At 40.5% G+C, this 118,608-nt stretch overlaps 4 protein-coding genes across 4 annotated transcripts; 2 read left to right on the plus strand and 2 right to left on the minus strand.

Moving 5' to 3' along the window:
- Positions 1–1,923: 1,923 nt before the first annotated feature.
- Positions 1,924–36,140, minus strand: LOC306752260 (F-BAR and double SH3 domains protein 2-like; the record flags this gene model as incomplete). The annotated part of the gene is made up of 20 exons (XM_079236011.1): positions 1,924–2,007; positions 3,239–3,303; positions 3,390–3,600; positions 4,810–5,036; positions 5,228–5,411; positions 5,594–5,677; positions 5,822–5,956; positions 6,045–6,197; positions 6,892–6,990; positions 8,958–9,074; positions 16,374–16,469; positions 18,312–18,434; positions 18,525–18,653; positions 18,736–18,790; positions 21,013–21,146; positions 21,478–21,622; positions 22,717–22,793; positions 30,253–30,298; positions 33,161–33,258; positions 36,120–36,140. The coding sequence occupies 20 exons, from the start codon at positions 36,138–36,140 to the stop codon at positions 1,924–1,926; spliced, it is 2,283 nt and encodes a 760-aa protein (XP_079092137.1).
- A 2,057-nt stretch (positions 36,141–38,197) lies between these two features.
- On the plus strand, positions 38,198–53,786 carry foxred1 (FAD-dependent oxidoreductase domain containing 1; the record flags this gene model as incomplete). Its single annotated transcript, XM_079237788.1, has 11 exons — positions 38,198–38,342; positions 38,773–38,993; positions 39,475–39,585; positions 40,410–40,528; positions 40,619–40,713; positions 41,761–41,862; positions 43,505–43,581; positions 45,597–45,757; positions 48,330–48,459; positions 48,540–48,644; positions 52,467–53,786. 11 exons carry the CDS (start codon positions 38,198–38,200, stop codon positions 52,719–52,721), a joined length of 1,521 nt encoding a protein of 506 aa, XP_079093914.1. The 3' UTR covers positions 52,722–53,786.
- Positions 53,787–57,383: 3,597 nt separating this feature from the next.
- Positions 57,384–58,535, plus strand: kcnj1b (potassium inwardly rectifying channel subfamily J member 1b; the record flags this gene model as incomplete). The annotated part of the gene is made up of 1 exon (XM_079237789.1): positions 57,384–58,535. The coding sequence occupies one exon, from the start codon at positions 57,384–57,386 to the stop codon at positions 58,533–58,535; it is 1,152 nt and encodes a 383-aa protein (XP_079093915.1).
- Positions 58,536–74,003: 15,468 nt separating this feature from the next.
- vps37d (VPS37D subunit of ESCRT-I) lies at positions 74,004–108,079 on the minus strand (the record flags this gene model as incomplete). The annotated part of the gene is made up of 4 exons (XM_079214466.1): positions 74,004–74,537; positions 79,009–79,091; positions 101,352–101,523; positions 107,957–108,079. The coding sequence occupies 4 exons, from the start codon at positions 108,077–108,079 to the stop codon at positions 74,004–74,006; spliced, it is 912 nt and encodes a 303-aa protein (XP_079070592.1).
- Positions 108,080–118,608: the final 10,529 nt, after the last annotated feature.

The following is a 118,608-nucleotide window of genomic DNA, read 5'->3' on the forward strand; positions in this document are numbered from 1 at the left end:
ATTTGACAGCTAGCAGCTCAGGATGTTTTCCTCCTTAAAAATAAAGGCATGTTTAAACTGCACATTACCTCAGTGTAAACTGTCACCAACTGCAAACTTCTCAACAAACCACCAGCAACCGTTACTGGTTTGTATGGAAACCCATTTCCACCAGTAAACGAAAAAATGAAGGAGGAAAACTCAAAAAGATCCTTTGACTCTGTCGGCATAACTTCCTCTTTGCATCTCGAAATAATGATTTATTATTGGAAACTTCTGTATTTTGAGAAAGTATCTCTTTTTTTCCCCTTTACTCGTTTTGATAAAACTCAATATTTTGATAAAGTTTCTAATTTCTTTGATATTCTGGGTAACTAAGTCATTATTTTGAAAAGTTATTTTTAAAAGTCTCAATGTCTAGAAGAAGTTTTTCATTGTTTTGATAAAGTTTCTTATTTTGACAGTTTCTCATTTTGAGATACAGAGTCATTATTTCAACAAAGTTTTTCATTATTTCGACAAAGTCTCAATATTTTAAAAAAGTTTCTAATTTTAATGACTTATATGATCTTTTATTGTTTGACAATCACCTTAGCAGAAATGGGCTTCCATCGTATAACATTAGTGTCATAATAACATTTCTAGATCATTATTTCACAACACGATAAAAAAGAAAAGAAAAGCTAAACGATGTACTTACGCACTAAGTTTCTCCCTTTTAGGATTTTCTGAACATTCGGTGCAAAGAAAACTAACAATAAGAAACACGGGTTTATAACGGAATCAATAAAAAGATAAAAGGATTCATTACTTTGATCAGAACTTTTCTAGGAGATTCTCCCTACCGACATAACAATCATTCAACTAAAATTGCCACTTTTCCCTTGTTTGTGTAACCGTGAACGGTTTCCGTGTGTTCGAGGAGAGGACCAGCCTCGTCCCTGCTCGCGTGTTTTTCATTTATTTATTTTACTTTTTGATCGGGCGGGTGGAGACAACCGGACGACAAAGTTTTAAGCCATTGCATAGAAAAAATCCAATCGTGAAAACTCTCAAGAGCTCGTGGAACCAGAGAGGAAGACAGGAAGTGACGCGACGGGGCGATACGGTTTAAATCCTTGTTATTGATCCATTAATGGTGACGCTTGAAGCTGCATTCACAGAAGATGTTTTCCTATAATCGCGACTTTGCATCTCGTTATTACGAGGTATTGATCGCCGCATCCGATCAATGAGCCGGTCGATTTAGTTAGACGCTTTTAGAAACTACTCGTAATTCCTATTCTCATAGAGGGATTGAGGAGAAGATTGATATTGTGTGTGTTTACATTAAATATGAAGCTTCAACCAGTTAGCTTAGCACAAAAAATGGAAACGGGGGGGAAACAGCTAGCCTCTTTTCAAAAAAAGGTATAAATATCTGCAGTGATGATTTTTTTCTGTTAATACCGTCAGAACCGGCGCCATTTCACCACTTTCTCAAGTTTTTCTAACTCTCCTTTCGCTGAGACTGATGTGAACACGTTTTACTGTATATATTTAGGCCTCCGACACACGATCATCGCATTATCGGCCAGTTATCACTATATCGGTTACTTTGAGCAAAGAAACAGGATTTGAACACCGATAGCAGGACTGATATCTGACAGCAGGTCAGTCAATATATCTGTCATCAATATATTTGTATTTGTTTGTGTAAAGATGATTCACGTCCGTGTAGAAGAGGTGGACGGTATGGAGTGGAGTTAAGAGAAAGGCACGATATTCCTCCACAGCACACTGACCCTCACAAGGTGTTGAGAGCTAACGGGCCTCCAGGCCATCTTCATGGGGGGGGGGGGGCTGAGTCTGCTCGGGTTTCCTTTGGGAGAGAAGTTCAGAGGCCACAGAGCCGTGAAGTCCAGGCCGGTTTGAACAGAGCCGCAGCCGCTCGCGTGACCGGCGTCACACCAGCGTGATCTCCACCTCCTCCCTCCGCTTCACCTGCCCACGAGGATGCTGCTTGGGAGGTGGAGGAGCAGCGCGGACCTGGAGACATCCATCAATCAATGGCTCCGTTACCAACACAGCTAATTATTAGCAGTATGCTATATATGGTATTATCAGTATTTTACTTGAGTGTGTATTTAGGTTTATGTGTCATTATTATGTTCGTAAATAAACTTTACAAAAAATTAATGTCTGAAAATTATTTGTAAAATATGTGAGAAAATGCTTGAAAAATATGCAAAGCATACAGAAGGTAAATCAAGCATGTTTCATTGCTTTTTAATGATATAAAACAAGTTTTGTGCTTATTTGTTGTGAATGAAGCAGCAGAAAAGCACCGTGGCGCCAGTTCAAAGCCACAAAGAGTAGAATATCACTTCATAATGAGCTCATACAATAACATAAAATCACTAAATCGATAATAAAAACACCAAAATGCAGCCACAACTACTTTTAAAAATCACTATTAAAGGAAATTGAACACATCTTTGATGGCTCTAGCTTCTCTAATGTGACATTTAGCAGCTTCTCTCTGGCCCAATCTCCACCCTAAACCCTCAAACCCTGAACCCTCAGGGACTTACTGACGTCAGCTGCTAAGTGGTTGAGTGTGAGAGGCTGTGAGGGCTTGAAATGGTGTAAATAGGAACGGGACAGCACTTTGCTCACGTGTCTTTGTGTCACGTGTCTACATAAAAGAAAGTGTACAATTGTGTATTTATTTTATACTTTTCATTCACTGATTTGAAAGTCTTCCTCACAAGATGAAAAGTCATTTTAAATAATCTATTTACTTGTTTTGTCAAAACGAAATGTTTGATGAATGTAAATATATATAAATAATCTGCTTGCATTCCTCTGATTTCATGTGTTTTTATGTTCCATCTTTAATCCATAATGTTGTAGTGTAAAGGTATTTTATCGGGCTAAACGCCTATGTGCCTCTTTGTTTACTTTTTTATTTATTTTTACGTCTCCATTCTTCCATTGGGAACTGCGTGTTTAACGTCACATTGCTATGAACTGTGGGTAATTCCCTTCGGCAAAGTCGGCCACTAATGCTGACTTACGGAAAGGGTTCATAAAGGGGTCAAAATGTCTGCCAGAGAGCCCTCAAGCACTCTATGATTTGATAATGGGACAGTCCTAAACCCTCAAGGACTTCACGGGAGCGCGCCTTAAAGTCCGTGAGTGCTTAAGGGTGGAGATTGGGATTGGACCCATATTTTACATGATCGTAAACTTTAAGGGTTGTTGTGCGTTCACTCACCGGTCGAATGGTGCTGGAGCTGCTCTCTGGGTATTTGGGGGGTTGAGGGGAGCCTTGGACTGGACCTGCAGACGATAGGCGACATTACACATCACGACCACGCAGACGTCAAACTCTTTGCTTTAACCGCAGACTAACCAGGAGCTCTTACTCTGAAAGGGGCTTTTGTGCGGCGCCGGTGCCGGCCTGTGATGTCCGTTGTGATAGGAGGGCGGCCGGCCAGTGGGAGACGCCGTGGGGCTGCAGGGGCTGGACAGAGGAGAGGATACGGTGGGCGTCTGCAAGGGGCTGCTGTGGAGCGAACCCGGGTGGAAAGGACTGCGAGGGGATCGGTCGCACTGAGCCAGAGGGGACGGGGACGCCTGAACACAGCGAGGGTGAAGTTACAGAGGATCTATTTATACAGACGATTCTCTGAGTATTTGTCAAATTTCTGAAGGCTTTGTTTTGCATGCACTGATTATTTATGACATGTTGTGCTTTTTTACTTTAACAAGTTACAGGCTAGTGGAAAAACATTTATTTCACTACTTTCTGATTACAAAATAGCCTACAGATACTTCAAGTAGCTTATAATGACGCCATGAGAATACTACTAACAGACCGAGATGGTGTAGTGCCAGGTGAAATGTTTGTGGCTGCAGGAGTTTCCAAACTGTTTTAAGAAATCTTATGTATACATTTATCTGTTGAGTTAATGACTCTGAAAATAAGATCATCTTGGTTTTATCAAACATAAAGTATAGTATTACACGCTACCAGTCGCATCTGTGGAGACATTGGTACAGCTGTCTATTTATGAAGCATCGATAAGTCTATGTATTTTAATTGTGCTTTTGTATGTATTTTATTCTATTTAATGTCTTTTGTATTATCTGGACCTTGAGTCTGTAATACAAGTTTGATTGATTGATTGATTGTCTGTCGATTTATTCTCAATTCACAGAAAGTTACCATTAGATAATGCCTCACTTTCATATTTAAACATACCATTTCAGAAAACTCGTAATACAATAAATCCTCCTCTTAATGTCAGTGATGAAATGGTTAGGTTTCATGGTGATATCTATGAGTTAATGTTTTGACCCTATTCACCTGTAGAGTCTTCACAATGTGTGTAATGTAAACACACACGGACGTTCTCAGACTCTGATCCAGAAATCTCCACTTCAGCAGCTCTTACATCCACCAAACTTTACTCTTTCATTCCTACATATATTCTGAGGGTTTATGCAAAGGGGTTTGTTCACATGCCATTCAGAACCTAAGTTATACAACATTTTATTACTAAAGACACAGAGACACTTTCTTTTGTGAGTGATTCAAAGATATATCCAAAGATAATTTTTAGTCCTTTAATTAAACTTTTAGAAATATTTGTAGGAGAAATTCAGAGATGCTGGATAATAAATACAAGCCAAATATTTTTAAACTGTTCTCCAACAAACCAGAACAAACCCGTAGAGGAAGCATTTAAAATGTATCTGACGCACATTACTCACTGATTACCGTCTTTCCCCCCCGCGTATAACCGTCATATTCCTCGACACCTTTTCTCCGCATCAACGTACCTGTGAACATCCATCTCTTTGTCCGTCTCCGTTCTCGCTGTTTGCGCCGGCGAGATCCTCCACCAGGACGGCGGGGAAAACGCCGACGAGGCCGTTAAACTCTCCCTCCCAGAAACCGTCGTCCTCGTGGGTCTCCCTGCTCAGGATGCGGATGATGGCCCCTTCTGGAAACGACAGCTCGTCCTCCGTTTGTCCCGCGTAGTCGTACAGGGCCTTCGCGAATGACACTGAAACAAAGAAGGATAGGTTATTTTTTTATATATATATATATATAAAATAATAAATATTAAAAAAATATATGTATAAATTAATAAATAGAATTTAAAAAAATATATATATAAATTAATAAATAAAATAATAAAAAATATAGATAGAGTAGATCTCTGCAAGCGCGTTTTTAAGCGGAGGCATCCCTCACCACTGGAGTCTCCATTGACGGAGCCAGTTGGTAGTTCGGTTTCCGGTTCGGTGGAGTTGCTGGAGGAATGGGATCGGGCGTCCAGCGCGGCCAGAGCCTGCAGCATACTGAGCAGGCTGTTGGAGGAAGGAAGCTGCAGATATTTCTCCGGGACGTAGCCGACCTGCCCGCCGCGGTTTCTGGCCTGGAAACGCAGAAAATATAAACTCAGCATTTACATCAAGAAGTTCCTGGTAGTTTGAGTCCCAGTTCTACTTTTAAAAAATTAACTAAATAGTCGTAGTCTCTTGGGGTGGGGAAAGTTCCTGCACTCAAACAAAGAGGCTCAAAAAACCTAAATGATAAATGACAGTGAACGTAGACTACCTTGACCCAGTCCTCCATGTCTCCATCGTCAATAACCTCTAAGATCTCCTGCTCCTCGATGGTCAGCTCATCCGGCTGAGACGCCTGGAAAACACGGAACCGGATCAGAACGTCGGCCATCAACGGCTCGGTGCTTATTGAAAATCACATCAGCGACCGAATTTACAGACGTTATTTACAACGGCAGCTCCACTGGAGGCCGAAGGCGTTTTGTATTCCGTTGTATACCTTGTATGAGTAAAGTACTTTGCAGGTGAGGGGGTAGTTCTTCAGAGTACTTGAGGGGCTGGAGCTGCTGTCGTCCAACACTTCCCCACTGTCCTCCATCTCCTCCTCGTCCTCTCGCTCCAAATCTGCCGTCCCCTGCAGAAATATGACCGCCGTTGTACTCATTTCTTTATTTAAAACATATATACACACACAACGTTAAAGTCACGTTTACGGGTCTTACAGAGAGCGAAGGATCATGGGTATTGAGGTTGTTCCAGCGTTCGTTCTCCAGCTCCTCCATCACCTGGTTCATCGCGCTCTTCAGCCACGTTTCAACCGCAATGCCCGCCTCCCTCAGCAGGTCCAGACGGGCCTCTGCTTTCACTTTGACCGTCTGCAGCAGTCAGAAAAAGGAACGCACACAAAAACACACAAAAAGGTTAAATGTCAATGTTAGCGTCACGTTGAGCCTTGTAGCGTTGACACTTGTTAAGTTACGGCCGTTGTTCGGACACGTAAAAGAGTTTTAAATTCACCAGAGAGGTTTTTTAATGACACATTTTGTAACACACACTTTATTTCAGGCATCTTAACCAAAAACCCATTCAACATACCCACTGACTGAAAAGGCCGACTCATTTCCAGGTTTTAGGTTCTGCAGCGCTCTTTACTGGCATTCTATATTCAAGCTTTATTCAGAGATCGCAGGTCAGACAACTGAACTGTGATCTATTTGGACTTTTTATTTTTTTCTTGTCTGACTCGATGCACTCTGGTCTCAGCTGCGACTGCTACTTCTAATTACACACTGCGCATTAGGGCTTCAACTCACGACTCATCACCGACTAATCTCACAATCATTTTCTCGATTAATCGAGAGAACATGAACAAAATTTGCACATCCCAATTTTCATCATCACTGTAACCAGCAGGGGGCGCACTGGGGCAACTTTAAGCGACAGGACACTAATCACACACACACACACACACACACACACACACACACACACACACACACACACACACACACACACACACACACACACACACACACACACACACACACACACACACACACACACACACACCTCTGCCCTCCGAAGACTCTGCCTGGCCACCTCCATCTTGGTCTCCAGCTCACAGTTGTTCTGCTCTGATGACTCCTGCGTCCCATATCCCTCCAGAGCCTAAAAACAACAAATATATAACAATAAGATCATCAATTGATTGAATTTGATCACGCTTCAGTGTAACGCGAGTGATACATTTTCTGTTTCATCGAAACAGTTTACGGCTGGTTGGATATCGCTAGACTTTCACAATAAAACCAGTGAAAGGGTTAAAGGTCATGAAGATGACGAGTTCTTATCTCTGCGTCGTATTGCTTCATCACATAGTGGATGATTGGATGATTTCATGATCTCCAGGTTTACTATTATCAAACTGAGCTACATTGTTGCTTTTGGGTAAAGGCCAGTTTTCAGTTTAGAAGAAAAATACGTTTTTTGGTCGTTAACATAATTTTGACCAGGAGATGGACCAGGAGATGCTAAAAGTTCATTCGCCACAACATATTAGCATGCAGCTAAATAACTGCCTCCATGGCAGCACTATGTATGTATGTATGGTATATTTGATAGGGACAGATACAATAAATACACAAAGACAAACTGAAATAGCAGCTACCCGATGTTGTTATCAGTGTTTACAGCTGATGCTAGTTTGCAGGGAGGTGAAACGGTGACACAAGATACAGAGATACAATTAAAGCTCATGTTGAAAACATGACATTTAAATACTAGACGTGAGGACAGGTGTGTTGCTGAATTTACCAGGAGGTTCTATTAAAATGAATTTCCAGTCGTCAGAGATGCAAAGATGATTTTGCATGATGGAACCGTACAACAACACTTTCTGGTGGATCTGCTGCAGCTTTGTAATCGTGTGATATGTTTGCAGATAGTCTATTTAAACACTTTACATAAAGGGAAGTAAATACAGTTTTGCAAAACTTCAAATCTTGTTTTTACAATGCAAATGCATTGTATTCTTAAAGTAAAAACAAGATTTACATCGACCAAAGTCTCCAAATTAAAAGCAGCTGTTATGTATGCTTGTGTAATTGCACAACTATGAATTCAGATCGTTGCCTCAGAAACTCTTCCTTGCTGCTGATGTTTTGTGGCGTTTTAGATTGTCTTATCTGTGAAACTTTCCTTTGGAAAATTAAAGGTTGATTAAAGGTTTAAAGCCCAATATAATTTATTGCAACACAATACAACGCATTATTCTTTCCTCCATCTCAGTTATCTTCCCGGTGTGTTGTTTTGGCCGGCGCACAAGAAAACAATGACAGAATATTATGACTTGTTAAATAATTAATTAAACTGATTTATGGCTGACAAACGTCCTTGTAGACTCAAAACAGAAAACTTTGTGTTCTTTACTGCTTTGTAAGAGAAAGCTGCAGGAATGAGTCCTGAAACCTGGAAATTATTTTTGTTGCACTTCCGGTTCCTTAGTCTCTAAGTCAATGTTTTTTTTACTGGGTTTTTGGTTGGATGCCTGAAATAAGGTGTGTTTAACACAAGCTGGAGAGCTTTTAATGTTTTGTTCTATGATATAAAATACATCAAAAAATACCCCTCTGGTGAATTTAGAAGCTTTTTAAGTGTGTTAAAAAAAGAACGGCCACAAACAAGAAGCTAATATAACATAAACTCTTGTTTGTTTTAGAGCTTATTTTCCACAATATTATCCAAAATCCAATTAAATCCCATCACTACTCCATAACCTGACAGATCTATAATATATTTATGGGAAACTCCATCACATTTTGCACAAAAACATTCAAAAAACTTCATACATTTTGCTTATACTACTCATACTGTTATTTTTTTATTTATCAGTTAGTTATACCAGCACGTTGCACTTTTGCTTCTTTTTTTTTGCACTGCTGGTCAGATGCTAAAACTGCATTTTGTTGCCCGAGTACTTGTACTCTGTGAAATGACAATAAAGTTGAATCTGAATATTATCTAAAGTATTCTGCAGACAATCCTGCATCAGATATGTCTGCAGAATCTGTCTGAAGTCTCTAACATCAACGTCTCTCTCGTCATTCGGTGGTTTTTCTTTGCGGCACAATTCTCACCCGCTGCGTGTGGATGACGCTCTTGTATTCTCGGGCCACGCGACTAGCCCACTTCCTCGCCTCTTTGTCCAGACTGTGCTCCTCCGACGTTCCGCTCTCCTTCTGCAGCTGCATCACCTACAAACACAGAGAAAAACAACGACATTTAACCAGGACATCAGAGCTACTGGACAGGATTTATGAAGGCTGATGCTGAAATAAATCACTCCTGAACAACCCTAGAGTGGAATTGAACTGGTCTCGCTTCGTAATTTGGAGACACTAATACTGGTCAGAAAAATGATCTAGATGGATTTATTAGACTTCCACATTTCCGCACGGTTACAGTGTCTTTGACTGAAATCCACCGTTGTAAGGGTTACTTATGAAGGTTTTAGTGAAACGTTATAATCGCTTAGTTATTTTAAGGAGTTTAATCCTGCAAGGTAATTTTTTTTCATTCCAGCAGCATGTATGTTGTCTCTATTGTCTTGAAGTTTCTGTTGTCCTTTTTATATATATCTTGTTTATTGTATATAATATGTATATATGTACAATGAGAGCTACGTGAAACCAGAGTCAAATTCCATGTATGCGTAGACACACATGGCCAATAAAGCTGATTCCGATTTATAGATACAAGTAAAGCAATATTAAATATAAGAAAATGCACAATATAGACCAAATAAATAGAATAATAAAAAAACAAACAGTGCAAAGATCTAACTAAACAAATAAACAGTGTAACGTGTTATAGTTATGTGATTGATGCAAATAAAAAAATAAAAAAGCACTTCAGGAACATTCTACTGTTTTTGTTTCTTCAGGATTTTCTTTTCTTCATTTCTTTGTGAATCTCTGCATTGCGTAATAACGATACTTTTTCTTTGAATCTTTGACTGTCCGTATGTTGTCTCACATATTCTTGCTATAAAAGGCTAAAATAGATATAATATAATGCACTACTCTGACTACTGTTGTCTTTTTGTCCCTGTTGTCTTTAATGTCTTTTTTATATTTATCTTGTTTATTCTATATTGTGTATGTACATAAGTACGAAGAGCGAGTCAAATTCCATGTATGTGTAAACACACATGACCAATGAAGCAGATTCTGATATAGATAGTATTGTAGTTTTTCAGTGAAAATGGCAACAAAAAAAAAGCAAAGTAGGTTTGGATTGCAACAAGTTCTTGACCGTGTTATAACGTGTTATAACATACAGTCGTAGAGCGACAACCAATATATTTATATCGGAACATCACTTTGGTGGATAAGAAATCACCTGCCGTTACGTCAAATAAAGCCTAACTTTTAGCGTGCTGGGTGTTCAGAAAAAGGCTTTTAAGTCAGAGTCAGAACTCAGACACCTTGCTGACTCAGTAGCCTTGGAACATGGAGCATTTTAAACGGCCGCTCCACCCTACGGCCATAAAAAAAAAAAAAAGGGGATTTCGAAAAGAGAGGTGGTTTGTCCAAATAATACATTTCCTGGAAATTACGTCACATAGAAGTACAAATAATTCCTTGTAAAATTAATGTTTCCAAAATAAAAACTTTGCTCAAAAGTAATGACCCACCAGAACACCTCTAAGAGGACCTTGTGGTTTCACAAAATGCCAGAAACACCAGTGTAAGTTATGATCACACCTTTTTGTTGCGTCAAGGTGGCAACTTCCTCTTTACAAATTATACAGACCTTTTTCAGCACACAGGAGTGGAGCTGGAATACAGCTTTTACCACTGCAGGCTGCATTTAGGTTGTACAGAAACATTCATCTGACCATCTACTCTCTCTTCTGACCACCAGGGGGCGGCGACTCTGGTTGTATAGAAGTATATGCTTCATATCCTAAACCTGCATTCTCTCTCCTGACCACCAGGGGACACTCCTCAGGTTGTATAGAAGCATATATAAATGACTCTACTTCTCTCTTGATTTATTCCCTCAGTAAACATTGTAAACATGAGTTTATGGCTCAATCTCTAGTTTCAAATCTTATTGATTACAGCATGATGTTCATTGAGTAAATTATGGTCATTTAGTGTCAAACAGACCATAAAGCAGGGGATGCTTTAGGGGCGGGGCTACAAGGTGATTGACAGGTCGTTTGATTCTAAAAATGTCTCATTCAGCGTTCGGTTGCACTTGGCTCCGCCCTTTCGCGACACTTCTGGTTGCAAAAAGAAGAAGAGATGTGGCTAAAGAGATAAACAACTGTATTTGGTCAGACAAAATGTGTTTATATTTTATTTATGCAGGGGGGACATGATGATTGCCTGACTAAAGATGTATTGATTGTTTTTCAATCCCCAAAAAACAAAAAAGTTAAGCATATTTTTAAGATTATCGGGATAAATATTGTGAATCGCAATTATTTTGGCCAGGATAACCCTGACATGAAAGTTTCATATCGTCCCTTGCCGAGTGCAGATATTAATTACAATCTAGCAATCAATTCCACTTTATTTGTGTAGCACAGAAAATTATATTTTGTATAATAATAATAGTATAACAATTTACAGCAATTTAACTGCAACTTAAAAGACAAAACTATTTAAAATGTTTTAATAAAATAGAAGTAAAAGCTATAATAACAGTAGTCGTAGTAAAACAGTGTGAAATAAAAACTATATTTGATTATTAGTTTATGTGGAAAAAGCGATTTAATTTTACGATTTTACTTTTTTATCCTTTAACCATAGAACACTAACGCCGGGTGATTTTCACTTGTTTCGATTGTGGTTATGTTATTTGCATTGTGTTGCTTTTGTCTGAGTTGCATGAGTCATGATGCTCAGACGTTATTGAAGGTAGGCGTGTCTTATTGAGGGTAGGCGTGTCTTGTTGAAGCTGGGCGTGTCTCTGCGCCAATCCCTGTTTTTTTCAACAGGCACGTGTCGGGTGATTTTCACCCGAAGCTCCATAGGGGAAAATAAAAGAAGAGTACTTCAACTTGCCTTGTATTGTTGTATTTTAATATATTTTGATGAGAAGTATATTTTATTAGGTACATTATATCGGGTGAAATATACCCGACAATGGTGATAATGTGACTATTTTTAACGTTAGTGTTCCAAGGTTAAAAAGACTGAAACGAATCCCTAAAATGTGAGTTAGGAGGTTTTCCGCATGACAACGGCAGTGTGTGCAGGGGAAAGGCCTGGGCGGGGAGGACCAGCGCACTCCGATGAGGCCCACTCACAATGCCTCCTTTTCACAGATGGGCTGTTCACAGGGCCCTGCCCACCTCCTGCCCCTCCCTCCCAGTTCAGCTCTATTCCTTACCGGATCCCTCTGTCTGATGCAAGTGGTTTGGGAGGGAGGTGGAGGAAGGGGAGGCTCTCCCTCCACCACTAATGTTTTCTTTAGGAACAGGCTGCTGCTTGTTTGACTTCCAACGAAAACAACGCCAGTATTTGCAGTTTGAACAAATTGTCCAGTGTTGACCAGCGGAGCGGAGGCCGAGAGCGACGGCGGGCACCTCGGAAAGACGCGTGCAACGCGGACCGCGATGCGAAAACACCTACACGCGATGCGAAACACCTCTGGCACGTTTTTTTGCACACCAAGGTCGTGTTAAGAGTGTGACACTGAAAGGCTTTTTTGGACATTTATGCAGATGTTTAATGTTTCATATAGGGCAAGAAAAAATGCTTTAAATTACCAGTACGGGTGGAAAACTGAGACTTGGTGAACAAGTGTGCAAAGCTGTAATTAAGAGCAGACTGCAGCACGACTCAAGCGGGGTTTCACGTTGTGGGATACAACACTTTTATAGCCCCACGTGTCGGGGGCAACACAGCTGGGAGATCAGATTTTGATAAGATCACAGCAGGAGATTCAGGCAGAAAACAGCACAAACCAGTGCAGAACCAATGGGGCTGATGGAAAATCCTGAAATACAATCCGAGGGAATCCAGTTGAAAGCTATAGATCCATGAAGTTGATGCCGAAACACTCAACAGCTGTTCACGGTATTAAAAAACCCACAAGGAAGGATTTTACAACTCTGGACAGTTATGTAGAAAAAGTAGAAATAATGACCTTGTTAATGTGCAACTGCGTGTGTTGCAGCACTTTGTGCGTTTCCTTCCTGCAGCTATCTTTGTTGAGCTCATGTTGCTCTGCACGCGGCTCCACTGTATCGTTGTCCGGCCATAATTTAATACGACTGTAATAAAAGCCAGAGCGACACGAGCAAATACTGAACGTGTGCAACTGGTCAAAGTTCATGTCCTGACGTGCACGAGTCCGTTGGTTAGATTCCTGTGCCGCTGCTTGTTAAAGCGTCTCCATCTTTACATTGTTGTGAGTACGACAGCTCAGGTCAAATTAAAGGTCGAGGGTTATCCGTTGGGCATGTTCATCTATTTTTGCCAATTCTAAACACAAGAGTAGATATTAAATTATGAATAACTTCCCACACGATATCAGTTTCTTTATAATCTGGGTGCCTCGAGCTAAATCATCAGGATGCTAACATCTACACAGCGATGATACTAACGTTCTGATGTTTAGCAGGTATAATGTTTACCATGGTCACGATATTAGTGAAGTGTGTAAACATGCTAACGTTTACTAATTGTATTAAAACACAAAAGTACAGTTGAGGCTGATGGTAACGTCTTTAGTCTATGACAATAAAACCTGCAAAACTAAAGTATTAAATGATGGTTGATGGCACTGGATGAGAAGTCAGAGGATCACCAACATCATAAGAATTTAGGAACATGAATGCCTGAACCAAATATGTGGCAATCGAAATCAATAGACGTTGAGATATTTCACTCAAAACCAGTTTAGGCCTCTGCTGGCCGAAACAGAATCACAAGCTATTTTATAATTCAAATTTTTTATAATATTTTTAAATTTTTATAATTAAAAGTTATAGCTATTTTATAATTGAATAGTTTTTCACAAATACACTACATGTATTATACTTATTTTTCCCTATTAGCTTATTTTCTCATGTCTTCCTCTGTTGGTCAGCTTCCAGCCTGCAGTGTGACGCAGCCGCTGGTTAAAGATCTAGTTAAGACCGCTCATCCAATCACATTTCACCTCCGTTTCCATATGGAATCGAGAGCGGGTTACACTATATGGCGAGGCCTACTAGCATTAGGATCAGCTTTATTGGACGTGTGTTTCGCCACAGCGGCAGTAGGTGGCGGTAATGAGCCTTTTGTTGGATGCAAGCCGCCTTAAAACCAAAAAAGAAGAAGAAAAAGCTAGGGCTAGAACTCAGGTTGAAGCCGGAGAAAAGGATTTGCTGGTGGGGATTTATTCAGTGGCAGGCCGTGGATTTTCTACCTGCGCATTCAGTGGATCGGCTGTTTAACAGCTGGGCGCGGATCGATTTCTACTGGCGGAATGAGTCTTATTTATTAATTATTTACGTCAGTTTTTTTATTTATTCTGATTGGGATGTACCCCCATTTTTTGTCCACAGGGAAAGTCTGCAGAAAGTTCTTCTTCTTCAAGTTTAAATGGGGGATCGCAACCAACTTGACTAGGTGCATACCGCCACCTACTGTACTGGAGTGTGTAGATTCAGGGGGGTGCTGCTACTGCTGCTGCTCTTTGACTCTGTGAGGAATCACAAGTACAGAACCCTCCTAGCTGGCCGTCACCATGTAGTTTAACTGACCTTTTCTACCATAGAGAGAAACAGAGGTGAAATCTGATAGGATGAGAACTCTGCTTAACCAGCTGCGAATCCGCCCGCGTGCAGCCAGAGGCTGAGGAACAGACAAGACAGGAGCTTGTGCAATAAGAAAATAAGCTGATAGGGAAAAATAATACATGTAGATATAACTTTTAATTATAAAAAAAACGCGCCCAGCTATTAAACAGCTGATCACTGAAGGAATGCGCAGGTAGAAAATCCACGACCCACCACTGCTCAAAACCACAAAAGTCAGGTGACGACCAGAGTCGGCAGGGTTCATCCCCAGGGGACGATGAATATTTGGATCAAAATGTGCCGATCCACCCGGTTAGATGTGGAGTATTTCACTGGGTAACGTAACAACTTTGCTGGTGTCACGTAAGGAAAAAAATCAGGTGATCACCAAAGTCAGTACAACATGTTCGACGTTAACATTCTGTGGCAATCCATTTGATAATTCAACAAATGTTCTTTGACTTCTCTATTAATTCCTATTTTCTTCTCCTAAAATTACTTTCAACCAAACAATTTTAAAGGAAAATCACATCACCTGGCCTGCTCATGACTTACAGAAAAACAAGCATAGACAGTAAATAAAAACATTAAACTGACAAGTTTAATGTTTCTCCTTTTCTTGCAGGGTTCATACACATTTTTTACCAATGGATTGCCATGACTTTTCCATGACTTTAAACCACATTTCCATGACCAAACATTTTGGGAAATCTCGGTGTAAACATGAAAAAGTGAGAAAATGTAATATTTAAACTAACAATGAGAATTCCAAAGCATACAGTATATCTTAAATGACACAAATGAATGAGGGACAATCGTTTGATTAAAAGAACAAACATGTATATAAATACCTGTATATGCCTGCTTATATTTTGAGCGTCTTTCTTTTAAAAGCATATTCATTATTTTAAACTCGGCGTAAATGAATGACATGAACATATGAATATAACACATTTCCATGCCTTTTCCAAAAATTTGGGGAATTTATTTTTTTCAAAAACTTTTCCAAGCCAGGAAATAACCATTTTAAAATTCCATGACTTTTCCAAGTTTTCCATGACCGTACGAACCCTGTCTTTACTTTTTAAACAAACCGTAACGACGGCAGCAGCGTTTTCAAACGTCTCCTTTTAATTTTTTTAACCAACAAAAGTTATGCGTTCTGAAGCGAAAACGTAGTAGTGGATGAAGCCTCAGAGGTTTAGTGGTCGTATCCATTTATTTAAATCGCAGGCTGCCATCTGTTCCCCACATCATTGTTTACAAGCTATTTTTAGCAACCCAAGAGCCGAACTCTCAAGATTTATTGAGTGTTAGCTAACGACTGCGGCCGGCGTCTAACCTGTACGAGGGTTTCAGAGAAACGAAGGTTCTGAAACGGCATTTGTTTGTTGACCCACATTTGGTTTTGACATTTTGGTGCATTTGTGCAGCCAGAAGTTTTATCTCAGGCATGTTAACAGTGTGCTGTCGGGCATTCACAACTCCTTTATTTTAGTCATAAGCTACTCCCAAAATGTACTCGTCAATTAATCGCAAGAGCTTTACCATGTTTTTTTTTCACCAAATACGATCAAAAAGGTCTTCTGTGAAACCCCTTGCGTGCCGTTAGTGTCTCATACAACATCGACCGCACAGACACTTTATGCAACACACTGAGCAACCAAAGCAGTGTCTACTTCCATTGAAGGACCAAAGTAAAAAAGGAGCACATCCACCACTACTAGAAATAAAAAAGGTTGGGATTTACCGTATCGGAGTCGATGGGCTGGAACGAGAATTCGGGGGCTTGCTGAAACATGAGGTTCTTCTGTACAAACTGCTGCTGGTGAAACTCTTGCAGAACCTATTGGGGTAAAAGATTAAATACATGTTGAAGTTTTGACAAATATGAAGCAGAACTCTTTATGCACACAGACTACAAAGATAAAAAGAAAAAGAAACAACTTCTTAGTCGATTGTTTCTGTTGCTCAGTGTTTCTTTTCTCTTTCAAAAGACAAAGGCCTCTAGTTTCATGGCCTGAAAAAGGTGGAGATAATTAAAAGAGAACGCCCTGCACGAGATGTCCCACTGTTGAATGAAACTTCACCTGGAAAGGTTTTGTTCACTACTGAGATTCATGTGTTTAGTTTCTCCAGATTTGTATGAGCTGCGCAGTGAAACAGATTCCACTAAAACACAACACAATAAAACAATTAAACATACGAGCGCTTCATCTCGTCAGATCTAAATGTGACGTGACACGAAGCACACATGAGATCTGCTTCGGGGGACTTGTGTCGACACAGGAAGCAACGGGAGCTCCGTTGAGAAACCGCCGCACCCGCTGCTTCCCTCTCGAAAAAACGGTTTGTTCACATTCTGGCAGAAAAGAAAATGTCCCTTCGGCGCCAGCGAGGAAAGGTGAACCTGAGCAAACCAGACTGGAAGAGGCCAACGACGGCTCGAGTGTGTGTAACCGAAGAGCCGAGAGGTAACGCACACCTTCCAAATAAATTAGCGGGCGGTGAGCCGGTAGAGTTCAGCTTGTCCAAAGACAGCGAGTGACCCTGAACGCATCCTGAAGGGCTTCATCACATCGATTGCCATCGGCTGAAATAAACCAAATTAAAAGGCCAAAACCTTTTGTCCACTTCGGGCTGCTCTGAGAGAGAAGGGTCCTATAAGGGTTCTTCCTGAAGGGACATGTTGAGCTGCTCTCCGTCACGACAGTCGGATCTCCAGTGGAACATTTCTCAGCTCTATATCTATTCTTAAATATTTGATCTTTCCTCTCTGCCTCTCTGTGTATGAAAAACAAACTCTCAGATCGCAGCTTCTCATTTACTTTATTTTACTTGAGCTGGTTCTAGCCGTCAATATTTAACCCTGTGAGGGACTTGATGACAAGACTAAATTAAACTTGTCTGTAATCACAAAGAGTTGGTTTGTGATGAAGATCCTTCACGCTGAAGGTGCTTCGCTGAGCAATCGTGAGTGTTTCTGTAGTTCCAACAACTCCAACAGAGTGACACCTCTTCTTTCATATAAGTGGTGGGCCATCAGGGCCTGCCAAGCCTTCTCTGCTGGCCTAAACAGAATCACAAAGTTATAGCTATTTTATAATTTTATAATGTAATTGTTTTTCACAAATACGCTACATGTATTATAACTATTTTTCCCTATTAGCTTATTTTCTCATTGCACAGCTCCTGTTTCCTGTGTTCATTCTGCCTGTGTGTCAGCTTCTGGTCTGGTCAGCGAGCTTGTTCACCTCAAGCCCGCTCCTTAACGCTCTTTATTCAATCAGATCTCACCTCTGTTTCTTTCTATGTTTCTCTCTCTCCGTCGGTTAAACAAACAACATCCCGTCATGCGCGTATTTATGTATACGATATCAGACAGCAGGCTTAGGTAGGAAATGCACGACCCGCCACTGTTCATACCAGCAGTTTAAGCTGATCAACTTAATGTTTTTGACTCAAGACCTTCAGGATTTGGATCAAGTTGTGATAAATAACTTAATAAATAAAGTATTTACTCAACTTTTCTGCTGCTGTGCGAATGCTTTCACAAAATGTACTTAGGATCTTTGACACAAACATTTCTGTGTCACCTGGGCTAATAAGAGCATCGGCAAACACAATATTGAAATGATTGGATACAAAAAGGTGACGTTCGGGTTGTGCAGCGGGTGTGACGACTCACCCCATTAGAGCTGTTCAACAGCTGGTTGAAGGTGTCGTGGACGGCCTGGTAACTTTCCAGCTCAGTCTGACACAGCGAGACCAGGTAATCTTTCACCTGCTCGTAGATTCTTCCATCCGACACCTGCAGACGAATGCACACTTTTAAAGTTTACAGTCCGCGTCTACCTCCCATCCATTCATTCATCCCTCCCTCCAGAGTGTGCGTCCTCACCTTGATGCAGTCCATGAGGTCTGTGTCGTAGTAGCGCTGCTGGTGAGCGTTAGCGGCTGCTAGCATCAGAAGGTAGTCGTTTCGGGCGTGCGTGGCTTTGGAGTTACACTCGCTCCTCTTGGCTTTCAGCTGGAAGGTAAAACGTTCACGACTGACGACTCAAGAAAACGAGCAGTTTTTATTTTTTTTGTCTGATGTAAAGATCTCTTACCTTTACACTCGCCCTCTGAAGACTGGATCTGGACTGGAAGAGACTTAACTTGGACCTGAAGAGAAGAAAAGACGTTCACATAAGATTTCTGTAGAAAAGACGCTTTCTTAAAGGGCCAGTGTAAAGCTTACCTATTGCCAGACATGTAATATAATATTCATAAATATGTTTTTATTAGTTTATAGATCACATGAAACTAATAATAGTTGTGTTTTCATTAGAATGAGCCTTTCATATCTACAAATAGAGCAGGTGTCCTTCAAGGAGTCCGCCGTGTTTCTACAGTAGCCCAGAAAGGACAAATCAAACGCTGGCCTTTATGTCCCTTGTAGGCCACCGTAGCTTTAGTGAAACTGTAGTAATGTGAATCGATGGGTATTCAGTTGGTAACAATCTGCAACCTTACCACTAGGTGTCGCTCGATCCGACTCAGTGTCCCTTTAAATGTCATTTAAACGAGAAACCTGAATTATAGAAATCTTGACTTCTGGAGAACCCAGATTTCTTGTATTCAGGTAACAACAAGGTTCCTAATCTGCTTTTAGCATGTACGCATGTGCAAGAATACGACTTCAAGAATGAAGCGATGTGTTGTCGTATTTTAAATAATTCTGGAACAATAAAATCAAGTAGCATCTACTAGTCTAAGTGAGTCAGTTTCAACCATTTGTCAAATTCAGTCACACTTACTGCTCAGATAGAAACAAAACGACAAAATCAGGTCAGATGTAGAGGATCGAGATGATAAAAACCGGCTGCATGTTTAAGCAGATTTACAGTAACTTGGTTAGTACAGTGCACATAAACACGCTCTGATAACCCGCTTGACCTAGTTTCTCAGAGTAACCAAAGACCCCACCCACCCTGGACATGCACTGTTTGCTCCCCTTCCACCTGGAAGGAGATACAGGATACAGGACAATTAAAACACGCACAAACAGACTAAAAAACAGCTTTTACCCACAGGCTGTCAAATGTATAGAATCAACCCCCTCCCAAAAAAAAGTTGAGGACACTAGCACTAACTGCTGAACAATACTCAATGGCACGTGCACTTTATGATGATCCACTTATTTATCTGTCTACTTGTGTTGTGAATGTTTCTATGGTTGTTTTTAATGTTTGTCTTTACTGTAAGAGCTGCTAAACTGTTTTTCGTTGTTTTTGACAATGACATTAAAGTATTCTATTCTAACCTGGTTACTTAAATGCACATAAACACTGATTGAAATGAGACCGACTGCAGCTGCAACAAATACAAAAAGTGAAGATTGTGCGGTTATTCGGCGAGGAAAAAATAAACCGTTTCTACGTGTAAATGTGAGATTAAATTAGCCGACTTGACTTCTTTGCACCTCAATGACCTCCAGTGACTCAACAGATACTCAGAAGAATGTGTCTGTGTACACATGAGGCCAAGAGAAAGTAGTATTTGTAGCATGAGTGCCAGCTGCTCATGTTGTGCCAGGACACAACGGATCAGATCAGATTTACAACCTGACAATTGAAATTGGCCCAAACTCATGCACAAACGTGCTTAAAGTCACCTGTGCGATAGCACTTCTTTAAATAATAAAAACAATATTTTCAAACGATAAAACCAGATGATAAATAATCAGGTCACAATACATTAGCCCCCAATAAAAACATATTTGCTGCCATTTGACATTGTCCCGATTTAGACTGTAAATCTAAGTTTCAGACGTGTGATCATGATCCTGGTCCAGTAAACAACGTACACAAGTGTGATGTGGAAACCTTTGAAATTAGTTTCATTTTTCTCATGTTATTGCTTTAAGTGCAGAACCTTTTAAAGTGCTATAGTTTCTTTTGTAATAACTAGGTCATTGAACTTAGACACAAAAAAAGTGTTCAAAGCAGATAATTTTTTTGTCTCAAAACATGTCTGGAGAGCATCTTTTACTGATTTGGTCGATAAACATATGAGAAAATTGTGTAAAAAATGTCCATCAAGATAGCCCAACATTATTGTTTCCATAATGCTTGTTTTGTCCCAAAACCCAAACGATACTCTTCCTACTACGATGTCCAAAAGAAAAAGCAACAACCATTAAAGCCATTTGGTCTTATTTGAACCAGCCGCTTGGTATTTGCTCTTTGAGGCCGTTTCATAGGTCAAAACTAAGCAGCAATTGATTTTGGTGTCATTTCTGGTATTACTTCAATATACGGTACAGTTTGTGTTGACATTTTCCACTCAATACATTTGCCTTTAAACCTCTAAAATAACATGACCAGAGTAATTTTGGTTCATACTTGGCGTCCAGCTCGGCCTTCTCCTTGACGGCTTGAGCCATCGTCTCGGCCTCCTGGTACTTCTTCCTGCTCTTCGTCAGCTCCTTCACTGAGTCCTGCAGCTCCGCTTGAACCACCGTCAGCTGTTCGATACACTGGGAGAGGAAGGGGAAGGGAGAGGGAGAGGCTTTACATGTCGGGAAATGAATGTACCCACTAAAGAATAAGCACATTTCTGAGTGATATGCATTTAGGAGGAGAGTGTGAAGAAGAGGGTGAACAAGGCCGGCACAAATCAAGAGTGATATCTGAGCAGCGCTGTAGTGGGCTGATACTGGGCTGATAGCAGTTATTAATGATAAGAACTGCTACAGCATCTGTCCTCCTATGGCAGATTGTTTTATCAGTATGACGCAGGTTGTTTACGCAAAGTTTTCCCCTGGAAATTATCCTGAAGTGACGCCAAGACGCCGTCTCCCGCGTTACCTTCCTCAGCTGCTGTTCCTTCTGCAGCCGGCCCGTCTTGGCCGGATCGGCGACCTGGACTTTGTAGTTGTCGCAGGCGCCGATTCTGGACTGGGTGACCTGAACCGTGCCCTCCAAGTAGGCCCTCCACACCCAGTACATGTTCCTAAAAACCAAACACATCGAAACACACACACACACACACACACACACACACACACACACACACACACACACACACACACAGAGAGAGGGTTCACTTCACGCCCTCTGGAAGCAATTTTGTTGTTTTTTTTGCCGGAAATTCTTCTAATTTTGGAGTTTGGCTGCACGATTAATTGTGTGATTTATCCGTGATTCTGCGTTTTAAAACAAAACGCTTCCGAATTCCTCCAAACGAGCGTCAACAATATAAATGTGCAATATGACGCGTGACAAACTGCACGGGAAGCACCGGGACATCAAGATAAAAAAAACAGACGCGTGAAGTTGCAACTAATGACGGTTTTCCTTGTTTGCTTAAATCTGACAAATATTTTCGAATCATCTTTTTCTCAAAAATAAAGAATTAAGTGACCACAACCCAAGGTTTACGTATCCAGAAGTTTTGTTGGAACCAATGATATAAAACCCCTAAAATATTTAGTTTACTATCATATATGGCAGACAAAAAATATAAAATCCTCACATTTAGGAAATGGGAAACAGCAGCGATTTTCTTAAAACTAGGATTAAAAGAGGCTTTTGGTCCTTTTGTGAGGTCAGTGACCTTTGACCTCACATTCCAATCAGTTCATCCTTCAGTCCAACTGGACGTTTGTGCCAAATTTGAAGAAATTTGTGTTGTGGGGTTATGCGTTTAGGAGCGATGGACCTGAAAACGTAATGAATAACCAACAAAAATGACAAATAGTTGCCAACTAATTAGCTGTTGCAGTTCTACACAAACGTGTGATGGAGGAAACGTATTGTGAGAAAAAGAGATTTTTTACCGTCACCCCCTGAATAAACATCTAAATTTTGGGAAAAACTAAAAAGTGTTCTCCTCTAACGGAAAGCTCCACGTGTTTATACATAGAAAGTAACATTTTATAGGCGTATGTCTTCTTCTAGACTCTCCTCTGAACATGCAGAGACGGATACATATCGGAGCTAACCGATGCTACGCTACGACTGGCGAGTAGGCTCGTAAAAATGGGGCGGGACTTAGCAATGACGTGAATGAAAACATAAATAAATAAAAGGTGAGACGGTCATTACCCTTCGTCTGCTGGTTTTTCTGTTACGCTGTCCGGCCATTCCCTCTTTAGATACTGATTGGCCAACTTCTGGAGGGCCTGGAGGAGAAGAGACACAAAGCAAGAGGGTGACTAGGGCTGGGCAATATACCGGCTTCAAATTTCCATACAGTATAAATTTTTCATATACCGTGCATAACTGTAACAACTGTTGTCGCTCTTCAGCAGGCAGCAAAATATAATGTTCACCGCTCACCCCTGAGGGCGCAGCTACTTGTCTTACGTGTCATGGTTATAACAACAATTAATAACCCACAACTAATGCTCTTTAACAGGGTAAAACACCATGACACAACAGTTTGTGACAAACAATTCATAATACTAATAATTGTACATTTTTAAATGACACCGCCGAACTGCATGCTGGGTACAGCTCGCCCATTATCACAACAAGAAGAAACTCCGTCGCTACATTAAAAAATTGAAAAGAGCGATGCAGGAGGAACAATGAGAAACCAGAGATGCACCAATACACATATGCAACGCTGATTACTGTGTGGTATTTGTTACAAATGTACGTTGGTACATCAAGGGTGATAAGAAGCTGAACATGGAGGGACTTAGGACCCAGAGGAATGTAGGTGAAAAAACAGGAAGAGACAGACCGGAAGACACGCCGCTACACATTTCCTGGGTCTCATCTTCAAATACGACACGCCGCCGCCGCCACCGCCACCGCCCCCACATGACCTCGTCCTATGAACCATACGGCGGATAAATAACTTTTCTTAGAAACACCCCACTATATTTAAACTCCTCGCTCTCAAAGTGACCCAGCGCGGCGTGGACCCGTCGGAGTCGAGTGGTCGGCTCACTCGCTGTAATTCATTCAGACCACATTCACCCCCAGAAATATATCAGGTTCCTCCACCACGTCCCACAGTGATGTTGAGCTTTGAAGAACAGAAATAGCAGAGTAAAAAATGAAAGAAGATATATTCAGACAGACAGACAGACAAGCGTAAAGACAGACGTAAAGACAGAGGGGCAGACAGCTTTGATGATCTAAATGAGATCGACTTATAATTTATAGGGGTGGGGGAAAAAATCGATTCAGCATAGTATCGCGATAGTTTGCGTGGCGATATTGAATCCATACACGGAAGCCAAGTATCGATCTTTTTTTTATGTAATCAATTATGGGAGGCATCGGAGAAAGAAATGAAAAATGTGCCGTCCGCGTGTAAATCAAACGTCTGGACTTCCGGTCACTCGTAGCGGCGCTGCTGCACAGCTGCTGCGCGGCGCACAGGACAAAGTCCGCGACACGGCGCTGGTCAAAGACGTTAACTCAAGCATAAAGCAAACTGGCTGCTGGTGCTCTCGTAGCGCTGGAAGCGGCCGGTGTTACGGTTTAACAGGCGGCCGTGTTAACTGGTGACTTCCGGGCGAAAGTCGCCAGTTAACACGGCCGCCTGTTAAACCGTAACACCGTCATCCCGACGCAGTTCCTGGAGAAGTAATATTATGAAACAAGACACGACGGCGCTTGATGCTCCGACGTCTTTGGGTTTTCCACAACAAGTATAAAGCAGAAATAGTAGTTATTTTCATGGTGGATGGCAGAAATGGAAACTCTTTGCACGGAGATAAACCACAGAGATAAGCCCCGCCCCCTCTCTGGCGCGTCCAGCTCGAATGACGCGACAATGCAGACTGTAACACAAGCTGTTCAGTTTGTCAGGTGCAACATTTATGAAAGTGTTGGTCAGTTTGTCTGCTTGACAATCACATTTTGCTGCAATAAAAATTATTGAAGTGAGATGAACAGACTGAAAATACAATATGTTGACAAAGTTTTCTTTTGTGGACAATTTCCGTTGAAAAAAAGGGAATAAAATCGCAATACTCAATATATCGCAGAATCGTGATAGTATCGAATCGGGACCCAAGTATCGTGATAAAATCGAATCGTGGGACCTCTGGTGATTCCCACCCCCAATAATTTACTCTTCAAATCATTTTTTACAGAGTAATTATCACAATTATTATTATGCTTCTGGTTAGAAAGACCCATGAAAGCTACAGCTAATTGGGCTTTTTGTTTGTTTGTTTTGTTGTTGGTATAAAACAACTTTGTTTGGGAAACCGCCACATTCATAAATTGGTTGGTACAAAAGAAATGGTCGCCGTAATCACTTTGTTTACGCCACAATAAAGAAAACAAGTAAACACAGGGGAGAGACGCAGACACTCGCCCAAGCTGTTGTGTTGCATTATGGGAGTTGTAGGACACAGCCATATTGGATGTTGTCAAAGTCTGACTTTACACACGTGAAGTACTACTAGATCAATGTACAACCCCTTTAAAATGTTGAAGCACCACATAAGGTTATTTGAATTGGTGGAGGAAGTTAGTTTAATTTGACTCACAAAAATAATCATTTTCATAAAGATGATTAAAAGTGAGATGAAGTAACTCGATCTCATCAGATGAAGTTGATGTTGACAAAACAGCATAATTTACAACAGAAAAAGGTTATAATTCGCAAAGGTATCATATTACGACTTCAGTATTGCGATAAAACGCTCTGGTGAGTCTCACCAGCACGAATAAAATATATGAGGGGAACATTTTACTTGTTTTCGGGATACAAGGCAGCGTTCCACTTCATGTCAAAAAGAGACACCGCGTTTTTTTTTTTAAGCGCCCATCAAGGAAATGAGCCTCGTCCATCCTTCCTCTGTCCTCTGTCATGCGGCCCTGAGGCCTGAACTCGTTGGTTCTGGTGAGCTCGATGCCAAAGCTTCAAAAAGCCGCCACAAACCCGACCATTGTAGGACTCAGATAGAGGCCGAGCGAGCCCAGAGGACACGCCTGAATAGTGTGATGAACAAGAGGACGACGAGGAAGAGCCACACAGAGGAGGACATTTTATCACGACGGTGTGATTGGAATAGCAATCGGCTAATGGCTAAAGCAGCTTGCAGGTGTAAGAGAACCCAAGAGAAAAAAAGGGGACGTGTAAAGAGAAGAGATTTGAAGAAGAAAAAATACAAAAAGAGGCAGAGGGTGAAACCAGAAAGAGGACGAAGTGTTCCAGAGATGCTCTGACCCACTTTGATTCAGCCCACTGGCAGCGGGAGTCTAAATGATCACATGACTGACACACAGTGGACACATTTTATTCATTTTGAGGAGCTGGAAGTAAATCATTATTTTCCAATTAACCAATTCATTGTTTTGTCTTTAAAAATGGAGGAAATATTTGAAAATGTGCCCATAAAAATGGTGATATCTTCAGATTTCCTTGTTATCCAATCAACAGCGTGAAATCCAAAACATTAAAAATAAATAAAAAAACACAACTGTTCATTTTCATTCATTTAATCAATTATTGAAATATCTGGTGCTCAATATTCTGTCGATCTACTCATCATTTCACCTCAAATTTTTTGGTCCGTATCCTCATCCACTACACACTCTCTAATAATTTATTATTTCACCTTTGATCGTTGCGTTTCTCATTGAATTGTTTGGTCCATAAACATCTTTTTTTTCCAGAATATTTCTGATAGCCAATGAACTAAAATATTTATTATCATCAACCACTTTGTTAAATTTGCATGAAAATACAATTAAAATTAAAGCTGCTCGCAGCTGTTACTGGGCCCTCGCTTCCAGCACGTCGGGGACGCCGGCGGGTCGCCGGCTCTCCCGGCCTCGAACATCCGCCTGGCAGGCGAACGTTCTCGGACGGACGAGCCGGCGACCCTTCGGCTTACCTCGACGTGCTGGAAGCGAGGGCCCAGTCACAGCTGCGAGCAGCTTTAATTTAGAGGGAGATGTGTGTATATGTATGTATATATATATATATATATGTATAGATATATATATATATATATATATATATATATATATATATATATATATGTATATATATACATATATATATATATATATATGTATAGATATATATATATATATATATATATATGTATATATATATATATGTATATATATATATGTATATATATATATATGTATAGATATATATATATATATGTATAGATATATATATATATATGTATAGATATATATATATGTATAGATATATATATATATATATATATATATATATATATTATATATATGTACATAGATGTTATATATTTTTTTTTTTATTTGTAAATATGTATATAAATGCATATACAGATACAAATATGTATTAAAAGTGATCATGAGAAAGTATTAATATCATGAGTAGTAGGCATGGTCCACGATCCATGAAGCAGAAGGAGGTAGAGAGGACGGGCATCAGCAGGGCCGCCATTGTAGGAGGCAGGACTGGCTCTAGGCACAGCCACAATCCATGGAAACTTGAGGCGAGGAAGCACAGAGGCTCCCAAAGAAGAAAGAAAAAAGCAAGCTGTTGTAACTCAACTGTACTTTGTCAAAACTGTTCCAAAGTTAACATGCTTTATGAGAGGCATGGCTTGAAGAATTCTGCATGCCAATATTAACTCATAGTCAGAGCGCCACCTACTGGGAAACTATGGCAATTTGAACTAGAAATGAAGGACGAAAACGAAATTGGCCGACTTCTGGTACGGTTTAGAGCATGGTCCCAAGAGAGTTATTTTTAAGTTTATATGTGGCACATACGCCTATCAAATATTGTACATCTATGTTGAACGTACTGCAAGGGCTGCTTTGTTGAATTTAGTTGAATTTACCCCTAAGAAGTTAATGGGTCCTTTTCTTTTGAACACAATGATATACAAACACGCTTTTGATATATTTGCATGAAATTGAACCCTTAATGATCCACAGAGAATTTTGTACAAATCGAAGCCAGCGTTTAGGAAGATAAGAGGAAAAATATGTTTTTATCAAAATTCAAAATGGTGGAAATTCTAAGTCGGCGGACTATAGTGTGACCACGTACGTTTTTGTAGAGCAGACACAACCGGACATGTGTGCTAAATTTCAGGTCAATTGGTGATAGGGAGCAAAAACTGCGGGCTTTCACAACTCACAGGTTGTCAAAAAAAAACACGTTTTTTTAGGGGGCGCTATCTGACTTCAGTTTAGAGCATGGTCCCAAGAGAGTTATTTTTAAGTTTAAATAAAAGTTTGCAGTTGTAGTTTTAACTATGTATTGTAAGCTCGAGTCATAATTCATCTCTTATATCTATTTCATATCAAGGTCTTCAAACAACTGTATTTGTTTAAGTTTCTCAACAACAAGCTTTTGAACACATCACAAAAACATTATCCTTTACTTTTTACTGAAAGGAGCTTGAACGCATCATGGAACCACCACTTTTAATCCCTTCTCATCTTCAGGGATACGCGACTAGAAAGCAATAATGCCAATCTCCGGATCACGTATTATATTTTCAGAATATAACTTAAACTGTGTAATGAGTCTCCGGTCATTTTAAAACATCCAAAATATCGCCGCGCTGCATTAGAATATTCAGCAACCAAATCAGAAACACTGAAAATATCCACAGCTGAGACGCTGGAAGAAGCGGTCTCAGACCTGCATTCACCAGTATAATAAAACTGCTGTGAAATAATAACTCCTGGTCAGAACTGTGTTGTTTTGCACGGTTCTACCAAACATCTGACTTTCAAAACAACGGTATGAGTTGCTCATGCATATCCAATAAAACACACATGTACACGGTTACAAAGGCTCTTCCTGCAGGCGGATCTCGATCACAAACGAGCCTCAGTGTCACTCATCTTTCCATTACCTTCTCACTGCATTCATGCAACATTTAAATACATGTAAAATACACAAACCGATGCAGGTTTCCAGTCTCTAAAAATGTTTTTTTAAAACATACACAGCACAGACGTTGATGACTACATTGACGTTTCAACAGAGCAACAGAGGAGGAGGATCCCTCTCCCCGGATGGACAGAAGCAATAGATGTCATGTGACGAGAATTAATAACGTAACGGAGTTACAGCACATTCAATAAATATGACAGAAATTATTCATATAATGAGTAGTAGGCATGGTCCACGATCCAAATAACCACAATCCATGTCAGCAGAAAGAGGTAGAGAGGAGGAGCATCAGCAGGGCTGCCATGGCAGGAGGTAGGACCGGCTCCTGACAGCCACGATCCATAACTCCAGCCAAGCAATATAAATAATGTACAAACGAGCGTCAGAAATTTTCACACTGCTCACACTGAACGTAAATAATCCTCATAAACCTGAAATAAGAAGTGCCGTCACCCATTGGGTTGTGACCGTTATGAAGTCGCTGCCATTTTGGCTTTTTTTGCATCAGATGAGCGGAAGCGACAATATTTGGAACACGGCAGAGTGATGTAGAGACGGCGTGTACGGCTCGGGACGCAGCAACGACCTGTCAATCACCTTGTAGCCCCGCCCTAAAGCGTCCCCTGCTTTATGGTCTGTTTGACTCTAAATTACCATAATTTACTAAATAAACATCATGCTGTATTGAAAAATACTTGAAACTAGAGATTGAGACAAACTCATGTTTATAATGTTTACTGAGGGACTAAATCAAGAGAGAAGTAGAGTAATTTATAAAGACTTCTATACAACCAGAAGAGTCGCCCCCTGGTGGTCAGGAGATATAATGCAGCTTTAACACATGAAGCATATACTTCTATACAACCAGAGGAGTCGCCCCTTAGTGGTCAGGAGAGGGACTGCAAGTTTTAAGACACTTCAGCATCGGCTTCACTCGGCAGAGGTTGCCGCCTGGTTTCTCTTTACTTCTCGTGCAGATTTCCATCTAACTGACGTTTACATTTATTACATAGAGTAATGAAATGGACAACTTTGCTATTTACTGGCCAATTCGTAGGTTTCCTCTCACACCGACGGCTCGCACAGGCTGTTTTAGTCTAATTTATAATAAAACTACATAATTTTAGAAACTCTTTAGGTGTTTTGTGTGTCGTAGTAACAAGTAGAAAAGCGGCATGAAAAGAAAAGACGCAAGTAAAGCACAAGTCTCAAAAATTACTTTCCAACACTGGTTCAGTCTGGCTCATTTAAGACTGTCCATTCACAACAAGCGCTGCTCTTTTCAACCCCCCCCCCCCCCATTTAGGACCAGATGCTCACGGGCAAACATCCAACCGGCAACCTCACATGTCTAACGGCAGACATGCCCCCTTTCTTCACAGACGCAGTGGACATTCCTCACAGCACTGCAAAAAACCCGAACACGGCCAAAGAAGGCAAGAAAAGGAATTCCTCAGGCGAAGGGTTGACGTCTGCAGGAAGCTGCGGGCCGAGACAACACAGCGAGGAGGAAGCGACTGGATGTCTCTCGTTGCGGTGTGGTGTTTGTTTTTCCCTGTGGCCGGTTAGCGCTCATGAGCCACGAGAGAACAAAGAGCTTTCTCAGGGACCACATCCTCAACCCCCCCCGCCCCCACTGACTGTCGTACGGTGTCTTTGGGGGACACCGTCGTGAAAGCCAATCTGTATTTTTTGGTGACACAAATGACAAGGCAGGGCAGCGATGACGTTAACGATGAAGATTTACTCACCTGGGCGTAGTCCCTCTCGACAGCCGCCCTCTTTTGACTGAAAGTCCTAAAAAAAAAAAAAAGAGGAGAAACAAGGAGGCAACATGAATTATCTCAAAATAAAAATGTATATTCACATAGACAGTATTGGTAACATCAATATTTCACATGTTCTTACTTCAAGTGAAGGTTAGTTTCTCCATTTAATGTATTATATTGATAATGTCAGTCCAGTTTTGATAGAGCAGTTCGATTGGATTATACAAGCTGAGTTCCCGTCACTCAGTTCATCAGGCGCTGCACGGTCACTTCTCTTATATCTATTTTATATCAATGTCTTCAAACAACTGTATTTGTTTATGTTTCTCAACAACAAGCATTTGAACACATCACAAAAACATTATCCTTTACTTTTTTTACTGAAAGGAGCTTAAACGCATCTTGACTCTTTTAACCCTTTTTCCTCGTCTTCAGGGATCCGCGACTAGAAAGTAATAATGCCGATCTCCGGCAGAATATAACTTAAACTGTGTAATGACTCCCATGTCATTTTAAACATCCAAAATGTCGCCACGCTGAAGATTTAAGGCACTTTTTTTGTTGATGTTTTTGACACTTTCACAGCTCTTCTTCTCAGAGCTTCAGGCGAAAAGGCACTAAACTATAGGTTGTAACTAAGTGTTTTAACAGCAACAACACCACAGATATCGGGCTTCTTCATCTCTAACAGTTATGAAATCGCGATATATACACAACCATGGTTACAACAAATAACGGTTAATCCTGCATGAAATATTCAGCTCCTAAAATCAGAAAAACAGAAAATATCCACAGCTGAGAAGCTGGAACAAGCGATCTCAGACCTGCATTTACCCGTTTAAATAAAACGGCAGTGAAATAATAACTCCTGTTCAATGGAACAATCGTATTATATATGTAACGGTTTGTTCTCGTTTACGTCAAGCCGGCCTTTGAAAACAAAACTCCACATTTCTATCCTTCGGCAACGAAAGTCCAGCTGTCCGTTCACACAGATTCTTTGTATTTTTCCTGCTGTATCCCCCAATTATCGCATCCGCCGCCTCCCTCTTCCTGCGGCGCTTAACACATTTCTAACGATGCGGATGGACATAAGTCTCCAGAAAGCTGAAAGTCTTCAGTCAGTGCTCGCACGCTGCTGTTGAATGCATTCAAGGAGGTATTTTGTAGTTTTAAAGATTTACTTGGGCTTCTCTTGCCTTTTCTGTGGTGGGTTTCAAATCGACGCGTCCATGAGATGTTGATGCAAAACTGCACTTTTTGTTTGTCCTGCTAGATTTAGAATCGCTGTAAATGCTTTCACAAATAATCCTAAAATGTGCCGAGTAAAAGGGAGGTATGTCAGGAAATATTGTTCTATATTCTTGTGTTTGATCGTTTCAGGCTTGATTTACACAAAAAGGAACAAGGCGGACGATAAATCAAGTTGAATTCATACAAAAAGTCGAAGAAAAGAAGAGAGGTCAGCGCCCTGGGAAAGAAAAACTTAAAACAACTCCACAGCAGCAAAATCATCATTAAGTCATTAAACATGCTGAGACTTGACTGCGACACACAATCTGGCCTACTTCCTGGGAGCTTCCCTCTCTTCCTCCAGCCCCCCCCCACATGCTCTCAAACATTCACTTCCTGTCGTTTTCCCCAAATGGAGCTTTTGCTGACGAGCCGATGCAATTTCCAGTTTGCTGACTCATTTCTCGTCAGAGATCGGGGAGTGACGGTGACCCCTCCAAGTTATGTACCAGCGGAGTTTCTTTCACATCGTTTCTGCCCAGACTGATGTGAGCGAGCCTCCCACGGCGGCGCGGCTCACGGCGGCGGGAACATTTGGCGGCTCTCTTTGACCTCAACTTGAAGGCCGTTCGGAGGTTCAGAGCTCCGCCACCGACAGGAAGCGAGGAAGCGGGGAGCCGGTGGGCCGCCGACTCAACCCCGAGGCTAGTATTATTATTATTATTATAATATTGTACTTACAGAGGTTTTAGTAAAACGTTATAATCGCTTAGTCATGTTAAGAAGCTTACAGAATTATTAAAACTTAACAATCTTTTCTTTTTTTTATGTAAAAGCACACGTCTCTTCACAAGGGTCACGGTAGTTTAGCAATTTAAATTAATTAAATCGACCCTGTGGACGAAGAGATAGCACAGTTTTAGTTTTGAAAAAACACAATTTTTTCGAAATTCGAAAAAAAAGGGGCATCGTGTTTATAAGGTTAAAACGCCGACGCATCTGAACACAGACGGACCAATGCAACAATGTAACATGTTTACGCTTTGATCTCTGTGGTATACGCTGCAGATGAATGTTTCAAAACATAATAATACAAACTTTAAAACCAACTGTTTGGCTTTTTAATCAGATGTGTGGATAAACCAGTGAAGTGTCAACATAGAGGGCAAAATAACCTTATTGGAACAAATATAAGGCGATGCGTTTCTGCAAATTGAACAGTAACAAATTCACAACAGCAGATGTTTGATTGGCTCTGACGGAGAGTATTTGGTGCAGATTTTTCAACGTATTCATCATGTAGACGTAAAAAAACTGAATGTTTGCACAACGGGGGGAGTTCATCACATCATCATGTCCATTGTTGCTTTGTGTGTTTAATGAGCGTGCGTGTAAATCAAGAGAGAAGTAGAGTCATTTCTATAGACTTCTATACAACCAGAGGAGTCACCCCCTGGTGGTCAGTAGAGAGAATGCAGCTTTAACACATGAAGCATTGGTTTCACAAAACAAAAAGGTAGAGTACACAGAACAGTTTTTTCTTTACGAAGGTCTGCTTTAAAAACATCCGTCTCATGGTCAGAGTCATCTTATAACGTGAATGTAAAAAGTTACTCCGCAAACCACCTCGTCTATAGTTTGAACTCCGGCCGCTCACCTCAGGTCCTCCAGGAGGTCACACTCCGTCTGGTGTTTGACTTGTAATCTGCTCATCTGCTCCACGTGAGTGTGTTTCAGCTCCTGGGTGACCCGGACCTGCAGGGGGAAGAAAAGATGGTTTATCAAAAAGAGACTTTGGCAAAACATTTCTTGTGCGTTTACCGACAACTCAGAAGCCAACCAGCGTTAACTTGGCTGAGCTCGCAGCGTGACAATAAGCTGCAGCTGCGGCCAGGTGAGAGTCGGCCTCTTCGGGTTTCTGATTGGCCATTAGATTAATTATGAAGAACACTGAACGGGTCTTATTACTGTTAACTGGGAGGTTCTTCTATTATGAACCGGATAAAAGTTCCATAATCGCAAACAAAAGGAAAATATATACATGATATAATTCTTGTATTTGTAACATATGACAGTGAACTCAACATCTTTGAGTTTTGGACTATGAGTCATATAAACAAGTCATCTTTGACTTTATATAAATAAATTGATAATCAACTGTTTTCTCACTCAAATGTGCCACTCGATGTCTCGCAAGTTTTTTTTTTTTCTCTTCCTACTCAAGACTTAATAAATATTCAAACTCATGACAAATATGGAATTCAATTTGCTAAACCAGTCTTTCGATGTAGTTTTTTAATTCACATCTAGTGAGTATTTATGGTCGAGGGATGGTTTAAAATAAACAGTGTGTGTGTTAATAATGAAGGAACATGTCACATTGTGTGGCTCATTGACGTTTTAGTCAAAGATAAATATGTTTGTGTGAAATTTACCAAAATATGTGATTTTTCATGTAAAAATGACAAATATTTCCTACTTATTTTTCTTTAATGTGAGGATTTGCTGCCGTTTTGTTCTGTGCGACAGTAAATCTTCATTACCCTTGAAGAAGACTCGACACTGTACACTTTTTTTGCATTGTGGCTATTTTCAGTTACACTTATTTCGGTTTTCAATCATTAGATTATTGATGAAAATAACACGTAGTGGAGAAGCAGACCCAATTAAGTGGCCGAGTACATGATTATGTGATTAAAGACATCAATAGCCTGATTGGTGTCTAAGTCAACTTCACAATAAATCCAGTAGATCTCTCCAATAACACAACTTAAAACCAACCAGCTGACTGGTGTTGTGGACTAAGAGTATTCATCTCCCCAGAGATTCGACATCTGAAATTGAACCATGTGTAAAATATAGTACAGTACTAATCACCCAATTAGTCTGTCAAAAGAAAAACAACTAGCAACTATATAATTAAACTAACATTTCCAATAAACAAATGCATTTAAAATATCCTTTTATCTTTAAGTAAGCAAAAAGATAATAGCAGCCTTTTTAGATAATGAAACACTTGGTTTGTTGCAGCCCTAAATTACGAGTTCAGTCCTAAACTCCAACGTGAGGATCAAGCGGGACGTAAAACAAGTTCCTACCTGAATGTTTCTCTTCTGATCTCAACATTAAAGCGCTTAAAGAATCAGGAGAAAAACTTCCTCACACTCACGTAACACAAGTTCAGATCATTCTGTATATTTTGCTAGAATATAAAGTAATAGTTAAGCATGAAGTTAGTGAAGGTGAGCTCCTCTCACCATCAAGGAAAAGGCTTCTGATTGGCCAGGAGATCAAATTAGGAAGTGCAGTGGGCAGATTGCATTCCTGATCATTATTTTAATTATGTGACTGATTGAAGTTCATTAATCGTAAATGTTCACATTGAAGCTTGTGGCTGTTATCGTCAATCATCATCATTTATCAAAATGTCTGCCAAGTCAGAGAGCTTAACTTCATATTCTCAAGAAGCCGTGAATGTAATTAGTTAATAATTCAGGACAAACATTTAAGTATTGCCTCAACCTTCTTATTTGTTAATTAAAATGCCCAGAGACAGGGGGAAATTTTAATTAATTTAATAAAAATAAATATATTTTTGCAATTGAAGTTACTAAACAAAAAAGTAAGGGAAACCTGAATTTATTTTTCTTCAGTTCACAACATTGTAGTTTCAAAATGTACTGGGTTTGAAAAAATAATCGTCAAATATCTGCTGCTGAGCCATGTTATTGAAATATGATCCCACATGAACATTTTTTTCGCACAGAACGAGACTTTACAGAGATTTGTGTGTTTCTACATTTATTTATCAAACTAAAACGCTTAAAACACAACTTCACTCTTAAACTATGTTGTTTATTCTAAGTTAATCAACTAATACGTGACAGCAACGATTGTTTTTTTTGTTCGTTTCCACCAAAACTTCGCTTGGACGAGAAGAAGAAAAAAAGAAATGCACCAAACTACGACCAGAAATCTGTCAATTGAATGTTCAACAGGTCCAAACGCGCTTAAATGACACAGCACAACTTAATGTGACTTTCTGTTCAACAAATTGTGGATCCACTCTCAAAATCGGCGCAGGACAAGGAAGGCAAACTGCATGTCATTCGGGTAAAATCTTAACTTCTGTTTCGCGTGCTGTCGCCATAATCTTGCACCACAGTGCGAACCAAACTTGATATTTACTTGAACTTAAGGGGATGCTCGGCGACTCATTTGTGCGCCGATGTAACGCAACACCTCCGTAATGTCGATTCTTAAAATATGCGTTTTCCAAGCCACTGCTGGAAAAGGCGTTACAGTTGTCATATTTGGAATGCGTTTAGGCAGGAACCGTTTCTCTCCATTCGAGAGGGAACGGGGCTATTATCCCTAAAAATAAAAAAGTGGCACATGGGACTTCTTTTTTGTTTAGTTTTTTTACAAGCGTTTCTTCCTTCGTTGCTATTTAAAGAAACAGCGGAAGCACGTTAAACGTGCACGGCAAACTAGTTATCATCTGCAGGATTAAAAAAAGGTAAGTTTTGTGGTATATACCAGCCGAGCAGCAACAAAGCGGAATATTTTTCTTCCATTAAATATGCAGCACCTCGTCGACAACGTTACAAACTCACCTTTCTCGGTGGGGGTTGCATCCTTATTTCTTGACATAAAAACTAACCGAAAGTCGAAAGTTTGTCCGGTGAAAAGTTTGCGCGAGCGTTTCGAACAAATTGTAACGGGGAGAAGGGTGTTTCGGCCCGGGTCAGGCGGCCATGGCGAGTCCGGTAAGCGTTAAGTTGAGTCCCGTTGAAAACACTGTGGCCCCAGGGAAAAGATAACACGAGCGTCAAGCTGGCCGACGGAAGGGCCACACACCACTTCCTGCCGTATTTTCAAAAATAAAACTCGGTATGAAGCTGAACTGCTACTTCCGCTTTTTTTTTTAAAGATAGTTTGAGTAAACCTCAACTTATAAATTTGAGGCACATCAAAGAACAACTTTAAAAGTAATAGCACATTATAATACAGGTTATGTAATTCATACAAATGAAGTAATTATAATGTTTCTTTTGATTAAGTGAAGCACTTTTCGAATGTGCAATATAAATAAATCCTTGCCTAAATCATAATGGGCGGCCAGTGGCCACCTATTAATAGTTCAGTAAAAGAATAATATGAGAACAGACAAAAACAATGTATAAAACAATGAACAAAGTACATACTATTGAAAATGGTTTTGAAGTGTTTGGTTTATAGCTGACTAATCCATTCTTACAAACACGAGACATTGATACGTCTTCAGGTCTCACACTGTACTTATTATTAAATTTACCTCTCAGTGGCTTTGAAACGTCATAAATGATTGTTTCATATATTATGTAATTGTGAGAGATTACAATACTTAATTATAAAGTAGTACACAATTACGCTGCAACCCAAATGTGATTTATTGTCTCACTTTTAAAATGGTTTTACTCGATATGAAAGCAGCAAAGAAATGTATTCTGATAAAAGTCTGACTGGAAGTCTGGAATGAGCTGCTATCAAAAAACATGTGTAGTATAAAGAGGAAATATTGCCACATGTAATCAGCAATAAACGTATAGGAGACACACACACAAGACATCCATTAATTTGTTTGTGGTTTGCAAATTTGACAGTGGAACTTATTTTGAAGTGAATTAAATCTTCTCACCATAAATCCTCTTTGACAGTGAGCCCTCTAGTGGCTCTGTCCTCTCAAACGTCTGTGTGTCTGTCAGTCTGTGTCCCCAAGATGATTGTTTAATTGCCTACAACACACAGTCTATTTAGTTTACTTTAAACAACTTTTATTACAGGGTTAAAAATCGAACGAAAATGTTATTTGTTTGTCAAAACTTTCTTGACTTATTGTAGTGGCATTTCTTTCCCTCTTATTTTTGCATTAATTTATATGTGATGGAAAGAAACGCGACCCACAAACAGTTGCCCACATCTCATTAGTCCTTTGCGGTCACGTGACGAGCCCTTGCCTACGTCATGAACCAGGGTCACGCGTAAAGGAAGAGAATCAAGGGAACATAAAGTTTTCAAAATAAAATATTTTTTGCAGAATATTGCTTAATTTGTCTCATCTCCTGTTCAGATTCAACTTCCTCCCGTTACTCTTTTTGCCCAGGCCAGATATCAACAGACACGAGATGCAACAGTATGATTGTTTCTTCATAGATAATCAAGGCTCTATGTCTCCAAAATATCTCCTTTTTCTTTTATAAACATCCAATTACTTAGTTTCTCTCACAGTCACACGCTCCACTGTATTTTAATTACTCAGGGTTGTTCGAATGAACTAAACACAAAAAAGTAGCACAGCTAAAATAGCAGTCAGTCTTTAAATCAGTTGGTTGACTATCAGAAGATAAACTGCAACTACTTTAAGTTAACTTTTACCCCCCTTAGTATTAACATACCTGTAACAAGCTACAAACTGGAGGTTTAATTGGGGAAGCTATATACAAATGTGTGCTTTTATTTTTAAGGAAACCCCCGTCGAACCGGTGTTCCTCTTCCTCCTTGTGATTATTCCGACTTTAAATCTACCTCAGTGACAGCTTTCTTCGGACTGGATCCGTAAACACTTCAAGAGAAGACAGGTTTTCCCACATTGCAGCGGGTTTTGGTTTAGTTAGTTAGTCGACTGTCTTAAGTAGTCAGTCAGCTCGCAGCGATGTCCACGTGGCTCAGGCTGCACGTGAAGGTGCGGACGGCTCGCGGACTACTCGCCTCCGGACGACACGCATGGTTGTGTGGACATGTTCCGTTGGGTCAGAGCCTGAGTACAGGCACACCTCTCCGGAATGACTTCTTTAAAGGTGTGGTGAGGAGGGGGAGGGGCATTTAAATAAGTAAACGTCAAAAGATGCAAGCCAAGCTTTTAGGCATTCTCAAATTATTTTAATTATGTGTTTATCCACATGTGTGCAACATCTGAAACTCCTCGTTGACTTGTTAGACCTCTCTTTACTATTCGGCATGCATATTATATTTAATGCGACACTACACGTAAACGTTTACAGCTGTCCCCACTGCTCCTTTACGCCAACGTTACAGTAGATGCTCCACGTATATGGGAAGTTATATCAAAGTGTTTTCACACTATACGAATCGCTATGCTGCTGAATGCATGCCGAATTAAAGAGTGGTAACTAAGGTTTCAGAATATATCTTAAGTTGCATGGTGCGAGTCCAAAATCTGCCAAAATGTTGACCAAGTAGAATAAAGTTTGCGCTTTTGTGCCTCAGACCTGGAGACAGAGTTTGCGGCGATGAGGAAGAAGGCGTCGGACGCGCTGCCGGGGAGCAGCTGGAGTCCCCTGGAGGTGAACCCGGCCCTTCCGCCGGAGAGGGCCGACATTGTGATCGTCGGAGGCGGCGTGGTGGGCTGGTCCATCGCCTACTGGCTTAAGCAGAAGGAGAGGGTCCGAGGAGGGGTGAAGGTGATCGTAGTGGAGAAGGACCTCACGGTGAGAACCATTGGTTAAAAGAAGAAGACACTATACATGCACGAGCACACATCCTGCAGGGCATCAAACAGTAATCAGGCCATTATCTGTGTCACCTGTGTTCTTACTCTATTTATGCATGTGCTGTTATTGCGCCACCTTGTGGTTAAATCCAAACAATCAGCAAAAGCAAAAAAAATCATGCGTTGAAATAAAAAATACAAGTTAGACTCAGAAGAAAACACATCAGTTTGTGTGTGTAGAATGTTAAATTTATATGTTCACTTCCTCAGTGCAACTGTCCACTAATGGTGAATCTTTCTATCTATTAAACGAACATTTTTCCGAGAACCTTTTTTAGTCTTGTATAATTTGGCATCATTGACTGCAGAAGAAGAAGAACAGATGAATATAGGAACCAGACGATTGATTATATACAGACAGGATCCCTGTGTCCTAGAATACATAACTTATTGACTGCTTCCTTCATGGTTCTCCCCAGTACTCCCAGGCCTCCAGCGTTCTGTCTGCTGGGGGGATCCGACAGCAGTTCTCTCTGCCCGAGAACATCCACCTCTCACTGGTGTCCGCGGACTTCATGAGGAACATCAACGTGGGTCACGCTCGGTGCCGTTTGGGCCTCTCGGCTCCTAAATGTGACGCGTGAATATTTGAGCTGAGGTCTGACCGACTTGTGCGATTGCTGAATCAAACAGTCAATCATTTAAACTTTATTTGTTGAGGCACTTTTCAACTCAGAGCGCTTCCGACGACAGTGAAAACAGAAAAGATAAAATGATTTAACAATTTAATTAATTAAATGACAAAAACTACTTTTATAAAATAACATTATAAATAACAATATATCAACATATTTCCACTTAAATACAATAAATAAAAAAACTATAAAATACAATGATATTTCAATTTAATCACAATAAAATAAATTATATATATAATAACAATAGATCAACATATTTCCACTTAAATAAAAAATACAATAACATTTCAACTTGAATACAATAAATAAGTCAGGAATAAAATAACAAAATTGAATAGAAGTTAAACTTGAATACAATAAAATAAGTGATGAATAGAATAACATATTTCAACTTAAATTCGATCAAATAAATGATAACGAAACTAGTAGATCAAAATATTTCCACTTAAATACAATAACGTTTCAATTTAAATACAATAAATAAGTCCGGAATAAAATAACAAAATAGAATAGAAGTTCAACTTAAATACAATGATATGAATGAAATAACAATGGAACAACATATTTCAGCTTGAATAAAATAATGTAAAACGCAAAATAAAACTTTACTAATGTTTTAAATACTTCTATAAACCTTTGAGGTGCATCTGTGTGTGTCTGCTGTATGTTTTGTGACGTATTCTGCCGCTAAATAAATTACCTCTGTGTCGTCGCAGGAACACCTCGGCGTGTTGAATGAAGACCCAGTGGACCTCCAGTTCAACCAGTCAGGGTACCTCTTTCTGGCCAGTGAGGAGGCGGCTCACATCATGGAAAAGAACTACAGCACCCAGAGGTTCTTCCTTCAGTACAGAGACTCTCGATGGACGTTCTGACGCTGGCTTCAGGGTTTATCATCCGTCAATGAACCGCTTTGTAATCGCAGGTCCGCCGGAGCCAAAGTGTCCCTCCTCTCTCCCACACAACTGAAGCAGAAGTTCCCGTGGATAAACACAGACGGCGTGGCGCTCGCCTCATACGGTGAGAGAAAACACACAGGGGCACGTTTAATTGCTCCTTGAGTGTTTTGAGAACCAGTTCCACCCTAGGGTACCTTATTAGGGTACCCGAGAGTTCTACAGCTCATATGACCTTGATATGAATACCAGACCCTATTGTACTTGATCTCTAATGAATCCGCAACTCCTTGCCTTTTAAATATTGTTCGGTGTCTTCCCATCAACCCACAGAGTAATACTTTAGAAAGATTATGACCTAAAGCATCTAAATCTGCAATAATAATCACAATAAACACAAGCATTGACATGTTAGGAAGCATATTCAGTCCAAAAAACGTTTTTTCGGTTCAGAAATTGAAAAATGACCTACTTTGACCTGAATCTTGCTCGTACCATGACAAATAGCATATCTGAATATTAAGTATAATTATTCAAACTTAACGATCTTTAAAAAAACAAGTAAAACCACACGCATCTTCTCACAAGGGTTACAGTACTTTAGAAATTTAAATTAATTAAATCAACCCTGTGGATGAGGAGATATCACAGTTTTAGTTTTGAAAAAACACAATTCTCATTTTCGGGAGAAGAGAAAAAAGTGGCAACATTCATATATCTGCTGATTAGGGGTCAGACTTACTATTCAGACTTTAAAAACACCTGAGAAATGAGAGAAAAAAGTCATGTCGTGGAAATTGATTTCAATAATTCCTTCTTTTTTTTTTTTTCTCCATCAGCTGAGAAGGAACTAGTTTACCGGTCGGAGGTGCTGGCGAGTTATGCTCAAGATCGTATCATTGTTTAACGGTTGAATACTGTGAAATCGGTTCGCATGTTTAGTTCAGTTGCTAAAAGTTGACTCGCTCGTTTGGCCTCCAAAAAGGCGTGAACTCCCAAAAAGTTTTTTTGGCCTCGCCTGTTTTTAACACGGCGACTAAAATACATTCCCGAAAACATTTACAATCTGGTCACGCAGAAACAGAATACAGAAGCCATTTTGCTCATTGCTGTAACTCATTTACACTTTATTCATTTTGCACTTTATGTGTGTGTGTGTGTGTCTTCCCAGGGCTGGAGAACGAGGGCTGGTTTGATCCCTGGACTCTGCTGAACGCCTTCAGGAGGAAGGCCATCTCCATGGGGGTCATTCAGTGCTGCGGAGAAGTCACAGGTTTGTTATTGTTGCCCGCTGACAGCCCGATGTACCTGATTGTTTTACACCTCGAGGCTTCGTTTTCTTAGATTCAGTTAAAGAATCACTTTATTATTATTTAATACACACACAGGACCAACATGTTGAATAGAATGGTACATGTTGTGTTTTAATGGCTGTAAAGCTGCTGCACAAAGACTCTGGTTCTACGTTCGTGTCACATTGGGAAATGTAATGTTGATGCGGTTTACAGCCAATTAGAGGACTCTGCTCCATTTCTCATTCTTTTAAATATTTTAAATAACGTTTCATCAGTGGTGTTATTTTGCAAAAGCATCTAAAATTTTAAGTTTCATTTGTGAATAATATCTATATGAGCTATATTAACATGTCAAATGATTAACAACTCGTATATTTATAATATAAAAACAAAAGAGTGAAATAATAGAAATTTGCCTGCAACGGTAACAACAATTAAAGAAATTGTATTGTATCGTATAAGTATAATTTAATACCACGTTGACAAGTGAAAACATAGAAGATGCATGGAAAGTTATTGCAAATGCCAACTTAGTTACCGGTACACACACATTTCTTTATACATAAAGAAAACGTTTTTTTTTTTAACTCAAATGTAGGTTAAAACTAGCAGATTCGGTACATATTGTTAACTTATTATTATTATTATTATTATTATATCATGAATCAATATCTGGTACCAACTGTTAACCAACTTCAGACACTTCTGGAGTATTCCATGTCATAAAAAATGTGATAAATAGGAGAAAAGTGAAATTTCTTTACTAATTTCTTCTTTTTTTTTCACATAAAAATCAGCATTAAAGTCATTTGAATTCGACCTATTTGATATGCAGTTTTAAATCTTACAATTTAATATCGACAACTGACAGAAATGTTTGTAGTCTTCCCTCTTGGACACACGTTGAGCCTTCTTTAGGTGGAAACTTTCCGCAGGAATTAAAAGGAAATGGCAGGAATTAAATGGAAAAGTAGATCTTATTTGCTAAGGCTGTGTTAAAAATATAATTTGTGGATGTAAACAAACCTTTTACCAAATCGTAAGCAGACGTAATTGTTTAATTTGTCAATAAATGAAAATTGGAGCTGATAGTGCTGCTGATTCAAGATATTTTTTTACTCCGTACAATGAAAAATCTTTTTTGCTCAGTCCTCCTTCCACAGAGAATTACAATAAATTTAAGGTTGAAATTAGAATTAAAATAACGTTGCTATAAATGCGAAAAGTATAAGAAAATATATAAAATAAGGCACAGAAATATGAGAACAGTATTGCACAATCAGTATCAATGTATAAAGTGCACAATGCATGAATGACATGCATGTTGTAAAGATCTCCGAGGCAAATTTTAATTCGTGATTTTGGGCTATACAAAATAAACTGAATTGAACAATTAAAGTAAACGTGCATACATAAGTATGCACATATATACCCAGTATTTTATGTGTATTTTCCCCGCGGAATAAGTTAAAATGTACGTTTCTATATTGAAATTGTACAAAAGAAATTCCAGACCCTTTGCAACCGCAGTCTCGTTTCCTTCACGTCCGAGTGAATGTTTCTTTAAACGGCCGACCGACTGTCTGATGGCTGAAGTCAATGTTTCTATTCCTTCCACAGATTTTAAATACACAACCAACCGAATTATGTCCGCCGATGGCGATGAAATGGATCTCAGGAGGATCAAATCTGTCAAAGTGAGTGAGCGTCATCATGTTTTTTAAGTTAATATATGAAAGTATTCGTAGAGCAAAACCGTGGATTTGCTTTAAAAACTCAGTCGATCAAGTTGTTTTTTAAAACCACAATCTGTCTAGAAAAAGAGACCAAAACTTGGGTTAATTAGTACGAGGAATAACAACTAAATCAAAGTAAGTCATGTTTTTTTTTTTTTTATGCTTTTAAAGTTTTGTATACATCTAGAATGCGAGTAAACGTAGACCCACAATTTCAGAAATATTTGTTTTATGGAAGCTGCCTTTGTCACGATTGAAAGAAAGAAGTAATAGCAGTTGCTGTCATTCTTTTTTCCCCATAAATATTGGCTTTTTCTAAAGGGACTCTGGTGCTCAGAAACACTACCACTTTTGTCCACAGAGGCCGTCAGAATCAACAAAAAACTAAAGTTCCTCGTATTAACGTGAACGCGTTTATTGGTTGTAGGTAAATGTAGATATTATAGTTGGTGAGTAAGCATTCATGAGATGGGCTCCCTTAATTAAAATGTTGGCTGGCAAGGTAGAACATTTAAGAGCCCCTTAAATAACTTGCGGTTTATATGGTCGAATAAAAGACAGATTAATGTCTTAAACTGAAGAGAAAAAAAAGGTATAAATCCGGTGTAGTTTTGTTTGGGTTAATGTGTGCCTTATTTTATATGTTTTCTTATACTATTAGCATTTATAGCAATGTTTTTTTTTTTTTTTATTCTTAATTTTAATTCTAATTTTTTCTCTATGGCATACTGTAAACCACCTTTTTGGACCTTACACTGCCTCTTTAATTTTTTTAAATTAAAAACAATGTATATAATGTCACCAGATATGTCTGTCTCCAATCAAATGAGGGCCCAAAGTGGGTGTGACCTTTTCTCTTGGGGTGATGCCTTTTCAGGCTGCCAAGCTGCATGGGACACAGTGCCACAAATCAGTGAGATGAATTTTGTTTTTATTTTTATTTTGCACAATTCAAACAAAAAATCATGACAGAAAATGAATATCACATTGCAGGAAGAGACAAAAAGCCAACTGGTCTTATTTGAAGCCTCCACCTATATAATATTTATATCTAACTTTTTAACCTGTTTTAAATTGAAATAACTTCATAACAAAAATGTTTACATGTGCATGACTATGTCAAGAAGTATCTTTGATAGTTTAAATACTTGGTGTTAATATTTCTTTCCTAAAATTGTGTTTTTTGGTTCGTTGCCTCAGGGCAACACTGTGCCGTTAGACCACTTTTGCTTTACTAACTACTGATATTGACAGGTAATGGACACAGGAACACACACACACTGAACACAATCACACACACACACACACACACAAGCGCGCACACACTAAACACAAGCACACACGCACACTGAACACAAGCACACACAATCACACAAACGCACACAGTGAACACAAGCACACACACACTGAGCACACATGCGCACACTGAACACACACACTGAACACACACACTGAACACACGCGCACACTGAACACACACACACTGAACACACAGGCGCACATATTTTGTATGTGGATTTTGTACATACAGTGTTGGTAATTTAATTTCTTTGTTTGATATTTTCTAATTGTCATTGTTTGGATTTTCAAAATTAACTCTTTCTAAATGCATACATTGCTTGTTGACTTATTCCACGTATTATATTTACGAGAAAACCTTGGTGTTTCAGTACCCTCGTAGCACAGTGTTGCCCTGAGGCAACAAACCCAAATCTAGTTGGGGGTCGGGGGGCATATATTTTATGATTGATATTGTATCAGGGAGCCCCAAGCTCCCCAAAAATGGGATGACATATTTTTTACCCCCCAAAATAAAAAGTTACGTTTATTGTAATTCTGTGTGGAAGGAGGACCGATCAAAATAGGTTTTTCATTGTACAGAGTAATTGTCTGTTATCTGTGTATATGACAATAATATCTTGAATCTTGATGGAGCGGCGTAGCGACATGGTGGCATAACGTCTCTCGTCGAGCAGGTGCAGATGCCCAACAGTCTGGAGTACCAGCCGGTGGAATGTGCCATCGTGGTGAATGCAGCTGGAGCCTTTTCTGCTCGACTGGCAGAGAAGCTGGGAATCGGCTCCGGGCCCAAAGACTCCGTCGCTGGAGTCCCGCTGCCCGTTGTGCCTCGCAAAAGGTCGGCTATTCACTGCCAAAAATATCAATTTTTTTGTATTTTTATTTTATTTTTAAGCCCAGCCTAATTGCTTCTTGTTTTCTTTGAAAAAGGCACCTCCAACCGCTCTTAAGCATTCTGACAGTTTTGAAAACTGACAAACTTTTAGAGACGTTCGGCTTCAAATTTAGTTTTTTTTACTTCTAAATTAGAGGTAATTGTGTAACAGTTGTTGCTCTTTTTAAACATGCAGGGTAACAATTGAGCGTTAAAGTCCTTCATTGCTTCCCTGAAATGTTATTAAGCCCGTCTGGTTTTGAATGTTGTGAGTTGATGTTTATGTTAAGTTTGGATGTTTTTTTTTTTTTGTGTTTGTATGAGGTACTTTTACGTAGTCCTACAGTAGATGGAGTAAAGCAATGTGTTACTGTGGACATATTTTAGACCCCTAAAAGAATCAATTTCAGTTTAAGTGAATGCTTTATTTAGGATATTTTCACCTCTTTACCTTTTGGTCAGAGAACTGAAGCTATTATCTTTGCCCTCTTCAAAGAAATCCAGACTCCATTCATTAAAAACAGTAATTTTACCTCTCAGAACACAGGTGTTGCTGGTCTACCGCTTCCTCGATTGGTTAGTTTGTGTTAATGTGCTACTTTGGTGAATCCAAACTAACTCTTTAAAACACAGAAGTTACACAATAACTGAGGCAGCTGAGAGGTAAAATTAGGTTTTTGTGGCCTTGAAGAGAGCGTCAAAGTGATTTGAAGTGAACAAAGGACAACAATAGAGACGTAGATCATTAGAACATGTCAGGCAGGTACAGTATATTGAAAAGGGTCCTTACTTGCAGAAACTGGCTTCAGCTTCTCTGTAAAAACTTCCTTAACTCCTCCGTCACGCTGCCTCAAGGGACTCTCGGCCGATACAAAAGCTTTAGAAGGAGCTTTTCCACCTAGACGAATAAAGAGCACTTCAATTTTTAACGATTTTCATGCCAAAATGAATAATGTTGCTGTGAAAAACATCACCAATGCTTAAATGACAAAGTACACTGGAGTATAAGAATATAGTGCATGTAAGATACATCTCTTTTATTTATTTTTATTTTTTTAACTTTTTTTTTTAATTTTTAAAAAACAGAACAATCAACAGAATGAAACAAAGAACAAAAAGAAAAACAATGTATAACTAAGGAGTGATCTGTTCTCGTTCTCATTCATTAATCCATGAAAACAAAATCAGGTCTATGGGGTGCCACGTATGCAACCCATTTTTTCCAATATCCCACATTCTTTTCCAGTTTGTGGTTGACAGATGCGGTTATCTTCTCCAGGTTGTAAATGTCCATTGTAATGTCCATCCATGTATTCAGAGTGGGGCTCTCTTGTGATAACCATTTCCTGAGTCTTTTTGCCTGCCACAAGCAGTACATTTATTAAATACTTGTCTCTTTTTGACAATGTGTCAGGTAAATATTCCAGATACATGGTCTTACTTTCTAGAGGTATCTCACCTTCAAACATGTTCTGTAGGGCGGTGTGTATCCCTCTCCAATAGTCTACGATAGCAGAGCAATCCCAGAAAATATGATAAAAGTCCTGTTTTTCTAGTAAGTGTTTCTCTTTAAGAGTTTCAAAACTTAGCAGTGTGCCTCCTTTCATTATTTTGCATATGGCTGTTATTCCTGTTGCTCTCCAATCCCTAAATCTAGTATCCAATTCATTCGGTGTGAAGTCGGAATCATACGCACACCATTTAAGTGTTACAAAATCTCCCTCTAATTTGTGTTCTCTTATAATGGTTTTCCATACTTCAAGAGTCCACTTCAACCATGGGTTATCAGTATTATTTATGTGACTTTGTAGGTTGCTATCAGCTAGGATTGCCTGTATGGGGGTGGAGGTTATTTTCTCTTCAATGTTTTTCCATTGAGCCTTATACGATGGGTTGCACCAGCATATTACAGCTCTCATCTGTGCCGCCAAATAATAATCCCTAAGAGACGGTAGGCCCATCCTCCTTTTTCTTTAGGTAGTTGTAAGGTTTTGAGATGGACCCTGGGTCTTTTACCTGTCCAAATATACCTAGATAACATCTTGTCCCATTCATGGAATTGTTTTTGCTTAATCTCTGTTGGCAGAGTTTGAAATAGAGTAGTCTGGGCAGTACATTCATTTTAATGGATTCAATCCTTGCAGTGAGACTTAGGAAAAGAGTTAAGTTCTATCTTGCTATGTCTTCCTTAATTTTTCTTATTAGTGGATCATAGTTATATTCTGCAAGTTTTGTAAGATCTTTTGTAATATCGATGCCCAGATATTTGAAGGATGTATAGGAGTATAGATTTTTGTAAAATGCTTCAAAGGCTTCCTGAATTTCACTTTTTATCCCTTTTGTTCTTGGATCCCTAATTCTGTGTATTGTGTTTTCTGCCATCTTCTTTTTCAATTTCCATGCTAGTGTTTTCATTGATTTGGATCCACTTTCATAGTGTCTCTGTTTCAAAAACATTAAGTTTCTCTTGATTTCTTGTGTAATCAAACTGTTAATTTCGTTTCTAATGCTTCTAATTTCTCTTTTATTTTTCAAGGTATGTGTATGTGGTCCACTGTCCTGACGGTCCGGGTCTGGACACTCCCTTTCTGATCGACTACTCTGGGGTTTACTTCAGGAGAGAAGGCTTAGGAGGGAACTACATCGCTGGGGCGTCGCCAGAGGAGGTTTGTTATCGTTCCAAGCTTTCTTTATATCTTCATTTGTTTTTATGATTAAGAATAAATAATTGTGTTTCCTTCCTCAGGGGGACGAGCCAGACACCAGCAACCTGGAGGTGGACCACCAGTTCTTTGAGGACAAGATTTGGCCCCACTTGGCTGCTCGCGTTCCAGCCTTCGAGAAGCTCAAGGTCGGGTTTACAGACGTCGATTTATTTATTTATTTATTTACATAAAGAGGTTTTATTTGTCTCTTTTGCTTGACAATCATGCTTTCAGTTTTCTAGTCCACTTCATTTAATTATACATTATTTATTATTAATTTTATTAATTATTCATAACAGTTATTTAATGGATTTTGAAAAATAAATTGTGAAGCCTAAAACTTTGCAGATAAGAGCAGAGTTTGGAGGGGACTTCCGGCATGAGACCGAAGCGAACGGTCGCATAAAGAACACCTCCCGGTCGGTCGGAGTTTATTCCCCAATTTAAATACGTGTGACTTTTCAAATTTGTGCTCAATAATAATAATAATAATGGAAGGGGAAAAACACAAGAAGAACAAGGGAAAGCCACATGGGAAAGTGGATAAAACTGATAAAACAACGACTGAAGGGGCCATCACGGACGAGCGTCGTGAGTGTCATGGCGGACGCAGCCAAAATACCGAGCTAACGCTAGCTGCGGTGGACATGGAAGGTAACATTACCACCATACGTGAAGACATAAAAAAACATGGCCACGGAGATGAAGTCTGAATTGGGTAACTTTCGAAACAAAATCAGAGAAGATTTGAAAGAGGCGCTAACTGACATTCGTAAGGAAATTCAACAGAAGTTGGGCGAAGTAGTAGCCGACCTCAAAGCTACAGCTGTCAGGGTGGGTGAAGCAGAGACGCGCATAGCCAACCTAGAAGAGTGGAACGTTGACTTCCAGGAGGTGCTGAGTAGCTCACTACAAACTCAGGAACGGTTACAGATGAAGCTTACGGACATGGAAGCACGCTCGAGGCCTAACAATCTTCGCATTTATGGCATCCCATAAATGCGAAGATTGTGAGGAAGAGGGGACATTGTGAGGAAGAGGGGACTGAGGGAGACAATATTCGGCAGTTTATTGAGAATGTCATTAAAAGAATTGGAGCCCCTCGCCGAAGCTGAACTTGGTATACAGAGATGCCATAGAGCGCTCGGCCCCAGGCCTCCCAATGATGCGCAGCCCAGGTCAGTGATTGCATACTTCCAGGAGTTTAAAACTAAAGAGCTGGTGTTACACTCTGCATGGAAGAAGAAGGAGATCCACCATATTGACGGGAGGATCTACTTCGACCACGACTACCCCGCTGAAACTTTGGCAAAGAAGAAGGAGTATGCGCAAATAAGGAGAATTCTTCGTGAAAAAGGAATACGATTCCAAACACCACCGCCAGCCAAGCTACGAGTCTTCTTCGATGGTGGGCCGATAATCTACGGGTGCGTGGCAGATGCGGCACGGGATTTAAAGGCCAGAGGAATCTCTGTCGAGTTGGAGAAGTCGGCTGATGAGTCTGGGATCCCAGAGAAGACAAGGAGGACCTGGCAGTGAGCAGGATCTACATCCAGCCGACAGACCCGCCAAGAGTGGATTAAGGAGAAGCTGCAAGGTTTTCACTGGCCAAAATAAAGAGACAGGGGGAACGGGAGGTAACAGACTGACACACGATTTTTCATATTAAACTGCAAAGAATCGGGTACGCAAGATTACTGCCCAGCTATGGAACATGAAAAGTAAAAAAAAACTAGGGTTTAAAAATACCTTTCATTCGTCCTATAAGAAAGGGAAAAGGAGAAGAGTAGCGATACTAATTTCTAACAGGGTGAACTTCCGACTGGTTTCTAAAGTCTGTGACAGTGAGGGCCGATATGTCTTTGTTAAAGGATATCTTGACCAGAAAGAAGTCACATTTGTCAATGTGTGTATCAAACCAGGGCAGGCCTCTGGTGTTCTATTATGTGGAGGAGATTGGAACATTCAGTTACAACCTAAACATGACTCCTCTAATACATTTAAGAGGCTAACTCCTAATGCTAGGATAACAAAAAAATTGTTGTTTGAGCTAGGAATGATCGATGTATGGAGGGACTTCCACCCAAAAGAAAAACAATTCACATTCTATTCAGCAAGTAAAGGTGTATACTCAAGAATTGACTTTTTTCTTTTTTACTTACAACTCAGACAGACACAGACTTAAATATTGTAGTATAGGGTCCAGAGACATATCTGATCACTCAGCAGTTTATTTAACTGTGCATCTGGATAACAAAAAGAAAAACACGCTGTGGCGACGTAATACAAGCATCTTGAATGACAAGACGTGCAAGGAATATGTGCAGAAGGAACTTAAAGATTATATGGACAATAACAATAATGGAGAAGTATCACCAAGTGTTTTGTGGGACGCTGCAAAAGCAGTGATCAGAGGAAGGCTCATAGCATTGACCGCACACAGAAAACGGGAAAGATATAAAAAGCTGTCTGATCTAGAAGAGAATCTTAAAGCTCTGGAGAGGGAACACATCGAAAGTAAGGAGCCTTATATTCTAAATCAAATAAGAAATGTCAGAAAAGAAATAAACAAACTATGTGAGGAAGAACTGGAGAAAAAAGCCAAATTTGCAAAGCAGAGATATTATGAGAATGGACCAAGGGCCCTGAAGTTTCTGGGATGGAGGTTAAGGAAACAACAAGCAGACGGCTCCATATATGAAATTAGGGACCCTGGAACTAAAAAAGTATGCCATAAATTAGAGGATATTGTCCCCCAGCAGTCTAGACCTATAGCAGCATATCTAGGGGCTGGACCAGGGCAAACCTGAGCCAGCCCTAACTATAAGCCTGAAACAGTCCTAACTATAAGAGCTATCAAAGAGGAAAGTCTTAAGTCTACTCTTAAATGAGGTGACCGTGCCTGCCCCCCGAACTGAAAGTGGAAGCTGATTCCACAGAAGATTGTTGGCGGAATCTGATTAGATATTTCATAACCCCCAAATTAAAATGTATACAAACAAGTGAGGTAGGAAGGGGTCTATGTTGGAGGAAATGTGAAGAACAGCTGGCAGATCATTTCCATATATTCTGGAGCTGCCCAGCCATACTGGCTGGTGGTAATGCAAGTAATACAAACTGTTTTTGGAGTTGGATTTGACTGTTCCTTTTCCACAGTTTATTTGGGCAATATCGCAGATCACCTATTGGTGCAAGACAAATATTTGCTAAAGATATTACTAGCAGCCAGCAAAAAAGCTGTAACACGAAAATGGCTGCAGGCCGAGCCTCCAACAGAGACTCACTGGACAGATATTGTAACTGATGTTCAAAATATGGAGAGAATGACTTTCTCGCTGAATCTACGGTTTGATACATTTTTGAAGTATTGGGAAAAATGGATTGTGTTTGTGACCTCACAGGATCATCACTGATCTGTTATTGGGTGAATTTACATTTATTTCCATCAGTGTACCATCAGCATGAATGTATAGGTGACCAACTTTTTGTTCCATGTATGTATGTTTGTCTCTTTTAAAAAATAAAGTATTAAAAAAAAAGAGTAGAGTTTGATCACATTTAGCTAATAAAATTGAAGAAAATGCATATTTTCTATCCGTTTCAGCCCTCTGTTGTCACTCAGCAAACAATTAAACAATATAATAATGTGTCAAAAATGGACAACTACGTAACTACATTACAGGTTGTATTAAAACACAGTATTCGATCACAGAAAGTTTGATCGCAGAGAACGTTTTCGGTCTCCCTCGCTTTTTAGTCAAACGTTCGGCGGCAAAGTAAAGAACAAAAACCTTCTAACGTCTGTAACTTTGTCTCTAATCACTGATTTAAAATATGGATACAGCCGATCTTACAGGTGTTCAGAAATATTTGTTTTATTGCAGCGTCTGTTTTTAATTTCCCAAATGAAAAAAAAAAAAAAAAATCTTAGTGTCTGAATCTCCTGCTCCTCCTCCCCTCCCCCTCAGGTGACGAGTGCGTGGGCCGGCTTCTACGACTACAACACCTTCGACCAGAACGGTATCATCGGGATGCACCCGCTCATCAACAACATGTACTTCGCCACCGGCTTCAGCGGCCACGGCCTGCAGCACTCGCCCGCGGTGGGCCGGTCCGTGGCCGAGCTGATCCTGGACGGGAACTTCACCACGCTGAACCTGAGCGGCCTCGGCTTCCAGCGTGTCCTCGCCCGGGAGCCCATGCTGGAGAGGAACATCGTGTAGCAAAGCTGGGATGCCTTCACGCCGCCGTTGCTGGGGGAGCAGGTCCAGGTCCAGGTCCAGGTGGTTAGAGTGGCACAACAAAACACACTTTAAAACTAAAAGACTTTCTGTCTCCTGTCGACAGTCAGTGGAGGAAGAAGTACTCTATTTCTAGTAAAAGTAGCAGTAACGCAGTGTATAAATACTCTGAATTCAGGACCTTTACTTGTATCTCCACAGACTGCGATTGTCAAACATTTTGAGAAATTGGCCAGCAAAGTGTACTTGTGTTTTTTTTACGTATAACTGCATAGTATCTTAATTATTCAAACTAAATGGGGATTCAAAATGACTGAGCCTCAAAATATACTTAAAAGTACCAACGGTTTAAATACTCATCATGCAGATTGGCCCATTTTAGAGTAAAAGTTGTTATATTATTCAATGAATTAATGTGTGAGCGTCACTATATACGACCAGGTACCTTTTTTAATCTATGATGATAATGTAAAGAATCAAAATGTAGTCATATTTCTGTCAAAATAAACCAGTAACTAAAGTTATGAAATCAAAGCAACAAAAAATAGAAATAGTCCAAGTATCTCTAAATTATACTCAAGTACAGTTCCCCTCAACAGTTGTTTGCCTAAACTTAGCCGGTGTGGCGTCAGATCATTTTATTAACTTTCTCAAATGACATAAAAATGTACATTTCCAATGGCTGTATTTTGTGGTTCTATTTGAGTTGTGTGTGTGTGTGACGTTGTCCACCAGATGGCGCCATTTCTGTGGGATTCTGATATCAAGTAACTCACGTGGAGCATCGCCCCACTTTTAGTTAGTCACATTTAAAAACTGTTAAAAGCTAAATTCTAATTTGTAAAGCAATGGCAGAGTGATTAATTTATGTAGAGAGAGAACAGAACAGGGCCTGAATAAAATAACCTTTTTAATAAACTGAAAATGTCACACGGTAATGAATAAATAGCGAGGATGAGCATTTTCTAACTAAATAATTAATCAAAGTCAGAGCAAAGGGGGAAAATAAGAAGCTCTTGTGGAACATGAGCAATAAAAAGCACCTAATTCCAGACACTTAAATTATTAATGCTGGTTAAAGACGAGATGAGCTCGGTATTAATGAGGTGCATGCATATTAAAGCGTGGTGTCTGTTGCTCTCAAAGGTTATTTACCCAATATTAACTTTGACAAGCTTAGTTTTATGAAGCTTGTTTAATATTTTAACTCCTCACTTATTAATTTGTCTCGTATATGGCAATGTAAGCTTTTCAATGCTCTCAGGTTCAACATTATTAGTATTAAGTGCTTTAAAGTAGGTTTTTGTAAAGAGTCATCTTAAAAAAAAGAAGTAAAACCACACGCCTCTTCTCACAAGGGTTACGATACTTTAGCAAATTAAATGAATTAATTTGGAACTGGATGAGGAGATTTAGTTTTGAAGAAACACAATTCTCATTTTCGGGGGTTGAGGAAAAAAGGGGTGTCGTGTTTACTGCGAACAACTTAGCCGAGATAAAAATGTACTAAAGAGAGAGAAGAGCGCGCAGATCCTCTTACGAGACAAACCAGGGGAAAGAACCGGTGTGCGGAAAACTAAAATAATAATTGTAAAGCATAAAGTTTTGAACCCACCACGCTCGACTGGTCTCTGCAGTTTGCAAAGTTTGAGATTGGGTCGTCTGTTGTTCCGTTAAAATGTCTTGCATCTGTAAAATTGTTTAAAGTGCATTGTATTTTCCAACATTATCGTATGTTTAATGTAAAATCTTAATCTGAAAAGTAACCACGGCTCTAGTGGTGTAAAAAGTACAAGATTTCCCTCTGAAGTGCAGTATAAAGTACAAAACACTCAAGTTAAGTACTAGCAAATATACTTCCTGGAGTCAACCTAGAAATCCAGTCCAGCAACAACCAAAATACATCTTTTGCTCTTTTTGTGTGTAAATGTTATCTGTAGATTAAACAAACAACATAAAACAAGTTAATCTGTGAGCTATAAAAGGTGACATTTTGTGGTCCAAACTCATAAACCATCTGTTTTACTGTGTTTACAGTATATTGAGCGTCCACATGTCCCATCTAACTTTTGTTTTGTGCAGCTTGGCATTGGCTGTTATTTTGAAAATGTATGTATAACGCTTTAAGGCCGGGTTGGTAGTTTTATTCAAATATTATTCATGTAATTCTCCTTACATGAATCCCTGCTTTATGGTCTGTTTGATTCTAAATGACCATCATTTACGAAATGAACGCTGTATTGAAGAAGACTTGACACTAGAGATTGAGACATACACTCATGTTTACAATGTTTACTGAGGGAATAAATCAAGAGAGAAGTCCTTTCTATAGACTTCTATGCAACAGAGGAGTTGCCCCCTGGTGGTCAGTAGAGAGAATGCAGCTTCAACACATGAAACATCATTGGAGTCTTCCACCAGCTGCTTTCTTAATTTGATTTGAGTCTGAACTAAATGTAAATAAATAAATAAATGTTTTGGTTTATGCGTGTCTTTAAAGAGAGGCCTGAAGTAACGTGACTGTCAGTTTTGACCACTTGAAGAATGTCTAGATTTTAGTGACTTTCATTGGGAAAGACTTGGCAACACTGAGATGAGTTTTTAGGTTGGATGATTCTTTTTGAATTGAGTTTTTCTGCCTTTAAAGGACTTGTGTCTGCACATTGGACTTGACTTTTGTGGCAGAAAGTTACTACAGAGGCCTGTAAAAGCTTAAAAGCAGAAAAAAACAGTGTGCCTCTTCATCCCTCTCCTGCTTCATCCCTCTCCGCGTCCATCGCTGAGGGCCGTCGTATCCATTCAAACCCTTCTCCTAAATCACAACATATCATGGACATCTTCTGCCTTCTGCAGCCGGGAGAATATGGCAAAGACATTTTGCCCCCGTAGCTCTTCATTTTAATGCAAATGTGAGGCGGCCCTGCGGGTTTGTATGCAGTGGTGGTGGTGGTGGTGAGGGGTGATTCTGGAGGGGGGACCAGGGGAAACGCAATTGAGGGATTTCTTTGTGAGGCCTTAAGCAAATCCCAAATGTTCTCAGGGCTGAAAACAAAAGCAGCATGGGCCACGTAGGCCCCTTCAATGGACACACACACACACACACACACACACACAGGGCCGCATGTTCCTCTCCTCGCGTTAACAACTCCAGCCGCCAATGGATCCGGTGCTGCCGAAAGTCACCTCAGACCTTTTCGGTGGCTGCCTGAGTGATGGAGGGAGTCACCCTGAAGTGACGCCCGGCGGGAGCTCTCCGGCTGGCTCCGCTGTCCGTGTGGAGCCAGTGTACACGGCGGCATGTGGCTGGGATTAGGACATTTCACTGTGGATTAAAATCTTTCCAACGCCTCCACTCGCTGAGAGAAAGGAGACCCGGTGAGCACTCTGGGCCCATGGTCTCCCGAAGCAGGTACGTCCAACTTCTCTTTGTTTCTTTTAACTTTTTTTTAGACTTTGTGTCTGGAGCTTGTCAAGGGTGCTTCATTTCTCTAACAACCCAAATGAGACTAATATCTAACTCAATCATTTGGGTTTTTTGTACAAGAGAAGTTCAGCTGCTGAGAAGAAAATTACCTCAACATTTTCATAAATTATATCTGATTGTAAACTTTCTCGAGCAAGACTATACAATAGTGGCTTTACCAATTATGTAACACAAACAACTAAAGGAATGCAATGGTAAAAGCACTTTTAAGCCCTCATTAAAGGTGGAAAAAACAACAAATAAGCACGAGCAGTTCTCCTTGCTCGTCCAACACCAAAACGATGACGACTTAATGAGAATAACACTTTTGTGTGATCAGAAACAGTTGGAAGATTAAGATTATTCTTAATGTTGAAAACGTTTTTATTCCAAGAATATTAGTTTTTCAAGTTCTTGCACTCTGAAATGTAAATCTTGAGTCTGTTATGCAAGACTCAGAGTGGACCACGTGCTTCAAACGGGACAAACAACCACCGCTCACAATGACCAGCATTATCCCGTCGTACTAATCTGATGATGGAGGGAAATTAATGTTTTTAATTCACTGTTTGGTGATCTCATGTTCTGACACATGCTTTCTGTCAGAGACAGTTATCGACATTGAGATAAGTTGTTTTGTTAATAATTGATAAAGGCCAGTGATATTCTATATTTTTCTTATTGTCAACAAACCCAATGAAACGACCAAAACCCCAAAATGTTCGGCCACATGACAATGTAAATAAAACAAAAAAGGTCAAAAATATAAAGTTTTTTAAATACCTATTTTCAGCAGCGATGATGTGTTTGCAGCTCTAAGAGGAATACGATATAAATGCTTTTAGTTATACAGACAATACTTGTTGGCTGTGTTGGATGTTTTTGACAGTAACAAAACGGATAAGTCTACTATCGTAGACTTATCCTTTGCAGTAAGTTGAAACACAACCAAAACCAAATTTGTGGTTGCGAAAGTGAATTGAATTATCAAATATATGCAAATACTCCACATGTTTTTTATTATTTAGCCTGTTTGAGGCTCTGTTGGTTTCTTTCATTAAAATTAAAGTCTATGAAGAAGCCCTTTGAGGCAAATTTGTAATTTTGGGGAACATGGATTTGTCTGTCCTGCACACTTCGATGCACCTGGGTACCAATCTCCTGTTCCCTGCAGCTCCAGGATGTTCCAGGTGCTCCAGGGTCACATCCAGCCGGTTGGACACCGCAGCCGCAAAACCCGCCTGGTCAGCAAAGACGGGCGCTGCAACATCGAATTCGGCAATATCGAATACAGCAACCACGTGGCGTACCTGGTGGACTTCTGGACCACGTTTGTGGAGATCCGCTGGCGCTTCGTCCTCCTCCTGTTCGTGGCCTCGTTCACGGGCAGCTGGTTCTTCTTCAGCCTGCTGTGGTACTGGATCGCCAAGAGCAACGGGGACCTGACGGGCCAGAACCGCACCGACGGACACGTCCAGTGTGTGGACAATGTCAACGGCCTCACCACGGCCTTCCTCTACTCCCTGGAGACCCAGACCACCATCGGGTACGGCGGCCGGGCGCTGACGGGCCACTGCGCCGGCACCGTGGCTCTCATCGTCGTTCAATCGCTAATCGGCGTCTTCATCAACTGCTTCATGTGCGGCGTCATCTTGGCCAAGATCTCCTTGCCCAAAAACAGAGCGAAGACGGTGACCTTCAGCGACACGGCCGTGATCTGCTTGAAGAAAAGAAGTCTGTGTCTCCTGATACGAGTGGCCAACCTTCGGAAGACCTTGTTGATCGGCAGCCAGATCTACGGCAAGCTGCTGAGGACGACGACCACGTCGGACGGAGACACCATCATCCTAGACCAGGTGGACATTGACTTTGTGGTCGATGCCGGAAAGGACAACTTGTTCTTCGTCTGCCCGATGACCCTCTACCATGTGATCAACCGGTCGAGTCCGTTCTACGAGCTGTCGGCGGACTCCCTTCCCCAACAGGACTTTGAGTTGGTGGTGTTCTTGGACGGCACGGCCGAGTCCACCAGCTCCTCTTGTCAGGTCCGAACCTCATACGTCCCTCAGGAGATCCAGTGGGGGTACAGCTTCCTGCCCGTCGTCTCCCGAACGAAGACGGGGAAGTACCGCGTGGACTTCTCCAACTTCTCCAAAAGCGTCCGGGTCACCGCGCCGCACTGCGTCCACTGCTTCGAGACGGACGCGGACCAGAGGAACCACGACGGCCTCGACGGCGAAGATCAGGACCACCAGCAGAAGAAGTCTGGGATCGACAACTTGGGGTTTCGGGTGATCGACATCCACGACCCCGTGGACATCACCAAGGTGTGAGCGCCGCAGAGCCTCGTAAATCAGTATGCGGGAAATAAAGTCTCCCCGTTCAGTCAGACTCTCTTGACAAGGAGCGAATATCTGTTTCCTCCAGTGAATATTTCAGTTATTCGTCACCTTTTTTTTTTGCCTCGAACAGCAGAAACAGTCAAAGTGTGGATAAAAACTGAGACATGAGCGGGAGTTAAGCTCTTTGCTCAGCAGCTCATTACAATCAAAGCACCTTTGGGACTTGGGACTTTGTCTAGGTAATGTGTGGAAGAGGAGGAGGGGGGGCAGTAAAAAAGAGGGATTGAAGTTTTGACGCATGAAAAAAACGAAAGGGGTAAAATACTGGATGGCACAGTGGGTACTTCTTAAGGAGATTAATGCCTGAGCCTGTTATAATGAAATAAAACTCTGTGCTATAAAGTCTGTGGGAGGAAATAAAAAGTAGGACAGGCCTTTGGAGCTTTCTCATTAACTAAAACACTAACTGTGAGCCTCGATAGCGAGGAAACTGTGGACTGCTAAATAAATGAGATTATTTTAATTGTGACCAGTCTACATGTTGTACGTCGTACCAATGAAACTTCTTCTCAGGGAAAATAACAACCGTAGTCGGAATAAACCCTTTTTTTTCACAAGTCATTGCATTTTTGTTTGTTCTTTATGTCCTTTTGGTACTCTACACATTGAATATGTTGTCTGAATATGCAGGAATATCCGAATTAGGATTAATACTGATGGGATTTGACAGTACAAGTGCTGATTTTCATTTAAAATGAGTTACTTACTTTCAATTTTAGTTACTTTATAAATCCGATTTCTTAATAAATCTGAGATTGTATACTAAATCCTCCACCACTAAATCACATTTCCTGGTTTCCTTTAGTCTTTTATGATTGTAAACTGAATATTATTTGTTTTTTTGGAAATGTCACTGAAGAGAGAGAGAGAGAGAGAGAGAGAGAGAGAGAGAGAGAGAGAGAGAGAGAGAGAGAGAGAGAGAGAGAGAGAGAGAGAGAGAGAGAGAGAGAGAGAGAGAGAGAGAGAGAGAGAGAGAGAGAGAGAGAGAGAGAGAGATACCACAGGCTGTAAAAGATATTCAATAATTCACTGTCTTCTTCGTGGTAAAGAGACAGGCTTTGGGAAATTGTGACGGAGATTTTTCACCATTTAATAAACCAAGCGATTAATCAATTAACCCCAGAAAAAGCCAGACTAATTGATAATGAATATTATCGTCAGGGCTCAATCTAATATAACGTTTTTTAAATGAGCTCGACCTTGACCAACAACAATATTACAACTCTTAATTCCTAATAATCTAATACATAATAACACTCAAAAAAAAAATTCAGCTGCATAACAAGTTATTTAATTTTGATACTGAGTTTATACTTCAAGGAGTCAGGAGTAAAGTACTGCCTGAAGTAAATTTTTCAGGTATTTGTACTTTACATCCACATATTTGTATAATTGATGGACTTTTACTTGTCGTAGAGCGTTTCCACATCGTTGCATTTCTCTTTTTATTTGAGTAAAAGATCTGAACACTGTTTTGATTTTCAGTATCAATTAAAGGGAATTTAAGTACAGATTAGATTAGATATTCCTTTATTAGTCCCGCAGTGGGGAAATTTCAGGATTACAGCAGCAAACGGGGTAAAGTGCACACAAGAGACAAAATAAAAAATATAAGCAAATAATATAAATAATAAACGGTAGAAAACAGTCAAATGTACAATACTGAATTATAGATATATACATACATACATACATACATATACACATAGAATATAAAATATAAATATGAAAGTATACGAGGCAGTAAGGACGTGTGTCTTGTAAACACAACACTCCTCCTTTTGTCACATCTCTTATAAATAATCTCCCTCGATTTATATAACATATGGTATCTAAATACCATATGTAGACACCGGCCTGCCCACTAGAGGGCACCAGAGAGCTGCTACGATTTCACTCGATTAGCACAAAAAACATTATTATAAACAATTAACGCTGCAATGAAAATGTGAGGGTGTTTTTCAAGCTGTCCCAGTTCTGCCAGGAGACTCTCTTTCATATGCTATGTGATGTTTGATATACACTTCTGACGCTCAGTCAACTTCATCACCTGATGCCGATCGCTGCTTCCTGCTGGAGCGATGGACCCGGCACTGGAGTTTACTTTGGAGACATGTCTCCGACATTTATTTATTTTCTGTCAGCGCGGCGAATTCCTCTGGAAGAGCTTTCAACTCGTTCGGATTAACTGGGCTTCATCTGCATAACAATGACAAAGAAAACTGTTGGGAGGGATTGGCACAGCGAGTCAGAAGCTGCAGAGGAGAAGGAGAAAAAGTGAAAAAGAGATAAGAGGAGAGTATTTTAATCTGACGGAGCACTGAAAATACTTTACCCCCAAGTGATGAAGAGTCAGTTTACGTCAGTAGAAACTGTGTAAAAATACTCTGCTAAATCAAAGTCAAGTACACACAGAAAAATGAAGGTGCCATTTGGAACCAAAAATGGTTCTTCAGAGTGATGCCATAGAAGAACCATTTCTGGTTCCACAAAGAACCTTTCAACAGGGTTCTGCCCTTTAAGCCCTCACCCTAACCCTAAACCATAATCCTATTTATTGTTTGAGTTGTGTTTAGAGGCTGTACCTGGGGATTATATATTATTGTAGCCCTGAGTTTTATGTTTAATTTGATACCTAACATGTTTTTTTTTGTTTTGGGGATTTATAACATGTTTTTGTTCTTGATTTGTACCTTGTGACTTGATATAAAAGGGCCAAAGAACCCATTTCCTTAAATAGTCATTCAGAGAACCTCTAAAGGTGCCTCAAAGAACCTTAACAAATTGGTTCTTTAAGGCACCATTTCTGGTTCTTTGAAGACCCTTTCAAACCGGGGTTTTTTAAAGAACCATTTCCTTAAATAGTTTTTCAGAAAACCTATAAAGATGCCTCAAAGAAGAAAATATTAGTTCTTTTTTGAACGGATATAACTTTATTTTCATTTTTCTAACAAAGTGATTACACTTTTTGTTTTCCTACCATCATTGTCGTGGACATTATTGTTAATAATTATTGTGAGGAATAATTAACATTGATATGTGATCAGACAGTCACTTCACATATATTTTTATTAAAAGCTGATCTGTGCAACTTTGTATCAAACAAGTAGCCCTTCGTATTATTTTGTACCCTTGAAGTAGCTCTTGGTTTAAAAAAGGTTGGTGACCCCTGCATTAAGGTCTCAAAAGTTTTAAGACTGTTGGTAGTTGTAAAAATAATAATAAAGAATAATCAAGGAAACCTTACAAATGAATGCAAAAAAACACATGATGGAAATGCTACTTCTAGGGAGACAACATTGATGGTACGGTAGTCTTTTTGTGTTCAGTTAGAGTTCTATTTAAAATTTAATGCAATCTGTGCATTCAGTTAATGCAAAAATATTTACTGTAACATTTGGTCTACGAGTCTGATTTTATCGTATTGTTATATAATAATAATTCATTCAACGGGACCGACCCGGCAACCGGACCCAAGCAGAGTCGGCAGCCGGACCCGGGCCGACGTGTTTCTTCTGGTGTGCCGGCTTCGGGCCGATGCTGGCCCCGGTTAGTTTCGATTACGGCCCAGTGCCGGAATCGGGCCAGTGTATTCGGCCCGATTCTGGGGCACCATCCATGCTGAGTCGAATCGGCAACCGGACGCGGTCCGACAGTGTTTCTTCCAGCGTGTGTTCCAGCCCATGCCGGATCTGGGCCAGGTCGTTTTGGCTACCTGGGTGACATCCTTAAACTATGCATCTGAGCATCTCACCAGATGCCACAAATAGTTATTTTTTCTTTGTATTTGATTATTGTTTATTCAAGTGTAAAAATATTGTACATGGATTTATATAAATGTAAAAATATATGTAAGCAAATTGTTCTGTTACTATGACATGAATCCATTTAATTTAGGGTTAAGAAACCCACATTACTCAAACTTAAAACAGAAGAAAATAACAAAGACAAAGATTACACACATGTTATTATGGGGCAATGGTTCTGAACTGCTTAAGCTAATATTAAATAAATAAAAAAGTCGGGAATGAAGCGAACTATCACAAATAGTAAACTCATGCAAGTAAAGCGTGTTGTGAACGCACTATTGAGGAGTGTGAGTACTGCACTATGCTGCATTAAAAATCCCCTTCAAAATAAAAGACCCGTGACCTGAGAGGTGCCACAGGAAGTGCCTATACGAGGTGCCGGTGCCACGATTTGAGTTTGCTCCTACTGCACATCACTCCAGTTCTGAGGTCTTTGCACTGGCTTCCTGTCAAATAAATAATTTACTTTAAAATCCTGCTGCTGGTTTATAAAGCACTGAATGGTTTAGGGCCTAAGTATGTTTGCGATCTACTGCTACCTTATGAACCATCCCGGCCCCTCAGGTCGTCTGGGACGAGTCTACTTTCTGTTCCAAGAGTCAGAACTAAACATGGAGAAGCAGCGTTCAGCTTTTCTGCTCCATATATCTGGAACAAGGTCCCTGAAAGCTGCAAGTCTGCTGAGACCCTCAGCTCCTTTACATCCAGATTGAAGACTTTTCGGTTTGCTGTTGCCTTTAATTGATCCAGATTCAATTACTGCATCTCACTACTGCATTTTATTTCTTAAACTGCACTGCAACTTTTATTCAATTTTTATTTAGCTTTTTGACTGTTTTAATGTTTTCTTAACTGTTTTAAATCCTGTTTTCTCTGCATTATGTTTTGATGCTTTTAATGGTTTTATGTGAAGAACTTTAAATCGCCTTGTTGAAATGTGCTACAAATAAACTTGCCTTGTCTAAAAAAATGGTTCTTTAAGGCACCATTTCTGGTTCTTTGAAGAACCTTTCAAACCGGGGTTCTTAAAATAACCATTTCCTTAAATAGTTCTTCAGAAAACCTATAAAGGTGCAAAAGGTAAAAAAGTTCTTTAAGGCACCATTCTGGTTCTTTGAAAAACCTAAAGAAAATAAGGTTCAATAAAGAACCCTTTTCAAATGTTTTTTCAGCTAAATAATGGTTCTCTGAGTAACTATAGAAAAGATGATTTTTTTTTTACTCTATAATAGCATAACAATTGAATCAGGGTTCCCACTATTTTCTCGAAATCATTTTCAAGGATGTTTTCCTAGAAAAATAATATAATCTTTTACATGCACAGAAATTTGACAACTTTATTATAATTAATTAATTACATTTTTCGGGGTTATAAATTTCATAGATGTTTGGATTTCTTTCTGAATATTTATATCCAAACTAAATGTTTAGTTTGTTGTCCTTGTTTCTAGCTGTCTTACTATTTCTGTGCATGTACACTGAGATCAACAACAACAACAAAACGTCAAATACCCTGTATGTGACCAATAACGCTGATTTAGCAACAGAAGAAATTATGGATCAAACTTCTTGACTTTTAATCTCGTGACAAACAGGAAGACAAACTCAACTCAGAACGGCAAAATTATTTTATTGACAACTCCTGGATCTACACGGTCAGCAAAATGAAAATCATTTCACACGTAAACATGTTGTTTAAGGTCACTTGAATGTTTAGCGTGCTGGACGGACGGACGCACGCACACACACGCACGCACGCACACGCGCACGAAGAGATGTTATCCCACTGAAAGTCTTCTTCATATTTGTGGGTTTCTTACTGTACGTAAAGCTCAGCATGCAGAAGAACTTTCCCAGCAGCCTTCATTTAAAACACCAAAATAAATAAATTATGGTCAGAGCATTGGCATAAAATCACATCATTTGACTTATTAGATGAAAGAATGCATGCAAAAAGTAATTTTTGCATTTAAAATGTCCAAACCCCTTGTGGGTTCTGGACAGTGGGAGAAACTGTTGTAACTAAGATTACAGGACCTGCTGGGAGGAACTGCTGAGCAACTCTGCTGCCTTTTAATCCACTTTTAAATGATTAATTAATTAATCAGTGGCACTAATGGAGCTATGTTTCATTTAGGACCTATTTCTGGTGTGTAATTACCGCTGGTCTTTCATTTTCCCAACATTCATACCGCCCTTATTTCCCAATAAGACTTGAAGGGCGTCTGTTTGTTCAAAGCAGCATTTATCTTCTCATTTCATTTTTGTTAAAATAATTCCCCACTGAAAAATGCCAGATTTTAATGCATATTGTTAGAATAATGTGGAGCACCGGAGCCAGACATTTTGTTTGAGCAAAAAAAAAACTCAAAACCAGCAAAGAGACACACAGCGATGACATATTAGCGCCCTTTAAAGTTACGGCTAACGTGACTGCAAAAAGCTGCCAGTTAACCCATTCAGCAGACACAGAGAGTCTGAGCATTCATGTGAAGAAAAATGTCCAATATTTTCTCTTTTAGCTCTGCTGCAACTGCTGCAAACTACCGCTAATTCCTACAAACTACCGCTAGCTGCTGCAAATGCTGCAAACTACTGCAACTACCGCTAACTGCTGCAAACTGCTGCAACTACCGCTAACTGCTGCAAACTGCTGCAACTACCGCTAACTGCTGCAAACTGCTCCAACTACCGCTAACTGCTGCAAACAGCTTTGCAGTGTTGTGTGACAATCTGATGGAACAAAGGCTTTAAAGGTCCTATTTTTACAAAGAAAACACGTGTTCGGGTTATAAAACATGACACATTGTTGCAGATTAATTGAACCAAAGCATATGAAGTAGTTAAAATGTGCTACACTGATATGAAGTAGTTAAAATTAGCTACACTTTGAGCAACAGCAACATTAAAGTGCCACTTTTATATTAATACATCAATAATGATCCAATTATATAGTAGTAATGCCAGCAACACATTTTGTCGTTGTTTCAGTAAATCAGATGTTCAGACATGAACAGCCGGTCCGCTGCCAGCAGAAATCTCCATCACGTTTACGGTTTAGTGGCTTGTCATCCATAAGGAGAGAAGCTGGACTGATGTGTTTGATATAAATATTTTAGCATTATTGGGACGCAGCTGCACCATAAAGGCCTATGTCAAAGGTCTCACAGGAATAAACCAGAGCTGTATGTAATTAACGTAATAAAATATATTGTTATATCAATCAAATATAACTTTGCCCTAAAATTACATGACTTATTAGACCCAAATCAGTTAAAAATGAATTCGTATGAAGCATTTCTTTTGGGGGGTTCTTTGCCCACTTTTGTGGACAAATGATATTTCCCTCCCCGCTGGACCAGTTAAACCAGTGACCTTTCTGTCACACACCTGCTGGCATTAAGATAAGTGCTTTTATGATTCACCATATCAAACATTTATTGCCTCTTTGAATCTGAACTAATGCGATATGGAGTCTCAATTTCTTTAACTTTACCCGTGTTAAAAAAGAATTATTGGTTTAATTTGATTTATTCTTCTGTTGGTTATTAGTCTTCTTCAAGAGTGGTTGCCTAAAAACAAGCTGTGATTACAGCACTGACATTATCGCCTTATAAAGTTAATGTGACAAACATGTTGGAAGACAGTTGCTCATTCTGGTCTTTTACCCAGGATACCGCTGTTCGTGCCACACCTTACAAGGACCTAAACATTACTAGTTGTGTTGACTAAAACCTAAACTAAGTATTTCATGATCTTTTCCTAAACCTAACTAAGGTTGTTTCCTGTGAAGATAGAAGTTGATTTTGAAAAGACTGTATGCATGAAAAGTGCGGAAATTGACGTGTTGCTGAACTTTAGTAGGAAAACGAAGAGAAACGTCTCAGTAAGATATCAATGCAAGAGGATACGTTGGTTAATTATCTCTGGAGCCCTCACATTTATCCCGTGGCCTCTTCGTGGGGAACCACTTCTAAACCACTTTGCTGTTACTTATTTATTTTATTCATATTTTCGATGTTGCCTCTGGTTCCTGTGTATCTGTAAATTACTTAACTTATTGTGATGCTTCTTCCGACTCAAGGGGTGAATGGAGTTAAGACACATAAATAAGATGAACTTCCAGTTCTTAAACTACATAAAATAGTTTTATTTGAGCGTTTCGTTTGGACGTTACGGCTGACACGCTTCAAGTGCATCAGCATTGATCGTTTCAGCAGAAATAATTTTGGCTTTGGAAAGCAGCAGTCACAGCTCGTTGTGGCCGAGTCTGATTCAGCACGAATGGCTTTTACGACACTTGACTCAAGTGAGTGTATTCAAGATCACAGCTCTCTTTGGGTCTTGTGTAAAAAAATACCAACTGTACACAGCAAGAAGAATGGTCATTTTCTGTTCCTCGACATCCAGATATTCGACTATTAACAGCTAAATGTACCTAAAGTATGAAAAGTAGAAGTATTAAAATGTTCCTAGTCAGCGTTTTACTATTTGATGTTCCTGGATTCCTTAATGTGTGTGTTGCATTTGAACTCCATTACATCCTGTTGTCTAGTTTAATACACATTAATGCATCATATTCTATAAGATTATATATAATTTTAGAGTCTCTCTACCCGTGAGAACCACAAATCTATAAAAAGAACAAACGGCTTTGTGGCAATGATTTTACCAGCTGATCCAAGAGGCTTTTACAATTTTTTTTTGAGCTGAAGAGGAGAATTCCTTCATCTTCATCCTTGAAAACATTCATCAACACATCTGGAGATACAAGGTTTTCACTGGACAGGAAGGGGATGACAAACTAAAGCTGTCAGACAAATGCTGTGACGTAAAAAGTACTTTATTACTCTCCTTTGGCAAACCAACCACTTTTGCATAATTTTCCTGGATTTGTTTAACGAAATCTTCAAAATAAATTACATTTAAATGAAAAGCTAGAGTAATAAATAGAAAGTGTACTACAGTATTGTTAGTGAAAGTATTTTTGCTGCGTTACCCTTCAACATGAATTAACGATGACCTCATTAAATTAAATGAATTAAATTAAGGCATCTTAACCATCTTACTCATATATTGTTTTTGTTGTTGTAAATCCATAAACTGTTTTATACACGAGGCCTCCGATTTAGCAGACACCAATAAACCTCTTATTATTATTATTATTATATTATTATTATCCAAATGCAAAGGGCACGGTGGAGCACATGAAGCGGTCGGCTTTGTTATTTCTGTACGTCGAGGTTGACATTTCCCTCCTTCCACCACACATACTGTAACTAACTGCAACTGCCGAGCCGCCTCCGGAAGTGACAAGGCATATTATTAGCTCGTCTCTGCTCACCGCTGATCGGCTTTGACATCGCTTCCAATCATCTAGTATTAACACCTGCAGCGGCCACGGCGGCTTTTCCTTCATCTCGAGACGCCACAGATGCAAAATCACCCCCAAGATGTTTCAGGGCGTTTAGCTCAGTGAGAGGCAGTATTTTATTTAAAAAATAAATAAAAATTTGTTCATTATCTATGTCATTACTGCTCTTTTTTTGGGGTGGGGTGCAAAGGCTGCTGGGATAAATCCTTAGATTAAAAAAAGAGACACATGTTATAATAAGAGCGGACAAACAAGACACACAGTTGCAATAACAAGCATAACATTTTTTAAAGGATATTTCAAAACCCATGAGTCTTCTGGCCCGAATTAAACCCCAGATTTTGTCGTTGTTGGTTTCAGACTCTCTGAGCATCAACTGTTACAACCTTCATTCGGTCAAATCTCACTGCAACAAGGGAATGAGGTGATGTGGCGTCACGGTGGGTATGACTGATTTGAGAGGTGGGGGCAACATGAGATCCACCGAGTCCATCTGTGCTACAGGTGAAGAAGCAAAACTGCATTTGTTTTTCCTGAGTGAACACAGAACTGCATGTTTGGTTAAAGCCAGCGCCCAGTTACACAGAACGTTGATGGAAATAACATTATCCGCTTTTGTGCCATTGAGATGAGAAGATCGATGCCGCTCTCTTATCCGTACAGCGAGTATGAAGCATGGGAGCCAACAGCCGGTTAGCTTAGCTTAGCATAAAGACTGGAAGCGGAAGAAAACAGCTAGCCTGGTCCCTGCTCGAAATAATATGCTTTTCTAAAAGCTCATTGATCAAACATACGAACATGAGTCAATCTGCTTATCCAACAATAAGTGTATGTATTTACCAAAAATGATGTACTGTTCCTTTAAGGGAGTTGCAGGAAACGCCTCAGATTTGGGAGGTTTGTACAAATATGTAGTGATTTCTCAAATCAAACTTATTGACGTTTATAAAAAAAAAAGGCTCCTCTGTTTAGCGAGAATTTGGTCAAAGGCATGGAACTAAATAAAAGTAGTTGTACAAAATAAACAAATAAAAACCGCGTAGGACTGGGCAATAAAATCAAATATCGCAATATGTTTTAACCAAAAACCTCGATATCGATATTGTGACAATTTGGTGCTAAAACAAAGAGATTTTTGGGATCAATAGTCATCAGTAATCTGGATCAAATTAGCATAATTACATCACTTTATTGTAATGCAGCAGTTTAAAACCAGAAAAAGACAACAGTTGTAACGGACAATATCGATATAATAATAAATATATTGCCCAGCCCGAAATGAGGCGACAGCGTACTCACAATGACGAAATGGAAAAATATTGCAAACAGCATCGTGCAGCCTGGAGAGACAAACGTTCACAAAAAATAAAACAGACTTTTTAAAGAATCATGTCTCTTAGCCATCATATTATAATAACATTGCACTCAACGTAAGATCTGTGAATTTGGCAAACAATCTTTTACCTTAATTTTCTCACCCAAATTAGTTTAATTTATAACCTGCCTGAATCTTTTCCTCACAATAGGAAGCAAAAAAGAAAAACAAACAAATCAGAATAAAAACAAAGAATGAAAAGCTGCAGGTTTGTCGAATAACTTAGTTTTCAAGGTAAATGCGTGAAGCCTCATTATTCTTTTCATAAAATGTCTTTTTTTATAGCAGCTTCTCCTTTGCAGTTTTCCATTAGCAGCATTTTGTTCGTAGGGATGAAAGAATAACCTTTTTTTATTTTTTACATCAATTCAGATCATCAGAAAAGAAATTAAACTCAGACAGGCTTCATTAAGACACGACTGGCTTCTGATAACATGCGTCGCCTTTTGCATATTATTCATGCTGTGAAAGATAGCACGTCTCCTAGTGCTGTCCTTAGCTTGGATGCAGAAAAAGCCTTTGATAGGGTTGAATGGGATTATCTATGGGGAGTATTGGGACTGGGGACAAACTTTATTAAATTGATCCAGCTACTTTATAAAAATCCCACGGCTACTGTAGTTACAAACGGGATTGCCTCTCCTCGATTTCACATCACACGCTCTTGTCGTCAAGGCTGCCCCTTTAGCCCCTTTTTATTTCCTCTGTCACTTGAACCACTTGCTCAAACTCTAAGAGAACATCCATCTATCTTTCCAATAACATTCAATGACACCAGCCATAACATTTCCTTATATGCTGATGGAATTTTAATATATGTTAGCTAGCCCGTTCGCTAGCTGACGCTTCCAACCAGAAGAAAAGTCCAGTTTTGTTTTTTTTCTCACTTCCATAGCCCTCCACTCCTCATATTCTAAGTACCTTTACAGATTTTAGTTCCCTATCAGGTTATACAATTAATTGGACTAAATCAGCTCTTTTACCTTTAAATCAATATTTAACACCAAGTTCCCTACCTTCCAATATCCCTATTGTTAAACATTTCAAATACCTTGGCATTGGAATCTTCAAATCCATAAATACAACCATCTCAAAAAACTACTTGGATATATATATAAACGTATTGAATCTGACCTTAACAGATGGACTGAGAGTTCAAAATCTATACAGACTCGGGTTTCAATTGTGAAGATGGATGCTCTACCAAGAGTTAATTTTTTCGCATCTATGTTACCCCCATCTCCACAACCTACTTATTGGATTAAACTCCACTCCCTAATTTCCAAGTTCATATGGGGTGGGAAACAACCACGAGTTAAGATGTCCACACTACAAAGGCATAAAACTGGTGGTCTTGCAGTTCCAAACTTTAAATATTATTTTTGGTCTTTTGTTTTGAGACCACTCTCAATTTGGTTGAATCCAGAGGCATCGGTATCCTGGAAGCCAATTGAGGAAAACCTTGCCGCACCACACAGGTTAGAGGACCTGGTCTATTCCAATATTCCACTTAAACAAGCTAAACTCTCACTTGGCCCAATTATATCGTTCGCACTATCAACATGGCGAATGGCTGTAAAAGAGACCAAAACAAATCTCAATTGGCATTGCGATACCCCAATCTTTAATAACTGTCTATTACTTACTGGTGGTGTCCCATTTTCTTCACCAACATGGACAAGCAAAAAGATACACAAACTAGCAGATATCTTTAATGAGAATGGTTTAAGGTCATTTAATGATATACGTACTACCTATGACATACCTGGCTCATCCTTTTTTCTTTATCTACAACTAAGATCTTCACTTAAAGCACACAGGGTACCATGGAATGACCCTTTGGGATCACATCACCTGCATTCTATTTTGAATACACAAGGCCAAACCAAGGGATTAGTATGCAAACTGTACTCATTATTTTCTGTATCTTCTTACAAAACCTTACATATTGAACAGGTCTGGGCCAAAGACCTCGAACACATGACGGAAAATGTGGAGTTGGACTGGGATAATATTTGGAAAGGCATAACTGGAACCTCGAAAAACCCCAACCATCAGCAGATTCACCTAAACTTTTTACACCGAACCTATTACACACCGAGGAAAAGTTTCTTAATGAAAACAATTACATCATCAATATGTACCCTTTGTACAGGAGGACTTGTAAGCACCTTCATGCACATGCTTTGGTCTTGTAAAGATGTTAATCTTTTTTGGAAAAAGGTAGTTTTTTTGACAAAGATCCTGAACTATGTAGTTCCATGCACTCCTGCAGTGCTGCTCCTAAATGATTTTTCCGCACTTCAATTATCACAGCATCAAAAACACATCTGATTAACCGGCCTGACAGCCGCAAAGAAAATGCTGGCAATGCGTTGGAGTCCACCTCATACCCTTACAAAACCCCAGTGGTTAGCTAGTTATCTTGACGTGGTGAACATGGAACTCAATAGCTAGAATGCATGGTGCTAAAGAAAAAACTATTTTATCCTGGTCTACGGCTTTAAGCAAAATCCAACAATGTATGTAAATGTATAATAATATAATACATTCCCCTGTATAATATTTGTAGATGTATGAAGGGGGGAGGGCGTCGCTAATAGTGGGAGGGGGTAATTAACACTGTGTGTATGAATGTAGGTATGTATGTATGTATGTGTATGTATGTATGTACAAGTGTGTGTATGTGTGTGTATATATATATATATATATATATATATATATATATATATATATATATGTGTACATGTATGAGGGTGTGTATCTAAGTATGTACATATGTATGTGTATTTGCGGGTATACGCCTATGTATTGTTATTTTTAACAATACATTTTTTTTGTGTATCTTTTATATACATGTATTGTAAATTTTTTCTTTATATTCATATCTAGAAAATCAATAAATAAAATTGATCACAAAAAAAGAAATGAAACAGAAACGTAGAGCTAAAATAAAAAGTGTATTTTATTTTACCCAGAAATCTTGCTTCTCTGACGTAGCTTCATTCACAGATCTCAGCAGTTAGTTTGAGTGTTATTATTTCTTAACGATGACCATTTTATATTTAAAAAAATAAAAAACATAACCACCCTTGAGTCTTGAAATGCATTTTCTGAATATTTCTTTCACTCTCCGCCTCCGAATATGAACCTTGAGAAGATGTCGAGCGTAACTGGGCGCCGGCCTGCAGAAGGCATTTTCACGTATCTTGTCACGCTGTCGTAATCATAATGCACTTATGAGTTATTAATGAGGAACGAATGTTTGTTCAAGAGCAGAACAGTCAAAAAACTACAATCCAGAGCTTTTCCCTTTTAAATGCTGACGGTTAAATACTTTTTTTTATTTTTTAAAAAGGAGAGCAATAATGAAGGAAAAACCTCCTAAACCGCCTTATATTCAACTGTGGGGTGTTGCAGAGTGCCGGCATTCTCATAGAGATTAAATTTCCCTCACTCTTCATCTTCAGACGGAGGAGGAAGGGGGGAGGAAAAATAAAAAACACTGGCTGCCTTGAAAAGAAAGGAGCAGCTCTTCATTTAGCACGGTAAACAAGAAGCTTTGAAGTCAGCCATTTAAAATAGGATTTGCATGAATAAATAAATCGTGTGAGCTCCAACACTGTTCATGAAATTGCACGAGAAGGCAGGCGGATTTCTTTTTTTAAGGGGAGGGCAAAGAATATTGACAGGTTACGGGAATTATTAATAAATACTACTCGCTCCGTTTGCGTTCGTTCAAACTTGATCTAATTATCAGCGCTCGTGATCTCGGGAACGTTTCCAAGTGAAAAACAACGAGAGTTTATATTAAAACTTTATTATCATCTCACAGAGCGTCTTTGTCCTGAAAAACAATGAGATTCTTTTTTTTTTTTTTTTTTACAGAAGATGTGCTTCACAACCTTGTGCTTCACAATCGGTGTAAAGTATATATATCAAATAAAATATATAAAAACGTTCACATCCTCCCGAGGGATGGGAGTTCCAGTCCAATTACTGGAACCCCCATCCCTCGGGACGAGTCTCAGGTTAAACTTTTACAAGTGATTAAACGTTAAAATAACATTTTTTAATCACCTTTTGTTGGCTCAGGAGAAAGAAACACGAGCGCCAAGAGGATTTCTTTGTTTAGTGGAGCCAGCAGAACCTTTTTTTGGACACATGGTCATTAAAACAAAAAGGTTAGGACCTCCAAATGCTAAACTTAAATGTGTATTTGCACAACTTAAACTTAAATTAACAGAACAGACTTTTCTGTGAAGCAGCTGCTCCAACAGCAAACTGAGACTTTGAATTTCGCTTTTATTATTTACGCCGCCTCTCATATCTCTATTCCTAGCTCGCTAGTCTCGCTTATTGTGCGTTTTCAGACGTTTGATGATTTCGATCACGAGTTTAGTAATTCACGCTGGGCCTTGATTCGCTACTCACATTCACACTGTGGCGGTACGTTGGCGTCACATCGTGACCGAGGAAGTGGGCAGCGGCGTGCTGCGAGAACCCTGAAAGCCTCGGTTCCCCTCTGACTGCGTTCCACTCGCCTGGAAAGCGTAAAATTAGGAGGTTTGATAGAGAGAGAACCGTTATGACGGACTATCGGAGCCCATCAGAGTCCTCCCACCGAGTCCTAGCCGCCTCTGCTCTGGTTCCGTGTGTGTGTCGTGGGGATGAACAGAGACAGACTTCTGCGGTGCTGCCTGTCTCTGGATCCGTCTCAGCTCACGTGTTTGTGACGGTCACCGTTTGGTTCCGTGTCTCAAAAGACCTGTCAAACCAGCTCCTCATCCTCCCTCCTCTTCCTCCCACACTCACTCCCTCCCTCCTCCCCCTCACGGAGCTTATCGGTAAGGCGGTTCGGGCTGTTGAGGGTTCGGCCTGTAAAGCTGCTGCACTCTCACCGGCCGCCCGTGGGCTGGCCAGCCGCCCGGCAACTGTCCAATGACCCGGAGTCCGACCGGCTGGCCGTGCCCCGGCAGCGCGGCGCCGGGGCCAAGTATGTGGGTCTGGCCCGGCCGGGGCTCGGCCGGGGCGCTGCTTTGTAGGCTTGGCGCCGAGGCGGGCGGAGAAACAGGGTAATGGGGGAGGAGGATGGCGGGCGTGAGGCCGTAGCGGACCTGGAACACCCGGAGGGGCCCCTGCTGCGCCACGAAGCCGTTGGGCCTCTGGGGCTCCGGCGGCGGCTCCGAGTCCCTCTTCACCTCCTTGCTCTCCTCCGCCGGCTTGGTTTTGCCCGGTTGCCGCTTGGCACGCGTGGCGTCCTGCATCTTCTCCGCCTGAGCCCGACGGACGTGGTACGTCTTCCTGGAGCTCTGGAACTCGTCCAGGAACTCGTCCAGGCTCACGTTCCCCTCCATGAACTTCTCCAGCAGCTCCTGTGAACAAATAAAACCCACGTCAGTGGACAGGACGTGGCCATTCAAACAAACTCCTCTTATGCTGCGTTCACATCAAACGCGTTACTCGCGGCTGAAAGGGGGCGTGGCTTATCTCCGTTAAAACAGTTTCCGTTGGAAATAACCACTAGTTCTGTTTTATACTTGTGTCAATTCCACATACATCGGAACATCAAACTCCATGGTGTCTGGGTTCATAATATTATCCGTAGTCCCACAACAGCGTCTCAATGACGGCCGCTTCCAGCGCTTCTTCAGGCGGAGCAGCAGCAGTTTGATTCAGCAACGACAGGACGGCGGTGATGACGGGCGGAGCTTCTGACCACTGATTGGCCTACGCCACGCAATTTTTTTTGCTGCCCGCCGGAAATTCGCGTCTGTGCATTGACTTTGCATGTAATCTACTCGCGCGTCAAATTCGCAACGCGTTTGGTGTGAACGCAGCATAAGAGTGACGAGGATTTAATCGGCTCGGGGATGTTTACCCGGGAACTTTGTCACAGTTTGACGGCTGTAATGTTTCACTGTAGGTTTTCCGCCGCTGACAAAGCGTCCGTGTCACGTGACTTACTTTTGGCCCTGTGATCCGTTTCTGTGTACGTTCCCGGGATGTGAAATTGTATTTCATAAGTAATCACTGCACCGGACCACAGAGATTGATTAAAAGACAATTCTGATTGAGTTTTATGGGCCTCGAATGAAAAAGAAAGGTTTTTTTATTCACATCCTGGTCTTTTAATTAGATTTTGGGTGACAACAAATCCTGCTTCTTGCGTGCTTGAATCGTAAAAGATACTGCTGGGTTTTTTCTGCGGTAACCTGATTTCTTCAGACGTTGTGTCAATGAGGTTTTACATAATCAGGGTGAGGGATTAGAGGAACAGTTTTTTTTTTTTTTACAAAAACAAATGTGCATGACAAAGACTTGAGGTGAAGCATTGCCGTGAGATCAGCGTGGAGGGATGAAAGGAGACGCTTGTTGTGTTTGGGATCATTTCATGCAAAGTCCGACTAAAAGTGAAACCGACACAAAGCTCTAAATTTGTTGGTTTTTCAGGGCTTTGCTATTTGTAAAACTCAGACGCGTTGAAACGCTGTTTAATCATCTTGTCTCACTGTGCAAATAAAACTATTTGAGGATTCTTTCTTTGTTATGTCTTTTGTCTGATAAAGCGACATATTTCTATTGTACATAGATCATCGTCCTGTGAATAAACATACGTGAGAAGAATACAGACGTGTTCGTTCACATCCACACTGATGCCCAACGCATTACAGGAGCTCCACTTCCAGCCATTGAGGGAATCCAGAGAAAACGCTGTCTGCATCGAGCTCGCAGCATTCTCAAGGACGCCTGCCACACTGCACACAGACTGTTCGCCCTCCTGCCCTCAGACAGACGCTTCAGGTGCTTCCGGACAAGGACGAGCAGACTGAGGAACAGTTTCTTCCCCAGAGCTGTGTCCTTATTGAACTCTGCCCCATGCTGACCCCCCCCCCCCACACACACACACACACACACACACTCCCACTCCCCAACCGTCACCACCCACAACCCCTCAACTCGTCATCTCCCTCCAATGACCAAAGAATGCACACCAGCACTACTGGACCTTCCTGCACTCAAACACTTTGGATCTGTTTGCACTAAAAACTATGTACTAAACATTGCACTAGTCTAGTAACTTTAGGCAGCTACTGTTTATTATTATTTTCTAAAAAATACTTACTTATTATCTGTATATTGGTACTTACTACTATTGCACTTCTGGTTGGATGCTGAACTGCATTTCGTTGCTCTGTACTTGTACATGTGTGATGACAATAAAGTTGAATCTAATCTAATCTAATAAGAGACTAGGTTAAAATGGCTCGACTTCATCTGTGAATAAAACAAAAGTGTATTTGTTCAACGATTCGTAATTAAAAATGGCAGAATATTATGAAAAATTACATAATAGCTGTCTCAGCAGCAGAACAAAACCCCCAAATATTCAATTGACTGTCGTAGAAGACAATTAAAAAGGGAGCAAATACTCAAATTGGAGAAGCTTAAACCAAAATTAAAATGAATTTACGCATCATTTCACCTCCAGTTAGAGCTACCATTTATATATTATACATTAAAACCAGTGATCATCTGCAGCTAAAAGACTGAATATTGAAGTGAATTGAGAATGTAATGTGAATTGCATTGAGTGAACATTCACTCTACTAATCCATTATTCGGTCCACAAAGCGTCCGTCGACTGGCCACAACTCAAACACGTTCACGTTTGAGAAGCTGCAATCGTCACATATGTGTTGTCTTAAACGGTTCATTGATGATAACAATTGTTGGCACCGATTTTTCAGTCGATCGGCCGGTTCCATCTAAATGCGTTGACCTGATTCCTCCCCGTGACCTGGTTTCTGCTCACAGACTGACCTGCTGTCCAACAGTCTTTTAATGAGGTCTGAAAGCTGGTTTCCTCCACTCGGTGAAATACAAAGTGCTGTTTAAAGATACCGACATCTAGAAAAGTCCTGAAACTGCATCGAGACTTGAAGGATACGTTTAGTTTTATTCTTCTCATTGGTTTTCTCTTGTAAAAACTAATTAAAAGACGCGTTAGTCAGACTTCCCAACGCCGTCTAAGGCTCATTCATTTTACAAAAAAAAAAAAAGTAATCTTTCAAAATAAACTATAGCCAATGAAGCAATATGTCACGGAGAGCAACACTTTGGCTCACTGATGCGTTTTAAAATATTTTTTTCACAACCAAAGAGCTCTTTGGCAGAAATCAGGCTTTATATACACAGAGAATACTTTTTATTAGGAGGTACATAGTTTAGAAGTATACATTATCCAAGATGATTTCTTCTCCTCCTCCTCTCCCCTACACACACACACACTGAAGCAGCGACCCTCTGAGGGCTGAATCAAAGGAGATCATAAGAGAGAGAGTTCCAGAAGAAGGGACATATGAGAGAGACCCAGAAGAAGGGAGATATATATATATATATATAAAAATAAAAAGAGAGCAAGAGAGCGAGAGAGAGACACTACTAAAACAGAGCCTCAGTGAGGCGCAGATGTGTTTTAGATGAGAAATGTATAGCTTAAAATAACGGACCAAGCCTTAACCGAGACGTCCGACTCTGAAACAAATGCGCTGGCTGTTTCTAAATCAATCAGCGGGATAGCCGCTCTAACAAGTCACGCGGGTATTGATCGGAGCTGGGGGAGGTGTGCAGTGCGGATCGATCCGAGCCCGGAGCAGCGGCGAGGGTTTTGTGATCGAGGGCCAAGACAACATGCAGGAACGCTTGTTAATGCATCTTGATGGTTTTTAATTGGTATTATTTAATACGAAGACAAATGCAGACCAAAGATAACGATACTTTAATGTGTTCTCCACAGGGAGCATAGACAAGGTAATGAAATTATATTGAGCGATAATAAAATGAATTTGTATTTTTATAACGGTGAATGAAAGAAAAGATATTCAGGGAAACATCAGAAATGCTCTGAACCTCTGAGTGGGCGGGATTTTGTGTGCGTTTGATTCGACAGCTGAGCCACAATGGGAGCCACATCCCATTGATTGTTGATTGTCTCGTCTAACGTCTCATGTCTAATGTATGCACCTTCTGCCTAGAAACATTCCTCGTTTGTGTAAACATTCCTGGCAAATAAACGGTTTCTGATTCTGACATTTGGAGACACAATGAGAACCGCTGCCGACAGACAAACGGTGAGCATCTAATCTGAACAATGTTTACACTTGCAGGGATGTTTTTTTAAGATGTTTTAATTCCCATCTATTTGATTTATTATAGCCATTAAATGTAGCTGCGCTCATTAGGTTCCTCTCTATATAGTGGTTGACCTTCGTCCGCCATTTCATTTCTATTTTTGCACAAGAGTGCACAAGAGTGTATCCTGTTGTCCCACCTCTTCAATGCGTTTACATACATTTCAAACATGGACACGTTTCCTTTATGTCTCATCTTCTGATTTTCTAGTCAAGCCACTTCTTCAATATTTTGCCGAGCAAACGCTGCCTGGTCCCCAAAAGAAATCAACATTTAGTTTAAAAAAAAAAGACGCAGAGAATGGCAGATAGCCGTTGGTTCCACAAGCCATAAACTTATGAAAATCTGAACATGGGGTTGGCAGAACGCATGTGCAGAGCGTGGAGGGGTTTCTGCAGAGGTGGGAGTGGGCTCAGTGGCTCTCAGACGCTCACTGTATGTACATGCACTGGTTACGTGTCTGTGTGCACATTGTGACTTTGGAGCTCATGTTGCACAGAAGTGGGCGGGCTGTCAGCATGACCGTGGGCTTTTTAAGACTCATCTGCAACTGTGCTGCCAAAGTGACGTAAGACTGCGTTTGATTCTCAGCGAGAGCACAAGATAAAAGAGCTCCAGTGTGTGTGTGTGTGTGTATTTAACTTCTCTTACCTCCGAATGCTCCTCGGCAGTAGCCACCTCCTCCTGCAGGAGGTTCTGCGCAGTCTGCAGGCTGTGCTTTTGGACTCGAGCCCCTGCAACGACAAAAGAGACCCTGCTGATGCATTGAGACGGAAGAAGAATCCCAGCAACCAGGAAAACCACAGCAGAGAAAATTATTTTCCAAATCACAAAAGAGTCTTGAGAATTTGTGCTGACGAGGAGGCGGCGGCGGCGCGGACAGCAGTTGGCTTGAAAAAAGGGGAAACGGGCAGTAAATATTCAACTTTTAGCTCTTCTGAGAAGCTGGTCTTAGTTCGGTTTTGACCACGAAACTGAAACCCATTTCGAAGTCTCCTGTTTGCCAACTACTCACATTACTTTCTCAGATGCATCACATGACCCCCCCTACCAAAATGTGACCTGGGGTGGAAAAGAAAATGAAGGAAAATCCAGAGAGCTTTGAAATGTAGTAACCAATGTTACTAATCTTAGCACACGTTGTCAGGATGTGACTTAAGTTTAATTCAAACAAACATTTGTTGGTCATGAATACTTGAACATTGGAGGAGCCTCGGGGTTAAAGTGACCCAACATGAACCCCAGCATGTGTTTGTCGTTCCCCATCATGTGAATGCAGGATTAAGGAATGATTTCCTTGCCATCTCTCTTCTGCTAATAAAGCTAATAAAACAAAAAGGCTTTACAACGTAGAAGTGAAGCTCATCGAGGAATTTAAGGCACTTTAAAACCATTAATGGTTACTGCTGCAAAAAAATATACTCCTTGTCGTAGTCAGAGAGACACATGCTTTTAATATTCAGTGTAACTTTTACTTCCCGAGGATACCATTAAAAGACGCTCCTTATAACCCCGAAACTTACTTTGGAATAATCACGTTTTTAGGTTTTTCTTCAGAATCAAAGTATCCAGTGATAGCAGCTTGATTCATACCCAATTCTGCATACTTTTAATGTTGATAATTTGCCAAAATATGAATGAATATAGACTTAAATTACACTTGTATAGTTTTATTTTTACTCCTGTTCCTATTTTAAAATCGTATCCACCTCCTATTATCTATTTTTCCACTTCCTCCATCTGTACTTTGTGTGCTGCTGCAACAGCCGACCTCGGGGGCTCAATAAAAAACTGATCTTATCTCCTCTTCAACAAACGGGGCCTCGCACTTATTTTATTATGAAACAAACTAAACAAAATTCACACTCTCTTACATACAGGAGGCCTCGGCCAACAGATAGAGGCGGCAGAAGTGAATATGTATAAGTGCAGCACGTACGAGGCATGTGTTCGCCTCCTGGGGATCGCGGTCGGTCATCAACATGGACAAGCTTGACCCAGCTGACTGCAAAGTGTGTCTCGTCACTCCAAGAGACGCTGCGACAGCCCTACGAATCAGACCGAGTTCACTGGAGACCGAGGGGCAAATAAAGGTCACAGTAATGACTAATAATTCTGTAACCTCGAGTCGAGGGGGAGGGTAAATTGGACATTGTGTGCAGGCTGAGTCTCTTTAAATGTTCTCCGCCTGTCACTGAAAGTTACGCACTTTTACTTTTAAAAGGTTTCCGAGCAGAAAACGTTACGGCTTAGACCAGAGGTGTCAAACTCTTTTTCACCCTGGGACACATCAGCATTATGGTTGCCCTCAAAGGGCCGGATGTAACTGTATGAAATACTTCGTAACATATTTGCATTTGATTGTTGTTTATTCAAGTGTCAAAATATTATACATATAAAAATATAAGTAAGCAAATTTCTCTGTTATTACAACAAAAAACCCACATTAGTCTATCAAAGATCAAACTTAAAAAGAAAATAAAGACAAAGATCAAATGCATGTTATTACATTCACTTTGTTCAAAGCTTTTTTTGTCAGGGTTGAGAAGGACATAACTCTGGTCCAACAAATAGTTGTGAGCGGCTAAGAACCTGTATGACAGATGTGGTCTGGGGCACACCTGCTCACATTGTATCCCTTCATCATTGACTCTGCCTCATAACACAGAAGACTTACCTGTTTGTCTCCTTGAAGGACAAACATGTATCCGCTTTCCCATCTTCTTTAAATGGCCTTCTCTCTGCGTCAATCTTTCTCTTCTTGGATATTTTGGGATTATTTGTCAATCATTTTCAAATGAATCACTTGTCTTTAGTTAAACTGCAATATGGAAACACTGCTTTCTCGCAGTAGGATGCCGTTCATTAGCGGGTCACAAAATCAATATGCATTGTGAGAGATGTAGTATATGGTGACTGTACACTGTAAAGCAGGATAGACTTTAAATTTAAGATGATCATATGCCTTTCAAGCTGTTGTGGGCCACATAAAATGATGTGGCGTGCCTTGAGTTTGACACCTATGGCTTAGACGAACGTCACAGCACGTGCCGCTCTCTATAACGGCGTCTACCGTTAGCATTAATAATCCATCGCTCCGCGTTACATCTCAGCGGTCTGGCCATCATTGTGTGAAGGAAGAAAAAGTAAAGCATGCATTAAGGAACAGCCTTGGTCGTGACCCCTCGACGCGGCAGATGTGGGGAGATGGGGTGTAATGATAGGTGACAGCCAGGCAAACAAATACTCCTTATAGCAGCTGTGTGTGACCTACATTTGAGGGTGCGTGTGTGTGTGTGTGTGTGTGTGTGTGTGTGTGTGTGTGTGTGTGTGTGTGTGTGTGTGTGTGTGTGTGTGTGTGTGTGTGTGTGTGTGTGTGTGTGTGTGTGTGTGTGTGTGTGGGAGGGGGGGTTGGACCTGGAGGCCAGCGCAGCCTATAGAGCTGCACTCATTCCAGTGGACAGTGATGGAGGACCATGTTTTCGTCTGGCAGCAGACATGAGACGATGAGGACTCAAGGAGCTTTGTTTGTAACTAAAGTACCGTTTCACACGCGCAGTCTGTCGCCGAAATGCTCAACTTTTAGTGGACAGATCTCGGTATCGTTCGCAGTTACAATTACAAATTTGCCTCAGAGGTCATTTTGACTTTTTTCCACCAAAAAAAAATTGTCTGGAGCCGCAAAAAATATTTGATATCACAGCTTCTGAAGTTTTATATATAGTCATATTATATATACACAAAAAACTATAGTTTGTTGTATTTATGAAATTATAGAACAAGAATAAAGACATTTTTTTTTTTACATTGTATTGCTATTTTACCTGTTTATAACTATCAAACAAAAAATAGTCATGTGTCGGCTACATTAAGGTTAATTAAAAACACAAGTATGCAAACCTTCAGGTCTATCTATATTTGTGGCTCATGTGGTAGAGTGTTTGCCCCGTAACTGCAAGGTAGCAGGTTCGATTCCTGTCCTCTTCAGTGAGTTTTACATTTTAAACGCATATCTTTTGCTACGTTTACACTGAGCGTCCTCCTCACTAGAGCACCGCAAACGGAGGACGGATACGGATTTACTAACAGACGCCTCACTATCTCATGAGCTGACACAGAACCAGCAGCAGTAGTGGAGTTTGGAGACGTGATTCACTTCCTGAAAGTAGATCTACTTTACTCAGTTTGCTGCAGAAGTTGAGGAATCGCTCTTCTGCACTCATCTGCGCGCGAGAGCGGGGCTCTGAATCACGAGTAGCAGCTGCAGGAGCGGAGGCTTGACAGCGACGTGACGCACATTTTAGTGAAAGAAATATTTAAACATTTATTTTTATTTTCAGTGACACAATATCACCTAAAACTGCAAGATAAGAGGACTTCCCTTTAAAAAAATTTCCACTGGGCAAAAAAAAAAAAAAAAAAAAAAAAAAAAAGTTGTCTTTCTTTCTTTTTTTTTTTTTTTCAAAGCCTCAGGGAGCCGCAACAGACGGGCTCAAGAGCCGCAGGTTGCCGACCCCTGAGCTAGAGGATACACTTTTTTCTACACGTAGATCTTAAACCCTTATGCCGTGTTCACACCAAAACAGTTGCGAAATATTCGCGCGTCCAGATTACATGTTAAGTCAATGCACAGCCGCGTTAGGTTGCGAAAAAGCGGATTTTTCGCCGGGCGTCGCGATAGAGGCGAAACGGCGTTGCGAATATTCGCAACTACGCTTTTTCGCCGGCGTTCAAATATTTCAACTCCAGCGAATAATTCGCATGACGCGGAGTTGCGAAAGCCAATCAGCGTTGAGAAGCTCCGCCCGGCATCACCGCCGTTACTGAATGAAACTGCTGGTCCGCTGAAGGACCACTGGAAGCGGCTTCATTCAGACACTTGTCCTGGAGGAGTCGGAGCTGTGTGTGACTACGGATAATGTTATGAACCCAGACACGGGGCGGTTGATGTTCCGACGTGTGTGGGACTTCCTCAACAAGTATAAAGCAGAACTAGTGGTTATTTCAATGCTGAATGGCGGAAATAGTAAATGCTTTCACAAACACGGAGATAGAAGCTCCGCCCGGCATCACCGCCGTCCTGCCGTTACTGAATGAAACTGCTGCTGGTCCGCTGAAGGAGCGCTGGAAGCGGCTTCATTCAGACACTCGTCCTGGAGGAGTCGGAGCTGTGGGCGACTACGGATAATGTTATGAACCCAGACATGGGGGCGGTTGATGTTCCGACGTGTGCGGGACTTCCTCAACAAGTATAAAGCAGAACTAGTGGTTACCTGATGCTTGTGTCTGTTCTTTTTTTTTTAATATATATTGTTTATAGTTAAAAGGTTTGAAGCTGTAGTTTCAAGACAAGTGTGTTGTATGTATTTATTTATATCTATAGTATACTTTAAACAGTTAATGATATTGTTCAATTTGAAGAAAAAAAATTGCCTTGGCAATAAAAAAGTATCGGTTCAGGCACCGTTTAGGCACCGGTATCGCTTTAAAAGTATCGGTTTAGCACCGGTATCGGAAAAAACCCAAACGATACCCATCCCTAGCCATGTTGCGGATGTTGTCCTGTGCGCCATGCAACAGCTGTGCAGCAGTGCCGCTACGAGTGACAGGAAGTCCAGAAGTTTGATTTACACGCGGACGGCGCATTTCTCATTTCTTTCTCCGATGCCTCCCATAATTGATTACATAAAAAAAAGATTGATACTTGGCTTTCGTGTATCGATACAATATCGCCACGCAAACTATTGCGATACTATGCTGTATCGATTTTTTCTCTCTCCCCTAATTAACAGGCGGCCGTGTTAACTGGTGACTCCCAGCCAAAAGTCGCCAGTTAACACGGCCGCCTGTTAATCCGTAACACCGTCATCCCGATGCAGTTCCTGGAGAAGTAATATTATGAAACAAGACACGGCGGCGTTTGATGCTCCGACGTCTTTGGGATTTCCACAACAAGTATGAAGCAGAAATACTAGTTATTTTCATGGTGGATGGCAGAAATGGAAACTCTTTGCACAGAGATAAACCACAGAGATAAGCCCCGCCTCCTCTCTGGCGCGTCCAGCTCGAATGATGCGACAATGCAGACTGTAACACAAGCTGTTCAGTTTGTCAGGTGCAACATTTATGAAAGTGTTGGTCAGTTTGTCTGCTTGACAATCACATTTTGCTGCAATAAAAATTATTGAAGCGAGATGAACAGACTGAAAACTTTATCTTCTTAGATACAATATGTTGACAAAGTTTTTCTTTGGGGACAATTTACGGTGAAAAAAAAGGGAATAAAATCGCAATCTGCAATATATCGCAGTATCGTGATAGTATCGAATCGGGTACCAAGTATCGTGATAAAATCGAATCGTGGGACCTCTGGTGATTCCCACCCCAAGTAGCTTCATGCTATCGATATGAAAATTGATATTTTCAAAAATCGGGGGACTCTCCCAAGTCACTCTTGAGTCCCTTCGAGTCATACTTATTGTGGAATAGTGTCATAAACACGAAAAAATGTACTTATATTGACTTGTAAGGCCAGGATGTGCCGTTTCTTTTTTTTGCTGTATCACACAAGCTCGTCGTCGGGGGAAACGTCTGAGTTGATGGAGGCACGAGACAATAAAACCCAAACTATTCTTAATTCGGTTCTGGGTACAAGTGGGCGGACAGATGGACGAGCTGGCATCACCTCGCTCGGCCCCGCTGTTCAAAAGGGTCGGTTCCCGAAGCAGAAACTATGGAAAACACATTTTCTTAGTCGGGCAGATTTCTCATGATCTCTATTGTACCTGGACAAATATAACTCAAACTATATAATTCAGTGGAAGTATATTTTGGAGGGGCATTAATGAAAAATATGAATGATCTGACGTTGTAATTGCATACTTACTAGTGAACTGAAATGATTAGCAGCTAATTAGATATTTAAAAAGTAATTTATTTAATCAAAAAAATCTTCTCGCATGTAAACATTTAAATGTTTAGCTGGTTTTATTACTCTTCTGTGAGAGCACATGAATATCTTTGGCTGGTCGGCCAAAACAAGACATCTGAGGACGCAATGGGAACATTTTATATCTAAATAATTTATGAATTAATCTAGAAAATAACCCTCAAATAAATCTGATAAACATAATCCCTGATTGCAGCCCCGGATAAATAACGTTCGTCGATTATCAAGGAAGAACATCAAACTGTTTTTTCCCTATTTTCCAGAATTTTTACAAAACATAGAAAACAGATCAATGGACTGGATAAGGAAAATAATATCTAGCTGCACTTCAATATTCACATATGTTGATCAATCAAGATATAATGGAACTTAACCGTTTATTGAAATGTTCATTTATTAATAAATATTTTCTTGCTTTGAACAAAGCATCCATTGATGTCCTGGACTGCGTCACGTCCGCGGCACCAAACACCTCCTTCCTCTTGCGTTAGGGTCGGCATCGACCCGTTTTAGGTTTTTAAATACATAAAAGAACCACATAAATAACACCATATATTATATATTGTCAATAATATTAAAAGATAAATAAAACAAAAGTATTTAAGATGTGTTCTAATACCTCTCAGTAATAGTCAGGTAACACAACAACCTTTTACAATATTGTCATGAAAAAGGAAGCCCAACAAGGCAAGAGATGAGAAACAAATTGGATGATAGATAATTGTTTTTAGTGTATTTAACAGCTTATTTAAGACATGGGTCAAAACCGACCCGTTAACAAAATAGATGGTAACAGAAAACACAAGAGGAAGGTTAAAAAGAATCATGGCCTGCAATCATTAAAAGCTGAAGCGCCCATTCCCACAACAGAACAATGGGGATCGGGCCGCCGGGCACCGGTTCCCCTCGAGCGCCGACTGTTGAGGCGTGCAGCGAGGTCGGGTTTCAGAGTCAGCATTTAAAAGTCCTTGGCAGCCGTCTGAATCCAAACCTCCACCGTGTTCTTGGAGAACTGCGGGAAAGGAAACATTGATCGATGTGACAGTCGCAGTCACTGAGCGGCTACCTCTCGGCAGCCTCTCGGCAAACAGCTGATGTCAACATGTTAATAGACCGCGCCGGAGGTAGTGATGTGTCCTTTCATGTCGAGGCTTCGGTGCGCGTGTCGAGTAATCCAGGTAGATTTTGGTGAAGCGCGTATCGAGGCTTGTGTCGATGACGTATGCGGTGACGTTCGAAGCCTCGCGAGCCGGCCGTACCACGTGACTGATTCAGAAAATGGTTCGTGGGTTTGCCGTGCGATTTGAAATATAAGGGGCAGCGAAACTCAATGGATTTCCCCCCCTCCTCTCTGTACCAAGCTTCATCTGTGTCTGTGAAAGGGTATTTTATAAAGCAGGCGAAATAGTCTCAAAAAGCCCAGCACTGTGGAAAAGGTCTTATTTTTACTTTAAAACAAATTGGACACATCAACATGGACTAACGGAGCCGAGGCTCGAAACACCGATCCTTTGACTGAAAGTCGGATATTCTAACCACTGACCCACAGTCACATCACAACCCTCTCCCAATTTGTTTCGAGTTTTGATTTTGACCCCGCCATTGTATCATAAAGATAGACACATATTAGTAAGTTAATAATTGATGTATTGGCTTCACAAACAAATTTAAAGCTTCACACACCAAAGCCATGGTGTCGTTATGATCACTGCCTGTTTTACATGTATTGTCCACTTGGTGGCGCAGTAGAGCAAATGAAGCTCCATGAAGCTTCGACCCATGAGCGAACCAATTGGATGGAAAGCTTCAATGCTTCAGGAAGCTTCATCTCACCATCACTAGCCGGAGCCGCCGGAGAAAGAGAGCAGAGTAAAAAAATGGTTCAACTGTCCCAGGTGGCAGATATAGAGGCTCTGCTGCTTCTACAACACCCACACCTGTTTATCAGTATATTGACATTAGGGAAGCAGACTGGTCGTTGCACATTCCAGCTTTGTGAGAAAAGATGAGGACACGATCCCCCCTTAGACAAGTTAGAGCCAATAGAAATGTTAGATGTTCATGACGGAAAACCGTGTATTAAAGAGCCTAACTTTGGGCTGTTCGAGGTGTTTTTTGTACGGTCAACCTGCGTGTTGACTGGACGACTCCCTGCTATCGCGATTGCAGCACTTGTTACTTTACTTGTGATCAAGGAAAATTAATAAATAAGTTGTTTGACTAAGTTCTTCCGGAGGCTACACCAGGCATCCAATAATTAGTATGCGCTTTCAATTCAACTAAATATCTCTTAAACCCCAAGGTCTATTTGAAGAATTTAAAAAGCTATAATAATGTATATAACTTACCTCTATATGTTAGGAGTATACGTGCAAAGTTTGGGTTTGATTGAGTGAAGTATTTCTAATAATAAGCCTGGTCAATTTCTATTTATTTTTGCAGGACATAAATGGCAATGTTGTGCGTATCTTGGCGAAGGTTGGTTTCTCAGCGGATTTGGCGGATTATTGGTAGATTCAGTAGGCTCTCATGCCGTGTTCACACCAAAATAGTTGCGAATTTTCGCAACGCCACTTCGCCTATATCGCGCCGCAGGTGAAAAATTCGCTCTATGTGGTTAATCCGTTTTTTCGCAACCGTCGCTGGGGAAAGGGGGCGGGGCTTATCTATGTGTCTTGAAAACATTTACTATTTCCTTCATCCACCAGGTAAATAACCACTAGTTCTGCTTTATACTTGTTGAGGAAGTCCCACACACGTCGGAACATCAACCGCCCCCATGTCTGGGTTCATAACATTATCCGTAGTCACACACAGCTCCGACTCCTCCAGGACGAGTGTCTGAATGAAGCCGCTTCCAGCGCTCCTTCAGCGGGCCAGCAGTTTGATTCAGTAACGGCAGGACGGTGATGATGCCGGGCGGAGCTTCTATCTCCGTGTTTGTGAAAGCATTTACTATTTCCGCCATTCAGCATTGCAGCAGTTTCATTCAGTAACGGCGGTGATGCCGGGTGGAGCTTCTCAACGCTGATTGGCTTTCGCAACTCCGCGTCATGCGAATTATTCGCTGGAGTTGAAATATTTGAACGCCGGCGAAAAAGCGTAGTTGCGAATATTCGCAACGCCGTTTCGCCTCTATTGCGACGCCCGGCGAAAAATCCGCTTTTTCGCAACCTAACGCGGCTGTGCATTGACTTAACATGTAATCTGGACGCGTGAATATTTCGCGACTGTTTTGGTGTGAACACGGCATAAGGATTCCAAAACACTACGGTAATCCTGTGTCGCTTCATGCTATCAATCTGAAATGGCATATTTTCAAAAATCAGGGGAGCTCTCCCAAGTCACTCGCGAGTCCGTTCGAGTCATACTTACGGTTTATGTTCATATTTATTGTGGAATAGTGTCATAAACATGAAAAATGTACTTATATTGACTTGAAGAGCTCCACGAAGGCGGGGGTTCAGAAGGTTTAAAAGATAAAATAAATACGATCAAAAGGTGAGTTTGAAGTTACGGTTCGAGGAGGCCGATGGAGGACTTTCCTTTTATTATTCACGCTTATTTTGTTCTGCACAACTATTGTGACGTCCACGCAGACACCTTAAACCATAGGTCACTAACTGGCGGACCGCGGTCTGGGTCCGGACCCAGAGGCCATCCCATCCGGACCCGGACCGCAAGCCGAAACAGAAGGTTATGATTTAAAACCTGACAGGGCGCTTTTATTTTTTTACCCGGCGGCGCGGCGCAGCTTTTGCAGTCTTTACGGTAGTGGTTTAGCGGATGTGGAAACGCACAGACCAATTGCATGCGAGTTAAGCCATCCCACGTGATACGACTCAGCCAATCAAATCTATGCATTCTCGGCGGTAAACATTACGTCTCAACAGGCAGCGCTGCGCAGACAGATGAAAAAGTTAGAGGCAGGTTACACATTGAAACGGTAGAAATAAAAAGAAAGATAGCGATACATTTTAAAAACAAAGGGAGAGAAAAGGACGACTGCGCCGGAGAAAGTTGAGAAAAAGGCGAGTGAGACAGCGAAAGGGAGATAAACATAAGGAACAAATGTCGCTCTCCAAAAAAAGAAAAGTTGACAGCGAAAATAGAGCATTTAATCCGGAATGGACAGACTCATTTCTGTTCATGCTTCCCACAGGGAGCACAAAACCAGTGTGTCTTATATGTTCAGAAACCGTAGCACTTATTAAAAGTGGCAATGTGAAACGCCATTATGAGACAAAACATAAATGTTTTTGAACAAACATACCCACTCAAATCCGAAGTGAGATCACAGAAAATAAGTGGCCTCACAGCCCAATATGAACAGTCAATCAGGATCCTGAGCCAACCAGTTTCTAAGAACTGACCCTTCCACTCTCTGGCTCCAAACGGTCCCTGAGACAGCTTTTCCAGGTCTGAGGAAAGTTGCCATATACATCTTGACCATGTTTGGCTCCACCTACAACTGCGAGGCAGCTTTCTCCACGATGAATATCATCAAAAATAAATATCGTTCGAGGCTCACCAATGAGCACCTCCACATGTGCATGAGAATGGCCCTGACTCCATTCAAGCCCAGGTTTAAAGTCCTGGCAGGACAAGCTAGAGCTCAATTCTCCCACTGAGCAACAAAGTGGGGGAGTGGGATGCAAGAGTGATGCTCTAAAACTGTTAAATTGTTAAGATGTGTTGAGATTTATTATCTGTAAAATTGTTTGAGACTGAAACAGAAACGGGGACATTTAAGCTTTTCCTCCCTTTATTTAATTGTTCTGAAGTTAAGCACTTTATTTGATTATTATTATTTATTATTACATGCACCATTTTCATTTTGTATTTATTTTAAAATGCAGCCCTACTTTTATTTAGTTCATGAGAGAACATTATACATATCTGCAGTCACACATAAGTCCAGTTCTATGTTACGTGATAATAAATATTGTATAAAAGTGGTTTAATCGTACTGAATTCATTTGATTTGAAAGGTATTGATTACATGCAGATGTTGATACAACTACCAGGCTACTTAAATATATATCACACTAAATAGTTAGACATTATGATCTTCTGGACCTTTGCTTCAAGAAAATTTCTCTAACTGGACCTCTTAACATTTTAGTTGAATACCCCTGCCTTAAACGAACAAAAGCAAATGTTCTGCAGTACGACGGGGACTTCCAGCCACAAATGTATTGACCCATAATCAATTAAACTTTGATTTGCAAGTGTTCGTTTTAAAGTACATTTGATGTGTGTGAGAGAGCGAGAGACATATAGAGCAAGACCTGCTGCGATGTAACCAAGTTTCAAAGATAAAACATACTCTTTTTCCCACGAAATTGGTCAGTTTGAGTGAAGATCATAGTGGAAGATCTTAAGTATCCAACACAAACTTTTATTATTAACCATTAGTCATCCAATCTACTTCCTGTTTACACATGCACACCTAGTGTAGGTAAATCTGCAGCCAGAGGCGGAACTTTATTAGCACAAAGCCACTCATATAATCACATCAACACGATGCTATTTCAGTCACAACTTCTTTTGTCACATCGTAACTGATGTGATGCGACAGCATTTCAAGAAGAAAAAAACACGAGCTCCGCTAATCAGATCACTTCCGCTTAAAGAAGCAGGACAGTGAGTTACAATAATGGACCAGTCTGGCTGGGGTGTGTGTGTGTGTGTGTGTGTGTGTGTGTGTGTGTGTGTGTGTGCGTGTGTGTGTGCTGTAGCAGTTTCGTGTCATTTGCATGTGATTTAATGAAGGTAAACACAGCGGATGGTTGAGAGTAATGGCATCACACCGTGACACTGCACCTACAACATGTGTGGCTTGTTGACACATCTGTTGTGTTCAGACAGCTGTTTTCATACAGCAGAAATCAGCTGTGGACAACAGACACGGGGAGAATTTATTTATAGATCAAAGATATATTTTTAAGCCTAATTAAACACAACTACTCGTGGGAGAGTGTTTCACTTCCACACTTAAGTTACATTCGTCCCTCATTGCCGCTCTCCATGTGGCGCGCGGATCGACCGCGAGAGAGTGAAGCGTTTAGAGACTTCTGCACGCTTCAGAAATATCAGGAAAATATCACACACGCCTGACCTGCCACCGACGTCTCCGGTCGATCAAAAAGGCTTTGAGCGATATCCATGCGACCGACTGATGGAGCGCCAGCTGGAGATGCCACGACACACACACACACACACACACACACACACACACACACACACACACACACACACACACACACACACACACACACACACACACACACACACACACACACACACACACACACACACACACAGAGAGAGAGATCAAGTGAATAAATGCAGTTTAATGTGCCAGGCGTTCCTGCTGCCGATTATACACAAAATAGGTCACAGCATTACAGATGGGGCCTCGCAGGGCACGGCTGTATCGGAGGCTTGAAAATTAGCCAGCGAGTCAGCAGTGACTTACACCCCCGCGGTGCTCCCGGCCTCGTGTTTGTCCTCCGCTGACACGGCAGACCCGAGAGGCTTTGCGTTGCATCCAAACACAGACGTGATAACGGCTTTGCAGCTCTGCGTGGAACAAGCAGAGTGCAACACATTCAAGTTCATTCATGAAATCGCGGCTGAACGGCGTCACGCTGCAGCGGGAGAAAAGAAAAAGAACACTCGTGAACAGATCGTGATATCTGTGTTTTTGATCAGCGCCATGACTTCTGTTATTTTTCCGCGCAGCCGCTGCCGTTTGAGTCGAGTGGTGATCTTTTCCTCGGCCTGTGCAGCTTTTTAAAGACAGCCGTTTGATGCCAGAACTCATGAGAGCAGCTTTGACATCTTCATAGTCGATCGATTTTTCCAACATCTTTTTTCATTCCCAAGAGGAAAACCAGGGTCCCTGCCAGTCGTTCTTCCATGTCACTGCTCACTCCATTGTTGGTTAGTGGAAGGGCTGAGTAGGAGTTTCCCCACTGTGCCTCCAAATCAAACCCCCCCCACTGTGCGAGTGTCCCACCAATCCAGTACGAATACGAGTGTGCCTGGAACTGAATGAATACTTGATTTCAGATCAATTTTTAGTTTTGAAAGAGATGGGACTTCAATTTGCGACTCACATGATTAATGAGCGTCTTAACGAGCTAAAGCAAGGGACAATTTGAGCCGGAAAATTTTTTCACAGCTGATAACTGTCACATTCGGTAACCAAACCTGGTTTCGTAATTTGGGTTTATTCTCTTCAGCCGTTATTCACAAAGTGATTCAATCAAACATCTGAACTCTGAAAACACAGTGTGAAAAATGTGGGTATTTAGTAACGTTGTTGATGGATTGAGGTCCAATGTTGATGCTTTTTTTCATGTTCGAGGCATTTTGTTAAATTCAGAGAGAAGAAGGCCCTTCAGCCCAAACTCTGGGCTTCAGTTCCTCTTTAATATGCCATCTGCGCGATGATTCAGGGCTGTGAAGTAGAGCTGAACGAACTTTTGACCGATATTACGCAAATGATTTGCAACATTAAAAAGGGAAAGATCATTTATTATATTCTCATGTTTGTGATGATTACGGTGTGGTTTTTGTGGGGATCTGTCTTGAACAAAGACGTTTTCTTAAGTCTGTGAAATATAATGTGACGGCCAGGACCATGATATTTTATTTTGAATGGAATTTCCTACAAATATTGCTCTTCCCGCGATTAGAAAATTGCAGAAGTTTGATTTTTCGAAATTCTGATTAATTGCGCAGCTCTTCTGTGGAGCAGCTCGTCCTCTCAGCATGTGAACTTAATGTTAGATGAAGCAGCTCCAGAGGAGAGCCGTTTAAACACTGCAGTTTATACTTCATCATTAACATAATAGGACCTGCGAAGCTGTTGATCTATTAAATGAGTAATGTTACGTGTATCGCTGAGGAAATATCTTAGAACAACGTCAGCTAAATTGGTCAAATTTGTCATTTAGAAATTGGCTTTTATCTGAGAAACCCAGGAGGGTTATTTTACCAAAAGCATAAACTATGTTGACCACAAACAGATGGTTTTGATCTTCCTCAAATCAACACTTTCCGGCTTCCCACTAGCAAACAGCCAATTATGTTGGAGCGCACAACCAAGCTTTAAACGCCTCCAACGGGTATCAAACACACATTTTCTTTGAGGGGGAAGATGGGAACTTTACCCCTTGTGCTTTGTCTGACAGCCAGAATCTGACCTGACAGCAAAGCGTCTCATAAATAGGGTTGGGTACCGAGAACCGGTGCCAATATGGCACTGGTTCCAACACGTCCGGTACCTACCGGACCGAAAAGCAACGCAGATTTCAGTGCTTTCTTCCGGTGCCTGAGCCGATTTAAATACTTTTGTTTGTTTACACTACTCTGTAATGTTGCACGGTATATAGATACTAAAAAGGTAGCGCAGTACCCGTACGTTAAAAACGATAGGATTTTGATGCATCGATACTATTAAAATAGTGCGGATCAGAGCGCACTCCTCCACTCAGTTGTCCGCCTGCATGCAGAGAGGGGCGGGGCTTCCAGCGCTCACACAACACTCACAGTGAGCGCACACAGAGATCGCTGCAGACACGAGCACGAGCTTTTGAACGTCCGTCCTCTCCTTGATGGAACAAATCTCTCAAGTTGATATTAATGATGACGTGTAGTCCAGTAAAGCAGCAGTTTGTAGAATCCAACAGTGTCTGAGTTCTGTTGCACACGGTCCCATCAGGCCACCTGATGCTTGTGTCTGTTCTTTTTTTTTTAATATATATTGTTTATAGTTAAAAGGTTTGAAGCTGTAGTTTCAAGACAAGTGTGTTGTATGTATTTATTTATATGTAAAGTATACTTTAAACAGTTAATATATTGTTCAATTTTAAGAAAAAAAATTACCATGGCAATAAAAAAAGTATCGTTTCAGGCACCGGTATCGTTTTAAAAGTATCGGTTTAGCACCGGAAGCGGAAAAAACCCAAACAATACCCATCCCTACTCATAAATATATAAAATATCTACAAAGACACAAAGAAACATTCAGATCTTTAACACTCATGAGTGACTAAGTAAAATGCTTTTACTCAAATCCAAAGATGGAAAGTACCAAACAGAAGGCTCTGTTACTCGTCAGCACACGTGCACTTCGCTGTCTGGCTGCACAACAAGCTGCGTTTTCCAGAACAAGTCAATATTCATCTAGTTCAGCTTTGAAAGCAACAAAAAGCTCATAATCCCACTTTGATGACCACACCCAACATCACAAATACAAGAATGAAAAACAAGATGGAGCGAGAACAGACCTGCAGCAGGATGAGCAGATGTTGACTTCTACTTGTCCTCAACTGGTGTGGAGGACTAATGCTGCGTTCACACCAAACGTGTTTACTCGCTCGACAATAAAAGTGTGTTCACGCGCGAATATTCGCGCCACGCCCCCTTTGACGTGGCGCGAATATTCGCGCCACGTCAAAGGGGGTGTGGCTTATGTCTGTTGCATATGGCCGTGAAAAGAGCTATCATTTCCGCTATCGACCACGGAGGATATAACAATTATTTATGCGTTATACTTGTTGTGGAAGTCGCAAAAACGTCGCAACATCAAACGCCCTCGTGTCTGGGTTCATAACACCATCCGTAGCCGCACACAGCTCAGTGAATTTCACCAACTCAGCGTCTGGCTTATCTCCGTAAAAACAGTTAGTTTCCTCCATCCACCATGGAAATAACCACTAGTTCTGCTTTATACTCGTTGTGTAAACTCCACATACGTCGGAACATCAAACTCCATCGTGTCTGGGTTCATAATATTATCCGTAGTTCCACAACAGCGTCTGAATGACGGCCGCTACCAGCGCTACTTCAGCAGCAGACCAGCAGCAGTTTGACTCAGCGTCCCGAAATTTTTTCGCCAGAGTTGGGAAATTTCAACCCGCACCGCCTCAAATGCTTCATTAATGCTGCCCGGCGGAAAAAAAACTTTTCCGCAACCTATCGCGTCTGTGCATAGACTTTGTATGTAATTTGGTCGATCGTCAAATTTGCATCGCCTTTGGTGTGAACGCAGCATTACTGGGAGGTTGGCAGGTTAAAGTTTGATTTCATATCATATTTTCACATATTTTGTTGTCACGAGAACATCTATACATTATCTTAAACCCTAGCCAAATTAATGGCGAAAATTGCGAATGGTTTACATTCAGCTAAATACTGAATATCTCCTAAACCCCAAGGTTCATTTGAATAATTTAAAAAGCTATAATATACAAAAAACCCTTGTGAGTATACATAATACGTTTATATATATATATATATATATATATATATATATATATATATATATATATATATATATATATCTTAGTGGTATATTAGTTTATGATAGTACACAGAAAAGGAAAAAATTTAAGAAAAAAAAGAATAACGGTTATTTTATTATATCGTAACTATATTAATGAATGCTGAATGAAGTTTGGGTTTGATTGCGTGAAGTTAAGTATTTTATATAATTATTTGAGTTCAGAATTTTCGAGCGATCGTGTCCAACTCGGCCAACGCTGAAAGTGTCCACTCCCCTGCCTGCAATCTGAAGAGTCTAAACAAGGCCTGATAAATCTTATTTCAGCCATAAGTAAGTCAAATTTTGTTTTTTGCAGGACATAAATGGCAATGTTGTGCATATCTTGGCGAAGGTTGGTTTCTCAGCGGATTTGGCGTTGGTGGATGGTGGATTCAGTAGCTTCATGCTATCAATATGAAATGGCATATTTTCAAAACTCGGGGTGCTTTCCAAGTCACTTTTGAGTCATACTTATGGTTTATGTTCATATTTATTGTGGAATAGTGTCATAAACATGAAAAATGTACTTATATTGACTTGTAAGGGCAGGATGTGCCATTTTGCTGTATGACACCAGAGGCCCTATTTTGACTGGTTGGGCTTGGGAGATCGACGAAGAGCCCCAAATTTTTTCAGAAAGTTGTAAAGCATGGATTGGCACATGCATTACAGGGATACAAAGGGAACCGTAACAGACAAAAGGTGCTTGTCAGGTCACTTGTCAGCAGACTGGAGAAGGCCGACAGCTGAAAACATTCAGTGGCGACAAAATAGTCGCTGGTTTGACTGAGCTGATCAAATTTGAGGCCGTTTGTGCCGACAAATGGTGTTAAAGTTTTTACCGAGTTGTCAAAGTCTCGCACTATTTTCATGTTAATATGATCTTATGATCTTCGTCAAAACAGGGAGGAGCTACGCTACTCTGCCAGTTCGCAACAATCTGTTGGACGATATGTTTTCTCAGGTATTGTCATTTTAAGACCATTATATGCCACTGATATAACGCTAATATAATAGAATATAGAACAGGGAACTTTTAAAATCTTAAGAATATGCATGCATTGGAATAGAGCTGTGAAATAATATTACAATATACTGAATGAATAAAATCACATAACCAAAACAATTAAAATGGGCTCCGAGGCTCGTTTACAAAAAAAAAAAAAAAAAAAAATTGCAGTCTTATAATTGTAGGAGAAATCCTGCCGTTTATTCTGCTGTCATGTTGCCTAATCTATTCTTAACTCAATGGCACCAACGTCAATAAGTTGCTAACGTAAAAACGATCACGGTCATGTCCATATATGCTCCACTTTCCAGGAGCCATTTTAATACACTTCTTTAATACTTCAGATTGGAGGAGTTAGTCTTTTCTTTTTGTTAATACAACCAATAACCCCACAAAATAATGCAGTATATGAAATGTCTCTTGCCTTGGAAGTAGGGCTGCAACTACGAATCGATAAAATCGATTAGCAAAAGTCTTGGCAACGAATTTCATTATCGATTCGTTGTGTCGCGCGATTATTACGGCAGTCATAAAGTCGCGGAGAAAAAAAAAAGACCGGCGCAGAGCAACTGGCTGCCAGCGTGTCTGAGATTGGAGTGAGAGACTGAGAAACGCTGAGGTTGTGATCTTAGCAAAAATAGAACATCTTGGATGTGACGGGTCGAGTCTTGGCCAATCAGCGTTAAGATGTCTACAGCGGCTTCATTTCCCTCAAACTTGTTTTTAATGGAAGCTAGTCAGCTTGCTATCACGTTAGCTAACGTGTTTGGGTTGTGTATTGTCGTTAAAGTTACTTTATGTTCCGTTACAGTTAAGTCTTGCTTGTAGAAAACCGTAACGTGGTGAAACATGCCGTAACCCCCCGGTCTGGTTCAGTTCACGCTGTCACTCGTTAACGTTTAATCGGCACACTGACGGATCTGGCTGCAGGTTGTTTTTTTACTCAAAGTAGACTGAATCAAATCACGTAGTTGGGTTTAGCCAACAACGTGATTTCGTGGTCGTAAGAGGCCCAGAATGAAATAGTTTAAGGAAGAGGACTCTATATGCAGCGCAGCTTGATGCAGAGCCGAGATGAAGTGGAGCTGGGCCTGGAGGTTGAGGTCCAAACAGACGTGAAAGGAGCAGTACAGCTTCCCACTCTCCCAGTGTTTCATACATATTGATAAAGCAGGGCATGCTAAAGCAGCCTCTGCTCCAAGGAGATCAATTACAGTAAAAAAAAAAAAACATACATGTGTATGTTTTTAGTGTTGGTCCATTTTTATTTTATTTTAACAGCTCAGGGATGTTCAAGGAGCAACCTGTTTGTGCTTTCTGAACATTTGTTGCACTGTGAATTTGTACCGTCACTTCTGTTTTTGAATAAAGGGTTGGAAATGAATGATTTTTAGATTTTTTGCTTTTTTATCTGATTAATCGAAAAAAAATAATCAACCGATTATTAAAATAATCGTTAGTTGCAGCCCTACTTGGAAGTAACTCTGAGTTAAGCTCCACCTGGAGATCAGAAGATAGTTGGCTATTCCTGCTCACATTTACACACTTTTGCATGTATTTCTGGTTGGAAACCACAAACAAAACTCTTTTTTTTGTTTAGTGTAGTTCATACAACAGATCCATCCGACCCCTTCAACATGCATGGAAATGCCCTCGCCTGGAATAGCTGGATTAATAACCGTTTTTTATATTGACTCCTAACTGCACGAGTGCAGAGAGGAGCTCGTACGCTTTGAGTCATAGTCGGTAACACCATATGCCGATGTTTTAAATAGCACATGTCGCTCTACCAAAAATATCTCAGAGTGATCTGAAGCCGTCAACATGTGACCCGTTTAAACATTAAAAACAGGCCTGCGGCAAAATAGATACCTAATCCTGCTTTTTTATATATCTCTATATTTCTTTTTAATGCTCAGTCACAAAATGTTCAAGGACAACCCATCTTGTTCTACAATAATCCGCTCTTACTAGTGATGTGTCCTTTCGTGTCGAGGCTTCGATGCGCGTGTCGAGTAATCCAGGTAGATTTTGGTGAAGCGCGTATCGAGGCTTGTGTCGATGACGTATGCGGTGACGTTCGAAGCCTCGCGAGCCGGTCGTACCACGTGACTGATTCAGAAAATGGTTCGTGGGTTTGAAAGTCGGACATTCTAACCACTGACCCACAGTCACATCACAACCCTCTCCCAATTGGTTTTGAGTTTAGATTTTGACCCCGCCATTATATCATAAAGATAGACACAATATTAGTAAGTTAATAATTGATGTATTGGCGTCACAAACATAATTTATTCAATTTAAAGCTTCACACACACCAAAGCCATGGTGTCGTTATGATCACTGCCTGTTTTACATGTATTGTCCACTTGGTGGCGCAGTAGAGCAAATTAAGCTCCATGAAGCTTCGACCCCAAGCGAACCAATTGGATGGAAAGCTTCAATGCTTCAGGAAGCTTCATCTCACCATCACTAGCTCTTACAAATACAATAGCATCTAAAGCAGTATTTTTAAGGTTATGTGTAGTGGTAATAAAGCATTTATTTACGGGAACGTCTCCAGAGACAAAGTTTGTAATACTTACAATGCAACATTTATTGAATTTAAAACCTTTGAGTCTGCCACTTTTAAGTCTTTTGTTAGGGTTTCGGGAAAGATGGTGGCTTTGGTTTGATATTGACAAATGCAACAGTGACTCGAAACACAAAACCAACTTGATTAACATTTAACCAAAACCACAATCCCTCCCTCAGGCGCCGAAGTGCGGCGCTTTGTACGCCCACCACGCAACCTCCCTTCAACAAATCGGTGCAGAAAACAATGCTGGCGGCAACCGCAAATTAGGACTATATATGTATAATTTTCTAAGAAACAGGGCTTTAAAAGAACAGGGTGTGTGTGAAGCATAGACTGTATATAAGAAGTAGACGTAGTCATGATGACATTGGTTTTAAACCTTGAGTTTGACGATTTCACTGTCGCCAACTTGGATTACAGTCGTCGTCATGTTCTTTTCCTGCAAACAATGAACAGAAGTGACCATATTTGGACTCAGGAGGAGTGACGTAGAGTCGCTCTATATGCGTTTGGTAGCGACCCATAAATCACCTTGTAGCCCCGCCCGTTAAGCATACCCTGCTTTATGGTTTAGAAATCAGTGCCGATGATCAGCAACAAGGCCAGCGGCAGAAAGAAGCAAACGGGAAATAGATGCCAATAATAGTGGTGAGAAAACTGTCTGTAACTGTCGACGGTAAAAACTCCACCTGGGAGCGACAACCATGACTCGGCTCAGCTTCCTCTGATCACAGCGCAACGTCCACCAAACGGCAGGATGCGTTAAATAACACAGCTGTCTCCCCTGATCCGCTCTGCTGCGAGGCCCTCATTCATTCATTCATCTTTTTTCCTTCTCCTCCCTTGTTGCTGCAAATGAGAATCAGATGCTTAACAGGAGGAAGGACGGTACCCACGCCCATCCGGCTTTGCTGGAGAGGTGGGACAGCATCTGTGTAATGCTCGCACACATTGACAGGAAGTTTAAACATTCCACCCGACTCCATCACCGGCCAGCAGCTGAGGCGCAGAGATTCTGGCAACATCTTTTCAGTGCAGCGAACCTGAAAAACCCGGAGGCCTGCTGCTCCATAGAAGCTCACGCCAGACAGTCATAAATAAGTAGCGGTTGACATTACCTCTGGTAATTAATGCGGCGGGATTTATTTTATCACCTGCTCTCGGCTTGGCTCTGTACACGGCGAAGGAATTTCTAAAGCTTGCCCCACAGGCTTAAAATTTAGAGCTGAGGCTTAAGAAGACATCCTCCGGTGCTCGCCCTATAGCTGCCCCGTCAAAAAGCATGACTTGCCCTCAACAAAGACAAGGCCCCTTTCACCCTGCTAAATTCCTTGACACCGCTGCGAGCTTCCTGCTGGCATTTGATATGCTCCATTTTCGTTCCCATGACCAAAGAAAAACTGCACTCACGCTGAGCGGTTTTAAGGCTTGTCTCGCTGACACTTTGAAGCTTTTTTAAAAAGATTTTTGCGCGTGCTCCCTACGAGGCCAGACGTCCCTTCATTCATTCTCTGCATTCATTCATTCTGAGTGTCATCGCGAGTCAGAAGTGATGGAAAACGTTGCTTTCAGAGTCTTGGGAAGAAAAACAAAGCGTGCGGTTGAGGGCGGTTTGTCTGCAACGAGGCGCCACGGCAGGATGTCGCGAAGACGTTTCACCCCGAAAGTGGTGAAACCGTTCCTTCTTTTGGTTTGTTTTAAGGCCGTTTAAGTAAATAACGACGACAACAATAGTCCGCGGTGTAGCCCTTTAAGCCCTAACCCTATTTATTGTTCGAGTTACGTTTAAAGGTTGTACATGGGGATTATATATGATTGTAGCCCTGACCTTTATGTTTAATTTGATACCTAACATGTTTTTTTTGTGATTTATACCATGTTTTTTTTCTTGATTTGTACCTTGTGACCCGATATAAAAAGGGTCCCCATAAGGGTCATTGAGAAACAGAAGAACGTATTTTGGGAATGTTCAGAACCAGTGACCATGTCATCACAACCACATTCTTGATTTATGTCTCGACAGTTATCGTCCACTGGCATACCAAATGAAACCAGACACATCACCCACCCTCCCTCCCACCCTCCTTCTCTTCCTCCTCAGCATTGGGTCAAAACTCACCAAGCTGACTCTGTTTTTCCCAGCACGTGGTTGCCAGGTTGGACAGTTCCCGGTATTTCTCCGCCAGTTGGAGTTTGCCGTTACAGAGGCGGGGCCGCCGAGCAAGGCTGTCCTCCGCCAGGCTCCGATTGGTCGTCTGCAGCGTCTCTCGGTCCACTCGGAGCTCCTGAAACTGAGTCAACAAATGTTAGATTAGTCCATAACGCATGTGGTTCAGCTGTGTAATTATCTACAGGATGTTAGAAATCCTTATCACATTCATGTGGATTAGGCTTTTATTTTGAAGGACACCCATTAACTCTGTGGGAATAAATATGTTTTCATATCTGCAGTGGGAGGATATAAACCTTGTTTATCTTACACTGTGTGTATTTATGTTTACTTACTTCGTTTGGCCTGGAAGGTGACCATTTTCTTAGCCATGTTTACTGGAGATTAGAGTTGATCCCATATCAAAATATATGCAACGAATTCACTGCTTTAAGACATTTTCTCAAGCAAATACATGTGGGGACTTGTTGCTTTTCTCGATTATATATCCTTGGAAATGGAATATCACAAAACAAGAAATCTGAAGATGTCATGTTGAGCTCTGGGGAATTGTATTGAGCATTTTTTCACTTTTTCCTGACTTTTTATAGACATACAGTGTTTTAGAGGCACAGAGTAATGCAGAAGAGACCATGTGAATGTGTTGTGTCTCTACGATAGTGAGGCAAAGTTCTACCCCTTTTCGGTGTCCTTCGTGGGACCGTAGTTCAAAAAAAAAGTACAGTAGTAATTTGTGGCCCAAATCAATTGACTACAGCACATTTTTCCCGGAATAAGCTTCAATGCTGGTCCTCCAGAAGGGGCGGGACTTTGCCTCTATATGGCGGGAGGATTGTGTTGGCACCTTGCAATAAACGGCTGCAGCGGTTCTCGTTTCCCCGTACAAGCCGAAGCAGAAACAAATCCACTGCAGTTGCTTGGGTGTCTGATAACAACTGCTGTAGAAGGACGACCATAAAACGCGGGTTATAAGGCACACCCTTTTATAAGCCGCATCTACAAAATTGTAAGAAAAAGTCGTATTTAATCATAAACAAGCCCGCGTCCCGAGTCGAGTGTCGAGCTAGCTGTCGTGTTTTTAAATACGCATGAGACGCGAGAACAAACTGCTCTTAATTGTAACTCCTTTATTCCTCGGGCCGCCATGCTCTGACCTCCCGATGCTGCAGCCCCGTCACAGGTTGTGCTTCCCACCTGAATCCCACCCTGGGTGCTAAGTCCCTAAATGTACGATACTATTTGTTATGAACATCCATTGAACATATGTGATGTAGTAACGTCAATGTACCAACATACATTTATAACAAATACCACACTAGCTGCTGCAGCTAGCGCTAACAATACTTTTTATTTTGACGGTGAGGGAACCCCTGCCTCTCCCACCACGAGCTAGTGCTGTAGAGTTGGTGTTTTTGTACCGTATATCTCCGCAACTGCTGTTAAATTTAGAATCGGAAAAATCCACAAATTAGCCGCACCGATATTCAAGCTGCACGTGTCAAAGTTGAGGAAAAAGAAAAGAAATTTTTTGCGGCTTATAACCCGGATTTACAGTACTTTATCCTCTCGAGCGGGCTAATGGAGGCTGCACAGGACGCTGCATCACCTGAAGGTGAGGAGCACCTGCTGAATGAGGGAAGAGGGTCAATCGGTCACATTCACGACGGCCATCACACCAAAAGCACTGCTTCTCAAACCACCGGCACGATCACTGGTCAAACTAGACTTCAACAGAGGTACAAGCTCCTGAACCCACCTGTCCCCTTATGTTATTATATTATACATCGACATTGACCATTAGAAACCGTCCCTTTTCTCCGATATCAACCGCTGCCTGTCATCTTAAGACTTTTAAAAGTAGGTCACTTTTGGAAACTGAATTATTTTTGGCTTACAGATAGATTTTTTGAAAGAAGTCAAAATCAAAGTGTATTAGAATAAAACCCTTTGAGCCTCTGTGTCGTTGAGCTCGAGAACGATGCTTTTTTTTGGAAAGTGAGCTTCAAGAGCCAGTAATGTCAACACTGAGGCAAACAATGAGTATGAATAACATATCCGTCTAGAGCAGGGGTGTCACTCATTTTAGTTAAGGAGCCACATGCTGCCCATTTTGATCTCAAGTGGGCCGGACCAGTCAAATCACAGCATATTAACGCATACATAATGACAATATTTCTGTACGTTTAAATCATTGTGAAGCTTTTTGGATGATAAACCCTATTTGGAGGTCTTTCTACAATAAACTAGAAACATAAAGACCAAAAATTCAGACATCAGCCCACTGTTTACCTGCCTGGGCTCTCCTCTGCTGATTCCCTTGCAGTTGGGCAATATCTTTAGTAATGTCAGGGCTCCAATCATTTGCGTCTGTGGCTCAATGGTTAGAATGACGGTCTTTCAATCAGAGGATCTGGGATTTGATTCCCGATTCAGCTGTTTTTTTTTCTCTTTCTGTAATTTTAACAATTTTCCCGCAGGGCAGACTGGACCCCCTGGCGGGCCTGATCCGGCCCGCGGGCAGTATGTTTGACACCACTGGTCTAGAGGGTAAATTTCTGTAGAACGAGTACTTTAACACTCTGCACTTTAAGTGAATTTTGCTGCTTATAGCCAACTTATGAACGTTTACTTATGCAGGACTTGTAATGGAGTATTATTAATTCTTTTAATTAAAGTACTGGCCTTTTTCCATTTAAAAAGCCTGTGATATATTTTATGTATCAAATAGAAATACTGGGCCTGAAAAAGTACAAAGAAATTCATGGTCAAAAGGTCACATTTCTAGATGTCTATTGGTTAAACATGATGTTGGGGGTCTGAGAGATAATGGTCTGGGGCTGTTATGTGTAAATGGGGCCGGGGCTGCTGGGTAATCGCTGTCACTAGACCATAAGAAAGCTATAAATTATTCAAATGAATGCCACACCCTTGAAGTCGTCAGCACGACTGTAAAGAAACTGTCTGTCTCTCAGGCGCTGACAAAGACACTTTGTGAGCTTCCCGCCTGCAAAAAAAAAAAAAAGGAAAAAGATCCGAATCCTCTTTGACTGCCCCACCGAGTCGCATTCCTGTGACTCGACCCAGCCGGATACCTTTCTTGACTGCTTTCTTTCAGCAGTCAGTCAGTCACTTAGAGCCCTGAAGGCCGCTTCGGCCGGGTTCCGGCGCTGTGCGGTGCATCTGTCTCACATTTTACGGGGTCATCAGAAGGATGCTCGAGTCCCAAGTTCAGAGGAATTTGCAGAATGCGCCCTGTAGTCAAAGGAAGGCCCGTCTAAGAGCTGAAAGAGATGAGGCAAACACTGAAACGATAACGCACACAGAGCTCAGTCATTGGTCCCACTTTCTTTTAAAAAGCGGTCAAAACGGACACTCCATTTCCTGCTTTGGCTCAATCCCTCCCCCCGTTTATCAAACAACAGCTGCTGCAGTTTTCGAGGACTGAGTAGCTGTAAAGCCGGGCTGACAGTGTTTACCGTCGCTGACAAATGACACTCGGGGAGCACTTAAGTGTTGGGAGTTCTGCACCGGTGACTGTGGTTCAACACGTCTGACCGCGTTACACAAACGCCCGAAAGAGGAGTTTCTCTTTCATCTCAGAGCGAAGGCTTCAGCAGTCCGAGGCCATCGATTTAACTTTTGGCTCTGAGAGGGAAAATTGACGGGTGGCAGAAAGTCTGTTCCATGAAAGAGAATTCTGTATGCGACGCGTCAGCTGAGAGACGTTTTTGCACCGCTATGATCGATGTATTTACATTTATATTTACATGTTGAAACAACTATGTGATGGGCAGTGTTGGGGTAGTTACTTCGAAAAAGTAACTAGTTACACATTACTAGTTACTTCTGAAAATTTGAACTAGATTACTTTACTAGTTACTGCATTTGAAAAGTAACTTCACTACTAGTTACTTTACGTTCCATTTTTTAAGCAAATGTCCAAATTAACTGCAAAGATACATGGACAAACATCATGACCCTTTCATCACTTTATTTTCAATAATAATTTATTATTAATTAATATAATTTCCAATAATAATCGCGCGAGTCACACGCCACTTCCTGCATGAACAATCTACCGTAAAGGTCGGGTTACGAGCCGCTACTACCTTCGGTCAGAGTCCCCGTTAGCTCCCCGCTGTAGCCAGCTGGGGCTCCTGCTAGCACTGAGTCACTTCCCGTTTAAATGCCACGGCCTACCTTCCAGCAGGATAATGCACCATGTCACAAAAGCTCGAATCATTTCAAATTGGTTTCTTGAACATGACAATGAGTTCACTGTACTAAAATGGCCCCACAGTCACCAGATCTCAACCCAATAGAGCATCTTTGGGATGTGGTGGAACGGGAGCTTTGTGCGTCCCACAAATCTCCATCAACTGCAAGATCCTATCCTATCAATATAATATAATATATAATAATCCTTTACGTGAGTGTATAATAGTAATATCGTTACTGTAATCCATTACTTTGTAACTCGTTACCCCCAACACTGGTGATGGGTGAAAAGGTGTCTGAATTCTTTTAGAAAACCCGCTTTGCATTCAACACAACCTCAACTCAGAGGAGCATTTAGCAGCAGAAGAGTCCGATTTCTCACCAAAAACAGCAGAAAAGTGGGCAGAAACACGACTCCAAATACATGCTAATGTGTGTGACTGTGACCGCCGCATGTGTAAACAGGCAAACGGTTCATCAATCCACATTGTGTAGATATTATGTCCATGTTTACAGCTCGTAATTGCAGATTTTTGCATTAATTTCTCATGCAAATGACCCTTACGTTTTTTTAAATGGTTGTTCATGTTTATATCTCACATAATCAAAAATGTATCCTGTAAAAAGTAGAATTTTTAGATTTTTACTTTTGTTTAGTGTTATTTTTTTAAGACTGCCCCAAAGCTTCCAGTTTGACATTTAATGGATAGATACAAGAGTGGTTTCTCTAACTTTTCTCAAAATACAACATGTGGTTTAAATATGATCAGATCAAAAGACAAAAGGTCAACAAAACTGACTGACCAAACACCAGTTTTTACTGCTTTATTGTTGACCATCAGCGCTGCAGATGTGTTTTACGAGCGACCTTTCACGAAGCGACACGTGGCTCCTGGTGTGCGTTTTAAGTCATTAATGAGAACATGCAGAATGCCCCTCGATGAATCGCCGTGGGCGGTTTACATAACGTTCATCATCAACATGAGATTAATGAAGCGACCCGGCTCTCGGGGGGCCCCTACGGAGAACCAGCCAGCCATACAGTACACGTTTCATGTACTCCATGTGTACAGGGAAGTAGATTACAGGAAACGGCCTCTGCAACAAACACAAGCTCTCTATTATTAGTTTATGACGACAGATAGTTGCTAAAACACCCCCACGCTCATGGTGTGTGTGTGTGTGTGTGTGTGTGTCCTCTTGGTGAGATCCTACCACTGTGGCTCCATCATCCCCATTCAGTCAGAGCAGGTTTCAAATGTCACATCCTGGGCGTCCAAGAGCCAGGGGCCAATGAGTAATGTCGGCCTTTGTTGTTTTTTTTCCCCCCGCAGCAAAAATCACAGGACCTTCTTGCTTTTTTGGCAAAGGTGGTTCTCAAAGGTCTTCATTATTTAATCCCCTTAGACGCACAATCACAGTGAGAACATGTATGGCGATGACAATCCCACCCAGGGCTCTGTTTCCCTACACACACACAGTTGTTCTTCCTCCACCCAGAGCTGGGAAAGACATGCATCTGAATCCTGACTGAGATGTCTTTTCTGTTTGAGCACCCCCTCCAAGGCAAACCTAATCAAAATGGGGCCCATGGAAAAGTTTGGGGGAGCCACTGGTACACTGTCTGTGTGTGTGTGTGTGTGTGTGTGTGTGTGTGTCTCAGAGAGAGGGATTCAGTATGGCTTTGCGGCAGGGAGGTCATCATGTAGCCCCAAAAGGTTTTTTTTTTTAAACGACCAGTTTTAGAAGTTGAAATTGCATTGAAATAAGTCCCTCTATGACTAATTAAGTAATGCCGAATGAAACAGTATGCCTAAAGAAAGTATAGTGTCCACTTGAGGGATCTTGTACCCCACGTGCAAGTCCTCTAACGGATGAAGAAACCCTTAATTCACCGTATTTTTAAAGGGAGTTTGGCGTAAGCACTTAACGGCACGTATAGAGGGGGGGGGTCGTCTCTTCAACACCTCGCTGTAATGCTTCCTGTACACTAAGGACGCTTGTAAAATAAAACTGTCTCTTTCACGGACCTCTTCGTGTTTCAGCTTCGCTCCAGTAACTATTAATTCACCACAAATATTAGGGGCATCGGGGGGTTCGTGGAAAACGAAAATTGGGAAAATCCGACCGCTCGCCACGCAGACAATCGATGAGCCGTGTCAGGCTGGGTTTTGCGTTGCAACCCCCGCACGTTAAAAATGACCTAAACGCAAAACACTTCGGAGCCGAGCCGGGAACGGCAAAAAGAAAGCGGGTTTTTAAAAAGGATTAAAGCGGCACTTTGGTTGTTTTTAAAAGGGGGGGGGGGGGGGGGGGGGGGCTCGTGCCTGCCTTACCTTTTCATTGAGCCGAAGGATTTGGTCCATTTTGTCGTCGCTTTGTAAAAGCTCGCGCAGCTCGCTCGTGCTCAGAGCCCTGTAGCCGTCAGGACACGTGCTCGCCTCCTTCAAGTTGGACATTTCCCTTTTTATTATGTTCTAGTCCTTTTAAAATAAAGACTGAGGACGGTTCAGGAGGCGTAAAAAGTCCGCACAGCGGTCACATCGCGCTCACATTGGAATGCGATGCGATCAGCCCGCATGCAGCAGCGTCAATACGGACACCAACCGTCAACCGTTGCACTTCCGGTGAGCGCCTTCAAAATAAAACATTTTTCGCTCTCAAGAGTATCTGACATTTTTTCACAATATTTACAGCACTAGAATTTACAGGTTTTGTCTACATTTCAAAACATATATAAATGTTTCATATTTGTATATATTATTATTATTTGCTGACATCTTTTTAATTTGTAAGTTTCCTCTACTATGTTTATTGTAGTGCACCAACATACAAACACAGATTTAATCTGTGAAAATGAAAACAGTCAATTTGAAAAGACACCAGACAATTTATATAACCGTTAAGATGTTTTCACAAAAGAGGAAGGAAGTACTCTGAGATAAGATACACCTTTATCAAACCCCAGAGGGGAAAGTCATTGCAACAAAGGCATTTATCAACATGACCACTTTCACTATCATCAAATATAGCTAAAAGCATGAAATCCATTGTTTCATGGATTTTAATATCTTATATATATCTTAAATATTATGTTTCATATATTATGGTGCATCCCATAGCATCCTTTGAGGCATCATTATTGCGACAATTTAGAAGACTATTATACAAGCAAATTATGTTTTGTGTGTACAGGGAAGACTTCAGGTTGCAACACTTTACACTTGAGTAATCTGGATATAATAGGTGGAACAGTACAGTTAACAAAGTTGATACACAACAAGCCAAAAAAATCAAGCATGCAACGAGAATATTATCACAAGCATAACCAAATTAACCGGTCATCTGGGATGCCTGTTAACCTCCTGGTTCCTTGCTTTGTGTCCAGATTTCAAAACTTGACCCCAGTAATTAGAGCAGAAAGCAGTTGATTAATTGATTTAATTAGTCGAAAAAGTGACCCCAACTCAACAGTTAAGTTGAAAGAAGTTGTTGCTTTTTCTTGTTCGTCTGACTGCGTGTGATTGGAAAATTACTTATCTTTTGGATTTTGGACAGTTAAATAATAATAAAAAGTTCAATATTTTTGTAATACTTTATTCTGTCAACAAAATGATTAAAAGATGAATCGAGAAAATAATTGACACATTAATTGATAATGATATTAGCTGCAGTAATTTGAATAAAACTCAAACTAATTTGGAAACAATACTTTTAATATTTAACTTAATTCATACAGCATTTTCTTTTTAAAGTGCCTTGGATGGTTAAAACCACGATTACAACATTGAGGCAAATAAAATAAAACAATTAAAAACAAACTACCGAACAGTAATATAATAGACAGATATGACATGGAGATAACTGTAATAGAAAGCCCATTTGTAAATCTTTTATTTGCTGTTGCGTGTTCATTTTTAACATAAAAGAAAATGTTTTAGACATCAATATTCCTTTAAGACTCTATTTTCTTACAGTATAATCTCCTCACACTATTCACTCTGTATATCTGTATCTCTATTCACACTAATTAATACTTATTTTCATGCCAATATTAGTTTATTTCCCCCCAAGACCAATTGTCGCTTTTCGCTGCTTCAAGCTCGCACTTTCCGTTTTAAATCTTCCAAAATAAAGGTCCTCGAGAATTTACAGACTTTGAAAATAATCTGTCTCTAACCTATAATTGTTAGAGGCAGAGAGCCATTCATTCACAACAACACGGTCACTCTTTGTTTACAACAACCACATTAGAAGATATGCATGTTTATTAATGTAGTCAACAATCAAAAGAAAATTATGAATGACAATATGGAACCACAGTTGTTATAAAGTAAAATACGCCTTCATAGGAGAGGTTGCAAATATTGGCAATAACAGCACATTAATATACACATACTTGTGTTCTTATATCTGATTAGAAGCACATTACAATGTGTTAAACCCCATTCATTAAATGTGTATGTACTGCTTATAATTGCTATGTAATAATAATTATATTGTTTGTTCATTCTTCCACCAAGCAGTTGCAGTGTAGAAAGCAATTTGTATTTTTTTGTCACATTTTTCCATTATTCAACCTCAGTGACTTGCATGTGTTTGGGCTGTTTTCACTCTTTTTTTGACCAAATGTCTCACACCTTCTTTTTTGTGTTTTTTTTGTTTCCTGCATCATCTCTTTGGATCAGCTCTCTTAATCCCATACTGAGGGCATCCAAACCCACTTTTATCCATTAAAACTTCCCAGAGCCCAGTGAAGCAGTGATGACTGACAGTATATCATTATGTGGTCAGTGTGTGAGAGATTATGTATGTAGGTCACCAAACTGTTGGCGTAGGGTGCTTTTTCATAAATGGAGACCAAATTACTTTTTTTTGCAGATTTTTGCCCCTTTTTGGATCCAATATTTGGATATATAGGCATAATGATAGAGTACAAACTGACTGAGAGGCTGAGAAGGGCCCTGCTGCCACCAGGGGGCCCCAAGACAACCACTGGTGCTACTCATTTAAAAAGAAAAAGAAAATTATGGATGATGTTGAAGTTACTCCAACTATTTCTGATCAGGGAAAGAGATTTACTGATTTCAACTATAATATATATATATATATATATATAAAATTGTAATACACCAATCAATCAATAATTTTAAGTACATTTTGCTGATCATACTTTTACTTTTTAATGTACTTATAATACTTCTTCCACCATTTCTACGATCAATTCTTCATAACCACTGAGCAGTACAGGTCCATGTCTGATGGGGAAAGTTTATTCCCCCAACATAACACTGAGCTTTTGCATAATACTGACCTTTCGCATAATGTAATAGCTTTAATTAGTTTAATGCACAAAAACAATGATGATACTCACAAGGTTTAAGAACTGCTAAACTAATCTTAAAATAATCTCCTGGGAAATTTCAGCAAGAGGCTGAAATACAATTATATACACCAAATTCATCATAATTACACCCAAGAGTGGAGCGTATAGTAGTTATTGTAAAATAAGGGATATTAAAAGTACTTGTTCTGCCCCACATTTCCATGTGTTGCATTCGAGACGCCAAGTGGTAGAGAATGTAATTGCATCTTCGTTTATCCCTCCTCTCTTACCATAGCTAGTTCTGATTCTACTGAGAAGACATGCTGCAGCTACTTTTCACACTTACTGCAGAGCTACCAACTCTCACGGTTTCGCCGTGTGACACACGCTTTTGCATGTTTTCACACGCACTCACGCCAAACAACCAATTTCTCACGGCAAAAAAAAAATTCTGATTTTGGGCCGAGGCGCGTTCGTTCCTTTTTAAACTCCCCGACGATAGATGGCGCGAAGGAGCGCATCTGTAAACCTATTCGCTGCATAGACATCCTATTTACCACAAAGAGTCCCGAAGATAGCAACAGAAGAAGATTTTCAAACAGACACAACCGCGGGAGAAACTCAGGAGGCGCAGAGACTACGGCCCGCGGCTCTCCCAGTCTGGCCCGCGTGAATCAAAAATGAAAAATAAATAAATAAGGTGCACGCCATGAATGCAATACAAACGGCACTGCTTTTACTTTGAAGGCGATTTATTTATAAGTGCGCGCACGCGCGCGCGCTAATGCAGCCTCACTATGGGCAGTGTTGCCGACTTGGAGACTGAAGTTAAAGCGTATTGTTCTGCAGTTTCTGTCTCGCGACAGAAACTGCAGTCTCAGCCTCCAGATTGAAAATGAATCGCGCAAAGCCGCAGCGGATCTGACCTGCGGTCTGATCCACTATGGCAGAGCACTTTAAGTCAGGATCTTCACTCTTCTCTCAAAGAGGAGAACGTTCCTCACGAGCAAAGATGCTCAGAAGATGTTGGTTCTCTTTGGATCTACCTACACGAGAACAGACATTCTAGTGATGAAGTTCAACAGATCAGATCCTCTCTCACTGATACCTGTCAGCTGTCACATCTCCACCTCATTCAACCAGACTTCATGCTCTTGTTCAAGCCAACACAGACTGGACTTTTCTCACTGAGTAAGAACAACTGAACTGGAAAACATCAAAATCACTTATTGCTTTTGTTTGAAGTTAATAAATTGCTGGTCTTTAACATACATATTTAATGTACGGTTTACATTTTTGTTAACTTATTTTCATAGCCTTATTGTAACATGTATTCTTACCAGTAGCAGCTCAAAACAATATAATTTACAGTTTTTTAATAAAGTAATAACATTCATATTGAGTTAATTGAATTAAATTCAGAGTATTGGTTCGGCCCTCCACAACGGTCCAAATTTCTCATGTGGCCCCTTGGGAAAATGAATTGCCCATCCCTGGACTAAGGTATGTTAATGACATGTGGTTCCCAAGTGCTCTTTGGTCAAGTGGTTGATTACGTTACTGTCATCTGTCCATCATCGTATAAAGCCCGCCCTGACAATTTGATTGGTCCGAACAATTTTTGATTTTGGATCATTTCTCCCCAACAGAGCAGTGCCAGACCGAACTTCCAGACCTCAAATGTTGTGGGCGGGGCTAAGTTTGGCTGGTACCAGGCTACATCTTTACTATACCACCCAAAAATCCACTAGAATGCATGAAATGACATCTACTTAAACCAAAATGTCCTGGTGGTGGACCATCAGCTATGGCTTTGCTTCACAGAATGTAATCAATGTTGTCCATCTCCACTAGGCCGCCCCTATCAACGACTTTAGGCCCCACAAACCACCAAAATGCAGGGGACAACATGGGTACAACGCCAAATTAATTCAAATTTCCTGATATTTGAGCCACCAACGTGTGTGGCTGCGTGCCCGGCTAAATTTTGGTCACCCCCGACAAAATCTCACTTCAAGGTTTTTTGAAAAGTTGGCAGCTCTGCTTACTGTCTGGTAGCCTCTACAGATCTAAGTCTGTAAGTACTTCTGTATGCAGCATGTAAATATCTTCTACGATATATTCTCTGTATGTTGTAGTACAACCTTGTGTTGTATAGATGCTAATCACGATGCTAATCTCGATTAGCATTTCCGCATTGATATCAATGTTAAAACTAGCTTAGACGCTAGTCAAGAGAGTCTTATGTTCATGTTACTTACCTTTTCTGGCATGAAGGCTGTATGTTGAATCAGAGCTTAATATTCATGTGTATGTATATGTTCTGTTTGTAAGATTATTTCATGTTCTGTTCCACATTTTTACAAAACCAAGATTTGAACTAAAAACCCTATAACTCCACTCCGAATTCCTGGGTCTTCATTTTATGGATCTGCTGTTAGCTATCGGTTAAGCTAACTTATAGAAGCAAGGGCAGAATAGTACTGATATGTTTTAAATAGTGTTTTGGTATTCAACCTTACACTGAAAGAAAACATTTTGTATTGGTCGGTGTCCAGGGAAAGAATTCAATGTGAAAATGCTAGTTTGCGTTTAAAAACAATCCTTCAGGGAATACTGTGGACAGTTTCTTATGATGTGTAACAAATCATCATAACAAATGATTAAATTCTGTAAACTGACATCACAGTGATGAATATTATTCTTGTGATGTGAAAACATCTAAAACCAAGAATGCATTTGTCTGTTATTATTTGTCATTATACTATTACTATTTGTATAGAGATTATTAAAAAAAGGCACTGTTTTCAACAAATTGTATTTAAACAGAAATAAATTGATACACAGGAGTCAAAATAATCGACAGCACTTTTATTAGTTGTAATGAAGGATGTGATGTGTTTTTAACAAAAAAGGACAACAATGGAGCACAGAGGAATAAACAATACCTGTTAGGTATTTGTCAATTAATGGGATTTTTTGATAATAAGAACAATATTGTCCAAATAAATATTTTTGGAACACTGAAAAAGAAGAATCTCAAGGTCAAACAATCCTATTTTACATCTCTGCTTTTCTATTGATTAAACTGTTACAATTAACGTGTTAATTAGACAAAGCCAGACGAGCTGTTTCCTACAACTTTCTGTCTTTTTGCTAAGCTAATGTAAGCTAAAGTAAGCTAAGCTAATCGCCTCCGTCTAAATAACTTAATATTTAGCACAAACATGTGGTATCAATGTTCTTAAATAACTCTTGGCACAAAAACAAATATGCATTTTTAAATATCAAACAACTACTTTCAATGGTATTCAACCAAAAAAATAAAAATAGTTATCCAGTTTTAAATAGTTAGATAGCCTTTGTCTGATCAGTTAGTCGCACATGTTGTCAATAATTAACACATATTTGCAAGATATGTCAAATAATTGCGAGTTGATTGTTCAGAACAACCACTTGTTTATAACTTAAAATAAACAGCCTGAAGCCTTTAATGCTGTTTAAAGTTACAAGAATCAAACCTTTGTCTGAATAACACTTCGCCTCTTCAGTGCTCTTCTTTGAACTTATGTTCAATACAAATACACAGAAAATACAGATAACTTCACCTGTTTTATTTTATATGAATAATTTCAAAAACTACCACCGGCCAGAGTAACTTCATTCTGATCTCTCTGCTCAGCAGGATCCAGATATGCGAATCAAAAATAGTCTTTTTATATAATAATCACTCTCCCTGTTCTCTTGTGGTCTTAACCCACATCGTCGTAGTCCTCGTCGTCCTCGTTTTCATCTTTACTTCCGATGTCGTCGTAGTCCTCCGTGGAGGTGTTGTCCGCCGATGGATCTGCATCCTGGTACCGTGGAGGAAGAGTGAGAGGCTCCTCTTCATCCTCTAGCTTCACATAGTCAGACTGCTTGTCCTGCTCGTAGTCCGGGACGTCCTGCTCGTAATCGGGGACGTCCTGGACGTGGTGGGGGATGCTCTGTTCGTAGTCAGAAAAGTTCTGCACGTACTCCTCAGCCAGGTTCTCATAGCTTTGGGCCTCTGAAACAACACATTTTGTTTGAAGGCAGAGTTTATTATTACTTACAATATTACAGTGTTACAGTTTGATCACGGTAATAATAGACAGTGTGACAGCAGCGGTTTTATAAAAAAAATTTACGCCCATACGAAAAAGCCAGCAGCGTGAATTGATGATAAACATCAGTTACATCTGTGTGATTCCATCAAAATATATGTAAATACTTCATATATGGCTCAAAATATTTCACACATCCTTTGGATTTCATGGTAACCCAGCTTTCACGGTACTGTTGTTCCTGGCACCCCCTGTGGACAAACATGGTTGTGTTTCTGAGCACCAGAGTTCCTTTTTTACATTAAGCTGACGCTTTTATCCAAAGCGACTTACATTTTTGCTCTATACGCTGTAGACAGAGCAACAGGGGATTCAGGGTTTTGCTCAAGGACATATCGACAAGGACTAGTGGAGCCGGGGCTCGAACCACCGATCCTCTGATTGAAAGACAGGCATGCTAACCACTGAGCCACAGTCGCCCTTTTAGAAAACCTCTCATTTGACTGCAACAGGGTCTGAAAGTCTGACAGTACTTGTAGTATTAAGCAACTCTGTAAATTTGTCATATCAACTTTAATATACCAGCACGTATAATGCTCACTAAATAATAAGTTGTATAATATGTTATGTCTTGCTTGTTGTCTAAAAACAGAAGCACTTTACCTCGCTATTGTTAGCAATAATACATTTGGAGTGAAGGACTTTTATTTATGTTTTTCACACCTCTCCTAATTTTACTAAAACGCTAATGTTAGTGTCAAGTGTTGAACAAGACTGAACATCATTCATTTTTTTTCATTATTTTGAACAGTGAACACTTGTATTTGTATTGTCATCAGTGGTACAATGTTGTGTATTGTGTGTTGCGTGTGTATCGTATATCGAGTATTGTGTCTTGCCTGCTGAGAGAAACTGTGTCCGAGGAGGTAATGGTGGGGTCTCGGCTTCAAAGGTTCTCTCCTGGTATTGGTTGCTCCTGAGAAATCAAGAAAGGTTTTGTTTTGAAGTTTAGTGTGTTAAATCTAATCTAAAGGAACAGTTACACATTTAGGGGAATATCTTTACTCACTTTCTTGCTGAGAGTTAGTTGAAAAGATTGATACCATTTACATATTTGTCCTATCAAATATGAAGCTACAAACTTAGAGTTACGGGTTCCAACGGGTTCTTCCCAGACCCAGAACCATTTACTTCTGAAGAACCCTTTTTGGAAGAAAGAGCTCTCCAAGGACTGTTGAACGTGTGGGAGTTAAAATATCCTAACAGCCCAAACACCCCAAAACTGTGATTGTGAAGCCTCGATGGAGGGTTCTAGATAAAACCAAGGTTTTTTTGTTGGGACCCTTTGGGTGGATTCTAGATAAAAACCCTCGGGAGTATGAACGGGTTTTTGGTAGGACCCTTTGAGTGGGTTCTAGATAAAAGCCTTGAAATATCAAAGGATGCTTGATAGAAACCTTGGATGGGTTCTAGATTAAACATTTGGAGTATCAAAGGGTTTTTATTAGGACCCTTTGAGTGGGTTCTAGATGAAACCCGCGGAGTATCAAATGTTTTTTGTTAGGATCATTTGGGTAGGTTCTAGATGAAACCCTCGGACTATCAAATGTTTTTTGATAGGACCCTTTAAGTGGGTTCTAGATAAAAGCCTTGAAATATCAAAGGGTTTTTTGTAGGACCCTTTGGGTGGGTTCTAGATGAAACCCTCGGAGTATCAAAGGGTTTTTGTTAGGAGCCTTTGGGTGGGTTCTAGATAAAACCCTCGGAGTATCAAAGGGTTCTGAAAGGACCCTTTGGGTGGGTTCTAAATGAAACCCCTGGAGTATCAAAGGGTGCTTGACAGAAACCATGGATGGTTCTAGATTAAACCCTTGGAATATAAAAGGAATTACGGTAGAACCAGGTGGGTTCTTGATGAAAGCCTTGGACTATAAAAGGGTTCCCTAAACCCCTAGAACCCTAAAAAGGAGCAAAGGGTCTGGATAGAACCTCCAAAGATGATTCCGGTTGGAACCATTACACCATAGAAGGGTTCTCTGAAGAACGTATTATTGGGGGCACTGCGTGGAATCTTTCACAGATGGGTGTAGGTACAACCCTTTATGTTGGGTTTCGAGGTAGAACCCTTTGTAAGGGTTCCAGGTGGGGTTCTCATGTGAGGACAGGCCCATTTCCAGTATTTTAGCTCAGCTAAGCTATAACTAGACAATTTGACAGATAAAGATACGTTAAGGATCAATCTTCTCATCCAGCAAACAAAGAGAATAAGTGCATCTCCTTAAATGTGAAACTTTTCCTTTGTACAGGACATTTAGGTTGAATGTATTCAATATAAATATTCATACTTGACAGTGAAGTCGGAAGACGTTCGGGGAAACTGTGTGATTCTGTGTTTTCCTTTGGAAAAACAAAAAGAGAGTGCAGTTAAATTGAAGCAACTCAGGAGAAAAAAAAGTCTAAAAAAAAACATAGAAAGGTTGGTTTACTTGGTTTGAGCATTATGAAAACCAGAGCATTATTATTTTGGATAATGCAGAATTATGTCGTTAGAAATGAGAACAAAAATATATACAACCGGATTTGTTAATACGATTCTTTATTTTCTTTCAGCTTTAAGTTAGACATAATCATCCGAAAACCTAACAATAAACATGTGCACATTACATCATGTTCATATCTAGATTTATACACAAGCAGTATTCATGTTTTCATAACCCTCTTTTGTATCCATATGTGCTTTTATTTGTTATACTTTGTTTCCTTTCATTCTTCTGTGTTGATCCACAACCTAACCATCACTGAACCGCTCTCTCTCCCTCTTTTTCTCTCTCTCTCTCTCTCACTCGCTCACTCTCGCTCTCCCTCTCTCTGCAGCCCAGTTTCCCTCAGGGATCATTAAAGTTTCATCTAAGCTAATCAAATCCAGAAGGCACCACTAATAATAGCAATTCATACAATTATAATAGTTTTTCTTCGGCTTTGCAGCAAACCCCTCAGAGTAATATTTTCATTCTCATGATATGATGCCAGTGTGTTTTGGGTTTGGGATTTCTTCCTGTTCTGGCTTTTCATTTGTGGTAATACAGTATTTTTTTTTTCAGCTAACAAAAAAAAAAAAGATAGTTAAATAATATTGAAATTTGCTTCTTCTGTTCATTTATTTTACTGTAAATTCAACATGTACTTGAAAATCTGTATGAACATATAGGCCTCATTCAGATTGAAAAACGGCTGATGGATGGACCCTTCTTCTCGGGAAAATAAATGATTCTTTAAGTGCACAATATTCATTAATATTTAATTGTGATAGCAGCAGGTTCAATATGGAGGATGATGATGATTTAGGTCTGTGTTGTTTTCTTATTTCTGTCTGAGTCTGATTGTATGTATAGTTGGTCATTATGCTATATATGTTATGCATTATTATTATTTTCTAGTTTGATTCAGCTTGTGACCTGTATAAACTGAAAATAAAATGATTGAAAGAAAGGAAAATACATTTACTTTGTGTTTCACTTCCCACCAACATATGCCACCGAGGATAATGATATGCTGCTGGTTTGTGCAGTTTATTAAT

Source organism: Taurulus bubalis (genome assembly GCF_910589615.1).
Source record: "Taurulus bubalis genome assembly, chromosome: 2".
NCBI lineage: Eukaryota > Metazoa > Chordata > Actinopteri > Perciformes > Cottidae > Taurulus > Taurulus bubalis.